At 42.1% G+C, this 144179-nt stretch overlaps 1 long non-coding RNA gene and 1 pseudogene across 1 annotated transcript; one reads left to right on the top strand and one right to left on the bottom strand.

Annotated features, from left to right (window-relative positions):
• The first annotated feature begins 35664 nt into the window (after nt 1–35664).
• Nucleotides 35665–92531, top strand: LOC126416603 (uncharacterized). Its single transcript, XR_007575482.1, has 3 exons — nt 35665–35799; nt 71961–72077; nt 92511–92531. It is a non-coding gene; the product is annotated as an uncharacterized LOC126416603 (long non-coding RNA).
• LOC126417212 (5S ribosomal RNA) lies at nt 46272–46389 on the bottom strand (annotated as a pseudogene).
• Nucleotides 92532–144179: the final 51648 nt, after the last annotated feature.

The following is a 144179-nucleotide window of genomic DNA, read 5'->3' as shown; positions in this document are numbered from 1 at the left end:
GCAGTCATGGTCCATTGCATGAGCTGCACTCAACCCATGGACGCCCACGTGAATGTTCCCCAGAGCATAATGGAGCCGGCGCCAGCTTGTTTCCGTCCCGCAGTATAGGTGTCAAGAAGTTGTTCTCTTGGATGAAGACGGATTCGTGCCCTCCTATCGACACGACGAAGAAGGTATCGGGATTCATCAGACCATGCTACGCTCTGCCACTGCGCCAACGTCCAGTGCCGATGGTCACCTGCCCATTTCAGTCATAGTTGCCGATGTCGTGGTGTTAACTCTGGCACATTCATGGATCGTCGCCTGCAGAGCCCCGTCGTTAGCCGTGTACGGTGCATTGTGTGTTGATACATTTGTTCTCCGGCACAGTTTGCCGCCTGCCCCGTTTTACCAGTCTGCCTAGCCTATGACGTCCGACAACTGTAATGACGACTGGACGTGGTTTCACCTCGGTTTCTCCACGTGTTGAAGACATCATAGCACTCCTCAAACACCCGACAAGTCGTGCAGTTCCGAAATGCTCGTACCGAGCCATCACAATCTGCCCTCGGTCAAACTCAAATACATCGCACGCCTTACACATTCTACACACGGACAGCGTGCTCACTGATACTGCGTGCACCGTCCGTGTGTCTGACCAGCAGTCATTTCTCGCCGGGTGACAACGCTATCGCCTGTAGGAATTTATATTAATAGTAGGTCCGTGATCATAATGTTCTGGCTGAGCAGTGTACATGTAAGCACAAGCCAATTTCTGGTAATATTGCCCCTCAGTTCAGTTTGCGGTTTATTTTCAAATAAAATGGCTCTAAGCACTATGGGACTTAACATCTGAAGTCATCAGTCCCCTAGACTTAGAACTACTTAAACCTAACTAACCTAAGGACATCACACACATCCATGCCCGAGGCAGGATTCGAACCTGCGACCGTAGCAGTCGCGCGGTTCCGGACTGAAGCGCCAAGAACCGCTAGACCACCGCGGCCGGCTCTTCCGTTAGGAGTGCGGCTTATATACGATGACGGCTTTCTGTTGGGCTAATACAACATGTCGGTTATTGTTAAGTATTCTCGGGCACCAGCTCCACAATGGAGGTAGACATGTAGAACCAAACACGTCCGAAAAATTCTTGAGGAGCAGTGAAAACACCTCTGTTGACGTCTGGAATAGTTAGCAATAGAACAGTTTTACATCTTGATACACGGCCGTTAAGTTGAGCATTGTTCTTGTGTTTTAGAGTGGCGGCGTCTAAACCTTTTTTTACTGTTCCAATGTGTCTCTCACCGACGTGACTTACTGGAGGTCGCGGCATGAGGCCTCATTGGTTGGACAATGACTACTCACCCATGTCGCAGGACGATGAATTCGACTGAATTATCAAAAGCGTCCTTCATGGCTATAGTTTCGCCTCAAATAATGTAAGGTTCGGACGAATACATATTATCTGCAGCTATGTGTTAACTCCTTCCACACGGTGTGTTGTGTGTGTGTGTGTGTATGTGTGCGCGCGCGCGCGCTCGTGTGTGTGTGTGTGTGTGTGTGTGTGTGTGTGTGTGTGCGCGCGCTCCTGCTATTGACGCCGAAAATCCAAATGATTAGACGAAGATATCTCTTGCACTTACGTTCGGTCCTATCAGGGACGTTACAAGAGAAGAGGCTTTCGGCCCTGACTCACGGACGAAACAGCGGGTGATGCAGACAATAGAAATCCACCTCCGCATTCTTCCCGAGTTATTTGTGTGAGAGGCTATTGATCTTCGCTTTCAACACCTTCTGTTATCGAAGACACTTCGACACAACCGCAGAACCACCGCCTCCTTAAGATTGACGAAACCAAACGGAGAGATTACCAAAACTGAAATGCCAGCACGTCATTTACAGCTGATCTGAGTAACAGAAGAATGAAACCAAGAGGCGCCGTACTTCCGGAAAACACGCATTAACCCTCTGACTACCAAAGGGGCATATGTGTCCCGTGATAGGAACACCAGTTTGAGTGGGAGCGTGCAAGGGATTAGTCCCTGCAGGCGCACTATCCTCTACGCCCTCGGTGGCTCAGATGGATAGAGCGTCTGCCATGTAAGCAAGAGATCCCGGGGTTGAGTCCCGGTCGGGGCACACATTTTAAACATGTCCTCAGTGATGTATATCAACGCCTGTTTGCAGCTAGGGTGTCGATTTAATTATCATTTCATACAGATTTGAGTTGGCTGCATGTTATTGCTCTGTACCAATGTTAAAGGAAAGCTTACTATTGCTTAGCATAATTCTTATAATTACAGATTGTGCTGTCCTTAAATTTCGTTGTTAACCCTCTTCTCCGTATTGTCACATCGAATTAGTTCCCACCTCCAGATAGGTAACTCAATTACCAGATGCACAAAACGTGCAGCTTCGAGACCTCCTGGACACATTGCGTCCACGTCTTGGACCTACGAACTGACACTTGCCACGTCACAAACGAAGTTCATGTTTAGAATCTCTAGTGTGAATTACAAACCTGAATAGATGCCTGATCCACTGACGTACGACTGTTTTCAGTGTGTCTGGTACGTTTTGCGCACACTTTTTCTGAAACGCTGGAGGTACTTATGAATTATTCTGCATGTCCCAATCCCCTTGGAAAACCAAACAGCGAGAAATATTCTTTTCGTATTGTTACTTCTGATTAAGACATTAATTAAAATAACCACTCATTAATGCCTTTGAAATTGTAACAAAAGCATGTGACTTAGATAGAACACCAACAGACTTTGATCTAGTGCTGCCTCACACCTAGGCACACAATAATTATTGTCAGCATTGTCTCCAAGTACTTTTCAGGAGAGCCGCTCGTGTTAGCGCACCGCTTCTGGGATGTGAGGGGCGCATCAACCTCGGATCGAATCCGTCCGGCCGGCCGGTGTGGCCATGCGGTTCTAGGCGCTTCAGTCTTGAACCGCGTGACCGCTACGGTCGCAGGTTCGAATCGTGCCTCGGGCATGGATGTGTGTGATGTCCTTAGGTTAGTTAGGTTTAAGTAGTTCTAAGTTCCAGGGGACTGATGACCTTAGATGTTAAGTTCCATAGTGCTCAGAGCCATTTGAACCACGACACGATACACAGCACCTTCGGCTTGGTTTTGCGCTCTCAGCACTATCCAGCGGCAGATGTTGGATATATTTGGCTCCCAAACCACACAGTTTGTTCACGAAAGTGGACGCGCTTAGAAGTTCCACGTTATCTCTATTGAAAAGCACATTTCCTTTATTTACAATTTGCTAGTCGTCTTGTTCTGTCTATGGTGTACATAAATAAAACCATAAACATCCCGGATCGCGTAATAAGACAAAACTGAAGATACGTGACCATTCAGGAAGGACACCACTTTCAATAAGTTTACCGAATCGAACAAACTCACCCCTGTCAGAGAGCGCACTTATATTTACGTAACATCAAATATTAGAGAAATTAATTCCGTTAATTTCATAGGAAACTCCCACAACCTCTCAGAAAACGCGAAGCTGGAAAAAAATTAGGATACAGTGGGACGCAAACTCACTACCAGTCCATTGCGCAATTCTAATGATCGGCCTTAATTCTTCTCGGTTCTTACATTACAGTGCTCTAAAAGCTTCAACTGCCTAAATGTTATTGATATTTAATTGTAACAAATCCCGGTGAGAATGACACGTTTCCATGAAACTTTCTTCAATGATTCGTTGCCTTAAGACGGCTCTCTCTCACTACACGCGAGTTATAACGCGAAAATAAGTAAATACGAAAATTCTTCAAGAACCAATGTGACGTTTCTCATTTTTTTTTACAAGAAATCATACGGATAACGATTCGTTGTCGAGACATTTCATGGGCTGGTGATTAGAAACGTCATATATTCATAGGGTTTAACATATAACATAAAACCCACCGAATGTTGGTTTCTACTGAACACGAAAAATGTAGTTTGACGCCTTGCTTTCTGCTTGTGACGTAGAGAGGGTTCTCACTTTCTACTGCTACTACTTAGGGTGGCACGTTTCCGAAATATCGCAGAACTTATTTTGTGTTTCAGGTGACGAAATGGCTCCTCAACGAAAAATAGCAGGAAGTGACGTCAAAAAACTCGCAAAGCGCCACATCGGCGATAGCTAACTCGTTCCGTGTGCCGACAGCTTAAGGCCAGCTTTTGGAAAAAGCTGTCTGCAAGTCTTCATCCCTCTCTCAACTGTTGGAACCGAATAAAAATTATTTAAAAAAACGGAGTTGTGTCTGTTGTAGTGCCCATCAAGTTTGCTTAGCCACGCGGAGTGGCCGCGCGGTTTAAGGCGCCACGTCACGGATTGCGCGGCCCCTCCCGCCAGAGGTTCGATCCCTCCCTCTTGTTCCTAGCATAAGTTAGTTTAAGCAGTGTGTAAGTCTAGAGACCGATGACTTCAGCAGTTTGGCCCCTTAGGAATTCACACGCATTTGAACAGTTGGAGAGTGTTGACCCGTAAAACATTGCATTTGTTTGTAATCAATGTGTAAAGATTATCAACTTTAAGTTTTCCATGAAGGCTGGTATGCCGACCAGCCTCGGTATGCCTTTTAGGTGGCTTCCTACATCTCATTTAGTGATTAGTGGACTCGTACCCATGCTACAAATCCTTCTTTCGACCAATGCTTGAATATTGCTAATGAGTCTCGGTTTCGTAAGGGATAATGTCGATGGTGGAAGTATGGAAGACCTTTGAAGTGTGTTTCCTTACAGGTTCATTTAGTAAGCGAAAATGAGTCACGGAGATGCTCAGCCAACGTCACTACCAGACACTGCAAGAGAATCATCTACTCGTTCTCTCAGCGACCACACCGCCGCCGAAACGGAAGATAACAGAGAGAAGGCCGAAATACTGAATTCGGTCTTCCGAAGTTGTATCACCGCGGAAGATTAACACTGCCCCTTCTTCCAATCGTCGTACGAACGTCGAAATGGCAGATATTGAGATAACCGATCGCGGAATTCGAAAGCAGCTGCAATCGCTTAGTGTCGAAAGGCGTCAGGACCATCTGCATCTACGTCTACATGGATACTCTGCAAATCACATTTAAGTGCCTGGCAGAGGGTTCGTCGAACCACCTTCACAATTCTCTATTATTGTAATCTCGTATAGCGCGCGGAAGGAATGAACACCTATATCTTTCCGTACGAGGTCTAATTTCCCTTATTTTATCGTGGTCATCATTCCTCCCTATGTAGGTCGGTGTCAACAAAATATTTTCGCATTCGGAGGAGAAAGTTGGTGATTGGAATTTCGTGAGAAGATTCCGTCGCAACGAAAAACGCCTTTCTTTTAATGATGTCCAGCCCAAATCCTGTATCATTTCTGTGACACTCTCTCCTATATTTCACGATAATACAAAACATGCTGCCCTTCTTTGAACATTTTGGATATACTCCGTCAGTCCTATCTGGTAAGAATCCCACACCGCGCAGCAGTATTCTAAAAGACGATGGACAAGCGTAGTGTAGGCAGTCTCCTTAGTAGGTCTGTTACATTTTTTAAGTGTCCTGCCAATAAAACGCAGTCTTTAGTTAGCCTTCCTCACAACATCTTCTATGTGTTCCTTCCTATTTAAGTTGTTCGTAGTTGTAATACCTAGGTATTTAGTTGAATTTACGTCTTTTAGATTACTCTGATTTATCGTGTAACCGAAGTTTAACGAGTTCCTTTTAGCTCTCATGTGGATGAACTCACACTTTTCGGTATTTAGAGTCAACTGCCACTTTTTGCACCATTCAGATATTTTTTCTAAATCGTTTTGCAGTTTTTTTGTTTTTTTTTTTTACTCTGATGATTTCATTAGTCGATAAACGACAGCGTCATCTGCAAACAACCGAAGACGACTGCTCAGATTGCCTCCCAAATCGTTTATATAGATAAGAAACAGCAAAGGGCCTATAACACTATCTTGGGGAACGCCAGAAATCACTTCTGTTTTACTCGATGACTTTCCATCAATTACTACGAACTGTGACCTCTCTGACAGGAAATCACAAATCCAGTCACATAACTGAGACGATATTCCATAAGTACGCAAGTTCACTACGAACCGCTTGTGTGGTAGAGTGTCAAAAGCCTTCTGGAAATCCAGGAATACGGAATCGATCTGAAATCCCTTGTCAATAGCACTCAGCACTTCATATGAATAAAGAGCTGGTTGTGTTTCTCAGGAACGATGTTTTCTAAACCCCTGTTGACTGTGTGTCAATAGACCGTTTCCTTCGAGGTAATTCATAAGGTTCGAACACAATATATGTTCTAAAATCCCGCTGCATATCGACGTTAACGATATGGGCCTGTAATTTAGTGGATTACTCCTACTACCTTCCTTGATACCTACAAGATTCTGTAAAGATTATGCGAAAGAACTTGCTCCCCTTCTAGCAGCAGTTTATCGTAGATCGCTTGAGCAACGAAAGGTATCTAACTACTGGAAAAAAGGGCAGGCCATTCCCGTTTTTAAGGAAGGCTGTAACACAGATCCAAACAATTATAAATCAATATCGTTGACGTCAATCTGTTGTAGAATTATGGAATATGTTTTATGCTCAAGAATTATGACGTTTCTATAAAATGAACATCTCCTCTATAAAAATCACCATAGATTCCGCAAACAGAGATGCTGTGAAACTCAGCTCGCTGTGTTCCTCCATGAGATCCACAGCGCAGTGGACAACGGCACTGAGGTTGATGCCGTATTCCTTGACTTCAGTAAGGCATTTGACACCGTCCCGCATTGTCGTTTAATGAAGAAAATACGAGCTCACGGAGTATCGGAGCAGACTTGCGATTGGACTGAAGACTTTCTTGCACGTAGTACTCAACACGTTCCTCTTAACGGAACAAAACCGACAGATGTAAAGGCAATATCCGGAGTACCACAGGCTAGTGTGATAGCACCGTTGCTGTTTACAATATATATAAATGATCTAGTAGAAAGCGTCGTATGCGCTTTAAGGCTATTCGCAGATGATTCAGTTGTCTACAAGAAAGTAGCAACGCCAGAAGATAGTAAGAATTTGTAGAACAACCTGCACAGAATTGATGAATGGTGCAGGGTCTGGGTGTTGACCCCGAACGTAAATATATGTAACATATTGTGCATACATAAGAAAAGAAATCCACTACTGTACAGCTACGCTATTGATGACAAACAGCTGGAGACAGCATCTGCCGTAAAATATCTACGCGTAACAAAACAGATAGTGGGAAAAACAGACACCAGACTCAGATTCATCGGAAGAATCTTAAGGAAATGTAACTCATCCACGAAAAAAGTGGCTTATAAGGCGCTTGTTCACCAGATTATTGAGTATTGTTCATCTATCTGGGATCCCTATCAGGTAGGACTATTAGAATAGATAGAGAAGATCCAACGAAGAGCGGCGCATTTCGTCACGGGATAAGTTAACTGGCGAGAGAGCGTAACAGAGATGCAAAACGAATTCCACTGGCAGACGTTTCAAGAGAGGGGTTGTGCATCACGGAGAGATTTACTATTGAAATTTCGGGACAGCACTTTTCAGGAGGAGTCTGACAGCATATTATTTTTTTAAAAAAAAATGTGTGTGATATCTTATGGAACTTAACTGCTAAGGTCATCAGTCCATCAGTCCCTAAGCTTACACACTACTTAACGTAAATTATCCTAAGGACAAACACACACACCCATGCCCGAGGGAGGACTCGAACCTCCGTCGGGACCAACATATTAATTCACCCCACATACATCTCGCGTATCTACCACGAGAAGAAAATTCGAGAAATTTGAGCCAATACAGAGGCTTACCGACAACCATTCCCTCCACGCACTATTCGCGAGTGGAACAGAGTTGGAGAGATCGGATAGTGGTACCGAAAGTACCCTCCTCCAAACACCATTAGGTGGCTTGCGGAGTATGATTTAGATGTAGATGTAGAAGCGTTCTGCATCACTGTGTGGTTTACTGTTAAAATTCCAAGAGAGTATGTTTCTAGAAAAGACAACAAATTTATTGATTGCTTATTCCTACGTATATCTCACGAACAGACCATGAAGGTCTAACCAGAGAGATTCAAGTCCACACGGAAGCTCACCATCAATCGTTCTTCCCGCGAACCATTCGCGACAGGAGTAGGGAAACGGCGAAGAAAAACTGGTACACAAAGTACCCTTCGCCACACGCCGTAAGATTGCTTGAGGACTTAAGATGTAGATGTACAACACGTATTTTAGAAAGGAGTAGCTAATGGGACATATTTCAATTTAGTTTTCACTTTCGGAAGATTCCTACTCTGTCTGAGGTCTATCTCTACATACTCTGTGGACCACTTTTGGTGCGTGGTGGCGGGTACGTTGTGTCGCTACAAGTCATTTCCTTTATTGTTCCACTAGCAAACAGAGGGAGGGAGATACGACTGTCTCTACGCCTTCCTAAGAGCCCTAACTTCTCGTATCTCATCTGCATGGTCCTTACTCGAAATGTATCTTGGCGGCAGCAGAATCGTTGTAAAGTCAGGTCTGTGGGATATAACACTATACTTTATGATTATTTCCTTTGTAATACTCCGTACGTTTTCAAGGAACGTGAGTAGCGGTAATAACTCATGTAGGCGGTATGGCCTCCTTCATCTCAGTACGCTGGCTAACTGCTCAGATAACAACGGACGGATGTCACGTAGGTGTATCCACTAACAAGCGAGGGGCCCCAACAGGTGTTCCCGTAGCTTATCTCCAAGAAAACACACTCTGAAACACAGACCGCTTGCTTAATTCTCCACATGGGCTTATCCAGGATCGCTACAGCAGATTCTTTTGATAGTTTTACTATGCCTAGTGGTTACATAAATACGGTCTCTCACTTCGATTCGCTAATTCAAGGTAGACGCTATGAATTAGATCAGATGTGGAAGCTGCGATAAGAATTCTTGTTCTGAGCACTGATGAAGTGGAAATTGTTACACCATGAAAATCTGGACCAAAGTTCTTTTTTTTTATCGGTCTTCTGACTGGTTTGAAGAGACCCGCCACGAATTCCTCTCCTGCGCCTAGCTCTTCATCTCAGAGTAGCTCTTGCAACTTACTTCCTCAGTTATTTGCTGGATGAATTCCAATCTCGGTCTCCGTTACATTTTTTACGCTCTACAGTTCCCTCTAGTACAATGGACGTTATTGCCACTTCTGTGTACTGACTTGGCAGAAAATCCTAAGAAATTTTGGTCTAATGTCAAAGTGGTAGGTGGATCAAAACAAAATGTCCAGACACTCTGTGACCAAAATGGTACTGAAACAGATGATGACAGACTAAAGGCCGAAATACTAAATGTCTTTTTCCAAAGCTGTTTCACAGAGGAAGACTGCACTGTAGTTCCTTCTCTAGATTGTCGCACAGATGACAAAATGGAAGATATCTAAGTAGACGACAGAGGGATAGAGAAACAATTAAAACCGCTCAAAAGAGGAAAGGCCGCTGGACCTGATGGGATACCAGTTCGATTTTACACAGAGTACGCGAAGGAACTTGCCCCCCTTCTTGCAGAGGTTTACCGTAGGTCTCTAGAAGGGCGTAGCGTTCCAAAGGATTGGAAGAGGGCAAAGGTCATCCCCTTTTTTAAGAAGGGACGTCGAACAGATGTGCAGAACTATAGACCTATATCTCTAACGTCGATCAATTGTAGAATTTTGGAACACGTATTATGTTCGAGTATAATGACTTTTCTGGAGACTAGAAATCTACTCTGTAGGAATCAGCATGGGTTTCGAAAAAGACGATCGTGTGAAACCCAGCTCGCGCTATTCGTCCACGAGACTCAGAGGGCCATAGACACGGGTTCCCAGGTAGATGCCGTGTTTCTTGACTTTCGCAAGGCGTTCGATACAGTTCCCCACAGTCGTTTAATGGACAAAGTAAGAGCATATGTACTATCAGACCAATTGTGTGATTGGATTGAAGAGTTCCTAGATAACAGAACGCAGCATGTCATTCTCAATGGACAGAAGTCTTCCGAAGTAAGAGTCATTTCAGGTGTGCCGCAGGGGACTGTTGAAGGACCGTTGCTGATCACAATATACATAAATGACCTTGTGGATGACATCGGAAGTTCACTGAGGCTTTTTGCGGATGATGCTGTGGTATATCGAGAGGTTGTAACAATGGAAAATCGTACTGAAATGCAGGAGAATCCGCAGCGAATTGACGCATGGTGCAGGGAATGGCAATTGAATCTCAATGTAGACAAGTGTAATGTGCTGCGAATACATAGAAAGAAAGATCCCTTATCATTTAGCTACAATATAGCAGGTCAGCAACTAGTAGCAATTAATTCCATAAACTATCTGGGAGTACGCATTAGGAGTGATTTAAAATGGAATGATCATATAAAGTTGCTCGTCGGTAGAGCAGATGCCAGACTGAGATTCATTGGAAGAATCGTAAGCAAATGCAATCCGAAAACAAAGGAAGTAGGTTACAGTACGCTTGTTCGCCCACTGCTTGAATACTGCTCAGCAGTGTGGGATCCGTACCAGATAGGGTTGATAGAAGAGATAGAGAAGATCCAACGGAGAGCAACGCGCTTCGTTACAGGATCATTTAGTAATCGCGAAAGCGTTACGAAGATGATAGATAAATTCCAGTGGAAGACTCTGCAGGAGAGACGCTCAGTAGCTCGGTACGGGCTTTTGCTGAAGTTTCAAGAACATACCTTCACCGAGGAGTCAAGCAGTATATTGCTCCCTCCTATGTATATCTCGCGAAGAAACCATGAGGATAAAATCAGAGAGATTTGAGCCCACACAGAGGCATACCGGCAATCCTTCTTTCCACGAACAATACGAGACTGGAATAGAAGGGAGAACCGATAGAGGTACTCAAGGTACCCTCCGCCACACACCGTCAGGTGGCTTGCGGAGTATGGATGTAGATATTGATGTAGATGTAGATGCCGTAACAGATGCCTTTCATCCTGACCCTTCAGTGTTTTCCATACGTTCCCTTCTTGGTCGATTCTGTGGAGACCAATCTCATTCCTTATCAGTCAATGTAACATTTGATATTCTTCCGTAGCGCCCCATCTTAAATGCCTCGATTCTCTTCTATTCCGGTCTTCCCACAGTCCATGTTGCACTCCACACAATGCTGTGCTCCAAACGTGTCTTCTCAGAAATTTCTTCCTCAAACTAAAGCCTATATTTGACACTAGTAGACTTCTCTTGACCAGGAATGTCCTTTTCGCCGGTACTAGTCTGCTTTTTATGTGCACCTTGCTTCGTCCGTCATTAGTTAATTTGCTTCAAAGGTAGCAGGATTAGTTAATTTTGGCTACGTCATGACTGCCAGTTTCGATGTTAAGTTTCTCGCTGTTCTCATATCTGCTACTTATCACTACTTCTGTATTTTTCCAGTTTACCTTCAGCTTTATCCTGTAATTAGACTTTTCATCCCAGTCAACAGATCCTGTAATTCTTCTTCATTTTTTGTGAGGACAGCAACGTCATTAGTGAATCTTATCATTGATATCCTTTCACCTTAAATTTGCATCCAACTCTTGAACATTCCTTTTATATCCGCCATTCCTTCTTCGATGTATAGATTGACTAGTTCGAGCGACACAAGTGTCTTACCCCCTTTTTAATCAGAAGGCCTCCTTCTTAGTCGTCCAGCCTTCTTTTTCCGTCGTACATATTGTATATTACCCCTATTTTTCCCAGTGTTTCGAACATTTTGCACCATTTTACATCTTCGAATGCTTTTCCTAGGTCGAAAAATCTTATTAGCATGTCCTGATTTTTCTTCAGCCTTTCCTTCATTACCAAGCGCGTCAGAGCTGCCTCTCTGTGCCTTTACCTTTCCTAAAGCCAAATTGATCGTCATCTAACTGATCCTCAGTTTTCTTTTCCATTCTTCCGTATATCATTCATGTCAGCAACTTGTCTGCATGAGTTTTTAAGATGAATGTGCGGTGGTTCTCGCACTTATTTGCCGTTTCTACGTCCGTAATTGCGTGGACGATATTTTTCGGAACGTCTGAAGGTATGTCAACAGACTCATGGATTCTGCACACCAACTTGAATAATTCTATGGTTGCCACTAGCCCCATTGATCTGGAGATTCCAATGGAATTTTATCCATCCCTTCTGCCTTATTTAACGTCAAGTGTTCCAGAGCTCATTGAAATTCTGACTCCAATACTACACCCAAAGTTACAGAACTGAAACTCCAGTATTTGCAGGCCTGTGGCACACGCTGAGTAAAATGTCATCCTTATGCTAGCTTATTTTCAGTTAGGAAAAATAATGAATGGTGTGACTGCATGATAGATATTGCAAGTGTGTAACGTTAGTGATACTCTTCACGTGAACATCGCAGTACAGTATGTCCAGACGTTCACGTCCAGCTTATCGCCATCTTTTGGACTTCGAGAGAAGTCGAATCGTCAGCATGACGGACGTGGGAGCGTCACACCGAGAGATCACAAAGACAATTCGCTGTGACGCAAGTAGTGGAAAAAATGCTTCTATCGTTTCACAGAAAGGCGAATAGCCTCCTGTTTTAAAGAGTTTGACTGAAAAGTGGGTTTCCAGCTGCCTCAGTCTACCTTCATCAGCACCTTTCAGAACTTTCCCAAATATTTTGGCATGCGAACATAATCGCGCTCCCTTTAACATGAAATTCACTCTCGCTCCCACAAGCTCCCTTAACCGTAACTCGGTCACACCTACTAGTCCATAACTGAAAGTCGCTCATACCCATCCATTCCCACTTGTCCATTCTCACTCATTCTTTCAGCCGAAACCATTATTATCTTCCCCCCCCCCCCCCCCCGCACCTCCCAGTCGGAGGTTCGAGTCCTCCCCCGAGCATGGGTGTGTGTGTTGGCCATAGTGTGTAGGCTTAGGGACCGATGACCTCTGCCGTTTGGTACCATAAGACCTTACCACAAATTTTCAATTTCCAAATTATTATCTCTTTGTGTCTATCTAATAGTCAGTGTCCTCGTCCAACAGCCACAGTCTCTTTCGTTCTGTCCTGCTAATACTGTCTCCCCTCACTGTGTCTCATTATTTCTCCCTCTTTCTACTATCTCATTCTTTCCTTTCCACTGCCACTCTCACTGTCACTATCTCTCTCTTCGTCGTTGTCATTGGCATACATTCTGTCTCTCATTATCACTTCCTCTCTCTCCTCTTTATTCCTCTCCCATTGGTACTGCACCCTTCACTCTTCGCCTAGCGGTGTTCTGTCTCTGTCAATTGTGCTCCACTGCCACTACGTTTGTCTCCTTCTGTCACAGTACCATTGCCTCCTTCGCTCTTTCTATACCACAGCCACTGTCTACTTTCCCAGTACATAATACACGACATTTGGTACATGGGACATGCGTAACTGAGCGACATGAGAATTAATTTGGAGAGATCTTCTTCAGCTGTACTAGTATTTACTGAAACCACGACCTGTTTCGCAATTTTGAAATCACATCGTCAGGTATATGAAGTTATTGTATTTAGTAACACATAACATGCGGTCGGGCTGGTCATTGCAAGAGCTCCGATCTCTCCACGTTGGCGAAAACTGTCCATTTCCGGGCAGCCGCGTGTTAGGAGCGCCAATCACTATTGATACAGGTTGGAGCACTCTCCGAATTGTGATTTGTAACGTACCTACACTGAAGCGCCAAAGAAACTGATATACCAATGCGTATTCAAATACAGAGATCTGTAAACAGTCTGAAGATGGCGCTGCGGTCGGCAACGCCTATATAAGACAACAAGTGTCTGGCTAGGCTGTTAGATCTGTTGCTGCTGCTACAATGGCATGTTTTCAAGATTTAAGTGAGTTCGAACGGGTGTTATAGTCGGCGCACGAGCGATGGGATACAGCATCTCTGAGGTAGCGATAAAGTGGGGATTTTAATGTACGGCCATTTTACGAGTGTACCGTGAATGAAGCAGGCAAAAAGGAATACAAACGTCTCAAAAATGAGATCGACAGGAAGTGCAAAATGGCTAAGCAGGGATGGCTAGAGGACAAATGTAAGGATGTAGAGGCTTATCTCACTAGGGGTAAGATAGATACTGCCTACAGGAAAATTAAAGAGACCTTTGGAAATAAGAGAACCACTTGTATGCACATCAAGAGCTCAGATGGAAACCCAGTTCTAAGCAAAGAAGGGAAAGCAGAAAGGTGGAAGGAGTATATAGAGGGTCTATACAAGGGCGATGTACTTGAGGACAATATTATGGAAATGGAAGAGGATGTAGATGAAGATGAAATGGGAGATACGATACTGCGTGATGAGTTTGACAGAGCACTGAAAGACCTGAGTCGAAACAAGGCCCCCGGAGTAGACAACATTCCATTGGAACTTCTGACGGCCTTGGGAGAGCCAGTCCTGACAAAACTCTACCATCTGGTGAGCAAGATGTATGAAACAGGCGAAATACCCTCAGACTTCAAGAAGAATATAATAATTCCGATCCCAAAGAAAGCAGGTGTTGACAGATGTGAAAATTACCGAACAGTCAGTTTAATAAGCCACAGCTGCAAAATGCTAACACGAATTCTTTACAAACGAATGGAAAAACTAGTAGAAGCCGACCTCGGGGAAAATCAGTTTGGATTCCGTAGAAATGTTGGAACACGTGAGGCAATACTGACCTTACGACTTACCTTAGAAGAAAGATTAAGGAAAGGCAAACCTACGTTTCTAGCATTTGTAGACTTAGAGAAAGCTTTTGACAATGTTGACTGGAATACGCTCTGGCAGGGGTAAAATACGGGGAGCGAAAGGCTATTTATAATTTGTACAGAAACCAGAGTCGAGGGACATGAAAGGGAAGCAGTTGTTGGTAAGGGAGTGAGACAGGGTTGTAGCCTCTCCCCGATGTTATTCAATCTGTATATTGAGCAAGCAGTAAAGGAAACAAAAGAAAAATTCCGAGTAGGTATTAAACTCCATGGAGAAGAAATAAAAACTTTGAGGTTCGCCGATGACATTGTAATTCTGTCAGAGACAGCAAAGGACTTGGAAGAGCAGTTGAACGGAATGGATAGCGTCTTGAAAGGAGGGTATAAGATGAACATCAACAAAAGCAAAACGAGGATAATGGAATGTAGTCGAATTAAGTCGGGTGATGCTGAGGGAATTAGATTAGGAAATGAGACACTTAAAGTAGTAAAGGAGTTTTGCTATTTGGGGAGCAAAATAACTGATGATGGTCGAAGTAGAGAGGATATAAAATGTAGACTGGCAATGGCAAGGAAAGCGTTTCTGAAGAAGAGAAATTTATTAACATCGAGTATAGATTTAAGTGTCAGGAAGTATTTTCTGAAAGTATTTGTATGGAGTGTAGCCATGTATGGAAGTGAAACATGGACGATAAATAGATTGGACAAGAAGAGAATAGAAGCTTTCGAAATGTGGTGCTACAGAAGAATGCTGAAGATTAGATGGGTAGATCACATACCTAATGAGGAAGTATTGAATAGGATTGGGGAGAAGAGAAGTTTGTGGCACAACTTGACCAGAAGAAGGGATCGGTTGGTAGGACATGTTCTGAGGCATCAAGGGATCACCAATTTAGTATTGGAGGGCAGCGTGGAGGGTAAAAATCGTAGAGGGAGACCAAGAGATGAATACACTAAGCAGATTCAGAAGGATGTAGGTTGCAGTAGGTACTGGGAGATGAAGAAGCTTGCACAGGATAGAGTAGCATGGAGAGCTGCATCAAACCAGTCTCAGGACTGAAGACCACAACAACAACCGTGAATATCAGGAATCCTGTAAATCATCAAATGTCCGACATTGCTGCGTTCGCAAAAAAGGCCTGCAAGAACGCGACCAACAACGATTGAAGAGAATCATTCAAAGTGACACAAGTGCAAACATTTCGAAAATTGCTGCAGATTTCAGTGCTCGGCCATCAACAAATGTCAGCGTGTGAACCGTTTAACGAAACATCATCCATACGGGCTTTCGGAGCCGAAGGTCCAGTCGTGTACCCTTGATGACTGCACGACACAAATCCTTACGCCTTACCTTGGCCCGTCAACACCGACATTCGACTGCTGATGATTGGGAACAGGTTGCCTGGTCGGACGAGTCCCGTTTCAAATCTTATCTAGCGGATGGACGTGTACGCGTTTGGAGACAACCTCATGAATCCATGGACGCTGCCTATCAGCAGGGGACTGTTCTAGTTGATGGAGGCTCTGTAATGGTGTAGGGCGAGTGCAGTTGGAGTGATATGGGACCCCTGATACGCCTAGATACGACTCTAGGTAACACTTGCAAGCATCCTGCCTGACCATCTGCATCCATTCATGTCCATTGTGCATTCCGACGAACTGGGGCAATTCCAGCAGGACAATGCGACACCCCACACGTCCAGAATTGCTACAGAGCGGCTCCAGGAACACGTTTCTGAGTTTAAACACTTCCGCTGGCCACCAAACTCCCCAGACATGAACATTATTGAACATATCTGAGATGACTTGCAACGTGCTGTTCAGAAGAGAACTCCATTCCCTCTTACTCTTATGGATTTATGGACAGTCCTGCAGGATTCGTGGTGTCAATTCCCTCCAGCACTACTTCAGACATTAGTCGAGTGCATGCCACGTCGTGTTGGAGTACTTTTGCGTGCTCGCGGGGGTCCTACACAATATTAGCCAGGTGCACCAGTTTCTTTGGCTCTTCAGTGCACATCGATGTGTGAGAATCGGCGTACTACAGTTCCTTAGAAAACTGAAAACAAGAGTTCGAAGAGTTCGTCCCTACATGGAGCATCCTCTCCTTCAACATGAAAAAGGCAGACCATACACGAGCGCTGCGACATCTGCAACAATCCGACGTGTTTGCTTAACCGTCATCGATCACTCTCGATACAGTCCCGACGTGGCCCCATCCGACTTTCATCTGTTTCCAAAACTTAAAGAACACCTTCGAGGACTTCACATTCACAGTGAGGAAGCCGTGCAAGCGGAGGTGAGGATTTGGCACCGTCAACTATGCCAAATATTGTACAGTGACGTTGTCAACAAGCTGCTCTCTCGTTAGCAGAAGCTGTTCGTCGCCAGGGCGATTACGATGAGAAATAAATATGTAGACATGAGGAATAAAGATGTAAAATGTTAATTAAGTTTGTTTTACGCAAAGACCTTTAAGAGTTTTCACACAGGAAATTCGGAGGTATTACTTTTCAGCACGTCCTCGTATCTGTACTAAAATTCAAGCATAATGAAATTCGCAAAGAACCTATGAACAAATAAATCTTGTATTACTTTATGTTCAAAGATGAAAAGTGTTAGAACATAGAGGCCAAAAACGGTACACACGTGAGTAATGGCACAATCTACTGGGTTATTTGGACAACATAATTGGTGCATGTGATAAACAGGCACTAAGGGTGGGGGTGACAGAGGGGAGGAATGAGGTAATGAAATGTGGGTGGGGAACACTTACACAATTCACAACAAGCACGTAATCTTATGGCGAGAAAAAGTTAACTGGTTGCTGCTGCTTTAGCAAAGGTTAATAATGGAACTGTTTTTGATCATTAAGGATTCAGTCAGGACTGTTTGAGTGGTGTTCACTGACAGCCAGAATTTCAACTGTTGTTAGTTTTCTGCCTTTAGTTTCTTTATGATAAACGTCACATTTAATATCACAAGAATGACATTCATTTGCAGCATCTTCAGCAAAGGTGGAATCTTTCTTTTAGCGTCTTCGACTCCTTTCATGTTCAGTCAAGCTGATAGTTATGAGCCTACCTGATTGACCAACATTTAATTTGCCACACAAACTGCAAAAAAATTGTATAATTTCCAGTCTGCTCTAAACGTCGAATCTTGTCTTTACTGTTGGACAGAATCTGGACAATAGTATTCCTAGTATAGAGAGCTGATGTATATATCCTGGATTTTAGTTTGCTGTCAAATAACTGTGAAGTCCTTCCTACACAGAACGTGAGGGTCCATTTATTGTCAATGTGATTTAGTGTCGTCTGAAGAGAGTACAGAAGTACTATTACCCTCTGTTGCTTCTTTCTGCTAAATATATTATCAATTGCCTTATGAATATAACCCTTACAGTATGGAGTTTCTTTAATCATTTTAATTCATTTTCAAAATCTGATTTGGGTTGTGGTATAGACAGAAGGTGGTGCACTATGGAGTGTAACGCCGCATGTTTGTGTGTTGCAGGATGCTGGGAATTAGCAAGCATTACCGAGTGTATAGAAGTTAGTTTCTTTATACACCAATGAAATGCTTTTGACTGCATATGTCAATTGAAAGGTCTAGTCTAAGAAGTTGAATGAGTTTCCTCTCAGTTCCATTGTAAAGTTAATTTTATTGTAGTGTTAATTAAATTTTGGAAAAATTTATTTAATTGTCTGATGGTACTATGTGTTCCGAAACAAATATGCTTGCACAAGCATTGTACTCAGTAGGGATTCATGCAAAATTTTACCAGTTTGCTAGAATATTACAAAGATAAACAGATTGTGTTTCACTATGTCATCATGATAGGCAGAACATAACATTGTTGCAATATCGGCCTTGCCCAATGCACTGAGATAAATTATGTTGTTATATGTTTATGATTCCTGCTATATGTTTTTTATTACCGCATAATATGTCCATGATCTTCCACTCCTTCCGTATCCTACGCATCACTGTTAATAACAAACATGGAAAAGAAAGTGGATTGCAAAACCACACCTGTAGATCCAACTCTTTTCAAACTCTTTCATACTGAAGTTCCTCATATGCTCACTTTTTCTAGCACCACCTATAGCCTTTGACTTACTAGGATAGTAATCGTAACTAAATTGAATGTATTAATTCTATGCGTATAAATTGAACTGTTTAAATAAATTTACACTTCTTAACTGACAGTTTAACAATGAAAAGAACTATGGCAGCAGGAGGAATCGACCCTGAGCTGACGAACTGCCAGTCTCTAAGCTAGCCCAATACTTTATACGCATTTTCAAAGAAAAGGAAATGGGTCGCTTCAGGCTGTCTCAGATCGAAAGGAGATATAGCGACCACGTAAAAACGAAAATGCCGTTAGAAAAAAATACCAAAAAAAAGGTCACGAACTTCGTATGCGTATCTGACCTGCAATACACTCATCTTATTGCCTGTAAAGATATATTCGGCAGGGAGTAGCGGCGCAGTTTGAAAGCAGCTGCTGTGCAGCACTGCAAATACAGTACTGCCCAAGCATTGTATCGTGTTTAATACAGATGGAGACTGCAGCTTGTGTAGACAAATTATACAAACCACAAGCAATTCTCACTCATATCCGTTCTTTCTTACAAATCGACGTTCCAGTTCTCATAATTAAAAATGGAACGTAGCTAGAAATTCATAGGCTGTGTGGAAACAACCGAATATGTTTGGAAGGAAAGCGTGGGAATTAGCAATTAGGTGTGCTAGATCAATCTTTTAGTTGCTGGACAGCTTCGCTCGGGGTCTTAATTCAGCGTTTGTGCTTTCTAACAGACTAATCGGTAACAGATCTTGTAGCTAGTTTGGCTGAACCTCTTCAACGAAGCGATTTTATGTGAGATATGTCAGAGACATTTAGTAATGCGTCTCCTTCAGTAATGTCATCTGCATCTACGTGATTACTCTGCTATTCACAATAAAGTGCCTGGCAGAGGGTTCAATGAACCACCTTCAAGCCGTCTCTCTACCGTTCCACTCTCGAACGGCGCGCGGGAAAAACGAGCACTTAAATTTTTCTGTGCGAGCCCTGATTTCTCTTGTTTTATCATGATGGTCATTTCTCCCTATGTAGGTGAGTGCAAACAGATTGTTTTCGCAATCGGAGGAGAAAACTGGTAATTGAAATTTCATTAGAAGATCCCGTCGCAACGTAAAACGCCTTTTTAAAAATGATTGCCACTCCAATTCACGTATCATGTCTGTGACACTGTCTCCCCTACTTCGCGATAATACAAAACGAGCTGCCCTTCTTTGTACCTTTTCGATGTCATCCGTCATGCGGATCCCACACTGCACAGCAATACTCCAGAATGGGGCGGATAAGCGTGGTGTAAGCAGTCTCTTTAGTAGACCTGTTGCACCTTCTAAGTATTCTGCCAATGAATCGCACTCTTTGGTTGGCTCTAACCACAACCTTATCTATGTGATCGTTCTAATTTACGGTATTTGCAATTTTAATCCCTAAGTATTTAGTTGAATTTACAGCCTTTAGATTTGTGTGATTTATCGCGTAATCGAAGTATAGCGGATTTCTTTTACTACTCATGTGAATAACCTCACACTTTTCTTTATTCAGAGTCAATTGCCACTTTTCACACTATACAGATATCTTATGTAAATCATTTTGCAATTCATTTTGGTCATCTGCAAACAATCTGAGACGGTTTATGAGATTGTCTCCTATGTCGTCAATATAGATCAGGAACAACAGAGGGGCTATAACACTTCCTTGGGGAACGCCGGATATTATTTCTGTTTTACTCGATGACTTTCCGTCTATTACTACGAACTGTGGCCTTTCTGACAGGAAATCACGAATCCAGTCGGACAACTGAGGCGATATTCCAAAGGCACACAGATTTGTTAGACGTTGCTTGTGAGGAACGGTGTCAAGACCAAAATTTCCTTGAAAAAAAAAATCCGAGTACGAATGACAGAGAAAAACATGGTTTAATCTATAAACTGATTGGAACATTAAAGTAAGATAGAAAAAGGAACTTTGTAACCTGGAACGGTCGAACATGTTACCACTATACTAAAATAAATGATTTGACACCACTCCGTTTCACCATGACGACACTTAGAAATGTTCACAGTGCTCATAAAATGCATGAAAAATACAATGTATTTATTAATAATATTCTCATCTTATTGGAAAACTGTTTTTTTTAAATGGAGTTCAGATTAGGCAGAAAACTTGTTGGTCAAGAAATAAAAGTATCTTGCTGGACAAAAATGCGAGTAACAGTTCTAATTTTGATACTACTTACAGGAAATACTGTAGAATACTGAAAAAATAGGTCCGGCTCAGAGTAAAATGCATTGAGAGAAGGTAAAGGCCGTATTAACCAACAACGTATAGACAATGTGAAATGTAGTGAAGGTGATTAAGAGGCGCATACAGCTTTAACAGGGATGTTACTTTGCTAACAGGTGTGTGCAGTCTCACAAAGTTACGTAAAAAGCACTCCACGTCGGTAACCGATATAATGGTGTTGTCACGCACAGTGAACGCTACCCTGGCATATCAGAGATCACAATTTCCAAATAAATTCACTGAAATGAATCAGAGCCTCACTGCACCAGGAGAAGAAATAGCTACCAAAACACCTTTCAAATAGAAAAATTCCACTACTTACGATAAAATTTTAGCAAAGCTAACTGAAGAGTGTTCTCCTCAGTTTAGTAACATCTTGAGTAATTTGTGTATTCAATTATTTACTTGAACAACATTTCTCAATAAGACGAAAAATGATGGAAAGAAGCCACTGTTACATGTAAAGGTGTTGTTGTTGTTGTTGTTGTTGTGGTCTTCAGTCCTGAGACTGGTTTGATGCAGCTCTCCATGCTACTCTATCCTGTGCAAGCTTCTTAATCACCCAGTACCTACTGCAACCTACATCCTTCTGAATCTGCTTAGTGTATTCATCTCTTGGTCTCCCCCTATGATTTTTACCCTCCACGCTGCCCTCAAATACTAAATTGGTGATCCCTTGATGCCTCAGAACATGTCCTACCAACCGATCCCTTCTTCTGGTCAAGTTGTGCCACAAACTTCTCTTCTCCCCAATCCTATTCAATACTTCCTCATTAGTTATGTGATCTACCCATCTAATCTTCAGCATTCTTCTGTAGCACCACATTTCAAAAGCTTCCATTCTCTTCTTGTCCAAACTATTTACCGTCCATGTTTCACTTCCATACATGGCTACACTCCATACAAATACTTTCAGAAATAACTTCCTGACACTTAAATGTATACTCGATGTTAACAAATTTCTCTTCTTCAGAAACGCTTTCCTTGCCATTGCCAGTCTACATTTTATATCCTCTCTACTTCGTCCATCATCAGTTATTTTGCTCCCCAAATAGCAAAACTCCTTTACTACTTTGTCTCATTTCCTAATCTAATACCCTCAGCATGACCCGGCTTAACTCGACTACATTCCATTATCCTCGTTTTGCTTTTGTTGATGTTCATCTTATATCCTCCCTTCAAGACACCATCCATTCCGTTCAACTGCTCTTCCAAGTCCTTTGCTGTCTCTGACAGAATTACAATGTCATCGGCGAACCTCAAAGTTTTTATTTCTTCTCCATGGATTTTAATACCTACTCCAAATTTTTCTTTTGTTTCCTTTACTGCTTGCTCAATATACAGATTGAATAACATCGGGGAGAGGCTACAACCCTGTCTTACTCCCTTCCCAACCACTGCTTCCCTTTCATGTCCCTCGACTCTTATAACTGCCATCTGGTTTCGGTACAAATTCCAAATAGCCTTTCGCTCCCTGTATTTTACCCCTGCCTCCTTTAGAATTTGAAAGAGAGTATTCCAGTCAACATTGTCAAAAACTTTCTCTAAGTCTACAAATGCTAGAAACGTAGGTTTGCCTTTCCTTAATCTTTCTTCTAAGATAAGTCGTAAGGTCAGTAATGCCTCACGTGTTCCAACCTTTCTACGGAATCCAAACTGATCTTCCCTGAGGTCAGCTTCTACTAGTTTTTCCATTCGTCTGTAAAGAATTCGTGTTAGTACTTTGCAGCTGTGACTTATTAAACTGATTGTTCGGTAATTTTCACATCTGTCAACACCTGCTTTCTTTGGGATTGGAATTATTATATTCTTCTTGAAGTCTGAGGGTATTTCGCCTGTTTCATACATCTTGCTCACCAGATGGTAGAGTTTTGTCAGGACTGGCTCTCCCAAGGCCGTCAGTAGTTCCAATGGAATGTTGTCTACTCCGGGGGCCTTGTTTCGACTCAGGTCCTTCAGTGCTCTGTCAAACTCTTCACGCAGTATCGTATCTCCCATTTCATCTTCATCTACATCCTCTTCCATTTCCATAATATTGTCCTCAAGTGCATCGCCCTTGCATAGAACCTCTATATACTCCTTCCACCTTTCTGCTTTCCCTTCTTTGCTTAGAACTGGGTTTCCATCTGAGCTCTTGATGTTCATACATGTGGTCCTCTTATCTCCAAAGGTCTCTTTAATTTTCCTGTAGGCAGTATCTATCTTACCCCTAGTGAGATAAGCCTCTACATCCTTACATTTGTCCTCTAGCCATCCCTGCTTAGCCATTTTGCACTTCCTGTCGATCTCATTTTTGAGACGTTTGTATTCCTTTTTGCCTGCTTCATTTACTGCATTTTTATATTTTCTCCTTTCATCAATTAAATTCAATATTTCTTCTGTTACCCAAGGATTACTACTAACCCTCTTCTTTTTACCTACTTGATCGTCTGCTGCCTTCACTACTTCATCCCTCAAAGCTACCCATTCTTCTTCTACTGTATTTCTTTCCCCCATTCCTTTCAATTGTTCCCTTATGCTCTCCCTGAAACTCTGTACAACCTCTGGTTCTTTCAGTTTATCCAGGTCCCATCTCCTTAAAGTCCCACCTTTTTGCAGTTTCTTCAGTTTTAATCTACAGGTCATAAACAATAGATTGTGGTCAGAGTCCACATCTGCCCCTGGAAATGTCTTACAATTTAAAACCTGGTTCCTAAATCTCTGTCTTACCATTATATAATCTATCTGATACCTTTTATTATCTCCAGGGTTCTTCCATGTATACAACCTTCTATCATGATTCTTAAACCAAGTGTTAGCTATGATTAAGTTGTGCTCTGTGCAAAATTCTATCAGGCGGCTTCCTCTTTCATTTCTTAGCCCCAATCCATATTCACCTACTACGTTTCCTTCTCTCCCTTTTCCTACACTCGAATTCCAGTCACCCATGACTATTAAATTTTCGTCTCCCTTCACTATCTGAAGAATTTCTTTTATTTCATCATACATTTCTTCAATTTCTTCGTCATCTGCAGAGCTAGTTGGCATATAAACTTGTACTACTGTAGTAGGTGTGGGCTTCGTATCTATCTTGGCCACAATAATGCGTTCACTATGCTGTTTGTAGTAACTTACCCGAATTCCTATTTTCCTACTCATTATTAAACCTACTCCTGCATTACCCCTATTTGACTTTGTGTTTATAACCCTGTAGTCACCTGACCAGAAGTCTTGTTCCTCCTGCCACCGAACTTCACTAGTTCCCACAATATCTAACTTTAACCTATCCATTTCCCTTTTTAAATTTTCTAACCTACCTGCCCGATTAAGGGATCTGACATTCCACGCTCCGATCCGTAGAATGCCAGTTTTCTTTCTCCTGATAACGACATCCTCTTGAGTAGTCCCCGCCCGGAGATCCGAATGGGGGACTATTTTACCTCCGGAATATTTTACCCAAGAGGACGCCATCATCATTTAATCATACAGTAAAGCTGCATGCCCTCGGGAAAAATTACGGCTGTAGTTTCGCCTTGCTTTCAGCCGTTCGCAGTACCAGCACAGCAAGGCCGTTTTGGTTATTGTTACAAGGCCAGATCAGTCAATCATCCAGACTGTTGCCCTTGCAACTACTGAAAAGGCTGCTGCCCCTCTTCAGGAACCACACGTTTGTCTGGCCTCTCAGCAGATACCCCTCTGTTGTGGTTGTACCTACGGTACGGCTATCTGTATCGCTGAGACACGCAAGCCTCCCCACCAACGGCAAGGTCCATGGTTCATGGGGGGGATGTAAAGGTGTAAAGGAATAATATCAAACTTAGCCCAATTTCAGTTTAGCTATCATCGCCAAAAATTGCAGAAAAGATAACAAATAAACAACGTATTAGCAATCGGACTGCAAATAACATATTGTAGGAGTCACAGTTGGTTTTTCTAACGAGTTCTGATACTGAGAAGCATACTTACGCATTGTTGTTGTTGTTGTTGTTGTTTTGGTCTTCAGTTCGAAGACTGGTTTAATGCTGCGCTCTGTGCTACTCTGTACTGTGGAAGCTGCTCATCTCCGAATAGCTTTTGGAACCTACCTCCTTCTGAATCTGTTTACCGTATTCAACTCTTAGTCTCCCTCTGTAATTTTTACCCCCCCCCCCCCCAATACTTCGTTCCAGTACTAAATTGATGATACCTTTATGTCTCGGAATGTCTCCCATCAACCGATCTCTTCTTTCATTCAAGTTATGCCACAAAGTTCCATTCTCCTCAGTTCGATTGGGTATCTGCTTACTAGTTACGTGATCTAACCATCTAATCTTCAGCATTCTTCTGTAACACCACATTTCAAAAACTTAAATCCTCTTCTTCTGTGAACTGATTATCGTCCAGTTGTCACTTCTGTCCAAGCTACACTCCAGACAAACGTCTTCAGAAAAGTCTTCCTAACACTTAAGTTTACATTGCATCTTAAAAAATTCTCCTTCTAAGAAATGGTTTGCTTGCCGTTGCCAGTCTACATATTATATCCTCTCCACTTCGTCTGTCGTAAGCTATTTCACTCCCCAAATAGGAAAAGGCATCTACTGCTTTTAGTGTGTAATTTCCATTCTAATTCACTAATTTAATTCTGCTACGTTCCATTATCATTGCTTTGCTTTTGTTGATGTTCCTCTTATAACCTCCTTTCAAAACCGACTGTCCATACCATTCAACTGCATTCCCAAGTCCTTTGCAGTGTGTAACAGAATTACAATGTCATCGGCAAACCTCAAAGTTTTTATTTCTCTTCCATGAAATTTAATTCTCTTTCCAAGTTTCTCCTTGCTTACTTTCACAGCTTAATCAATGTAGATTAAATAACGCTGCGGACAGGCTACAACCCTGTCTCACTCCCTTCTCAACCACTGCTTCCCTTTCATGCCCCTCGACTCTTATAACTGCCGTCAGGCCTCTGTACAGGTTGTAAATAAGCTTTCACTCCCTGTATTTTGCCACTGCTACCTTCATAAATTTAAAGAGTGTATTTCCTCAACATTGTCAAAAGCTTACTCCAATCTACAAATTCTATAAACATCGGTAATATTCACACATTTGAAATTGGAAATACTTCGTGGTTCTTGAGGTCGAGGATACCTGCCCTATCTCATAGTCTTGCACATCAAACGGAATCGTTCAGTCATTGCTGCCTCTCCCAACGATGCCTGTAGTACTCAGGGAATGTCGTCTACTTCATAGACCCAAGTTTAGGGTTTTTCAGTACACTGTCAAATTCTACTCGTAGTATCATATCGCCCATCTCATCTTCATCTACTTCCTCTTCCCTTTCCATACTATCGTCTTCAATTTCGTTTCCCTTGTATAACCCCTAAATACAGTGTGTTAGGGGTATAAGCGCAAATATTTCTATGGATGACTGAAGACGGTTTACTAAACAAAATACGTTAGTATTTACTTCTTTTTCAGACTAATAATTGTAGCTATTAAGAACAGTATGTTTTTAGGTTGGATAGTGCCCGCAAGTACACATGGCACACGCAAGCCAATAATGTTCATTTTCCTCTGGACAGCAGATCACGTATAGACGTGCGGATTAGAGTTGCGCCCTACCAAAACTACGGCTCTGTAATTTTGATAAACTACGTAAATGACGTAGCAAATGGTAGGATTACCGACAATATTGGTAGTACTTGTAGGGAAAGAAACGTGTAAGAGAGAAAAATGGGACCCGACGATTTCTCTTTGTTTTTTTGTCTGCTTGGTTGTTTGATTTGCAAGCAATTACGACTGCACTTCAGCGTGTACTGCATCTTACAAGCAATAAAATTAGTTGATTGCGTAACTTCTGCGCTTTTATGTAGCCAAAGAAATTACTTTTGATGTAACTACAGTTTACATCCACAAACATAATTGTTTGTCTTTTGTACTTAATAAACGTTCTTTATCGTGATCAAAGGCAAGAGTTTCATTCATTACTCATAAATGTGAAAGTTGTTTACGAATAATACAAACTTGTTTTATATATGTTCGACGAGGTATTGAAGCGATGTTTGATATATTTTTTTGCTTTTTTCTTTTTAATTTTGCCTTTTTGTTGAGTAAATTGCGTTTCCTACGGCAATGTGATAAATTTTTGTTTTCTTTATTTTTACTACAACATCCCTCTGTTTCACTATACAAAATCAACAAGTTTCGAATACAACCTGAATGAAATTCGGCAATTTCAGTTATGTTGTAAATACTATTTGTTCTTACGTAACAGCCAAGATGATAACTATGTATAACAAAAATGATCCGTAAGTTACCTGCCCCTTTATACAGGGTGTTTCACAATTCATGTTACACATTTCTAGAGGTTTTAAAATGGACTTTGTAGCCCCAGTTTTAAACAAGAACCCATGTCCGGAAACATCATCCAACAACGCTACAAAGCATCGAAGTTACAGAGTCCGGCGCTTCAAAAAATATGTATATACAGGGTGATACCGTGAGTCTGTTACAAACCTTGGGGACTATGGAGAAGTATAAATGTATCAAATTGAGGTAAGGCTCCTTGTGCCGGAAACGAACTAGTCGAAAGTTATAAGTGAAAACTGTTCTGAAAGCTCTGGCTGTGGAATACGCGTACTGGAACTGTTGTTGCTAAGAGTGTAGGGAAGGCAACCTTCAGATGTGGTAATATGGATCAAAACACGGAAAAATGTCCAGTAAACATCTGCTCTAAAATACATACTTGAGGGGCTATAAGCACTTGTTCATCTTCGCCGTTCTGAAATACATGTGCTCTATTGAACAAGTGGTCATAGCCCTTAAGGTATGCGTCTTAGACCCCATGTTTACTAGACTGTTTTCCTTGTTTTGGAGCGCACCTCTGAAAGGTTCCTACCCTACACTCTTAGCAACAACAGCACCAGCTAATGTCTCCCACTGTCGCAGTGGTCAGAACGGTTTTAGCTTATGACTGTAGACTCTTTCTTTTCCGATACAGGAACCCTCACCTGAAACTCGTGCATTTATCCTTCTCCTTCATCCTATAAAGTCTGTAGTATCATCAAGGAGTCACCCTGTATATACACACATTTACAAGCGCCGGCGCTTATAACTTTGATGCTGTGTAACGTCGCTGGATGACGTTTCGGAACATGGGTTCCTATGTAGAACTTGATCTACTAAGTCTTCTCTGAAACCTCTACAAGTATGTAACATGAATTGCGAAACACCCTGTATATCCTCACACAGTTTCTAGATGGCCCACCGATTCCGGTTTTGAGGGGAATCTGATAAGACAATGATCACATACAAAAGAAAAGATCATTATGAGGTAACGCCCAATATGTATGCAACACTACCAACGTAGAGGTAATGCAGGTATAACCTTAATTGACCAAAGTTACTAGGAAAACTACCCTAGTCTACATCTACTTATGGGAGTCTACGGTAGCCTACAGTAGTTATACGACTCTAGTGAGGACGCGCTGACACAAAACAGATAGTCTATACTGACATGCTAGTCCACATTGTGAAGCAGTTACTAACTTGCAGAAAACATCAGGTAGTAAATTATGAGGTGTGCTTGCAGGAGTTAGATCACTAAGGCACTGAAGTAAGTGCATCTTAAGGTACCAATTACTACAATATGTGATCTTACATGCCTAACACCCTATATACTCCTTCCACCTTTCAGCTTTCCCATCTTTCCTTAGTATTGGTTTTCCATCTTAGCTCTTTATATTCATGCATCTGCTTCTCTTTCCTCCAAAGCCTTCATTAATTTTCCTGTAGGCAGTACCTATCTTTCCCTTAGCTACTCTTGCTTCTATAGACTTACATTCGTCCTCTAGCAACTTCTGTTTAACCATTTTGCACTTCCTGTCAATCCCATTTGTAGAAGTCTCTGTTCCCTTATGCCTGCTTTATTTGATGCATTCTCATATTTCCTCCTTTCATCAATTAAATTTAATACCTCTTGTGATATCCAAGGAATTCTACTAGACTTTGAAACTTCCAGACTACTATACCTTGTTTTTTCACCTCTCTGGTCTGTTGTTGATTTCACTATTTCATCTCTTGAAGCTACGATTTGTTTCCTACTGTCTTCCATTTCCCCTGTTTAATTCATTACTTGTCTCATGCTCTCTTTTAAACTCGCGACAACCTCTGGTCCTTTCAAGTCATTCAGGTCCCATCCCCTTAATTTCCAGTCTTTTTCCAATTTCTTCAGTTTTAATCTACAGTTCATAAGCAATTATTTATGGTTAGAGTCCACGTCTGCCACTGGAAAAGTCTTACAGTTTAAAATCTTGTGCAGAAATCTCTGTCTTGCCACTGTATAATCAATCTGAAAACTTCCTGTGTTCCCATATCTCTTCCATGTATACAACCTTCTTTCAATATTCTTAGACTATCGGTTAACGGTGATTAAATTATGCTCTGTGCAAAATTCTACCAGGCCACTTTCTGTTTCATTCGTTTCCCCTAGTCCATATTCACATGTCATTTTTCGTTCTCTTCTTTTTCCTACTATTTAAATCCACTCCTACATCCTCCCTTAACGATCTCAACAATTTATTTTATCTCCTCATACAATGTTCAATCGCTTCATCATCTGTGGAGCTAGCTGGCACAAAAACTTGTACTAGAGTTATCTTTGCTACGATTTTCCTTTGCTACGATAATCCATTTACTACGTGGTTCATAGTAGTATACCCAATCCCTGTTTTCTTATTGATTATTAGAGCTACATCTTCATTACCCCTATTTGATTTTGTATTTAAAATGTTGTACTCACTTGGCCAAAAGGCTTGCTCATTCTGCCTTCGAACTTCACTAATTCCAACAGTATCTAACTTCAATCTATCCATTTTCCTTTTCAAATTTTCTGACCTATCTGTCCGATTAAGGGATCTAATATTCCACTCTCCAGCCTGTAGAGTACCAGATATGTTTCTCCTGATGACGACATCCGCCTGAGTAGTTCCACCGCTGAGATCCGAAAGGGGGACTACTTTAATTCCCGAATATTTTACCCAAGAGGATGCCATAATCATTGAACCATACACATACTGTACAATGAGAATATACTGATATCATTAGACAATAAATTACAGGGTATCTGTGTATTCTGTAATCTTTTAAAGGAATTTCAGAGTGTAAACCACATCATCACAGGAAATTCAGTGAAATTATTAAGTATTCTTATAAGACAGGAAAGAAAAAGGATGTCAACAGGAAATAGTCGTACACTGATTTATCAGTCTTCACTTGAATTGGAGCTAATTGCTAGCGGTGATCCACATTGTTTAATCTTTAAAACGTTTCTTTTCCTTGCGTGAATGAATGAGCTTTTCACAGTGATGTTACCAGAAGCTAAATTTCTTTTGTTTGCAGATGATACAGACATTGGAATACGTAGAAAACCAAATGTGGTTTTAGGAAGAGGTGGTAATAAAAATGTCATGAACATTAATAAACGGTTTTTATCCAGTATTCATAGGCATTAGTAAGTTGTTTTCTAGGCAATTCACTGACGTTAAAGCTTGCAAAAGCTCGCTATATGCTGTTCAGAAAATGGAAGAAGTTTCCCTCCAACACATACATAAAAATATGACGACTTTCAGAGAGAAGTTGACAATATTAAATTCTGGGCAGCAAAATTTCATAATATTTTAAGGGGGTGGGGAGGAATAATGCAATAGAATAGTTGAAATGGTTAAACAAAATTTTATTTAGAATGGAAATGTTGTCAGATATAGAAGCTGAATCCTCGTTAGCCACTTTTTGTCGTCTCATTGTATCTGTAAAGCTGTACCATGGGAAGCAAGGAGAAGATATTGGTTGGTGGCCTGTATCCTTGTTCTATAACACAAACTGCATGTAATTAATAACTGAGTTCCTTATTCATTAACAAAGAGCCACTTAAGCTTCCATGTGCTGTGGTACAAGCTCTCCTATATAGTCCAGTTTAGCCTCACTGCTGTTGAAGTACAAAGCACGTTATGAACACTATTACGTTCGCTATGTGCTGCCTGATTCTAAGCTAGAGGCTGTGACTGCGGCTCCGTCTCAGTGACACGCTGAAACTCACATGGCGTACAGACTCGAACTAACTGAACTAACTCGCCATAACAGGCTCGAACTAACTGAACTAACTAACTGGCCCTCCGGTCCGTGGCGGCTATTCTAAATACTGGCGGCCGAGAGGGCGTTGGCGGCGCGTTTCCGGCGAGTCTGTCATTGGTCTCCATCGATACTCTTGTAACCTCTATGCCGCATGATGGGATGGCACCAGTATATGACACGACAATAGATGACTTAGAAAATAAAGTTCCATAATGTATTACAGTATCAAACAGTGGGGGTAACTCATCAAGTTAAGTTTATCGAACCCAAAAGTGTGTAATATGCATTATTTGTGGTGTGAATTCAAGAACATCTTGCACAACACTGTATGATCAAAAGCATCTGGACACCCCATGTACTGTGAAATTGATCAGTAGATCTCACAAGAGATGGAACCGCCAGTATAAAAGAAGGTGGGGGTATTGTGTTGTTGGCAGAGAAACAGTAACAGCTCAATGGGGGCATCAGGAGAGCTCAGTTTCTTAAAACATGGAGTAGTCACTGGATCTGATGTGAGAAACAAACCCACCGGGGCATCTCAGCCATTCTTAAGCTGCCTAAGTCGACTGTTGGTGAGTTGATTGTGAAATGGGGACGTGAATGAACAACCACAGCTGAACAAGACCAGGCAGACCTGATGTACTGACGGACAGGTTGTAACCTCCCCCTCACTTATCGACCTTAATGACAGTGCAAAATTAAACCGTGTGTACCTAATGGAAATTTGGGAAAAGCAATCGTCACCGAAGTTAATCTGTCAGTAAAGAGGGAGGAAAGGGTCACATCTAAATGAAAGGAAAAATGCAAATGAAATTGGAGGAAATTAATTTTGAAAAAGGGTAAAGTTAATGAAGAAAGTAAATGTGCGGTCGTTACGTTAACAATTAACTGGCGTTAATTAGATATTTGAGATTTGGTGAAAATTATGGTCGCCAGTCCTATGGACAGCTACTATAATAACTGAAAAAGAAAGGTTAATGCACATATAATTAGCATTAAAAGCATGGCAACTAAAGGTTGACACGTGTTGTGTGAAAACTGAATGTTTTTTAGAATTAATAAATTTCGCTACACTCTGACTTCATTTAGCAAAAGAATTAATAAAACGGGAAAATTGAACGTTAATTTAGTGACTGAAGCACTACGAAATTAAATAAAATAAGGTTAGTCTTGGCCTACCTCAACAATTATCTCAAAAGCCACCTGAAGCTACGCAGTTTAGAATAAGAGATTTAAGTCTGAACTTGAATTAAATGATTTGGAGCAATTAACAATAGTAAAATTTAGTACATACCAAGCTAAGCTGCAGCCACAGGTATGCTAAAATATGGTAACAAAACTCGCACTCTTAATTTGTGCTTTTGTAATCTGAATATTGTAGCCAGCTATGAATACTTTAACTGAACTTTGAAATTAAAGCAGTGAAATGGAATGATATTACTTTAGTGCTGGCGTTTGAATTTCAGCGACACTCGGGTTCATTTCGGAAAAGGAACGGACCCTGCTTGGCAATGCAATTGGGACCATGAGCAACAAAAGTTCATGCTAAGTTGCTGTATTTTAGTGATGCAAATGGAACGGTTTGAAAAGCTGAGGTCTGCCATACAGTTCTAAAACTTTACTTGCTTTCAGTCTTCCATTCACTTATTGTCGGCAATAGCTGTTGCAGAAGCTGGATGTTGGCGCGCCTTTTTCTAGACACAGTCACCAGGCGAAACGGCCTCTTGATGTGTGCCAGCTTATCTTTCCCGTCCGCGACACCGTGCCAAAAACTATCATAGCAAGTCGAGCGCAATTGCATGCAGCCAAACCCCGAAAGCGCGGCAACTCGCGGGAGCGTCACTCAGCGCACCTGCTCCACGGCCCTACTCCAGCCAGACTCTGCTCTGCCCGCGTTCCACGCGGCAGAACCAACACTACCAAAGATACTAAACACTTTGGGTCTCCACACGACCTATCGACGTAATCGTTCGATAGCATAGTTTTCCCTAGGCAAGATCCAGCTTAAAAATAAAAATAGTATTTACAAAACAAACCAATTATACATCGACATAAATATATAAGCATATATATACAAATTGTAAAACAATTACAATATATAAAGACACAGAAATGACATATCTTCAGGTAACAAAATAAGGAAAAAATTTATAGTACACTAGATGTAAATAGGAGGATATGCATTTACGGCGTTACAAGGTAGCATTGAGTATTGTGGAGGGTGGTTGTAAGAAATTGGATTAAATGTTTGGAAGGAATCATTCTTGAGTTGCAAAGGGCTACCAGCAGTCCAGGTAGAAAAATGACTATGTGTAGGGAGTTAAAAACAATGGGGTAAAATGATCGAGGAACCCCTCATAAGCCACACATTCCTGCTGGCAGTGCTAAGTGTTGCTTGAGATGGTGTAACAATAACGCCAGTGGACAGCGGATGACTGGAAGTAGTGATTTGTAGTGATGACTCTCGCTATTTTGTGGCAATGCGATAAAAGGGATAGGGTTCGGCGAATGCCTGGAGAACGTTAGTTACCATCATGGATAGTGCCAACAGTGTACTACAAAAGAGGTGGTGTTGCAGTATTGGGGTGTTACTCGTGGTTTTGGTGTGGTCCCTTATTGAGCGTAATGTGGAAGTATACGAATACATTTTACAGCATTGTGTACGCAGGCACGTAGACAGGATTTTGTCAAAAGCGTAAGGGACGAGGTCCGATTTATTGAAGAGGATGTTGTAAAGGCTTGTGTTGCTCACTTTATTCTGGAAACACTTTTATTTAATTATTAATTTTAATTCGCCTTCTGGAAGCTGTTATACAAATACTATTCGGTCCAAAATATTAAGCAAGAAAATGTTCTCCTAAATAACATATATCCTCAACACCAAAAATCTCAATTAAATATTTCTGTATTTGGCAGTATGATAACTTCTCTCTACTGCCAAACGAATTGAAATTCGATTATAATGTATTGCTTCTATGCTAACGAAGCACAACTCAGTCTTCTATTACAAGGTTCACTATCGCAGAGCAGAAGAATCTTAACGTTAGCCTGAATAATTTATAAAGTTAAAGGAGTTTAAATCTCTTTTGAAAATGGCCATCTTTCTCCTACTTCAATCTTGTATTTAAAATTACGAGTTACTCGAAATCAACTCATAATTTCTGCACAAATCAAAGCATCCTAAATTCCTCAATTCAGACCCAAATTTTGTTAACGTATCTTTCATTTCATAAAAATTCTTCAGTTTCTTTAAGGGGGATAGGACGTCAAATGGACCGACTTGGAGCAGGGGAGACACCACAGGACATTTTAAATTCCACTGTCGATACTTTTACAAATAAATTCATAAAACTTTGTCAACATGACCATGAAGGATTCAGGATTCACACTCGTAGCAGTAAAAGCTCAAAAACATAAGGAAATAATTTTTTTTACATGTGAAATTTCATAATTTTTTCACATACTATTGGCTTCATTTGTTGCTATAGGTACACTTTTCTTCATAAGTAAGAGAGATTCTTCGATGAATTTTGCACAGCATACAAATCATACTTACAGGTGTATGAAACTCTAGAATTTGTTTATGGAAAAATGAATGAGCAGTCACATTTTAAACTTCATGTTTACGAGAAATTCAAATTTTATAATTATTTATCTCAACTTTTACCACAGATTTTAGTAGATTTGGAAAATTCTAGAGCTTTGCATTAAGGAGTTTGTGTTTAACAAGCAGTGCAAAATCCGCGGAAGAATCTCGTTTACTTACGAAGAAAAGTGTGGCTATTGCAACAAATGAAGCCAATAGTAAGTGAAAAAAGTATGAAATTTCACAGGTAAAAAAAAATTATTTCCTTATGTTTTTGAGCTTTTACTGCTACGAGTATGAATCCTGAATCCTTCCCGGTCATGTTGATAAAGTTTTGTGAATTTACTTGTGAAAGTATACACAGTGGAAATCAAAATGCCCTGTGGTGCCTCTCCTGCTCCAAGTTGACCCATTTGACGTCCTGCCCCCCTTAAATGAGAAGGGAACTTTTTTAGAAAAACATTATTACTGATAGAGCGCGCGTCTGCCTCATTCTGCAGTCGGAGAGCACGCTCACTGATAATAGACACACATTGCGTGTGTCTGACCAGCAGTCATTCCTTGTCACGTGACGCTGCTATCACCTGGATCGGACCATATCGATAGTAGATCGAAGCCATAATGTTCTGGCCGATCAGTGTATCCTCTAAGGGAAGTACCTTCAGAATACGCTCATACAGTCTCTTTCCCACTCCTAGCCGATCGCTTCCTTCCGAAATCCCGAGGCACAAGTCGCTTCCTCTTCCGTACAGTGAAAATGAGCCACCAGGGTGGCATTTGCGTGGCGCAATCTGTCCGCCCGGCGGCGGCGGCGGCGGCGGCAGCTGGCGGGCTCCAGGCGCCGCGGATGTCGCAAGGCGTCGCTGACGGCGGGCCGCCTTATCGCTGCCGGGCCTTATATACCTGCGTCGGAGCGCGCGGGCGCACAGTAGCTCACGATGCTTCGCCCAGCCCGCCTCTGCACTTGCCTACTGCCTCTGCTGCTCCTCTGGCCAGCGGGAGCGCAGCCGCCGTCTCCCCAGCCGCCGCCGCTGCCGCAGGACGCCGGCGAGGCAGCCCGCCACGGCAGGTGTCAGTACCACACGGCTCCATTCTAGCTCCTCTTTTAGCTCTCTCCGTCATACAAAAAAATGGTTCAAATGGCTCTGAGCACTATGGGACTTAACTTCTAAGGTCATCAGACCCCTAGAACTTAGAACTACTTCAACCTAACTAACCGTAGGACATCACACACATCCATACCCGAGGCAGGATTCGAACCTGCGACCATAGCGGTCGCGGGGTTCCAGACTGTAGCGCCTAGAACCGCTCGGCCACCCCGGCCGGTTCCATCATACACCAGGCACACTTCGCTCTACGAGGTGTGATGAAAAAGTAACGGAAATTTTTGTTTTTCTTAAAGATTCTTTAGTTCCCCATCGGTATCAACTTGGCCCCTTTCAGCCACTTCTGCCAGCGCTTTTTCCAATCTTGGAAGCACTTCTAGAACTCGCTTTTCGTTATGATGCTCAGCTCCTTCAGCGATTCTGTTTGCCGGCCGCTGTGGCCGAGCGGTTCTAGGCGCTACAGTCCGGAACCTCACTGCTGTTACGGTCGCAGGTTCGAATCCTGCTTCAGGTGTGGATGTGTGTGATGTCCATAGGTTAGTTAGGTTTAAGTAGTTCTAAGTCTAGGGGACTGATGACCTCAGATGTTAAGTCCGATAGTGCTTAGAGCCATTTGAACCATTTGATTCTGTTTTTATCTCATCGGTGGTGGCAAAACGACGTCCTTTCGTGGTTCTCTTCAGCCTCGGGAGTAGAAAGAAGTAGAAGCGGTCCATGTCCGACGAATACGGTAGCTGAGGCACCGTAACGGTTTTTTTTTTCTTTTTTTTGCCAAAATATCACGAACAAGCATTGAGGTGTGAGCGGGTGCGTCGTCTTGTTGCAATTTCCACGAGTGGTTTTGCCTTCTGGTGGATTTCTTCGGATTGCTTGATGTAAACGGCACATAACTTCCAGCTAGTATTCCTTATGCACTGTACGACCACAGGGCAGTAATTCGGGATGCACTACCTTTCCTTTTCTAAAGTAAAAATTCGCCGATCACTCGACACACGTACAAGCTTTTTGACTGTCAACAATAAACAAAATATCCAAAAATGCCAACATACATCAGGAACATGTGTACCAACAAGAAAGAGTTGGACAATCGGATCTTTGAAGCTCGCAAAATTAAAAAGAATTGCCGTTACTTTTTTATCACACCTCGTATGTTGTTCTTCTCTCTTTCTTTTCATTATCCCCTGCCCTCATTCTTTCCTACTCATACCAGCGAAAAAATGCTCGTATCGGAGCAGGAAAAAGGCGAATAAGCTCCTGTTTAAAAGACTCTGACTGAAAAGTGGGACTGCAACTGCCTCATATATTATCTTCCTCAGCACCTTTAAAATGTTGGCGTGCGAACATACCCTGAGGTGACCAGATTAATGGAATACTTCATAACGTCACGTCATTGTTTTTTTTTTTTTTTTTATTGCCCGGCGTAGTGCAGCAGCTCGACGTGGCATGACTCAACAAGTCGTTGGAAGTCCGCTGAAGAAATACTGAACCATTCTCCCTCTATAGGCGTCCACAACTGCCAAACTGTTGCCGGATTTTGTGCATGAACTGATCTCTCGATTCTGTCCCATAAATGAGCGATTTGTCCAGAATATTCTCCAAACCAATCGCCAACAACTGTGGGCTCGTGACTGGTCGCATTGCCATCCATCAAAATTCCATCGGTGTTTTGGAACACGAAGTCCATGAATGGCTGCAGATGGTCTCCAAGTAGGCGAACATAACCCCAGTCAATGATCGGTTCAGTTGGAACAAAGAAGCCACCCTATTCCATGCAGACAACCCATGCCATTACGGATCCACCACGAGCCTGCACAGTGGCTTGTTGCCAACTTGGGTCCATGGCTTCTTGGGGTCTGCGCCACAGTGAAACATTACCATCAGCTCTTACCAACTGAAATCAGGACTTACCTGATCAGACGAAGGTTTTCCGGGCGCCTAGGGTCCAGCGGTATGGTCACGAGCCTAGGAGGGGGGGGGGGGGGGCGGGGAGTGCTGCAGGCTGTGTCGTGCTGTTAACAAAGGCATTCGCGTCGGTCGTCTGCTACGATAGCCCATTAACGCCAAATTCTGCAGCCCTGTCGTAATGGATACGTTCGTCGTACGCTCTTCGTTGATTTCTGAAGTTATCTCACGAAATGTTGCTTGCATGTTAGCACTGACAATTCAATTCAAACACTTCTGCTCTCGGTCGTTAAGTGAAGGCCGACGGCCACTGTTTTTTCCGTGGTGAGAGATAGTGCCTGAAATTTGGTATTCTCGGCACAGTCTTGACACTGTGGTTCTCAGAATATTAAATGCCGTAACGATTTCCGAAATGGAATGCCCCATGCGTCTAGCTGCAACTGCCATTCCGCCCTCAGTGTCTATTACTTCCCGTCGTGCGACCATAATCACTGCTGTCACCATTTCACACGAATGATCTGAGTGCAAAAGGCAGCTCCGCCAATGCGCTTCCCTTTTATACCTCGTGCATGCCATATTATCGCCCTCTGTACATGTGCATATCGCTATCCTATGACTTTTGTCAGCTCGGTTTACTGGCGTCCTTTTCAAAAAATGGTTCAAATGGCTCTGAGCACTATGGGACTTAACATCTGAGCTCATCAGTCCCCTAGAACTTAGAACTGCTTAAACCTAACTAACCTAAGGACATCACACACATCCATGCCCGAGGCAGGATTCGAACCTGCGACCGTAGCGGTCGCGCGGTTCCGGACTGAAACGCCTAAAACCGCTTGGCCACCTCGGCCGGTGCGTCCTTTTCAACATGCGACTCACCTCTCACTGTCACAAGCTCCTCTAACTGTAACTCACTCACACCGCCTAGTCCACCGCCGTACGTCGCTCATACCCGTCAACTCCCACTTGTCCATTCTCACTCGCTCATTCAGCCCAGTTCATTATCTCTTTGTATCTCTCTGTCACTGTCTCCTGTCTCCCAGCCACAGTCTCCATCTTTCTGTCCTTCTATTACTGTCTCTTCTCACTGTCACTGTCTCCCTTTGCTCTCTCTTACTGCTCCTGTCTCATTCATTCCTTCCCAATGCTGCTTTTCCTTCTCAATTCACATCTCTCTCTTCCTCACTGTCATTGTGATAGGCCCTCTTATTATCACTTGCTTCCGCTGTCTTCTTCTCTCTGCCCTCGCTCCCCTTTCACTGTCTCCCTCACTCCTTCCCTAGCAATGTTCTGTCACTCTCAACTGTGTTCCACTCCCACTACGTTCCCCTCTTTCTCTCTCATTTGCAGAATTTACTACTTACCGTCTTTTTGGCACTGCCAGTGTCTTCTTCTCTCTCAGCATAAGAAACTGCGAATACATTTACAAACCAAACGTTGTTTAGAAAATTCTGAAAGGTTCCGAGGAACGTAGAATGAGATACCCGTTCTGTGCTCTGACAGGAGAATTTTCCGCTGTTCCCTTCTTTTTCCTGCTACGCAAGACATGTCAATCATACGAAAATAACTTTATGGCTCAGTAAAATTTTGGTACTTTACTTACGTGGAATTGAAATAAGGCAAAAACGATGTAATTTTATATCTCAGACCGGATTTTACGTACACAAAAATTTTGCATGTGCTTCATTACTACAACATGGGTTTTTCAGAAACCTCCAGATGATAACGGAGACGCTTTACAGCACAATTATTTGTGCTATGTCACTTTATAAACTACATTTTCTCTACAGACTGGATTTTACGTGCGTATTTGAAGTGTACAAATAGGGAACTTTGATCTCTGTATCTCGGAAACGGATAAAGATGTCACGAAAATTTTCAAGGTTGTTGAAGATCCGAATCTAAGGAACACATCGTAAAAATTACAGTCATTTGCTGTGCTATTCGTCTGGAATCCACGACTCAGTTACGGCACCCAAAAACCATGTTCCTCGATAACGAATAAATATTTTTGCAAACGGGAAGACGGCAGTTCTAGATAAATGCCTAGATAACTTACCGTTAAAATTTGAGCAATTTCCTGCAGTTAGTTATTTAGATACTATCTCCTGATGACGCCGAAAAAATGGTGAAAAACGCTTTTTTCGAGTTTTCTCAGGAAGCACCAAAGAAATAAAATGTGTCTCCACAAGCCACTTTAGGAGCACCGTAAATCACGTGTAATGCAAAGAGGACCAACCCATTTGCTCCGTTTACCACAGCTGGAGGAAGTGAGTAGTATTCAAACTTTGTCCCTGTGGTGTAGGATAGTGACAGTAAGACGATCCCCCTTTTGGGTGTACAAATGGCCCCTACGCCAGAGGCTATCTGAAACACTAGCTAGCTACCAACAACAGAATCGCGGGAAAGGCCCCGAAAAAAATCTGTTTTTATGCGCGGCGTTTTGAAACGTATTTGTGGTGCATGCTGTCCCATGCGTACTGATACACCAACATCTATACTCCGTAAGCCATCTTCCGAAAGGTAATTGTGTACCATTGTCACTATCCCCATCACTGTTCCAGTGGCGAATCGCGCGTGAGAAAAACGATTGCTGGTAAGACTTCGTGTGGGCTCGAATCTCTCTGATTCTGTGTTCATGTACTTTTTCGCGAGATATGCGTAGGAGTTTTGGTTGACTCTTCTAGTACCGCATACCCTCCGAACTTTAACAGTGATGCACAATGCCTCTCTTCCAGAGTCTACTGCCGGAGTTTACTGAGCATACCCGTGACTCTTTTTGCTTACTACACAAATCTGTGATGAAATTTCTTTAAGTATTCTCTGTTTCGTCTACCAGTCCTATCTAGTACGGATCCCACAATGACGAACAGAATTCAAGTAACTGGCGAAGGTTAGTTTTTTGCAGGCTATCTCATTCGTGGGTGGACTACACTTACCGAGGATTCTTCCAATCTTAGTGTGACATCTGTCCTGCCTTACCAGCGATTAGTTTAGGCGTTCCTTAAACGTTAAATCGCTTCTTACACGTATTTCCATACGTTTAATGGAAGTAGCTGCTTCCAGTACCGTTAGGCCTACTTGCTTTGCTGTCATGTCAAAATAAAATAACAAGTCTTTCCAGTTGATAATGAACAATAAGTTACATTTGTTTATGTTAAGGCTCAGCTGCTTATCCCTGCGCCTCTGCAGGTCTTCCAGCATTTCGCAACAGTTTTCTAGTATCGCGAAGTCTTTGTGTACAACAACATCAATCGCGAAGGACCTTATGCGGCTTCCGGAATTCTCCACTATTTCATTTATACAGGGTGATTAAGCTGCCCTACCGTTTTAAGCTAACCGTAATGCTATACCTAGCCTGCAATCATCTGGGGTGAGATTTTTGCATTCTCTCGCTCGCTAAGCGCTCACTATTACTCCTACAGAAAAAATTGTTCATGATCTTTTTGTAGGAAATTTAATGTAGTTAAATTTTGTTGCGGGATACGTTTTCGCTACAGGCCGTAGTTTTCGTGTTATTCAAGAAAAACCTACAGAAGTGACTTTCGATCGCACCTCCACTCCCACAGTCAGCCCCCAATGGCCAGGTTTCCTAGTAGTTCATGGCACTCTCTCCTACCACAGTACAAAAATTTCCTACTACACGAAGTGTTCCCAATATTCGGCCTTTTTTATCTCTGTTGATTGTGTTATTGCGCCACCAGCATAGTCGGCTATTTCGTTAACATTATTAATTTAAACGTGTCGGAGAGGATAACGAAAGAAAAATGACTTTTCGGAACGTTACGCTAAAACTAATTACGTTGACAATTCTTACAAGCGCAGTAGTTTCGTATTTAGAACACCAGACGAATACAGCAATGTAACTGTTTATTTTAAGCTCTTAAAATTTACTAAATTGTTACGTAAAAGCTGCGCAAACGTCAGATTTACAATTTGTAAGGGCTCAACGAAACCGGCGGCGTAATAAGGCCAGTCAGTGAAGACGAAAAAAGGTCGAACATGGGAAATAATCTGTGCAGTCGTAATTTTTTTTACAGTGGTAGGAGGGCGTGACATGGACTAAAGATATCCTAGTACAAAATTTAACTACATTAAGTTTCCTACAAAAGGATCGTGCTCATTTTTTTTTCATTTTTTCTCTAGGGCAAAGAGAGTGAGAGTATGAAAATCTCGCCCGTGGTTTTCGAAGGTCAGACATAACACTGCGGGTTGTATAAAACGACATCCGTAGGGGCAGGTAAGCTACCCTGTAGTCAGGGCTTTCACACTAAAGCGCCTAAGAAACTGGTATAGGTATCCGTATTTGAATACAGAGATATGTAAACAGGCGGAATACGGCGCTGCGGGCAGAAACGCCTATGTAACACAACAAGTGTCTGACGCACAGATCGGTTACTGCTGCTACAATGGCGGGTTGTCAACATTACAAATGTAATGTATTGCGAATACATAGAAAGAAGGATCCTTTATTGTATGATTATATGATAGCGGAACAAACACTGGTAGCAGTTACTTCTGTAAAATATCTGGGAGTATGCGTGCGGAACGATTTGAAGTGGAATGATCACATAAAATTAAGTGTTGGTAAGGCGGGTACCAGGTTGAGATTCATTGGGAGAGTGCTTAGAAAATGTAGTCCATCAACAAAGGAGGTGGCTTACAAAACTCTCGTTCGACCTATACTTGAGTATTGCTCATCAGTGTGGGATCCGTACCAGATCGGTTTGACGGAGGAGATAGAGAAGATCCAAAGAAGAGCGGCGCGTTTCGTCACAGGATTATTTGGTAACCGTGATAGCGTTACGGAGATGTTTAATAAACTCAAGTGGCAGACTCTGCAAGAGAGGCGCTCTGCATCGCGGTGTAGCTTGCTCGCCAGGTTTCGAGAGGATGCGTTTCTGGATGAGGTATCGAATATATTGCTTCCCCCTACTTATACCTCCCGAGGAGATCACGAATGTAAAATTAGAGAGATTAGAGCGCGCACGGAGGCTTTCAGACAGTCGTTCTTCCCGCGAACCATACGCGACTGGAACAGGAAATGGAGGTAATGACAGTGGCACGTAAAATGCCCTCCGCCACACACCTTTGGGTGGCTTGCGGAGTATAAATGTAGATGTAGATGTAGATGTATGTGAGGTTGAAGATGGTGTTACAATCGGCACACGAGCGATGGGACACAGTATCTCCGAAGTAGCGACGAAATGGGGATTTTCCCGTACGACAATTTCACGAGTGTACCGTGAATACCAGGAATCCGGGAAAACATCAAATCTCCGACATCGCTGTGGCCGGAAAAAGATCCTGCAAGAACGAAACCAACGACGCCTGAAGAGGATCGTTCAACGTGAGAGAAGTGCAACCCTTCCGCAAACAGCTGCAGATTTCAATGCTGGGCTATCAACGAGAGTCAGCGTGCAAACCATTCAGCGAAACGTCATCGACATGGGCTTTCGGAGCCGAAGGCTCACTTGTCTGCCCTTGATGACTGCACGACAGAAAGCTTTACGCCTTGCCTGGGCCCGTCAACACCGACAATGTACTATTGATGTCTGAAGACATGTTGCCTGATCGGACGAGTCTCCTTCCGAATTGTGTCGAGTGGATGGACGTGTACGGGTATGGAGACAACCTCATGACTCCATGGACCCTGCATGCCAGCATGGGACTATTCACACTGGTTGAGGCTCTGAAATGGTGTGGGGCATGTGCAGTTGGAGTGATTTGGGACCCCTGATACGCCTAGATATGACTCTTTCAGGTGACACGTACGTAAGCATCCTGTCTGATCACCTGCATCCATTCATAACCATTGTGCATTTCGACGGACTTGAGAAATTCCAGGGGCACAATGCGACTCCTCATAAGTCCAGAATTGCTACAGAGGCGCACCAGGAACACTCTTATGAGTTTGAACACTTCTACTGGGCACCAAACTCCCCAGACATTAACATTATTGAGCATGTCTGGGGTGCCTTCCAACGTGCTGTTCAGAAGAGAACTCCATTCCCTCGGATTTATGGACAGCCGTGCAGGATTATGCTGTCAGTTCCCTCCAGCAGTACTTCAGACATTAGTCGAGTCCATGCCACGTCGTGTTGCGGTACTTCTGCGTGCTCACGGGGGTCCTACACAATATTAGGTAAGTGTACCAGTTTCTTTGGCTTTTCACTCTATTATCGAGAAACAGAGGAGAGTGTGGCTCTAAGCGCTATGGGACTTAACATCAGAGATCATCAGTCCCCTAGAACTTAGAACTACTTAAACCTAACTGACTTAAGGATATCACACAGATCCATGCCCGAGGCAGGATTCGAACCTGCGACCGTAGCAGTCGCGCAGTTCCGGACTGAAGCGCCTAGAATCGCTCGGCCACCGAGGCCGGCGGAGAGTGTGTCACGGATATGGTAAGAAAAGACGTTTTTCCGTTGCTGCGAGACCTTTTCCCAAAATTCCAATCACCAACTTCCTCCTCCAAAGGCGAAAATGTAGGGAGAGATGACCATCGTGAAAGAATATGAGAAATCAGAGCTCGTGCCGAAAGATTCGGGCGTTCATTTTTCCAGCGTGTTGTTTGAACCAGCAACGGTCGTGAAATAGCCTGAAAATGGTTCTGTGATCCCTATGCCAAACTGTTAAGTGTGAATTGGAGATTAGTCATGGCGATACGGATGTAAATGCCAGAGATAAAATATGTGGTATGTGACAGAAAAAAATCTTAAGACTGGCTGGGGATCACATTCTGGGACTTTTTTTTTTTTAAGGGCTCCAGCCTCCACTTGCTTTCGATCTCCGTTTCGTGACCATCTGAAACAACGAGCCAAGCTACTGTTTTACACAAAATTGTAAGTCAACAGATAATGCTATTTGCAGAATGGTTCTGTTTATACAGCTTTTTAAAGTAGTCCTGATGTGGGTCTTTCGATCAAATGGGTACACTAAAATACAACATTCTCAAAAAAATGGCTCTGAGCACTATGGGACTTAACATCTATGGTCATCAGTCCCCTAGAACTTAGAACTACTTAAAGCTAACTAACCTAAGGACAGCACACAACACCCAGCCATCACGAGGCAGAGAAAATCCCTGACCCCGCCGGGAATCGAACCCGGGAACCCGGGCGTGGGAAGCGAGAACGCTGCCGCACGACCACGAGATGCGGGCTACAACATTCTCATTAAAATTGTTTTAGACTACGAGGGCACTTCAGAAACTAAATTACACATTATTATGGCAGCCTAAGTAACTTTTATTGAATGCTGTACTTCACATTAAAGTGACCCAGATACAAGACACTGTTTTTCAACATAGTCATCAAGTCTCGGCAAACAGCGGTTGGAACGTCCTGCAAATTGCTTAGTTTCTCGACGATAGAAATCCACTCGTTGGTCACGGAGCCATCCGAGACCTGCTGTGTGAATGCCCTTATCGTCGGAAAATCTGCGATTACTGCGAATCAGTTACCCTAATGCCTGTACACTCTCGTCTGTGGTCGATGTCGATAGGCCTCCTTCCCGATCATTGCCACTCACGTCTGTGTGGCCCTGGTCATATTGTTGGCAGCATTTCACTGCGGCTGGGGGCGACACTGCATTTGGCCCATACACCGCCAGCAGTTCACATTGAATCTAGTAGTGTAAAAACTTTACTCTCCAGCGCACTTCAACTTCGAAGCACGTTCCCATTTGCTGCCCTATTTCACTTCGACACTACGTATGATCGACCTGTCATCCGTACCGCAACACAACTGTGTGTGCAAGAGACCCAGAACAAGTACCCTCTTCTGACAATATGCAATTCATGTTGCACAATAGTCTTAGCATTGGACGACATGTGACACTAACTGTTGTGAATTCGCCTTGTATTTATTGCCAATAGGGATCGATCTTACGTTTGTGAAAGTTTATACATTGCTCGCTCTTTTTCAACAGTTAGGAAATAGTCAGCAAAATTCCTAAGTGGCCACATGTTGTGAATGTGGTAACTAAATACTGCTACTAATTCAGCCAAAACATCCACAGTAACAGAAAAATGTCCCCCCTGCTGTGATTCCTTACCATTGGCTGATTTGTTTGATAAGATGGCATTATAACAAGGATGTGACAGCACAGTAAGAAATAAGAAATAACATTTATTAAGAATATATTACAAAATGGTGCTTTAATTGACACAGTGTGATGCGTGGCACTTGACGTCCCAATCTTAATACAGCAGTAAGTAAATAATTTTGTCTCTCGGCAGTCTGTTAGATTGCAAGTATCACTAACAGTAAAGTTCACAGACGGTCTGTTACTGATTTTAGTTCTCTTTAAATGAACTGAACTGAACTCCTTCCGAACAGGCCATGAAGGCCCAACGGTACCGACCGGCCGCCGTGTCATCCTCAGCCTACAGGCGTCACTGGATGTGGATAAAAGAAGCATGTGGTCAGCACACCGCTCTCCCGGCCGTATGTCAGTTTCCGGGACCGAGGCCTCTACTTCTCAATCAAGTAGCTCCTCAGTTTGCCTCACAAGGGCTGAGTGCACCCCGCTTGCCAACAGCGCTCGGCAGACTGGATGGTCACCCATCCAAGTGCTAGCCCAGCCCAACAGCGCTTAATTTTGGTGATCTGACGGGAACCAGTATTACCACTGCGGCAAGGCCGTTGGCAGTTCTCTGTAAATAGCGACTGATAAGTCAGAGGGTAGTTTCCAGAGTACTGTACTGAGCTGAGGCAGGCCGTGCACTGAACTGTCTGATGCTGGTTTGTAGCTGTCTGATTGCTAATGCGAAACTGAGTGCCACCGACATGTTGTGTTTTGGTACCTGTTGGCTGAAAGATTTGCATGAACGGCAGTACAAGGCGGAAGCAAAGTATTCTGCTGCTGGCAGCATTTAAAAACGTAGCCGGCCGAAGTGGCCGTGCGGTTAAAGGCGCTGCAGTCTGGAACCGCAAGACCGCTACGGTCGCAGGTTCGAATCCTGCCTAGGGCATGGATGTTTGTGATGTCCTTAGGTTAGTTAGGTTTAACTAGTTCTAAGTTCTAGGGGACCAATGACCCATAGTGCTCAGAGCCATTTGAACCATTTTAAAAACGTACCTGTACAGAGACAAACTGTGACGAGAGTCTTAGGAGCTAGCAGGCAGGCAACCCCTTGAAACCGCTCCTATTCCACATTGCTGCTATTAGGTGCAAGAGCATCAGCGTAGCAAGCCTACATGAACCTAGGAATCTGGCCTACAGGTGCAGGTACATTTTAATGGGCTTAAATAAAGCAGACATGTGGCACCAGGGGTGTTGCCGAACAAGATGGTCTCAGACGGATCTTTTGCCATTTTATTCACGCATGTGTCTTCACTGCACCTCCCCATGATCACACCACAGGAGGGAGCGGAACAGGAGCGCTGAAGAAGTATAAACACCCTTTTTTGCTACGTATCATTTTTCATATTTCGTCAAATGGTTTTGAACGGATCCTAGTGGCTGAAAATAATACACGAGAGCAAAAATTATGGCCGTACTGCACTACAAAGGGGTGCTATCACGTTCAATGGCGTTGCTTGCTCACGATGTCCTTTGGGAAGAATTGAACTGTGTAGAGGAGGGGGAGGTCAGCAGTGTCAAAGGCTGTCAACGACATCGTCCTATCAGTAATCAGGCAGAGAACTGTCGTTCTCGATTGCTTACTGTGTTGAATCAATGTACCAAAGAAAGGAGAGGTTTAACTGACGCTCATTACGCCACAAAAAAAAAGTTCAAATGTATATGAAATCTTGTGGGACTTAACTGCAAAGCTCATCAGTCCGTAAGCTTACACACTACTTAACCTAAATTATCCTAAGGACAAGCGCACACACCCATGCCCGAGGGAGGACTCGAACCTCCGCCGGGGCCAGCCACACAGTCCATGACTGCAGCGCCTAAGACCGCTCGGTAAATCCCGCGCGTTTACGCCACCCCCGAAGGCCTTCTCGTGTTGATTCTCAGCGGAGGCGTGTCTGACAAGTTTTACTCAGCCACCCGTAAGAAAATCGCACGATTTCAACGCTGGACGCGACTATTCGACCTTTGTAGAGACTTCAGAAGAAGGGCTAAAATGAAATTACAATGAAATGAATTCCCTTAGCTGCATACAGGCATTGATACAAGTCAACGGGGACAGTTAAAAATGTGTACCCCGACTAGGACTGGAACCCGGGATCTCCTGCTTACATGGCAGACGTTCTATCCATCCATTTTGTTCGCTTTTGTTCGTTGAATCTGCTCGGGGCGGACGTCGTAAGACATCCGTTTTAGTTCGTCGTTGATCGATTGACTCAGTTTTTTTGTTACAGAGGGCAGCTAACCCTCTGACCGAACACGCTGAGATACCGTGCCGGCTCCATCTGAGCCACCGAGGACACAGTGCGACTGCAGGGACTTATCTCTGGCACGCCTCCCGTGAGACTGACATTCCCAACTTAATGTCCTGCACTATATTTGTGGTGTCACCGCCAGACACCACACTTGCTAGGTGGTAGCTTAAATCGGCCGCGGTCCATTTAGTACATGTCGGACCCGCGTGTCGCCACTGTGTGATCGCAGACCGAGCGCCACCACAAGGCAGGTCTCGAGATACGGACGAGCACTCGCCCCAGTTGTACGGACGACATTGCTAGCGACTATACGGACAAAGCCTTCCTCTCATTTGCCGAGAGGCAGTTAGAATAGCCTTCTGCTAAGTCCATGGCTACGACCTAGCAAGGCGCCATTAGCCTTACATAGTTTGAGAGTTATCGTATAAATGTCTCAAGAAGAACGATGTGTACAACAATGATTAAAAGTTAAGTATAAAGCAGCTACGTACTTTTCTTGCTACCATTCAATAGTTATCCCGTTCCAGACTTCACGCCAGTCGGCGTGTGTGTACGCGTGCCTTTCTTTCGGCTACCCGTCACTGTGGACTGGCTGCCTTAGCAGTCCACATCAATATTCATAGTGCCCCTGCCCATCATACTCATTACTCGCGGCTTTACTGCGATTCCCGTAAGAGTTCGGGCACTGTCTGTGCATCCGCACGTAAGAAGATGGCCAAATGGCAGGTGAGCCTCAACTATATATATATATATATATATATATATATATATATATATATATATATATATATATATATGAAGATGGTATCTGTTCCTTCGGACATGTTCGAAAGAACAGATACCATCTTCATATATATAAAGGGCTGAAATGCTGGTAAGAGGGTGCGAGACGACCTTCCCATTGCGTGATACGTCACACGGGCATAATTGTGGTAAAATTTAGTGCACTTTATTAATGCACCTTACACCTCACATGACCTTCTGAACTATGGGCTTTTTTTCGCACCTGTCGACGTCTTGAACTGTTACCAAATTCGAGGGTGACGTCACAGGACGCCACACTTTTGCATCAGTACAGAGGATGTACGCACTTTTGAGCAAAACATCAAACTTCTACGTCACAATGGGAAACAATTACGGAGTTTCGAAAAAGTGAAAAAATATTCAAATGTGTGTGAATTCCTAATGGACCAAACTGCCGAGGTCATCGGTCCCTAGACTTACACACTACTTAAACAAACTTATACTAAGAACAACACACACACACACACACACGCCCGAGGGAGGACTCGAACCTCCGGTGGGAGGGGCGCAATCCGTGACATGGCGCCTCAAACCGCGCGGCCACTCAGCGCGGGCAAAAAAGTGACTCTGTAATTGTGCAGTGCAGTCTAGTTATGCTCATGTGAAGAGACTTGCACAGGATATATTAACGTGGAGAGCTGCAGTCTTCAGACCAAAGAGAACAACAATAACAGTCTACCAATTTTAGCTTCCTCCATAGCTTCTTAGCATGACGGGCGCGACAAAATGAATCTCCAAAGTGTTCTCATGCTGGCCACAAGGCCGATAAAGGGGTTCTTGTGGTACGCCATTCCACTTCGCCAGCAGTGCGGTTGACAACTGTTGGATGGTTGTTAGCGAAGTGGATTTGCTGCAATGCGTCTCCCCAACGCCTCCCACACGTGGACGATTTAAGTAGGAACAAGGCGCAGGCCAGCCCATTCGCCGGATATCCTCTCGTTCCAAGAACTCCGCCAACTGCTCTATTTGATGCGGTCGCGTGTTGTCATTCTTAAACATGAAGTCATGGTCGAAAGCAACCCCCAAAAGGCGCACATGGGAAAGGAGTACGTTGACCGGTGAGTGTAACGTGTTCAAAGATTTGGAGTTGAGTGCGTCCATGCAACATTATGCCTCCCCACACCATAACGATGGTGTTCGGCAATCTTGGTGAGTGCATTACGTGTTCCTACCTCTCGCCATATGAGGGTTCGTCCAGAATCACTACTCGGGCTGAATCTCCTCTCCTCCGACAAGAGCACGAGATCCCACTCTTCTTTGGTCCAATCCCTGCCCCCTTGGCAGCATTGCAAACGTTGCCATCTATGTGCGCGTGTCAACTAAACATAACGTACTGCAAAGTGACCACTCCCGTGTAGTCACTGTACCACTGTGGAGCGTGATATTACGTGCCTTGCAGTCTTGTTAAACGTGGTTGCAACTGTACCCGCTGTTTGACGTGGGTCCCATCTCGCCTGTTCCCAGGGCTGGTTCGAGAAAATTTTTCCTCATATGTGACTTAGCATTTCCCATGGAAACCTTCCACCCGTGCCAGTTTTCGCAAAGAACTGTGATACGTACAGTACACAAATCTTGCTCTTGGCTCCCCTCTCAGCCTGGTGCTCCAAGCAGCCAGCTACTAATTGTGGTAGGTCCTGTTTAGAAATCTTGCATTTGTGGCATCTCTGCCGCCCCATTCAGCTTGACGCCCAAAACAGCGGCTTGTGTCATTTGTGCCTTAAACCGGTCCTGCTTGGCGCACAAAGTAGCTGTCATCTGCTGCTATACTCGACCATGGTCGATCACGTCCTCTCCTCCGGGAAACAGTGTCTGTAATGCGGAATGTTCTCTATGCACATGAAACAATGCTGTGAGCAATACCAAACTCCTCGGCTACATTCGTCACTCTTTCTTGTCATCTTCCATTTTCCCGATATTCTTCCCTCATTTCGAGTGAAGTCGTCCAAATGTAGTCTCCGGTCCACTTTGTAATGAAGAACATTGACAAACACTGTTTTCTCCCACTTCTTCAGCTGCCTCATGTTGCAGGGCCAGCCCCATTTGGAGATATTGTCACGCTGGGCTCATGCCATATAACGTACAGCATGTTAAGGGGAGCCGGACGTGCCTATCCTTCCCATGTTAAAATCACTAGGTTTGAGGAACATTTATGAATAAACTACCAAATAGAAATATTTGAATTTTTTTTTACATATAGAGTAGTTTAGTATTGCAGTTATGACAGAGGGATTTTGGAGTATCTTTTCTAGTTTCCTTCCAATTATTTTTTTTATTAATGACCCAAATTTTTTTACAAATAATTGCTTTATAATTAAACTGAAATGAAACTACTGAACATATTGTCAAATGGCTGTGTTACAATGTAAGTTTGACCACTAGGAGTGCTGTATAAAAATTTCATCTCTCTAGCTTGAGTGGATTCTGAGAAAATGTTGCTTATATTCGAAAAATTCTAATTTACGGGAAATGGCTATCAAAGTTTCTCAATACATTCCTGCACTATAGGATGGATTATCAGGCTCTTCTTCATCATCCTCCAAAAGCTTCCTCTTCTGTCTTCTTTTCTGGCCTGTTGTTCCATCATACTTCATATGCCTTTCTCTTCTTTCTGCTCCTCTTATCCTTTCTCTCTCAATATTTCTTACTGCTCGTACAGTGTTCACCCCGGCTGTAAATCCTAATGCCTTTAGAACTTCACACTTCACACTGTTCCCTTGTTTGTAGGTTGCTATTTCATCATAAATGCCAAAGTGCAGTGTTTTTATGCTTACAAACACCCTTTATGAATCACTTTCCAAATCAAATTGTTTACGCTCTCATTAGGATTCTGCGTCTTTCCATGTAGACATTTGTGTAACAATTCTGACTGTGCTAAGTCATGAAAAATTGGTTTTATTGTTCCCTCCTGATTCTTGTACATACTGCATATTACCCGCTTTACACAAGAAGTATAGGGCTAATACTACCAACAACAGGCGCAACACTGAACTAATTCGAAACGGTAAACAGCAAAGAGACGATGTTCCGCGCTCTTATTCATTGTAGTATCGCAACTTGGTATTAGTGTTAATTTTCTTTTCCCTACGTTCTTCCTCATCTTATATACACGGTTATTAAAACGTGGCATCATAACCAGAACAAAAGTGTACGACAATATTAAATGGAGCAAGATGTTCGAAATTCTGAGGAAAATAGGAGTAAGCTGTAAGGAAATACGGGTAATATTTGTCACAGAAAACAATGTAGCCAACCGTTGCACACTCGCTGTATGCGTAACATAAGGCGCTGTATGCGTAACAGGCCGAGAAAATCCCAAGCAGTTCGCCAGGAAGTCACGAGAGGGTGTTAGATGCATTCAGCGGCAGCCCATTTCCTCTGCAGGCGTGGGGGAAAATGGTAACAACTCCACTTCTAGGGCGATTAGAACAATAATTCAAAGCTTACATTAAAGAGGAATGTTCCAATTAATTTTCGGTAGCAAAAAAAAAAATCGTAATTTTTTGGATTTGACCACCTCCGGCTCCCCTTAAGGATTGTATAAGGGACAGTCAAATGACAACCCAGCACTCGACACAATGGGACGCTGTAATGGTTCCATTCAAAAGTAATCACTACAGGCGTTAAGACATTTGTCGCACTGGGGGGGGGGGGGGGGGGGGGACTGGACGACCAATTCCTGTTTCGTAGACCGCGGTCGGTCGCTGACGAATCCAAAATCACTCTCAATTCTTGCACTTTCTCATCTGACTGAATCAGATGTTCACGCATGTCTTTCTTCGGGCATCCAGAGAAGTGAAAATCTCACAGTGTACGATCCGCACTGTACGGAGGATGTCGTAGGTTTCCCAACAAAATTACTGAAGCGTAGCCTTCATACTGTCGTCAGCGAGAGGGCTGGTGTTGTCGTGCAACGGGACGAGTCCGTCGGACAGCGTTCCGAGGCGTTTTGCCTTAAGGTGCTTCGCAGTATCTGCTAAGTGTCTTCATAGTGCTGCACCTTACTTGGTGCCACCATTTCGCGCGGTTCCAGACTGTAGCGCCTAGAACTGCTCGGCCACCGCGGCCGGCGTCCGATAAGGTCACGATGACCTTCTTCGACTGAAAGAGCCGTCTACTCGTCGAGTTCCTCGAGTGTAGAACCACAATCAGTGCGCAGCACTTTGAAGACACTTTGCAGATACTACGACGCACCCTAAAGTCAAAACGCCCAAGAATGCTGTCGGACAGAATTATTCTGTTACACGATGATGTCCGCCTCCACGCTGCCAATCGGATGAAGCCCACGCTTCAGCGACTTGTTTGGGAAACACTACAACAACCTCCGCGCAGCCCGTATCGTTCAACATACGATTTTCACATCTATGGCGATCTGAAGAAAGACAACGTTGGTTTCAGTCAGACGAGAAAGTGCAAGAGTGGGCACATTTGTGGAGTCTTTACCGGCCCATCACTGTTTACGAAACAGCATTTCATCGTCTCGTTTCCCAGTGGGATAAATGTCTTGACGCATGTGGTGATTACTTTTGAATGGAACCAATCCACGGCTCCGTTGTGGCTGGTGTTCGGTTTTCAGTTTAGTGCCCCTCATAGTAGGGAAGACGAATGGTCGACTTCGGTTTTTTGGGGAATTTTTAGGAAAGTGTGGGCCATCTGTAAAGGACACCGCGTATAGGACACTAGTGCGATCCATTCTTGAATACTGCACCAGGTCGGATTAAAGGAAGGCATCGAAGCATTTCAGAGGCGGGCTGCTAGAATTGTTACCGGTAGGTTCGGACAACACGCAAGTACTGAGGAGATGCTTCGGAAACTCAACTGAGTATTCCTGAAGGGAAGGCGACGTTCTTTCGAGAAACACTATAGAGAAAATTTAGAGAACTGGCATTTCATTCATTTGCACTGAGTTGTTAATACGTTATGTTAGTTTGTCTGTCTCGTCCTCAGGTTTCGATCAAAAATATGTCTAAAATAAACTGCAGTGGGACCTTGCTATAACAAAATTCAAAGGACCTTGAAATTTATGTTAGTATAAACGAGTGTCGTTGTAACCGAGAGCCGCGCGGAGTGGCCACGCGGTTTAAGGCACCACGTCACGCACGGATTGCGCGGCCTCTCCCGCCGGAGGTTCGAGTCCTCCCTAGCGCATGGGTGTGTGTGTTGTTCTTACAAGGGAACCTCCCCATCGCACCCCCCTCAGATTTAGTTATAAGTTGGCACAGTGGATAGGCCTTGAAAAACTGAACATAGGTCAATCGAGAAAACAGGAAGAAGTTGTGTGGAACTATGAAAAAAATAAGCAAAATATACAAACTCAGTAATCCATGTGCAAGATATGCAACATCAAGGAGAGTGTGAGCTCAGGAGCGCCGTGGTCCCGTGGTTAGCGTGAGCAGCTGCGGAGCAAGAGATCCTTGGTTCAAGTCTTCCCTCGAGTGAAAAGTTTATTTTTTTATTTTCAGACAATTATTACCTGTCCGACCGTCCGTCCGATGCGAGGTAACTGCGTCGTAGTATGGGAACACATAATCAACTTACCTCTCCAAAATTCCCGGACATGTTCAGATTTGCTTGGACGTATGCAGGATTTGACGGTCTACACACGGAAAAATTTGAAAACGTTAAAAACATATGTTTTGACAGAGCACAGGGAAAACTGTGCGACTGTGAAACTGTTGCATTCATTCGTTGCAGTTTATGTGACGAACTCTTATGTTTTCTTCACTTTTTTGGAAGTGATTATCGCATCCACAAGAAAACCTAAATCGGGCAAGGTAGAAGAATACTTTTATCCATTCGCCAAGTGTATAAGTTAGGTAGGTCGACAACATATTCCTGTCATTTTACGCACATGCCGTCACCATTGTCATATAGAATATATCAGACGTGTTTTCCTGTGGAGGAATCGGTTGACCTATGACCTTGCAATCAAATGTTTTCTGTTCCCATTGGAGAGGCACGTCCTTTCGTCTACTAATCGCACGGTTTTGCGGTGCGGTCGCAAAACACACACACTAAACTTATTACAATGAACAGAGACGTCAATGAACGAACGGACAGATCATAACTTTGCGAAAATAAAGAAAGCAAACTTTTTTCTCGAGGGCAGACTTGAACCAAGGACCTCCCATTCCGTAACTGCTCACGCTAACCACGGGATCACGGCGCTCCTGAACTCACACTCTCCTTGATGTTGCATATCTTGCACATGGACTACTCAGTTTGTATATTTTGCTTATTTTTTTCATAGTTCCATCCAACTTCTTCCTGTTTTCTCGATTGATCCGTGTTCAGTTTTTCAAGGCCTATCCACAGTGCCAACTCATAACTAAGTCTGAGGGGGGTGCGATGGGGACGTTCCCTCGTTAGCATAAGATAGATTAAGTAGTGTGTAGGGACCGATGACCTCATCAGTTTGGTCCCTTAGGAATTCACACACATTTGAACATTTTTGTAACCGAGATTCGTATTTTCAGTCTGTTGTGATGGCGCACGGAAAAGAACAAATTTAGTCAGTCTTGTTTTGTTTTACATACAGTATTCACTCTTAAGCTTACATGAATACAGTATATACAGCAGTATGTCGAGAACTCACCAGACTTCTTTACTTAGGAGTGAAGTAATGTCATTTTACTCTGTTGTCCGTTTGCCCAATACACACTTTTTAAATTGTGCTCCATGTTCATTATTTCATTAGCAATTTCACTGCTCTCTCTCCTAGTTTCATAGAACATGTTCACAGTTCTAACGGCTTCTAAAGTGTCACTCACAGTTGAGGTAGGCACTTTATTTATTTCTTCTTCCTCTTGTTCTTCGTCTCCCCCTTTCGCTTCAACGTCATTGTGGCCCTGTGTCTTCACTTCATTTGCAATTTCGTCTTCAGTTTGTGCTTCGGTTGTAACAAGGCCATCATCTATTGTTGCATACATTTCATAGTCGCACTGATTGAGAATATCACAGTCGATTGCTGGCAGCGGCAAATCATCAGTGTCACTGAACGTGTCTTCAGTTTCAACGGCATTTATTCCTTTAGTTGTGATCCCAACATGATGGAAACAGTTCTTGATGACCTGGCTCCGAGCTTTGGTAATACACCTGATCGCATCCATCAGAGTATTATAATAATCCTGCTTTTTTTCCAATACTTTGTATTATTTTCAGTAATGCGAGCTTGCGATAGTGGCATTTCAGACTCCTCATTACTCCTTCGCACATGGTCTCCAATAAGCCTGCCGTATTTGCAGAAAGATAAACAAGCTTGATATTCTCAAGACCAGAGAGTGCGGGATGTGCTGGACAGTTGTCAACAAGAACCAGTATCTCACTTTTCTGACTTCTAAGCTCCAATTCTAAAACCTTATTTCAGTTTCAAAGGTCATCCAGGACTTTTTGTGAGCATTGTAATGCACAGGCAGATTTTTTTTATATACTTAAAACACCAAGGATTTTTTGGTTTACGTATCACGAGCATTTTTTCTTCCCAGTTCCATCTGCCGCTTAGCACAGGCCAGAACTGTTATTCGTTCTCTAGGTAAATCGCACCAAAACATTTTTCGCCCTTGAATTTCAGAGTTTTGTCAGGTCTCGCCTGCATTACAGATGTCATAGTTTGCATATCCTCACGAATTGTAGACCACATATTAGTGAGCCATTGTTGGATTGTTTCAGTATTCACACTGCTGCCTTCACCGCTTGTTATCTCCCCCCTCCTTCCTAATTCCACCTATTGTTCACAATAAGTAAAGTCTTTTATGAAAAATATGATAGGAGCGAAGATTACAATAAACTTTCCAGTTTTTACTTAGCTTTTCGTTCAGAGTTGGATCCAGTTCTTCTGGTCTAGGGGTCTGATTCTTGAAGCTGAAATTCTCACGCTTTTAGGTCCTCGTGGTTGAATTGATTTAAATAAATCTGAAGATTGTTGTTGCTGAATTTTTGTTCTTACGTTAATATATTTTGCCACATTTTATTATATCGTACAGTCTTTTGAATTTTCATATTAACAAAGCCGAAATTATATTGTTCACCCAAAACACAGAAATATGCCCAATCACACCAGAGGCATGCTTACTACTACTTCACTCTGCGGTAACAACCATATTCCAAAGGGTTTCCAATTTCCCTTGATATATGATTTTCTATTAATTTCGATTATTATTTCATAAATGAATCCAGAAATAAGCGTAGTAAACAGTACTAGATTGCATAATAATAATACAATTTTTAAGTGTGTCAAATAATTTATAATTTCAAATGTTTCTAAAAAAGATAATTTTAACTGTACATTCGGAACAAGTACTGAAATGGAAATAAGCGTTTGGCGTCATTGGCCTGGAGGCCCCTTACGGGGCAGGTCCGGCCGCCTTGGTGCAGGTCTTATTACTTTCGACGCCACATTGGGCGACCTGCGCGCCGGATGGGGATGAAATGATGATGAAGACAGCACAATATCCAGTCCCTGAGTGGAGAAAATCCCCGACCCAGCCGGGAATCGATCCCGGGCCCGTAGCATGGCAATCCGTCACGGTGACCACTTTTTTTCTCATTTTGTTCGTTTTCATTCGTTGCGTCTGCTCGGGGCAGATGTCGCAAGACACCCGTGTCAGTTCGTCGTTGATCCATTAACTCAGTTTTTTTTATTACAGAGGGCAACCCCTCTGACCGAACACACTGAGCTACCGTGCCGGCGTCCACTCAGCTATCTTTTTTTTTATCTCATTTTCTTCGTCTTCGTTCTTTGTATGTGCTCGGGGCGGACGTCGCAAGACACCCCTTGATCCATTAACTCAGTTTCTTTTTTTTTTTTTATTACAGAGGGCAGCTAACCCTCTGACCGAACACGCTGCGTTACCGTGCCGGCGTTATCGGGGCGGAAGGAGCTAGTAGTTATCGATTGTAACATCGAAAAATGAAGTAATTCCTTTTCGTAAATTTTTAGCTTGAAATATAAGATACGAACCGCACAACAAGCCTGAAAGAGTGGTTCAGTGTGGCGCGGTGGAGGGATGAAGTTGACTGCGGTAGTTCAAATGGTTCAAATGGCTCTGAGCACTATGGGACATAACTGCTGAGGTCATGAGTTCCCTAGAACTTAGAACTACTTAAGCCTAACTTAAGGACATCACACACATCCAAGCCCGAGGCAGGATTCGAACCTGCGACCGTACCGGTCGTGCGGTTCCAGACTGTAGTGCCTAAAACCGCTCGGCCACTCCGGCCGGCGACTGCGGTAGTCGTCGTGGGGTTGTGGACTACTGCGGCTGTGACGAGGACGGAGCCTCTCCGTCGTTTCTAGGCCCCTGTTTAACATACAATACAATACAAATAATGCAACAATATTTTTCTCCGGCAATTTCGGTTGAATAAATGCAGCATTTGTTGGGGAACATCGTGGAATGTTCCCACATCAGCTGTTATTGCTTCATGAACTTCCGTTGGTGACGGCACTGTAAGTAGCCTTCAAAATGGCGTCTGTAACGGAGGTGCTTTCCAAGCAGGGAGCTGTCATTGAGTTACTTTTGGCTGGAAACCAAAGCATCGTAGATATTCAGAGGCGCTTGCGGAATGTCTAGAGACCTGGCAGTGAACAAAAGCACGGTGAGCCGTTGGGCGAGGCGTCTGCTATCATCTCAACAAGGTCGCACAAACCAGTCCAAACCGTCCGCGTGCCGGCTACTCCCAAGAAGTTGAAGAAACGGCTTCAGCCTTTATGTCGCCACAGAAATGCAAACGAACTTCTTCCTTTTCATGGCAACACAAGGCCCCTCACAAGTCTACGCACCCGAAAGGAGCTCACAAAACTTCATTGGACTGTTCTTGCTCATCAACCTAACAGCTCGGACATTGCACCTACCGCCTTGCATCTACTTAGGCCGCTGAAGGATGCGCAAACAAAACGTAAACAAAACGCAGTCTTTGGTTAGCCTTCCCCACAACATTTTCTATGTGTTCCTTCCACATTCAGTTGTTCGTAATTGAAATACCTAGGTATTTGGTTGAATTTACGGCTTTTAGATTAGACTTATTTATCATGCAACCGAAGTTTGACTAATTCATTTTAGCACTCATGTGGATGACCTCACACTTTTCGTTGTTTAGGGTCAATTGCCAATTTTCACACCATTCAGATATCTTAATCTAAATCGTTCTGCAATTTTTTTTTATCTTCTGATGACTTTATTAGTCGATAAACGACGGCGTCCTCTGCAAACAACCTAAGACGGCTGCTCAGATTGTCTCCCAGATCGTGTATATAGATAATGAACAGCAAAGGGCCTATAACACTACCTTGGGGAACGCCAGAAATCACTTCTGTTTTACTCGATGACTTTCCGTCAATTACTGTGAACTGTGACCTCTCTGACAGGAAATCACAAATCCAGTCACATAACTGAGACGATATTCCATAAGCACGCAATTTCATTACAAGCCTCTTCTGTTGTACAGTGTCAAAAGCATTCCGGAAATCCAGAAATACGGAATCAATCTGAAATTCCTCGTCAATAACACTCAACACTTCATGTGAATAAAGAGCTATTGTGTTTCACAGGAACATTGTTTTCTAAACCCATGTTGACTGTGTGTCAAAGGACAGTTTTCTTCGAGGTAATTCACAATGTTTGAACACAATATATGTTCTAAAATCCTACTGCATATCGACGTTAACGATATAGGCCTGTAATTTAGTGGATTACTCCTACTACCGTTCTTGAATATTGGTGTGAGCTGTGCAACTTTCCAGTCTTTGGGTACGGGTCTTTCGTCGAGCGAACGGTTGTATATGATTGTCAAGCATGGAGCTAATTCATCAGCATACTCCGAAAGGAACCTCATTGGTATACAGTCTGGACCAGAAGACTTGCTTTCATTAAGTGATTGAAGTTCCTTCTCTAATCCGAGGATGTTTATTTCCACGTCACTCATGTTGGGAACTGTTATCGATTTGAATTCTGGAATATTTACTTCCTCTTCTTTTGTGAAGGCATTTCGTAAGGTTGTGTTTAGTAACTCTGCTTTGGCAGCACTGTCTTCGATAGTATCTCCATTGTTATCGCGCAGAGAAGGCGTTGATTGTTTCTTGCCGCTAACATACTTCACATACGACCAGAATCTCTTTGGATTTTCTGCCAGGTTTCGAGACAAAGTTTCGTTGTGGAAACTGTTATAAGCGTCTCGCATTGAAGTCCGCGCTAAATTTCGAGCTTCTGTAAAGGATCACCAATCTTCGGGATTTTGCGTCTGTTTAAATTTGGCATGTTTGTTTAGTTGTTTCTGCAACAGTGTTCTAACCCGTTTTGTGTACTAAGGAGGATCAGCTCCGTCGTTTGCTTCGAAAATAGGCGTCTGTTGGTGAGGACTGTGTACAGACGTTCTCCGAGCACAGTGCGACGCTAACACCTGGAGGACGCAGTTGTGTTTGCGCTATCGCCAATTACGCCCTCGTTGTGCGGCCTGGTTTCCGCCAAGGCTGCTCAGCTACGGACGTTTATGGCACCGGAACTATCAGGTGTGACTTCGCCAGGGCTTTACTGTGCTGGTGCTGCGGTTCGCAACGGGACTCGCCGTCGGCAGGTGCGGACTTCCAATCCCCGCGCGGCCAACCAGACAGAGACTTCAGGTGGTTTCCCTAAATCGATTCACGCGAATACTGGGATGGTTCTCGTGAAAAAGACATTAACTATGTAACACAGTCTTCCCCAGCCCTATCTTGTGCGTCGTGTATAACTGAAAGCTACTTACTGTTTATTGCTTATATGAAAACCGTCATTGCTGGGCCACGGTGGCCGAGCGGTTATAGGCGCTTCAGTCCGGAACCTCGCAACTACTACGGTCGCAGGTTCGAATCCTGCCTCGGGCATGGGTGTGTGTGACGTCCTTAGGTTAGTTAGGTTTAATTAGTTCTAAGTTCTAGGGGACTGATGACGTCAGATGTTAAGTCCCATAGTGGTTCAAAATGGTTCAAATGGCTCTGAGCACTATGGGACTCAACTGCTGCGGTCAGTAGTCCCCTAGAACTTAGAACTAGTTAAACCTAACTAACCTAAGGACATCACAAACATCCATGCCCGAGGCAGGATTCGAACCTGCGACTGTAGCGGTCTTGCGATTCCAGACTGCAGCGCCTTTAACCGCACGGCCACTTCGGCCGGCACAGTGTCAGGTTTTTATATGTGTTACATGTTAAATGCAGATGCATTCCAGTGATTCTCACCGAATGCATTCCAGTCGTGAAACCATGCGCTGTCTATTTTTATCGTCAGGTAAAAAATTTGATCAAAGAGTTTCAAAACTGCTCATCCTTCGTAGAGAGAGAAAAAGAAATCACATCCGGAGAAGACTGCATCAGAATACTCCCCATTGTAATTCACCAGCTACCCTCGGCAATTTTTGGCGAAATGATGCGATACATGTGGTTTACTACCAAACTGCTCGATGAGAGAGAACCTTTTATGAATGTAAGACAAATCTGTTTTTCTACAGAAACTTTAAAAAGACGATGTAATTGTAAAAATGTGGTGTTTTAATGTGTGCAAGATGCCTATAAAATTACTGCTTCCCCTTATTTTATTATGAGTATCATCCCAGCATAAGTAAACCATCAACCGTAAAACAATAAAAGGATGTATTTTTTAAGTATGAAGTTCTTGTAGACGTCTTATAATCCCTTCCTCGAAAATTATTTGCATTTCCAAATTTTTCTTTACCTTTTCTTTTCATGCTTTTTTATGAAAATATTATAAAATGCTATAAATGGAGCTTTATTTGCAGTGTAACACAAAAACTGAAAATTAAAAAAATCTGCATTTTGACTCGACCCACCAGCCATCGGATTACCACTATGTTTCCTTTCCACTGCGCCAACCGCAGCAAGGCAACTATGGCAACGTGAAGTGACTGAAGTCTCGGCCGATCCTCGCCGAAAATGCTGTTTTTTGCAAACACTTGGCCATTTGGAGCTCCCCCTTCTGTTAGTTTCATTTCTGGAAAAGCCCTGCGTATACCATAAATTTGGACTAAATCGGTGATTGCTAGAATTCGTGACCCCTTTGTAAGTAACGTCCAATTTTGATGATCTTATGCCCATTGTAATTGTACTGGGCATCCCGGCACTTCCCAGGGACTTTTTTTTTTTTATGTCTCACTGTAACAAGTCGGCACCGAGAATTAAAATAGTGCACGTGTATTAAATCGCACCGTAACTATTGGTATTCTTGCGATTGGATGCTTACTAATATGTTCGAAAACGTCGCGCATAAAACGGGTCTTTTACGGTGCTCATACCTCAGGTTCTGTCGGTGACAAAAAGGTAAAATCAAGTCCTTTGGATAGCCATTGGGCTAGGGACCATTCTTATACCCAACAGAAGTATCATCTTAGTGTCTCTACCCTACAGTACAAGGTCAAAATATGAATACTATGCATTTCCCTCCTGCTTAGGCAATTGGAGCAAATCGGTTGGTTCTTTTTGCATCTGATGTGTTCTACGATGGGTTTGATGGGGCTTATGGAGGCATCATTAGTTCATGGGCGGTCCCTCGGAAAACCCCAAAAAATGGTTTCTTTGCTATATTTTCTAGCGGAACCAAAATCCAGCCGAGAATTCCTAGACAGCTATGCACAGCAAGTGGTTGTAATTTTTACGACGTATTCCTAATATCCCCAGTTCGAACCCCATTCAAAATTTTCTTCATGTCTTTATCCGTTTCCCAGACACAGAAGTCCAAAGTTACCCTACCTGTACACGTCAAATCCGGTCTGAGACGAAAAATTGGTTTATAAAGTGACATAGCTCTAAAGTGTCTGCGTTATCATCTGGGAACCCCATATTGTAGTACTGAAGCACATGGAAATTTTTTTGTACAAAAAATCCTGTCTGAAGTGTAAAATTAGCTTTACTTTATTCGAGTTTCACGTAACTACAATCTAAATTCTACTGACCAATACATTCCTTTTCATAGGGTTACATATAGAAGGAAACAGCGGAAAAATGCTCTAATTAGAGCACAAAAATGGGATCATATTCCTGTCTATTTCAAAGGCTGACTGAAAACTGGGGTACAGCTGCCTCATTCTAACTTCCTCAGCACCTCTAAAAATTTTCACAAAAATATTGGCATGTGAACATATTCGTGCTCTTTTATGCTGAGAGAGAAGAAGACAAAAGCAGTGGCTAAGAGAAGGAAAAATAATAAACACTGGAAGATAGTAGAGAGTGGTTGTGTTATAGAAAGAGTGAAGGGGGCTGTGGCAGTGTGAAAGAAAGAGAGGAGATAATTAGAGACAGAGTATATGACAATGACAACGAGGAAAAGAGAGATAGTGACAGTGAAAAGAGACAGCAGCAGTAGGAAGGATGGAATGAGTGAGATTTTAGCATTAAGAGAGAGTAGGATGGAGGCTGTGACAGTGAGAGGGAACTGTAATAGTAGAACAGAACGAATGAGGCTGTGGCTTTGACACAGGAGTCAATGACAGAGAGAGGCACAAAGAGATAATGACAGTGAGTCCAGCTGAATGAGCGAGTGAGAATAGGCGAGTGGGAATGGATGGGTATGAGGGACTTATTGTGATGGACTAGTTGGTGTGAGTGAGTTAGAGTTAGGAGAGATAATGGGAGTTTGAGGTGAGTTGCATGGTAAAAGAGGCACGAATACTTTCACATGTCAAAACTTTTAGGAACATTTTTAATGGTGCTGAGGAAGGCAGCAGCTGGTGACCTACGAGTTAAGAGTCTTTTAAATAAGCAGGTACATATTTGCATATTTTGTGCTGTGAGAGGAGCATTTTTCCGCTGATAATTTATCACCTGAAGCTGTGATCGTCAAATATCGGTAACCTTTATGCTGACTATCTTTTGGTTACGGTTGCCACCAACCTCAGAGATCTACTATATAACCAAGATAAGTTGAGCTTCGTTCGTATTGTAGGGACGTTCGTGCTCAGATGTGTTGCTTATCTGAAGTAATGAATATGAACTTTAATTAACCCAGTTGCAAAATAACTCAATGTCTCGAGTCACATTGTGAATTGCTCGTAACTCTTCAGAGAAGTCAGAATTGTATGTGACCCCGATGGGCCCGGAATATCTGCATCGATATTTATTGCTAAATGCTGAATTAATTAATACTTGACACACATTCATCGAGCAGCAACAGTGCAACTGTTGGAAAGTTGCTGCGGGCAGAAGTTGAAAACATGAGATCACTGTCACGAAGGCTGTCGACTTGTGCCAATATGTATCCAGCAGAATCATAGTCTGGACTGCGTAAGAGAATCTCGGATAGCTCGCAGCGCTGTTGCCAGCTTTCAACTGCTGCAGGCGAAAACAGTAGCCGTTGGCAGAGTTGTGACAACACTGAGGCGTTGCCGTAGAGACATTCACAAAATCGCGTTACATTAGTGGTTGAGGAAGGTTAGTTAGTTGGTTTGGAGAGGGACCAAACAGCGAGACCATTGGTCCCTTCTGATTAAGAAAGGAAGTCTGTTGTGCCCGTCCCAGCATTTGTCTGAAGCGATTTAGGGAAGGCACAGAAAACCTAAATCAAGATGCCCAGACACGGGTTTGAACCGTCGTCCTCCCAGATGTGAGTCCAGTGTGCTGAGCACTGTGCCAGCTCGTTCGGTGTTGAAAAAGGCCCGTGAAGCTGCCGTGCCCAGGCCACTGCAGCTGTCAGGGATCAACTCAATGGTGACTCAACTATAGGGAGCAATGGTGCACTGCTACGAGGACTGGCCATAGCACTGTGGACGTCCAGTACCTTGCCACCTACTCATAGTTTCACTGTCTCCCAATCATTTTCAGTACATGATCGCGACAGTGGCAAGCTAACAGCTGAACAGTTTCGCCATTTCCTTGATTCTCGTTCCCTGGCGCCGGTCATAACAATCCGTCCTTTGCTTAAGTCGCTTATGTCAACGGATTTCCCCATTTGTGGCTCGTATTATCGCTAGTTTGATTCCTCATTGTTTCTTTTCTTTATTGTTATTTAAATTTCGCATGATTTGGGGCAGGCTGACAATGGCTAAAAACTGCTCTTCAACCAAAGGTTACATAAATTGTGTTTAAAAAAGTGCTTAAAATATGTAAAAAGATAGCAACAGAGTGAACGATATTTACCATATTTACATAAAAACAAATGACGAAAAACGAAGATTTTATAAAATACATATTGGTCGAAAATACTGATGGTTTTTAAAACTTGTTTGACAGTTTTATGTTACAGTTAAAATATAGTCACTGATGAATGTTAATGATGCCATGGTGTAATGGTGATGCTACGTGATACATGAAAATTCAGTGATGAATACGACTGCGGAGACTTGTATAACTGTAGGTAGCGACTGGAAGTCGGCAAGGCGGATGAAGGGGGAAGAAGAAAATGGTGTGAGGTGGAGCATTGTGATTAGGTTTGGAAAGAGGGATATATCTCAGGACGGATTTCATTGTCTCGTCTTGTTTTATGTTGTTCAAATGTGTGTGAATTCCTAAGGGACCAAACTGCTTAGGTCATCCCTAGACTTATACACTACTTAAACTAACTTAAACTAAATTATGCTAAGAACAACACACACACTCATGCCCAAGGGAGGACTCGAACCTCCGGCAGGAGTGGCCGCGCAGACTGTGACATGACGTCTCAAACCACGCGGCCATTCTACGTGGCTTTGAAATTGTATCTAGCGGATGGATGTGTACGGGTATAGAGATAACCTCATGAATCCATGGACCCTCCATTTTGGCAGGGGACTGTTCAAGCTGATGGAGGCTCTGTAATGGTGTAGGTCGCGTGCAGTTGGAGTGATATGGGACCCCTGATACATCTAAATATGGCTCTGATGGGTGACACATACGTAAGTATCCTGTCTGATCACCTCCATCCATTCATATCCATTGTACATTCCGACGGACTTGGGCAATTCCAACAGGACAGTGTGACACCCCTCGCGTCCAGAACTGCTACAGAGTGGCTCCAGGAATACTCTTCCGAGTTTAAATACTTCCGCTGGCCACCAAACTCCTCAGACATGAACGTTATTGAGCATATCTGGGATGCCTTGCAACGTGGTGTTCAGAAGAATCTCCACCCCCTCGTACTCTTACGGATTTATGGGCAGCCCTGCAGGATTCATGGTGTCAGTTCCATCCAGCACTACTTCTGACATTAGTTGAGTCCATGCCACACTGTGTTGGAGCACTTCTGCATGCTCGAGGAGGCCCTACACGATATTAGGCAGGCGTACCAGTTTCTTTGGCTCTCCAGTGTAAATTGCTTATGACTCGCCTGATCCACGCTAAAAATGCTAATTTTCGAAAACGCTTGTCTATTTGGTGCTCTCACTTCTGCACTTTCATTCCTGACCTAGTCCTGCTTATACTATAAATATGAATGGGGCGATGGTAACGAGTAGGCGAGGTCCTCTTGTTAGAACAGTAAAGACATGTCGTTTTCTGGTGAAATGCGTTTCTTGTTACTCCCAGATGGCTGCATCACACCACGGGTGCAGACCAGTGGTGGCAGTGCTATGTTATGGGAGACATTCAGCTAGGCGTCCATTGGACCAGTGGTAGTAATCGAAGGCATCACTACAGCTGAGGACAACGTGAACATTGCTGTGGACCTACTGTGTCCCTTCATGCTTGATGTCATCTTCGACAGCAGTGACTACATTCAAACAGAATAATGGCTTGTGTCTCATGACCAGAATCGAACTTCAGTTGCTTCAGGAGCATGATGCTCAGCTCAGGATGATGTCTTGGCCACCAAATCCGCACGATCTGACCTTGACAGAACGTTTCTGGCACGCTATCGGACGTCAGCTCTGTGTCTATAAAGCACTGGCGCATATTTAACCAGAACTGACCCATGCACAGATATCTGGTGCCACATACCTCACGAAAACTATCCAGGACTTGTCGAATCAACGCCATGCGGAATTGCTGCTGTATTGCGTTCCAAAAGGTGGACCAACGCGCCAACAGCCAGTTGCTGACAATGATTTAGCTCGTCACTATGTGTCATGAACCACACCAGAATGCCAAATGCTACACTGGACACTTCTCTGGGAGCTTCTTTTACTTCTGACAGTGCCTCTCCGCTAGGAATGGTATACTGAGTTCTTTCTGCTAGGAAGCCTTCAATTCAGCTGAATATCTGTTCAGGTATTCCATATGTACTCGTTGTATACACTGGGCGACGGAGCGTACTGTTTTTCTTAGGCATTCTGAGAATTAAGAAACACGACATCAGTATGAATACTGCTATTGATTGCTTTTTCGATCTCATGAATGAGCACGTCAAGCTGGGTGTCACACAAGTGAGTGCTTGTAGAAACATTATCAGTTCTGATAATAAAATCGTTCAGTCTCCAGAAAAGTCATCACAATGGAGACCAAAATACACACGATGACAAAAAAGAAAAACGACGGACCATGAAGAAATTATCGGTAAAGGACGGAAATCACTAGACGGTATGTACATGTATCGACTAATAAATGAATACAACTTCAGAAAAATTACACTACTGGCCATAAAAATTGCTACACCAAGAAGAAATGCATATGATAAACTGGTATTCATTGGACAAATATATTATACTAGATCTGACATGTGATTACATTTTCACGCAGTTTGGGTGCATAGATCCTGAGAAATCAGTACCCACAACAACCACCTCCGGCCGTAATAACGGCCTTGATGCACCTGGGCATTGAGTCAAACAGAGCTGAATGGCGTGTACAGGTACAGCTGTCCATGCAGCTTCAACACGATACCACAGTTCATCAAGAGTAGTGACTGGCGTATTGTGACAATAGTTGCTCGGCACCATTGCCCAGACGTTTCCAGTTGGTGAGAGATCTGGAGGCCAGGGCAGCAGTCGAACATATTCTGTATCCAGAAAGGCCCGTACAATACCTGCAACATGCGGTCGTGCATTATCCTGCTGAAATGTAGGATTTCGCAGGGATCGAATGAAAGGTAGAGCTACAGGTCGTAACACATGTGAAATGTAACGTCCACTGTGCAAAGTGACGTCAATGCGAACAAGAGGTGACCGAGACGTGTAACCAATGGCACCCCATACCATCACGCCGGGTGATACACCAGTATGGCAATGATGAATACACGCTTCCAATGTGCATTCACCACAGTGTCGCCAAACACGGATGCAACCATCATGATGCTGTAAACAGAATCTGGATTCATCCAAAAAAATGACGTTTTGCCATCCGTGCACCCAGGTTTGTCGTTGAGTATGCCATCGCATACGCTCCTGTCTGTGATGCAGCGTCAAGGGTAACCGCAGCCTTGGTCTCTGAGCTGATAGTTCATGCTGCTGCAAACGTCGTTGAACTGTTGGTGCAGATGGTTGTTGTCTTGCAAACGTCCCTGTCTGTTGACTCAAGGATCAAGATGTGGCTGCACGATCTGTTACAGCCATGCAGATAAGATGCCTGTCATCTCGACTGCTAGTGATACTAGGCCATTGGGATCCAGCACGGCATTCCGTATTACCCTCCTGAACCCACTGATTCCATATTCTACTAACAGTCATTGGATCTCGACCAACGCGAGCAGCAATGTCGCGATACGATGAACCGCAATGGCGATAGGCTACAATCCAACCTTTATCAAAGTCGAAAACGTGATGGTACGCATTTCTCCTCCTTACACGAGGCATCATAACAACGTTTCACCAGGCAACGCCAGTCAACTGCTGTTTGTGTATGGAAACTTTCCTCATGTCAGCACGTTGTAGGTGTCGCCACCGGCGCCAACCTTGGGTGAATGCTCTGAAAAGCTAATCATTTGCATATCACAGCATCTTCTTCCTGTCGGTTAAATTTCGCGTCTGTAGCACGTCATCTTCATGGTGTAGCAATTTTAATGGCCAGTAGTGTAGTTGATTTATGGAAGAGAAACAGATTCACAAATAGAGCAAGTCTGTAACGCACTGGTGCACCTCTGGACGTGATTCAAGCAGTTATTTGGCTTGGCATTGATGGTTAGGATTGTTCAATGTCCTCCTGAGGGACATTGTGCCAAATACTGTCCAACTGCGTGTTAGATCGTCAAAACCCCAAGCTTGCTGGAGGGTCCTACCCATAAACCCCCAAACGTTCTCAGTGTGGAAGAGATCCATTGACTTAGATGGCTAAGTTAGGATTTGGCAAGCATGGAGACAAATAGTAGAAACTCTCACTATGTAAATGTAAGCCCAGGATGACTTGCCATGAAAGACAACAAAACAGGGTGTAGAATATTGTCAACATACTGCTGTGTTGTAAGGGTGCCATGGATAACTACCAAAGGGATTCTGTTACAATGTGTAATGGCACCCCAGGCCATCACTCCTGGTTGTCGGTCCATGTGGCAGGTGACAATCTGGTTGGTGTCCCAATGCTGTCCAGGTCATCTCCAGACATATCTTCAGCCTGGGATCTCACTGACTGGAGTAGAATTGTCTCTGGTGATAAGTAGTCCTGGCCAGTGGTGAGTTACAAGCCTGACTGTTGCCTGCTATACAGCCTGGCGACCAGCAGGGATGGTCTGCAGTGCTATTTCTTTTCATAGCAAAACACTTGGTTGTCATCTGTGCCACCTTTATAGGACAGCAGTATGTCGATGATATTCTACGTCTCATTTTGTTGCTCTCATGGCAAGCATTCCTAGGCTTACATTTCAGCAAGATAATGTCTGCCTGAACACAGAGAAAGTTTCTACTCCTTGTCGTCATGCTTGACAATCCATAAATTGGTCAGCAGTGATGCCAGAGCTCTTCTCAGTTTCGAATGCCTGCAGCATTATGGGCAGGGCCCTCCAACCAACTCGTGGTTTTTAATAGCTAATGTGCAATTGGACAGTTGGACAGAATCTGGAATGAAATCCCTCATGAGGATATCCAACAACTCTATCAACCAACACCAAGCTTTATAACTGCATGCATAATGGCCAGAGATGGACCAATGCTTTATTGACATGCTCAATTTGCAAAGCTATCTCTCTTGAATAAATCATCCAATTTTTCTGAAATTGTAATCACTTGTTTGTCCATACATGCAAATCACATCTACCAATTTCCATTGCATTTGGTCAATTCCTTCATAGGGCATCATCATGTTTTTGTTTAAGTTTACTGCATAATTCTACCATACAGCAAAATAGTCAACAATTCTACTCCACAGATCTACAACATATTGAAGTGAGATAGGTCTACAGTTAGGCAATTTTCTTTGTTGGAACTGTGCCATTTTCCAGTCATGCAGCATAAATAATTGTTCCAAAGACCTACTATGAGGTCCATTCAGTAATTAAAGAGACAAATTGATGTAGAAAAATAACTGTGTATTATTTTTTCAAACTGAGACTTTTATTACTCTTCAACATAATTCCCACTTGTCCCAATGATGAACTAGATCTTTTCTTTTCTCTTTGTAACACATGATGCAAGGAGGTCTTTGTCTTGTTGTTTGCAAATTCTTTGACTGTCTCATTGTTGCTGAACTTTTGTCCACTTACTGCCTCCTTGAATGGAAAAAAAACACCTGAAAATCCAAGGGAGCCAATTCTGGACTATAGGGAGAATCAGCTAGAATCTCTGAGTCTGTTTTTCAAGGGTTTCTAGGTCATCTGGGCAGTGTGAAGGCTAGCGTTGTTGCGAAACAGTATCAGTTTTATTTGAGATCCATGATGCTTTTCTCTGCTTGCTGGGTTTACTTTGTTCAGTGGCATGTTTGAGCAGTAAGCACTGTTTGCTATAAGTTGATCTTCCAAACAATCAATAAAGACGTCACTTTGGGCATCCCAAAAGATGGTCAACATTACTTACCTATTATTTATCCATCAGCAGGGAGGGAGGGGTGGCACCACTCACTGCCCCACACCCCAATTCAAAGTCTGGGTGGAGTGTGAGATATGGTTTCATTTTGTGGTCTTATCAAGATCTGACCTGAATATCTGTGCAGTATTTTTCAGACATTATGTGACGTTCGTCTGCTTTATTTCTTCATTGATTGCCATCAGTGTCGATGTACTGTGTTGTAACTAGTAACAGCTAGAATAAATTGGACACTCAGTTGGATACATAACACTAAGCACAAATTTAGGTCTGGTGTAATATTCTTAAAAACTGAGGGCCAACCTTTCTCTTTTATGGAAAAAACATATTACATTCACATATGTTAATAGTAATTAGTCAAAATTGAAAAAAAATTAATTTTAAGAAGGCAGATGGCAAAACAAGAGGGGAAGTAAAAATATTCCAGCTTTCTTCATCACAATTACTTCTTAAATATATCATCTGCAAAAGTTTGAAGTTATTTGTAATATTGTCTAATGTATTCTTAATATAAAGCATCAACAGAAAGGGTTCCAAAACACTTCACTTGGGCGCAATTGATGTTATTTTTAATCTGTCAATGACACCACCCGATGGCCTCTATTTTGTATGGAGCACATTGTGCTCACGTGGGAGCGATCTAGATGCTTGTAAAACAATAAACTGGTAGCCAAGATCGCAGGAAGTCTTTATGTTCCATGATTACCGGTTTTTGCGAACTAAAGCCAGCATCATCGTATCTTAGGACACATACAGGTTGCCTTGATGTTGTAACCTGTGTGTGTCCTCAGATCCGATGATGGCGGCTTTCGTTTCACCGAAAATGGTAATCATAGAATAAAAAGAATTCCTGCGATCTTGGCTACCAGTTTATTGTTTTATGCTGGCGTCTATGCATCGCTTTCAGGATGTCATGTGAGAAAAGTGTAGCTTGGGTTTTGCATGCCCATTGTTATCAGTCAGTCAAGTGTTTGACAGTACCTGGGTTCAGGTAGTTCAATCATGTGAAAGTAAGTTCAGCTTATATAACAACCTGTAAGTGATCTTTACTATGAATACATGATTGAGTAGCTCCAAATAAATACTGGTAGTAATAAAAAGTTATAAAACATGTTGCACAAATTATAAGAAGTTTTTTAATTTCATAATTGTGGATAAAAGTGGCTTATTATTTGTAAATCATTTATTGATAATCTAGATTTTAACTACAAACAAAAATTTTATTCAGTAGATTTCTGTGTTACAGTTTTGTGGGACTGGATTGTTGGAAGGCCACCTTGCCTAGCAAAATGCCCAATCCATGTGTGTGAAATTGATCCTGCTGTCGTGCATGGTTACTGCTGTGGCTGTGCCAGGTTGTTTGGTAAGTAACTCGTCTGTTCACTAATCATGTTTGTGTGTGTGTGTGTGTGTGTGTGTGTGTGTGTGTGTGTGTGTGTGTGTGTGTGTGTGCGCGCGCACGCATGTGGATGTGACAATGTGTGTGCCTGTCTGCATGCATGTTTTGTGCATACTAACTCCATTCTTTATACTCCACCATAGATTTTGTGATATTGTACTGAAAATCAAAATGAAATTGATACACTGTATTCCATGCACAGGTTATATTTTATTTTATTTTTATTTACATAAATTTCATCTACATCTATATTCTGTAAATCACTGTGATGTGAGTGGCAAAAAGGGTATGTCCAACTGTACCACATATTGTTCCATTCACGTATGGAGCAGAGGAAGAATGTTTGTTTAAATGCCTTTGTGCATGCTGTAATTGATCTAATCTTGTACTCCTGATCCCTGTGAGAGTGATACTAGGCGATTGTAGTATATTTCTAGACTCATGATTTAAAGCTGGTTCTTGAAACTTTGTAAGAAGGCTTTCTCAAGATAGTCTATATCTGTCATCAAGAGTCACCCAGTTCAGTTTCTCAGTGACACTCTCACAGATCAAACACACCTATGACCATTTGTGCTGCCCTTTTGTGTATAAATTCAATATCTCCTGTTAGTCCTATCTGATACGATCCCACACACTTGAGCAATGTTCAAATGTTCAAATGTGTGTGAAATCTTATGGGACTTATCTGCTAAGGTCATCAGTCCCTAAGCTTACACACTACTTAACCTAAATTATCCTAAGGACAAACACACTCGAGCAAATGTTCTAGGACGTGTCACACAAGTGATTTCTAAGTAATCTCCTCCGTTGACTGACTGCATTTCCCCAGTATCCTAATAATAATCAAAGTCTGCCACCTGCTTTACCCATCACTGAGCTATGTGATCATCCATTCCTTATCCCTACAGTGCATTACATGCAGGTATTTGTATGAACTGACTGACTCCAACTGTGACTCATTGATATTATAGACATAGGATGCTACTCTTTTTTGCTTTTTGAAGTGCACAGTTTTACTTTTATGAATGTTTTAGAGCAAGTTAACAATCTTTGCACCACTTTGAAATCTTCTCAAGGCCTGACAGAATATCTTTGCAGCTTCTTTTAGACAGTGCTTCATTGAAGGTAACTGCATCATCTGCAAAAAGTCTGAGATTACTGTTAATGTTGTCTGCAAGGCCATTAATATACAACATGAACAGCAACAATCCCAATATACCTCTCTCAGCCACATCAGAAGTTAGTTCTTCATTTGTTGATAACCCTCCATCCAAGATAATCTGCTGTATCATCTCTAGCATAAGTCCTCAATCCAGTCACAAATTTTGATTAATAACCATGCGATTGTACTTGTGGTAGTAAGTATAGGTATGGCACTGAATCAAATGCTTTGCCAAAATAAAAATAAAAAATCTGCATCTACCTTAGAGCCTCGATCCAGAGCTTTCAGTATATCATGGGAGAAATGTGTGAATTGATTTTCACATGACATTTCACATGGCATATAGAGTCTAAGGTTTGAGTTCAAAATATGTTCTAAGTTACTCCAACAAATCGATGTCAAGGGTATTGGATAGTAATTTTGTGAATTGCTTCTACCACCCCTTTTGTAAATGTGTGTGACCTGTGCTTTCTTCCAACTTCTGGGCAGCTTTTTGTTTGAGAGATCTACAATATATTAGAGTTAAAAGAGGGGCTAACTCATTCACAAATTTGGTATGGAATCTGGTAGGGATTCCATCAGCCCTGGAGTTTTGTTCAGCTTTAGTGATTTCAGTTATTTTCTGAACTCCACTGACACTAACATTTACTTCAATCATGTTTTCCGTGGTATGAGGATTAAATAGGGGCAATTTTCCTCGGTTATAATTTGTAAAGGAACATTTAAAATGGAATTAGACCTTTCTGCTTTTACTTTCCTAGCGGCTGTGTCAGTTCCTGTCCACTTGCAAGTGGCTGGACACTAATTTTGATTTTGCTAACAGCCTTTACACACCACGAGAATTTCTGTGGGTTGGGGAAACAGAATTTAACAAAATTCTGCTAACAGTTGTTATATACACAGATTAACACCCATGTGCGAACAAAAATTTTTATTAGGTGGAGCAAGGCCACCGCTTAATCTTACAAAAAGATAAACTTTCTTCAATAACAAAAAGCTTCTTGTCCTACCAAAATTTTATAACAAGTCAAAGAATATGCCACGTTATTGAATTGAAATATTAGCAACTGAACTGAATTTACGTTCCTTTGTTGGGTTTTCTCTCGATGCTTTCCGGCGGATGCCGAGGAAGTAGACGGGCACAGAGTCCAGGGTCAATGGCCGCCGTAGCGAAGATGTGGTACCTGTACGTTCCGGCTGCATCAAAGTATCTTCCAGGCGGCAGTCCACGGCGGGTCAAAATATGCCTGTTTCCCTTTCTTCTGGCTATTTAACATGGCGGCTCCAGTCTTCCTCCGCTGATTACGAAGTGATGATTGGCAGCTGTTGGCAATCCCTGACTGGTGGATGGTGATATCACAGTGTGACCATCCGTGCCAGAAAAAGGCTTGTAAGGCTCATGTGCATGCATAGTTCATGGCTGATTGAATGTTTGGTGGGAACACCTCTAGCACCATCTGGCGGAACGCGCCTGCACTAAGTTGCAGGTGCCACTTAACTCTGCCGCAGTAGCCGACCATTGCGTTTGTGTGGCTGTGCGCGCCATGGCAACAGTAGTCACTGAAATTTCCAGAATGAAACTTTCACTATGCACCAGAGTCAGAATCAAAGCTGTGAGGATGGGTCATGAGTCATGCTTGGGTGGCTCAGTTCGTAGAGCACTTGCCTGCGAAAGGCAAAGGTCCCGAGTTCGAGTCTCGGTCCGGCACACAGTTTTAATCTGAAAGGAAGTTTCAGTCACTGAAGTCTTCACACATTGCTCTCTTGTTGGCCAAATGCATTTTATTCAGTACCTCTCTATCCATAGCCCTACGTTTTGTTTTAAATCTGTTATACAGTTGTCTTTGTTTCTTTACAGTGACTAATACCATGGACCATCCCCCCACTCCCCAAAATTATGAACACTTCTACTGGGTTCATATCTATCCAGCACAAGGTCAAACATTCTTTTGAACTTGAGGCATAGATCCTCTACATGCTCCTGTCCTGTGCTAAAAATTTCAGTTTTGTTATTGAGATATGGCATTACTTCATTTGGATCTAGTATACTGAACATATGTATCCTTCTACTCATTTTAAGTGCCCTTTGTACTTTGGTAATCATTGATACTGGTTTTGTTGTGGATGTCATCAAAGAGGATGGGTCTATTTGTTGTCATTATATCTAAAATATTTCCATCATGAGTGGGATTCCAGACCATCTGTTCAAGGAAATTTTCAGAGAAGGCATTTAGTAATGTTTCACAGGATGTCTTGTCATACTCATCATTAACAATTCTGTAATTTTCTCAATTGATTACTGGATGATTAAACTGAACACAGATGATTTAAGTATGATTAGAGAACTTAAGTAAAAGTGAACTGACGTTTTCTTGAAAGTTTTCACTTGCATCCATAGATGAGTCTAGTGTTCGATATGCTTACCCTTGATACTGAGTCTTGCTCAAACAATCTCTCACACAGCTTCAATTTCTGTTTCAGGGGAATAGAGTGTCTTGTCTATTGTGACAAATACACCAACTTTATTCACATTAGCCCTTCCTTTCAATATGTGCTTAAATTTTCTCCAAAAATCTCACTGTTATCAACTTTAGGTTTGTACCAGCTTCCTGTACCCAATGTTAGGCAAGCTTCACAACTTTTCATGAGTGCCTCGATGTCTGGAACTTTGTTGTGAATGCTTCAGTAGTCAATTCCATGGATTACAAGGATTACTTGTATGCACCTCATATACATTCATCTACATGGGTAGCATCCTCTGATGTGTGGTGCACACTTGACTCAACCCTGTTGTACAAGTACAGGAAGTTTTAGCCTAGCTTGTCACAGAAGCTTTGATGTTTTTGGTTCAATCCTTCAATTCAACTCAGAACCACAGAGCCACAATCACTTCTGAGGAAACTGCTGCAAATTGTGAGCTTCATTGAAATGCCATGCACTAGTCTGATCTACTCAATCTTTTTGCCAATTGCTGGAATGATCAAAATATGGCCTCAGAGCCCAGACAACAGGCATAGTTTGTTCTGACATGTACTGCAATCTGCAGTTGTTTGCACTTCTCAATGGCTGCCTCTTCACCATGTTGAATGAAACTCACAGGCATTCACACTGAGCTTACCTGGTGTTCCTTCATGTCCCTTGCTGCCATTTCCCTATTTGCCATATGTCTGAACTGCTAACAATTAATAGACCCTATCCTTTTGTGTATGCCTCCTCTTGACACAGAACAAAGCAGGTTTCCCAAAAGGTGAAGTAAATCACACTGGCTGAGTTTTAGTTTCAGTGAAAAAGAGCTCCTCAAACCTGTTGGTTATGCAGATCAGTGTAACATCCTGAGTCCTAATTGCTGCCTGTCTAACCTGTTAGAGGATGCTTAGACCTACAGCTTACACGCCACTTACAGGCAAGCAGGTGAGCACTAACAGATCCTGTACTACCTGCAGAGGAGACAGGATCCACAGGATAAGTTAGTAATTGAGGTATTTCTGGTACACAACTCTTGGGAGCTCTCTCAACGCACCCATTCCTAGCAGCTGCCAATCACTTGACATTTGTCAGGGTGATTTCCAGCTGCTTACAAATGTCATATAACTCATCCTGTGTTCAAGAACAACAATCGCAGTGAGCCTGCATTGTGGCTGGTGCAATTTTTGTACAGGACAGTGAATAAATATCTTTAAACTAAGCCTGCTGACTACCTTTTTATCTGATGAGCTAGTTTCCTTTAAGGACTGAAGCAATTAGTCCACAGAATGAGATTTCTATTAAGTCAACAGAAGGAGCAGTGGTGAAAATTCATAGATCCCTAAAACATATTGATTTTTTGGTTGCTAACAAATTTGAAAATAGCCCTAATTTATGATAAATGTAGATAATATACACTCCCTTCAAATGGAAAAATAGATGTAATATGATATGTTGGGTGTAACACTATCTGTGCTACAGTAACTAAATCAGAAACATTGATTTACTATGAAATAGCTTAACTGCATGACAATGGTAACTTCTGAACATTCTCAAAAATTTGAACTTACTTGCATTGATATACTCTGAAATTCAGAGTGAACTATTCTTTAGCAGTAGCTGTAAATCACAGATGCTCATTTGCTATGAAATAAGTTATCCGAAACACTTGCAAGTTGCAAAAATTTTCAAAAATATGCTTTCATAAACATCCAAAAATTCTCAAAATTAACCAATGGGGACTTCACCAATGATAGCGGCAGTGGAGGCGATGATGTTGTGACCAGTGTGGCAGCAGCTGTGAGTGGAATATCTTGACAAGAGAGCAGTATGCTCTGAGTTTTATGCCTGTACAGATGTGTATTGAGTTGTACCGCTAGAAATAATAAAATCCAGTTTATCTGCAACTATGCCATTATTAATCAATGGCTTTATTCTTTCCCAGGGTAAAGATCCACAAACCTATTTCTCACATAATTATGCAATGAAGTTAGGGAACAACTGTTTTTGAGCGAGGACAGGTATCTGTTCTCAAAACTTCCTAAAAGAGCAATATTTAAGTTTAGGCCTACAATTGATGATAATAGTAAGAGTGTGTGGCAACCTAGCAACAATCAAGTTTTCCATGAGGAAATTCTTTGTGCAGAGCTGCAGCTACAATGTAGCAATGATTTCTGATTCAGCTTGCTCTAAACTTGTCTTGTGTATGCATGTTTTGTATCTCTCTCCAGTGAAAAAGAGCACCTCAAACCTGTAGGTTATGCAGATCAGTGTAACACCCTGATATACCCATTGATATTAACTACCTTGTTCATTCCACCTGGAATACTACACTGGTGACCCCCCCATCAAACTATGCTACTATCTACAAGCTATGTTATGTTATTTAACCCATCTTTCTCACAACAATAGTGGAGCCATCACATGACTTAGTGGCTGAAGGCCAGCAATTACAAGACTTTGACTTATTGAATTCAGTGCTTTTCAACAACAGCAACAAATCTTGCCTATGGTTAAACTTGAAAGTGACATTCTCTTGCACAATGCTAGAGTGCCAACAATGACATTCTTGTACCTGAAGGAACTGTACCAATTATTTATCTTCTGTTAACTTCAGATATGAATGCCAGCCTTCCACAACCAAACTAGATACTTTTCAACAAATGACCATGGACAGACAGGGACTGATGTTTGGTCATATTGAGACTTCCATGTCATGTACAATGTTTCTGAACATGCTTGCATTGTGATACACAATCTATTTGGTAAGGCCAAGCATGGTCAATCTCCTGGATTTTACCTTCATGCTGTAACCTCCTCATGAGAGCTCATCCACTATCACTCTCCACCCAATTACAGTGCTACATGGATCTCAGAATTTTCACAGCAAACCTATGTGGCTTAATTCACTTCCCAAACTGCCATCCCTCCACCCTGAACAACCAAATATGTGGTTCACTGTCATCAAGTTCATTTTCACAATCATGGCATTTCCAATGACAGTTTTTAGTCCTCATTAGTGAAGTTATATTGTCACCCCCATCGATCAACAAATACAGTGTGGTGAAGACTGCACTCATTCAACATCTCACCTGAACACTACAATAGCAGCTATGTCATGTAATCTATGAGAAATATGTAAGCACATAAGTGCCTTCTCAGCTCTGGAGGCATCTCCAGCATTTAACTGACCCAGTGCTCATGCCAGATCACACTTTGTGGACACTATTGATTGTGAAGTTACCTATTCCCCTACAATTAGCAATGATCTTGCATGAGGTTGAACTATTGGAGAGAAGGTTAATTTTAGCAGACTGACTTCTTGCAGCATTGCATCATCACCACTGGATTAATTCATTGGACAACTACGACCGACCGTGACTTAGCCAGGGTACGGACTGTGACTCATGACAGCATGCAGCTGAACGGTCTGAGTGCTCACAGATAACTCCAAAGACAATATCACTCCCGGCCACTCAGGTGACAACCTTCACTCAGCCAAAACAGACTGACAGACAGCTGTCAACAACACTCTGTCTGTTGACAAAATGATGTCTCTGCTGCTTTCAAGCACATTTTGGTGATAAAGGTTGCAATTGCAAGGCAACTCATGATTACTCAAAGCCACGCAGGATTAGCCGAGCGGTCTAAGGCGCTACAGTCATGGACTGTGCGGCTGGTCCCAGCGGAGGTTCGAGTCCTCCCTCGGGCATGGGTGTGTGTGTTTGTCCTTAGGATAATTTAGGTTAAGTAGAGTGTAAGCTTAGGGACTGATGACCTTAGCAGTTAAGTCCCATAAGATTTCACACACATTTGAACATTTTGATTACCCAAATGGGAAGAATGATCATGCCACCAATTCAAGTCGTTTACTGCCTTGACATATGAGACAACATCACTGCACAGCATTTGAACTGCACTTCCAACTAATACTTTCGTGTTGACCCAGTGTCTAAAGTGAGTATTATTCCATGTGATCTACCACAAACAGAAAAAAAAAAACTTTATACGCCTTTCAACTTCAGGTGGCGAATGATTCACACATCACAATGTATGGAACCACACCTAGAATGCTGGACTTTGGTTTAGAAGACAAGTTCTCTCTGGAATTTCTCATTGCTGATGTCAATGAACTAGTATTGGAGGCTGTTTTTCTAAGGCATTTTCACTTCTGCCCCCACCAGTTTGGAACTCTTTTTCTTCACAGCATCAGACATTTTGTCACTGGAATTATCTGCACTCCACCATCCGTCACACAACCAGTGTCTATGGATTGCAGCTCGCAAACTGTCAATTCAGTTGGCAAATACAAACACTATCAACAGTTACTTCAAACCTGCCTGTCATCAGCACTGTAAATACAATGTGGAAGACAGGAACACTATAAAAGACAAAAGGAAATGCAACCTTTCTATAAGTGACATAATTTACATGGCAGAAAACAAGCTCACTACTGTACATACATATCTGGAACAGCTCATTTGGAAGTAGTTTATCTTTCAACTTCTCTCATCATGAATGAGTTGGCAGATGTGGGACAGACTGCAGCAGACACTCACACAACCTTGGATCAGCCTGTAACAGCATCATTAGCACCTGTACAGGTCAGTAAAATGTGTTGCTCTTCTGGTGCCAGTGCCACTGTCATGTGTGTTATTCCCACCTAATCTGCAAGTGCAATTCAAACTGTGTGCTATCAGTAACTGCACAATTCATAAAATAAAAACCACACTGAATTCACTAGTCTAACACAGAGCATGTAGACTGGCTTCTGATAGACTCTCTGAGGTTAAGTTGGTTATACAGGGTGTTACAAAAAGGTATGGCCAGACTTTCAGGAAACATTCCTCACACACAAATAAAGAAAAGATGTTATGTGGACATGTGTCCGGAAACACTCAATTTCCATGTTAGAGCTCATTTTAGTTTCGTCCGCCTATGCTCAATGGAGCATGTTATCATGATTTCATACAGGATACTCTACCTGCACTGCTAGAACATGTGCCTTTACAAGTACGACACAACATGTGGTTCATGCACGATGGAGCTCCTGCACATTTCAGTCAAAGTGTTCTTACGCTTCTCAACAACAGATTCGGTGACCAGTGGATTGGTAGAGGCAGACCAATTCCATGGCCTCCAGCTGTCCTGACCTCAACCCTCTTGACTTTCATTTATGGGGGCATTTGAAAGCTCTTGTCTACGCAACACCGGTACCAAATGTAAAGACTCTTCGTGCTCGTATTGTGGATGGCTGCGATACAATATGCCATTCTCCAGGGCTGCATCAGCGTATCAGGGATTCCATGCGACGGAGGGTGGATGCATGTATCCTCGCTAACGGAGGACATTTTGAACATTTCCTGTGTTTGAAGTCACACTGTACGTTCTGTTGCTGTGTGTTTCCATTCCATGATTAATGTGATTTGAAGAGAAGTAATAAAATGAGCTCTAACATGGAAAGTAAGCGTTTCCGGACACATGTGCACATAAAATATTTTCTTTCTTTTTGTGTGAGGAATGTTTCCTGAAAGTTTGGCCATACCTTTTTGTAACACCCTGTAGAAGAGTTATTGCAAGCCAAGATTCTTGGACAGTTCAGTAGTCTTTGGGCCTCACACATTTGGTTGGTTGTGGGGATTAAAGGGACCAGACTGCTACGGTCATCGGTCCCTTCACACATTTGGCTCCTACTTGTGAAGATCAGCACTTTTAGACTATTTGGTGACTATCATGCTCTCAGCTCCTCCACAGTAACAGACAGTTACCCAATCCCAAATATTCTGGACTTTGCACAGTATTTGGCAGATGCCTTAGTTTTCAGAGTGTTGGTTTATAAGAAAGCATATTTATAGTTTACTATGAACCCTGAGGACATTCCAGAGACAGTTGTCATCAACCCTTTCAGACTATATGAATTTCTTCATATGCCACATGAACTTAAAAGCACAGCACAAACATGACAAAGATTTATAAAAAGTGCTCTTTTTACATTCCCTTTCTGCTTATTTGGATGACATGTTGGTTTTCTCTACTTTCCATGAGGAACATGAAGAGCATTTCAGAATAGTTTTTGACACTCTACACAAACTTGGTGTCATCGTCAACAGTGATAAATGTCAATTGAGACAGTGTCAAGTTACCTTCCTTTGTTTCCCGCAGTGACACATGGCCTACATCTCAACATGCCAAATTCGTTTGTTATTTGTGATGGTCACAGGCCTTTCATGGCTTACAATGATTTCTTGGCATGATAAATTTTTATTGTAGAAATCTGCCTAATGCAGCCACCACACAGACACCTCTTACAGGTGTATTAGAAGGCAAGTACACCTCAAGCAAAGGGACTGTTGACAGGACTCCACAGATGCAACAAACATTTCACAAAAGCAAAGACTACCTTTCCTAGACTATAATCCTGGCTCCCATACTACCTGCTGACCAACTTGCTGTCACCATGAACGTGAGAGTTTTTGTGATTGGTGCTGTCCTCCGACAGTCAATAGGAAGCATGAAGCAACCACTGCATTTCTTTTCCATAAAGCTAATGTACTCACCGTGTAAGTGGTCAGTCTATGACAGAGAACTGTTGTCAATGTAAAAAGTAATATTTCACTTTTAAAAATGACACTGAGAGCAGACCTTTGGCAGTTTATACAGATCATCATCCACTTGTGGATTCTATTTGAAATCCTGCAAAAGGTTGTCCTCAGCACCTCTGCTACTTGGAGTTCATTGCACAATTCATATCAGATGTCTAACATCAGCATGGCATGGACAATATTGTAGCTGATTTCCTTTCATGCATAAATGCTCTTTCAATAGATAATGATTTTGATAAACTTGCTACAGTGTAATTAGAGGACCCACAGTTACGGGAACTTCTGCTTGACAACACAACGGGATTGTGCATCAAAAGCCGTTACATCCCCTGTTGTTCAAAACAAGTTCTATGTGATGTCTCCCAAAACTACATTCATCCACTTGTACAATGCACCATGAGGTGAGCCATTTTCAAGAAACTGCACAGACTTAAATACCCTGGATCTGTCCAACAACAAAGCTTGTTACTGACCACTTTTTCTGGCCAAATTTCAATAAAGACTGTAAATCTTTGATGCAAGCATGTGCTGCCTGCCAGCATTCCAAAATAGGATGGCATACGCAGTTATGACTTGGCCATTATGCTACTTCTAAGGGCCATTTTCAGCACATACGTTTAGACCTCATTGAGCCCCTTTCCAATTCAAATGGGCTTAGTCTATTCTTTCACTGATTGACAGAGTAATTTACTGGGTTGAGGCTAAACCAATTCCAGATGATACTGATGAAACAACTGCAAAACTATTTTTCAGATAATGGATTTTTTTTTGTTTTGGTTGCCCTGCCACAATAACAACAGACCTAGACAAGAATTCAAGTCAGCAGTTTTTACCGAATTCTGTCATGTGTGTGGTGTCAAACACTTTTGAACAATAGCTTACCATTCACAAAGTAATGATCTCATAGAATGCTGGCACCTCACTGTAAAAACTGCTCTCTTGTGCCATTTAGGGGAATGGACAGCCACCCCTAGGTGTGCATGTGCATCTCTCATGGAACTGTTTTATGGAGAAACCCTCTCTCTTCTGGTAGGTTTTGCAGAACCTTCACAACTGGCTACAGACAAAGAACTGTTGCAGACTGTCTGTAGAGTCAAACAAGATATTGCACATCTAAAGATACCACACGTGCATAGACCCCAGGACATGTTCATCCACAAAAATCTACAGGACAGTAACCACATAATGCTTCATGATGATACTATCTGACCTGCATAACACCCACCATATTCAAGACATCATGAAGTAATTAGAAGAGGTAACAGTACCTATGACATTTTGCTGCATGGTAAATTGACCACTGTTATGGTCAACATTCTGTACTTAAATGGCATTGACCCTGCATGATGCCATCAATACACCTCAGAGTATCAGTAATCTCACAGATGATATTTTGTATGTTTACCTAGATGACAGAGTAATGAGAAGATCTCATTAAAACTTATCAGTGACACTCTTGTTGTGGAAGAACAACAAGATGAGCAATGCATCTACAATGAGACACCACCAGAAGCATTCTCCTGACAGTATCATCTCTTATTGGAAGTTGATCCATATTCCATCACTTCCACATTTTCTGCAGATGGGTTTCTCAGTCACAGCTGCTAAAAGGTGCCCCCAACCCCAACTTCGGTCATCAAAACAAGACACATTTACTGCATTTTCCCCATTGCCTCCCCCCACCCCCCCCCCCCCACCCCCCTTGAGTGCCACTTCTTTTGTCTGCTACTGGTCATACCAGCTCCACCATTCCATTGCAGCAAGAAATGGTCCACCTATGCCTCGCCGCACTTGCAACCAGCCAGGGCATTGGTGTTTGCATACACCTGTGTGAAGTTAGCAGGAGCATCCCCCCCCCCCCCCCCCCCCCTCAATCCCCATGCTCCACACTCCCCCAAGGACAGGAGGTGGACTGGGAGGTGGGGTGGGGAGGGAATGGGAGTGTGGGGGGTGCGGCTCTGTGATGACCTAGCAGTGATCAAGGTTTCTAGTGAGAAAATTCTTTGGACAGGTGTAGCATAAGTCCATGACTCATTTGGCTCTAGACTTGTGTTTGTATGCATGCATGTGTTTTGTATGTGTCTTCATCTGTTGATAAAGCATAGATATTTGGTATTTACTCCTTCATTTCATATGGAATATCTCTGCCCACATCTACACAAAAAGTGTATTGTAACACATGCGAATGTTTGAAATTTCACAATGCTTCATGATACACCCAAGTACTAACACAATCAATTAAAGCTTATGTAGAAGTGACATGAACAGTAAAATATTAGAATATAGAATTTTCAATCAGCAAATTAATCTGTTATGAACTGTCTCACTCAAAGGCAATTTCAGAAGTCAGCATTTATATGTAAATAAATGTGTGGATTTCATGGAATTTTTTATGTAGCTGATTCTGTAACAACTTCGTCACTGGTGTGCCAAGGATGATCACTACTTTATCTCAGTCCAAATTTCAAAAATTTTGGAGGAGCAACAATACACATCTTCTGCTTGGAGTAGCTAAAGATGTTAATAATTCCTTACTGTAAACTATTATAGCAATGAGTTATTTTCTTCCCACATCTGGTACACATTTTCTACTTACCTGCTATTGAAAGAGCTAACTTAAGAAAAAGTCTTTTCTACTCGTAGACCTTAAGCTTATAGATGGTCTTGTGCAGTGTGCAGCAAGTTAAATATGACAAAATTACATCAAACACAAAGAGTTAACAACAGAATCACAGTTACAAAGATGAAATGTTGTTCAAAATTGACTCACAACACAAAAGAAAATTCTTACTTATATATGCAAATATGGTCTAATTAAGCAGCTATTCCATCACATGTCTTCTGTCGCCTTAATGGTATAAAGAATTTGTCTACAAACATGGTTAGACATACAAGCAATACATGCAATTTAATCAAGAAACCAAAAATGAAGAAAATAACATTACACTGAGATGACGAAAGTCCCGAGATACCTCCTAATATCATATTGGATGTCATTTCACCCAGTGTAGTGCAGCTCCTCAATGTAGCATAGACTCAGCAAATTGTTGGAAGTCTCCTGCAGAAATACTGAGCCATGCTGCCTCTGCAGTTGTCCAAAAGTGTTTCCGGTGCAGGATTTGGTGCATGAACTGACCCCTCAATTATGCCCCATCAATGTTCAGTGGGATTCATATCAGGCAATCTGGGTGGCCAAACTATTTGCCTGAATTGTCCAGAATGTTCTTCAACCAATCATGAACAATTGTGGGCTGGTGATGATCCCATCATTGTTTGGGTACTTCAAGTCCATGAATAGCTGCAAATGATCTCCAAGTAGTTGAACATAACCATATAAAGTCAATGATCAGTTCAGTTGGACCATAGGACCCAGTTCATTCCATGTAAACACAGCCCACACCATTATGGAGCCACTTCCAGCTTGCCTTCTTGGTAACTTGGGTGCATGGTTTCGTGTGGTCTGCGCCACACTCATACCCTACCACCAGCCCCTACCAACTGAAATTGGGACTCATCTTACCACAGCATGGTTTTCCAGTTGTCCAGGGTCCAACCAATATTGTCAAAAGCCCAGTAGAGGTACTGCAGACAATTTCAAGTTGTTAGCAAAGGCACTGGCATCAGTTGTCTGTTGCCATAGGCTCTAACACCAAATTTTGCCACACTGTCCTAATGCCTATGTTAATTGTAGATCCCACATTGATTTCTGTGGTTATTTCGCACAGAGCTGCTAGTATTAGCACTGACATTGTGACGTTTCCCTGCTTTATTTCTTTGTAGATGGTCCTCAGTGTCGACATACTGCATTGTGATACTGACTGAAAAATTGGAGGTGGAACTTCAACACTGACTACTGCAAATAATGTAGCAGACGGATGCACAGTTGCGCTCCACAGTTCTTTACTTTCACTGTCCACCCCATCCCCCCCCCCCACCTTCCCCCCCACCCCCCCCACCCCTCAGTATACACAGTTAATATGGCCAGTGCACTATTTTTTAACTTTCGATAAGCCTCATTAATAGTTTTGGGGGATACATCAGTATACTGCTATAATAGTTTACTGTTAAATATCTGTGAGCAGTAAAAACTGAACCACACAGTTCACAGTTCTTGCCATGTAATACAGTATGTACTGAACAGGCACTGTCCTTGTTTTAACATATGGCCTATTTGTGTCACACTTATTTCACAGGTAAGTTGTTGATCTAACCAATACAAGTTCATCATCTGAAAATCTGGCTGTCTCAGCACCAAAAATTGGGCCCTTATATATCATCACAATAAAAGGCACTGAAACTACACATTGTTTAATGTTTAATTTCCAGAAATTGCGCAGACACCATGCTTCAGTTGTTAAGTGAAGGCTATATGTCATAGTGTTGTCTGTGATGAGAGGTAATGCCTGAAATTTAGTATTCTTGGCACACTCACAGAATATTAAATTCTCTAACAATTTTTGAAATGGAATGTTCCATGCATCTAACTCCAACTAACATTCTGCATTCAAAAACTGTTAATTCACATTGTGTGGCCATAAACCCATTAAAAAGCCATTTCACATGAATCGCCTGAGTACAGTCCACCTTCGTAGCGCAGCAGTAGCATTATCACCTACCACGTGAGGGGGCCCAGATTTGATTCCCGGCAGGGGCTGGGTGTTGTATGACCTTCATCATCATTTTCATTGTCACTGACACACAACTGAAAATACACTCCTGGAAATTGAAATAAGAACACCATGAATTCATTGTCCCAGGAAGGGGAAACTTTATTGACACATTCCTGGGGTCAGATACATCACACTGACAGAACCACAGGCACAGAGATACAGGCAACAGAGCATGCACAATGTCGGCACTAGTACAGTGTATATCCACCTTTCGCAGCAATCCAGGCTGCTATTCTCCCATGGAGACGATCGTAGAGATGCTGGATGTAGTCCTGTGGAACGGCTTGCCATGCCATTTCCACCTGGCGCCTCAGTTGGACCAGCGTTCGTGCTGGACGTGTAGACCACATGAGACGACGCTTCATCCAGTCCCAAACATGCTCAATGGGGGACAGATCCGGAGATCTTGCTGGCCAGGGTAGTTGACTTACACCTTCTAGAGCACGTTGGGTGGCACGGGATACATGCGGACGTGCGTTGTCCTGTTGGAACAGCAAGTTCCCTTGCCGGTCTAGGAATGGTAGAACGATGGGTTCGATGACGGTTTGGATGTACCGTGCACTATTCAGTGTCCCCTCAACGATCACCAGTGGTGTACGGCCAGTGTAGGAGATCGCTCCCCACACCATGATGCCGGGTGTTGGCCCTGTGTGCCTCGGTCGTATGCAGTGCTGATTGTGGCGCTCACCTGCACGGCACCAAACACGCATACGACCATCATTGGCACCAAGGCAGAAGCGACTCTCATCGCTGAAGATGACACGTCTCCACTCGTCCCTCCATTCACGCCTGTCGCGACACAACTGGAGGCGGGCTGCACGATGTTGGGGCGTGAGCGGAAGACGGCCTAACAGTGTGCGGGACCGTAGCCCAGCTTCATGGAGACGGTTGCGAATGGTCCTCGCTGATACCCCAGGAGCAACAGTGTCCCTAATTTGCTGGGAAGTGGCAGTGCGGTCCCCTACGGCACTGCGTAGGATCCTACGGTCTTGGCGTGCATCCGTGCATCGCTGCGGTCCGGTCCCAGGTTGACGGGCACGTGCACCTTCCGCCGACCACTGGCGACAACATCGATGTACTGTGGAGACCTCACGCCCCACGTGTTGAGCAATTCGGGGGTATGTCCACCCGGCCTCCTGCATGCCCACTATACGCCCTCGCTCAAAGTCCGTCAACTGCACATACGGTTCACGTCCACGCTGTCGCGGCATGCTACCAGTGTTAAAGACTGCGATGGAGCTCCGTATGCCACGGCAAACTGGCTGACACTGACGGCGGCGGTGCACAAATGCTGCGCAGCTAGCGCCATTCGACGGCCAACACCGCGGTTCCTGGTGTGTCCGCTGTGCCGTGCGTGTGATCATTGCTTGTACAGCCCTCTCGCAGTGTCCGGAGCAAGTATGGTGGGTCTGACACACCGGTGTCAATGTGTTCTTTTTTCCATTTTCAGGAGTGTACTTGCAATATGGCAGCCAAATTCCGAAGGGGATATCCTGGCCAATAAATGCCATATGATCATTTCGTTTACTTGAATACAAATGACAGCTCTACCATAGCATTGCCCTTTTATACCTCAAGTACATAATATTAATGCCATCTTTATACATGCATATAACTATCCCATGACTTCTGTCACCTCTGTGTAAGTCTGACAAACACTTGATGCACTTGTAGGTGTAATTTAAACTGAGAAAGCTCACAGGACCCTTCTGAAATCAGAATAATGATGCATTTCAGCTGCCAGAAACATGTACAGTTTGGTCAATATAATATGGATAGATAAAAAATGGATAGATAAAAATGCACTCATCAAGTGGCAGTTGTGGATATGTACAAGCTTTTGGAGCCAGTGGCTCCTTCATTTGGCAGAAGTGTTGAGAGGCAAGTGAGAGAGATGAAGGAAAAATGCTGTTGAGTTTTAGGAAATGGGAAAGGTTACTAAGAACCCCAGGTCAGGAGAGACTTATTGGATGGGATGAGAGACAAAGACTGATTGTTGGTATCTGCACCAAGAATGGGAAATCTGAGAACTTAAAGGTGGAAGATAAAGTAATAAGCAAGACAGACATTACTGAAAAAACATAGTGAAAGAGTCACTAAGAGAAGAACATTATACTTGGTAGACTAGAGCAGGGTGAGTGGGGAGGGTGTATAAACAGGTCAGAAAATAAAAAATATAGAAAATTAAAGGGGAGCAGAGAGAAAGAATAGTTACTGAAAAGAAATGCTAAAGCCACATAAATTAAAGTAAATTTAGGACAGGCTGACAGTGAGTACCAAGCATGTGTTATAAAGTCAGCTGTCACCTGTGGAGTTCTGAGACATTGACATCAGGGGAGAATCCAGATTGCACATGTGGTAAAACGGGCACCAAGGACATTCCTGTCATGTTGTAGAGTGTTTGTTGTCAGTATTCACCCTCTGTTTACACTCATTCATGTGAAATGATAACTCGCACAAAAGCAGAAGGCCAAACAGTGTTTCTATTTTTATAGTATGTGTTTCACTAGTTACAAGGCTTGTGCAGGTGGTGTTAGAATGGTGTATTGGGCAAGTCTTCAGTGGGCCAATCACAGTGGTAGGAACCATAGTGTAGGAAAATAGGTGCATAAGGAGCATAAGGTCTGACCATGAAAATGCGACGACTCAGAAAGGGAGGGGACGACGAAAAGTCATTCTAGACAGGGTGGGTAAAATATTGGACAGAATGGACCTCATTTCAGAGCACAGTTTGAGGAAGTCATAGCCCTTTCAAAGTAGCTGATTAATACACACATACATTCAATACCAGGATAGTACTGAGTGACAATAAGGTGTACTCCTAAGTTATTTTGTGGATGGATGACCAGTACCAGGATTGCATGTGATGGCCCAGGAAATCTGCTCTTGAACTAGACTGGTGGGATAATTATGTACAGTGACGGCTAAGGTGAAAGTGGTGGTGTAATGGTGTAAAGTGTCTGCAGCTGAACAAATACACTGGTGTCCAAAATTAAAGCAACAAATGGAAATTTTGCAAGGTTGCATTTATTTTGCCACAAAACAGTATAAACAGGTGATAGCAAAGTAGAAACAATGTAAAAAAATACATAACATAAACAACTGCAACATGCATAAGAGTAGATGAAAATGTTCTTCATTTTTTCCAAACAGATTTGCACACACACTCTGACAACTGGTTAATGCACTCACTGTGGGTTGGGACCACATGTGGCAGCAATATATGCCTGACAACAATGGAGCATGCTGTGAATAATGTAATCAATGTCATGTTGAGGCAATAATGCCCATTCTTCCTGTGGAGCTGCTCGCAAGTCTTGGAGAGTGGTTGGTGGATGCTGACATGATGAAACCTGTCTCCCTATTGCATTCCAGCCATGCAGTATGGGATTCATATTGGGAGAGTGAGCAGTCCATGTCATGCATGTAGTGTCTTCTGTTTCCAAGAAAACATCAACCACTCATGCTCTATGAGGTCAAACATTATCGTCTATCAGTATGAAGCTTGGGCACGCAGCATCTTGCAACAAATGTACATTAGGTCCCAAGACCCTGTCATGATGCCTGACAGCAGTTAAACCTTTCTGATTCACCCTAAAATTTCATGAAGAGGTTATTAGAGTGGTCAACATAATCCTTGCCCACACCATTCCTCCTCCATATAAGTCTCTTTCCACAATGTTTGGGTCTCAAAATTGTGTTCCACATTCCCTTAAGATGCAAATCCATCAAGAATCACTCTCTAGACCAAATTGAGACTCATCTGTGAAAATAATATTGGCCCACTCTTTGATCATCCAGGTGACATGTTGACGAATCTGCTCTAAGCATTCCCTCTGTGAAGATGCATCAGAGGCACACATACAACATGTCTCTGACAATAAAGGCAACTCTGTCAAAGCCTTCTCTACACTGTTTGCCTCGATAAAACATGTCCAGTGGAAGCTGCGAGGTCCAATGCCAGTTGCTACGCAGTACTAAGGTGGTATGGTTATGCCTTTACAGCCAAATAACAGTTCTCTCTTTCTGATATCACAGGTGGCCGGCCCTTCTCTGGTCTCTGTGGTACAGTTTTGGTCTCTATAAACTGTCGCCACTTCTGGGAAACAACAGAACAATTCACATTAAGCCATCAGGCCATATGAGTTTGCAACTGAAGGGCATCCATTCTTCCTATGGCCTCCCATTGCAGAGAGTGTGGTAGGTCTCTCCCCTGTGCCATGGTGTACCATCTGTGACTGTGTACACAGATACTGTGAATGTGGGACTACCCGGCAAGCACTACTCCGTTTGATAGATGCCATGACGTCACTGTTGGCATGGTTTTCTGTTGATCAAAATGCGATCTTCTGTGCAGAACATAATCATACAGACATCCATTGGCAGTTTGTATGAGTATATTATGAATTAAACAGAGGTTGGGGAAACAGCAGTTTTTGTCTTAATTGTCTTAATTTTGGACACCAGAGTATGTTTGCCTTGAATGCCAGGGCTGAATGGTAGGGAATGTTTGACATGAAAGGATGGCAACTGTCAAAATGTAATTACAATTTTTTTTTGCAGGTTTGATATGAACAGAAGTGTATAGATGGCCCACAGTGAGGATGAGGTCAACATCAAGAAAAGTGGCATGAGATTGGAATAGGAATATGTGAAATTTAATTGAAAGAATGTATTTAGAGGCTCCAAAAATTTCAGTAGGTTAGCCTTACTATGAGTCCATATGGCAAAGTGTATCTGTGGGCTGAAGGCTTATGTTTCCCAGGAATCCCCATCCGTGTGACACACAAAAACATTGGCAAAGAAAGGAGGCATCCTGGTTCCCATGGCCATACCCCTGATAATGCTCTACAATATGACAGCTGTGACCTTGGCTGCTGTTTCACCACATGTACCATCTGGATTCTCCCTCTTGGCACCAATTTCTCAGAACTCTGTAGGTGGGCTCTACCATGCATAACACACTTAGCTTTCCACTCTTGTTGATACTTTCACAATCTTTTGTTCAGTAATTTACTTCTTGCTTGTTATGCTGTCTTCCATATTTAACTTCTCAGGTTTTCCAGTTCAGTCCAGTGCAGGTACCAAGAATCAATCCTATGTCCGCACCCATCCATTAAGTCTCCCCTGACCTGGAATCCTAAGTAACTCTTCTATAACTCTTCATATTTCCTAAACTTCTCAATCATTTTTCTTCCTATCTCTTCCATTCCCTTCTATCCTTCTGCCAGGTGAAGGAGCCATTGCTGTGAAAGCTTGTGTTTATCTATGTATTTTAAGTGTTTTTTTCCTGCTGCCGCTAGCTGAGCAGATTTTTCCTCTATCCGCAAACATGTTCTTTATAAACTGTGGACACCGTGAGTCTCTCACTACCGGCAAATATTTTCTTCTTCGAGAAAAGTCTGTGCACTGTTCTGGTTACATTTTGACTGGATACAAATATATAACAAAATTTTATAATGAATTTCACTGGGTATGTAAATAACATAATTTTTTTCAGATCGAGTTCCATTCTCATGTCCTGGCAGCCTGACTTGTCCACTTGACAAAACACAACTGTGCCGAGACTACGACTTCATGATGGACTGTTGCTGCTGATATATACAGGTAAGTAATTTACCATCAGTTTTGTTCAAGGAAGGAGGGAAGATTAAACAGCTTGTGGAGGATAAAGTCATTAGAGAGCTTTCACAAGCTCATACTGAACAAAGATGGAGAAAGCAATCAACTATATTCTTTTCAAAGAAATTACCATGCAATTGATCTCCATCTTCAATCCCTGTGTCACGGATGGTGTGTGGAGGAGAATAAACAGTATACCTACATCATCTCTGTTCCCTCTACCAAAATTCCTATTTTACTAATGAATGACACATGGAAAAAAGGCTGTTGTACCTATCTCTATGTAACTGGATTTCTTTGACTTTAGCATCATGGATATCATTTTGGGTGTATATAGAAGATAATAATAAGTCTCTTGCCTGATTCTGGAATATGGACTGTCAGCAATTTGTGAGTGTGGCTGGTTCATAAGACATATCATTCTTACAGCGTCACTCACTCTGTTGAACATCTCTGTGCCACTGTTATGCTGACTCAACAAATGCGTGATGAATGATGCAACCTTTCTTTGAACTTCTTTTGTTTCTTCCATTAATCCACCTAGGTAATGAGCCATCAGACCAATGAGCAAATTTTTACATGTTGGGTTTCATGAGCAATCTGTTTTGTGCATAAATTACATTACCTTAGAGGTTCATTAATTAAAACTTCCAGGCTGAGAGGCCATGATCAAACAGTAGAAATTCTTCCTCCTAATGTTTCATTGCCAACTGGAGGCAACATCATCCAAGGGGAGCCAATGACTGCCTCCTTGGCCGTGGAGATCCCATTTGTATAGAGTGCTTAGAGAGCACCACCATTCATCATGTACTACCAACAGTGAAACTATCTCTGATTAATATCATTACTCCCAATCAAAGGTAATCGATTGCCTTTGATCGAGAGTAATGACATTAGTCAGAGATAGTTTCACTGTAAACAGCATATGACAACTGCTGGTGCCCTTTATGCACTCTATATAAACGGGACTTCCATGGTCTAGCACCCAGTCATTGGCTCACATTCAAAGATGTTGTCTGCAGTTGGCAATGAAATGTTGGGAGAAAGAATGTCTACTGTTTCACCATGGCCTCTTAGCCTGGCAGTTTTAATTAATGAAGATGCCAGCCATGAAACCCTGCATGTTATTCTTAGCAATTGTTCCAGCAATGTTAATTTGGCTATCTGCCTTCCACATCGCTGGATTTATATGATCATTCCACCTCAAACTGCTTCAGACAGATAATTTCTCTTAAATGATTTAGAAAGACCACAGAATTCCTAAATCAGGATGGCTGAAAGGGGATTTGAACTTTGCACCTCCTAAATGAAATCCAGTATCCTAACTTCTGCACCACTTTGCTTAGTAGTGTTATTTGGCAGTACAGAATATGTATAAGGGGTAGACCACTTCTCACCAAATATAAGAGTCATTGGGCAATACAGGTCCATAAAAAAATTAAAAATTGATTAGACACGCATGCATATTTTCTATTTGTCAGGAACTTAGTATTATATACCCTCAATTTACCATTTGAAACCAAATTATCTGTGATTACTTGTTTGTGTTTGGTGTCTCATCAGTGGAAGTTTATCAAATTGCTGTAAACTGATCTTATGGTAAATGCTCTAAATTGTGGATTTATTTTCAAAAAATAATCTTAAGAATTTATTCTAATTACTAGCAATTCATCAAGGACATTAACACATTTAATCACACTATGTAAACATGGAAGTAGTTGTCAGGGAGTAATTGATGAAATCATAAGCAATTTGCTTTTAACAAATGGGAATTTTATTCACTTTAATTAAAAAAAAAAAAAAAAAAATGTTTTAACTGTATGAGCTTTCGGGCTGAGAACCTTGCCGCTCCCTTTTGACATGGCCAAAGTTATGACCGCTCGCAACAGCCTCTGAAAGACTACACTGGTGCAAATCTGCAACACACCAGATTACCTTAAAGTAAAGGTTTTAACAATTCACACAAGCACTCAAACTATGCACCCTGTAGGAGGGATGGAAATGGTACAAAACACTAAAATTAAAAGATTAACTTGCCGCCGAAGGTGCAACTTGATTTTCACTTCTAAGAAAAGTCTTATGGTGAAAGGGTGGCAACTTTATATACTAAAATGATCATTTAAATAAAAGCCCATGAAATGCAATCTTATATAAAATTCTACAGGATTGGCCAAACAAGTTCAGATGCTCTACAGTACACAGATACTGCCTCTCAAGATGATAGGCAAGATCAAAACATGTTTCAGGAATTATGCCGTTACACTTCAAGCAATAAATTTGTTGACACACCAAGTCTGTCAAACATGACAGAGGCAGCTCCGAACAACAGACAGACACTAACTGCCTAACAAATGCGGACGAGAGACAGATGAGCAAGCTAGGAACGAGAGACTGACCTAGAAGACAAGTGGAATTTAATAAGAGTAAATCACACAACATATCACCAATCACTTAACTTTTGATAAACTGCAATTTCTCAAGAAGAGCTGGCACAGCACCCCCAAATTGCTCACACAAACCATCCATTGGCAGCCACTTCAACGGATGCAGGAAGGTACACTGATCTCCCATCCTTCCAGGTCCGCACCAACTGACTGACTGCCTGCTGCTCCATGCGTGACTGCTGCTCCATCGTGACTGCACTGCTGATAAGTCTCCCACTCACTTACAGACACACGACGGCAGAAATACTGGCTCAGACCCAACCATGCAGAGGAAACATGCCCACTGGCAAAACAATATCCCTGCAGCAGGACGGCGTCGCAGCTTGCACTGGCCAGACGGATGTCGTGGGTTGACTCCTGTTGCTCTCGTGCTGACCGCGAAGCCAGTACCCCTTGCTATACGGTACGGCCCACTGGACTCACGTGGCAACCTCACATGTGCCATCACTCAAGGCAGACAAGTCATCTTGTGCCTCAGTGCGTGACCGACCAACCGATCGATCCAGCCGCCATTGACCATTGCCTGAGCAACTCGAGCAGACTGGCAGCCTAACGCGCAGACTCAGATGCAGGAACTAAGCCCAGATCAGGCAACCACTTGCTGAGTTCTGCTACTGGCGGATCTGAACAACAGACATGCTAGCACTCTGAACGACACTTCGTACAAGAGACAGACACTAATTTCTCCTCACAAATGCAGAAGAGAGACAGACAAGCAAGCTGGGGATGAGAGACTGACCCAGACTGACCATACTGACTGATTGGTGAGCTCATAGCCCCCTTAAATGCACGTGAACAGGCAACCTTTTTCCCTTTCCCACCAGAGGGAGACACCAAAGCTGTGATTGCCACAGCAGCGCCACCACCAGAAACGGAGGGCAACTGCTTCACACTATGTGCTGTGGCGCACTCTTCAAAACAGCAATTTTTACCATGGCTCATGCTCCAATAATTTACATGACACAGCAGTTAATTAATTTGACTTACTTTTACATTTATTGTCATTAATGACAACATGATGAGCAGTTTCAGATTTCACATATAGGATTGTTCGAATGGCAGGCACTGTCAACATTCTACTAATCAGTATGATAGTGGTAAATTTTCCATAGTGCACTTTCACAATCAAGTTCTGACAGAGTAACATCACAACATTGGTTTTAATTCACACCGTCAGTCAACATACCTGATTTCCTGATATAATATACAGATATGCAGATGTCCATGATGTTGACACAAAGATGGGACTGGAATGAATGTTACCCACAGGCTGTTTCCAAGAACATAACTACTTAGGCTTTCATGGCTGGTGCTATGATTAAAATTATTCTGGGTGTTGTACCATGTCGTAGTATAAAATACTTTGATTATAAACTTAAAACCAACATTTTGATCATATTACAATGGCCTTCTGCAGGGTAAGACAGTCTTGCCTTGAGGAAGGCAGTTGTAATACAGGTGAAACATTGCTTTTAAGTTCATAATCAAAGTATCTTACACTACGATTGGCTACAACAAGCAGAAGAATTTTAATCATGACTCAAAGTTAATCAGAAATAACAAGAGTTACTTCATTATGTTAACGATATTAGTAGTGTATTAGCTCTACTGGGACTTGTTATGCATAGGTCTTACCTGCATGAATGCTGGACTCAAACTCAATATTTTTCAGTTGGAAGAGTTATTTATAAACTTGCAATTGCAGGGTGAAAATTTAGTAATGAAAATGACCTATTGGTTCTTGTAATGATTTGGTTTAACTAAAAGATAGTTAGCTGGAAAATTATAAAAGTTCTCAAGTATTAGTTGATTAGCACACTATATGCCTCCATGGTGAAGTACCTGTTTACCAGTAAAGTTCCCATATTTGAAATTATGTTAATTTATTCAGTTGTTTCGTTAAGGGTTTAATTGCATAAGGAAAGGTGTTAACAAGTTCAGAAAAATTAGAGCAAAAATATTATAAAATCAAGTCCTAGAATCTAACAGGTCTAATGCCTCAAATGCAAAAAGTAATTTTAGGTAGATTCAAACTTGCTAGCTTTTTATAAGTGGTTTCAATATTATAAAATCCACAGCTTAACTCCTTCATATATCTCCAGTACATATTGTACTAACAATTTCAGTTATCATTTATTCTTCACTAAACTGATTCCTGGCAAAACTAAATAATTATTACCATCAAAAGACAGAAAACTGTCATCTGAATAGTAAATTAAGCATGGACACTATTTGTACAAATCTTGGTAATTTCAAATGTATGTAGTGTACCAACACTATGTTTAGTCATACACAGTTGAAGTATAAATGGGAAAAAATTAATTACTTGGCAGGAGTAGCATATTAGTAAGTGGCACAAGTTGCAGTTTGCTTTGTTTCACACTGATGTTTGATTGAGTACCTATTTTAGTATCTGAACAGGTGTCACAATGCCACTGCACTACACTGTTGGTGTGGATACTTCACGGGCTGATGGTGTCTCTGTAATAACCAGGAGAGGAACCCTGTGAGAGGAAATGAAACTCACCATGCCAGTCAATATATGGGAAGCAGAGAGTCTAAAGCCATAGAGACATACACAGGAATAAACTCAGCATGTGACTGTTCTCAACAATTAATGACTGAGCACTTGGCAACAACACTTGGCATGAAGTGCAAGGTGAGGTCCATGGTGGTTGAACTAAGCATATGCGGTGATCCCCTTGGCTTACTGCCACCTGCAGGTAAACACTTCTGTCAGTGGGTCTGCCCATACTAAACACTGGAAGCATCCTCCATGGCTTTTTTCCACACTATGCTGCTGCACTATCCACACCAGCTCATCTACAGCCATTGTGATGTTCACTGGTGGGGAAACTATATCCCTTCCCCTTAAAAAGTCAGTGGACTGAAACTGGGCAGGCTTGGGCTGTGACCTCCTGTGTAGAACCAAAGATGGCACCGAATACCTGGCAATGGACTGACTATCAAATGAGGCAACAATAATGCCACTGGTTCCATCGAAAGGGCGGAAGAACATAGAGGCTGAGGCAATGGCAGGTTCACTGGAAGCACCAGGGATGAGATCACTTCCATCGATGAAGGAGAGGAGGATTTGGACAGGATGAGGGCAGGTCGAAACCCATATGCTCCATATTAACAGGTGCAAGTGCAAGCCTCACTAGAGTCTGAGACTGCCAGTTAAGGGAGGAAGGCAGAGGCCACAGAGGGGGTTTCAATGGGGAGTTGTTCTGCTGTAAGTTAGAGCCTGCCCCTGGAACAGCATCAGGACCAACCCTGCAGCTCAGATGCCTGGAAGGCACAATGGTGATGCCCCAATAGAGTGTGGGTGCAACTGATTTGCATTTACTGAAATGTGGGGAAAGTGATACAATAGAAGACAGATGGATAGCTGTGAGAGATGAGGTAGTGAAGGCAGCAGAGGATCATACAAGCAAAAAGACAAAGCCCAATACTTTTGTAAGATGAAATATTGGATCTCACTGATGAAAGCTGAAAATATAAAAATGTTTCAGATAAAGCAGGCAAAAGGGATTATAGCTGCCTAAAGAACAAGACTGGCAGAAAGTGCAGATTTGCAAAGCAGGAATGGCTAGAGGACACATGCAAAGCCGTAGGCTTACATGACTGTGGGAAAGATACATGCTGCTTTTAGGAGAATTAAGGAAACCTTCAGACAAAAGAGAAGTAGCTGTATGAATATCGAGAGCTCAGATGGTAAGCCACTATTCACAAAGAAAGGAATGCTGAAAGATGGAATAAATACATAGAGGGGTCATATAAATGAAGCAATATTTAATCCTTGACCCATGAGATGTGATCTCTCAGACCACACGAGAATTTTTGAACTCACTTCCTAAGATCAGTTCTGGTAGCATACTTCTATTCTCACGTCCCGTCCCTCCCCCCCTCCTCCTTTCATAGCCTCCTCAAACAGCCAGCCTTACAATATTTTATTGTTGATTACATTGTCACCTTATTTGATCTTTGTTGAGAGGTGCTGTTCACTGATTTTGGGGTTTCCTAGACCATATCTCGTGAACTATGTACTTGTTTCTTTCAGTACGATAAAATGGGGTGCATAGAAACAGTTTAAAGCTTTAAAAGAAAAAAAAACTGATAATTTAAAAGGAATATGAAAATCAAAATTGTATATGATTATAGTCTTGCACCTAAATTTTAGATTTGGGACCTAGCTCATGCTTTTATTACCTAAAAGGATCTTGCTGTTCCTATTCACCTTGCAGAGGGGGATGAATTGAAACAGAAGTATTGATTTTATTATTTCTTTTTATTAGTTTTTGGAGTGAATAGGGACATTTCAAAATCTGATATGGACCTAGGATAATAAGAAACAAAATTTATCTGGTTCAAAATAGTTTTATTCAATACAAAAACTGTAAATATCAGATGAATTGTGATTTTGTTCTATTTTCGAAGTAAAAAATTGTAATTCCACTAATTACTTTATTGACATTAAATCTGATCACCTCCTTGACTAAAAAGTGACTCCTCATCTGTTAAAATCAGTGGGTTCAAATGTCCTTGTGGTCTTTTTCTTTTTTTTTTTTTAAAAAAAAAAAACACCTCAACACAACCTTTGCCTTCTAAATAACAAATTTTTGAAGCATTCAATCTAAATGACACATTACTGTTTTATATTTATTTTAATAACAGCATTAACTCCTAGGGTAAGAACGGTGCCAACTGATTCTTCATTTCCATTGAATTCTGGTTCTTCTTCTGAATAAATGCTGATAATTACTATTTTTATTCACCCTGCAAATTATGAAAACACAATCCAATGTTTTCAGTTAACCAAAAGAAAAGTCAGGGTTAAGTATGCTTCAAAGCTAAACTTTTTCTTAATGAAAGCGGACTGCAAATTTGCTTACCATGCACTTAAATTAAAACAACTCAATTCAGATTGGGGCTTACAAATAACATTCAAAGTAAGCAAATTCAGCCCCACATCCCATATTTGTCCCAGAGTGAACAAAACATCATCTGTCTCGCCAACATTGAAATTCAGAATTTCCCTGCTAGACTGGTTCACTACAAACATAGGAATTCAAATCTTTGAATGATATGCCCATTTCCCTTCTGACACAATATCATAGAACTGTTCACCCCATTGTTCCTGTTCATCCCTTTTTATGGTGTAGTACCAAATATGTTCACAGGAATGTGTCAACTAAAAAAAATTGTTAATTGGTGATGAAGGAAGATATCATTAATATAGATCAAGAAACAGATGAAAAATGGATGAAAAAAGTGATGATTCTGCAACAGCATGTGACCACAATTCTACTAGTAAATAAGAGGACCATTCATTGAAAAAACTTGAGGACAATGGTGATGGGCACCTTTCTGTTTCTCCAAAAAAATACTAGTGTTAGTTAAAATCAAATGTGTTCTCAGTGGTGGTAAAGAGAAATATAATTCCCAGCATTGATTGTCCCTTTTACTGACTTACTTTTTGTACCTACAGAGTGCAGTTTCTATATGCAAGTTGAAGCCTTGGAATTTAATTTTGTGTGATAGCTTACTTGACAGAGATACTATTTTTCTGAATGTAAAATTCGGTTCTTTAAGAGTTTGTTTATGAGTACTATTTTAAAAAAATACAAGAGTATGTGATTTTGTTTGATTAAAAATAAAATATTGCACTGGACTGGAGTAGGTGGTGTAGAGAGGATGTATGGGACAGGCATTGCATCTAGGCCTATTGCAGGGATATGAGTCATTAGGCAAGGAGTTAGGAGCAGGGGTGGAGTACAGATGGACAAGGATATTGCACAGGTCCAGTGGATCATGGAATACCACTGTGGGAGAAGTGAGGAGGATAGTGAGTAGGATATTCCTTATTTCAGGTCATGGTGAGAGGTAGCCAAAACCATGGCAGAGAATGTGATTCAGTTGCTTCAGTCTTGTGTGGTACTGAGGCATGAGAGGAGTGCTCCATTGTAGCCAGGTGGTGTGTGTGTAGGAGGTGGTAGGTGACTGGAGAGACAAGGAAAGGGAAATCAGTTTCTTTAAAAGACTGAGAGGGTAATTGCAGTCTGTGAAAGCCTCAGTAAGAACTTTGGTATACAGGGTGTCTCAGAAATGTTGTGACAAACTTCTAGGGGAGATGAGACACATAAGAAGGATTGAGAATTGCATAGCAACCCATGGCCTCAAACATTAGGGGTAAATGGTAGCAGAGGTCAAGGATTGGAAATTAACATGAGAGCGATTCATTTGGAAGATTTATTGGATGTAATGAGTACACATGGCGTACGACATGAATAAAACTCTAATATTACAACATGATGGGAGGCCTGCTCATTTTGGACTGGCTGTTTGTAGGTGTGTGAACAGGTCATTCTTGCATCAGTGGATTGGGCATGGTGGACTGATTCTCTGGCACCCATGCTCACCAGATTTATCAAGCCTTCATTCATTTCTGTGAGGAGCTACAAACTTTCTCAAATATCACAATCATGTGGAGTCTGAAATGGATCTTGCCACGGGTCATCTGTGCCACTGCTACAATAAAAGAAACACCTGGTGTGTTCGAGTGTGTTGGCAGTCAATGCCCTATCAGTATCAGCCATGCATGGTGTCTGATGGTGCAAACTTCAAGCATCTATTGTAACATTAGACCTGTATTTATGCTATGCACCATGTGTACCCATTATGTCCAATAAATGTTTAATATGAATCACTCACTTGTTTCCTTTCTGATCTTCAGCCTCTGCTGCCAGTTACCCCAGACATTTTTAGCCATTGGTTGCTATGCAATTCTCAATCCTTTTGATGTGTCTCGCTTTCCTTTAGAAGTTTGTTGCAACATTTCTGTCACTACAGATGTGGCTGGGCTGTAAGGAAGGGAGTTCTTGGTATGGAATGTGGCAGCTTTTGAAATTGAGGTATTAATGGTGGTCGGTAGCTTTGAAGTGAAAGGAGGTACTGATATAGCCAACCTTGAGGTGGAGATCAACATCAAGGAAAGTGACTTGCTGGGTTCAGGAGGACCATGTGAAATTAATGCTGGAGAAGGTGTTGAGGTTATTGGGAAATGTGGATAGGGTGTCCTCACCCTTGATCCAGATACAAAAAGTTCATCAGTGAATCTGAACCAGGTGAGAGATTTGGGATTCTGAATGGTTAGGAATGATTCATCTTCATGGCCCATGAATAGGAAAGTGTAGGGTGGTGCCATGTAGGTGCCTGTTTCTTTGCCATGGATTTGTTTCTGTGTGATGCCTCCAAAGGAGAAGTAATTTGGATGAGGATATAGTTGGTCATGATGACTGTGAAGGAGGTTATAGGTTTAGAGTGAGTCGCATGTCTGGAAAGGTAGTGTTCAATAGCAGCAAGGCCATGGGCATTGGGGATGTTAGTGTAGAGAGAGGTAGCATTGACAGTGGTGAGCAGGGTGCCATGTTTTAAAGGAACAGAACATCTGGACAGTTGGCAAAGGAAATGGTTGGTGTTTTTTACATAGGAGGGTAGATTATGGACAATAGGTGCAATATGTTTGTCCATGAGAGCACAGATTGTCTCCATGGTGGCACAATGACCAGCCACAATGGGGCATCATGGTCAGTTGGGTTTATGGACTTAGAAAGCATGTAGAAGTTAGGAGTATGGGGATTGGTAGAGAGAGAGAGAGAGAGAGAGAGAGAGAGAGAGAGAGAGAGAGAGAGAGAGAGAGAGAGAGAGGAGAGAGAGAGAGAGACAGAGAGAGAGTAAGGGGAAAGCTTCTGGGAAGTGTCTAAGGATTTGAGGAGTGACTGGGTTTCTGGAATGGGATCACTATGGCATAGTTTGTAGAATATGACAGCTAGCAGAGTCCTTCTTCCAGGTAATTCCTGCAGTCCAGAAACAGATTGGTGGAGCCTTTGTCAGCAAGTAGGATTATAAGATCAGGATCAGTTTGTAGGTGTTAGTTTCAACATTGAGGGATTTGAGGAATAATGATAAGGCATGGTTAGAGGATAAGAAATTCTGGAATATTAATGAGGCCTATTTGGGGGCAGAGTGGATAATATCATGATTGGATGGAGGAGTGAGGTATGTGAGGCAGGATTCAGTAATAGTTTTAGGTTTGGTCTGGTTAATAGGGTTGCTAACAAAAAAATGTTTCACTGTAGAGACTGGAAGAAGGAAACGAGGTCTTCAACAAGTCCATCATGATTGAATTTTAGGGTGAGAGAAAAGTTGAGGCCTTTGGTAAGGACAGATACTTCTGCAAGGTTAAAGCTTCTGGGGGAAAGGTTCATGACTGTGTTTTGGGTCTGTTTAGGTTCTGTATTCTGTATGGTGGTGCGACGAAATTTTTGAATAGTAGGTCTGCAAGGCAGGGTTTGTTGGCTATGAGGGGATATGGTGTTGATTTGGAGGCTCTCATAGAGATGGTGAATAGTGGTAGTCCAAGGAGAAAGTAGGAGGTAAACAGTTCGAAGAATTTTTTAGAGGTGGTGTTGTACATGCTGTTCTAGGTTTTGGAGGGTAAGAGGTTTGCATCATACATAAATGTTTTTCTAATGAAAGCTGTACTTGATAATAATACAGATTTTTATTGTGATTTAAAATTTCAGGTTGTCTGCAGAAGAGCTGACATCACTTTTTAATACCAAGAGTCCACCAAAGTAAATGGTACAGCTGATGAATGATTCTTTTGGTAATGAACTGTAAACAGCTATCATATTTTGGAGATATGTACAAATTGTAAATCTCTTCATATTTTTGAGGAAATCATTAATCGTACTCACATTATAAATATAAAACATTACAAACATGATTTTATTCTTTTTTCTCATATTTTTACCCTCTTAATTGAATAAAAGACGAATTATTGTCTTATTCTATTAAAAAAGCACACAGTATATCAATGATATGAAATGGATTATTATATAAGAGAGATGTACACAATCAAATCTGTAACCTATGGGAACCTGTAGATAAAATACTGGAAAGGTTAAAGCAAATTTGTAAGAAAAATCATAGAACCATGCCCTTCTAGTAGCTTTTTTATGCAGTCAGTATTATGTTGGTCCTGGTTATCTAGCCATAAAGTGTCGGCCTGGAAACTGAGATGTCACGGGATTGATTCTCGGCTGGACAATGGATTTTTCAGTCTTCATATTAACCTATCCTTCACCTCTCAACAATGTGAGGAGTCACCAGGGGTGGTACATGATTTGGATTTCACATTAAACTGTAGGTCCACTTTTCCCAGTTAGATAACTGGGGAAGGTTAGGGACATGCAAGCCATCAGAGTGGTGTCCAATAAAAAGAACTGCACTGGGCCACTGAGCCACGTGAAATTATTATTACTTTATTTAGATTTAAGCATTTGTCACAATGTTTTTCAAGCACTTTGGAGTCATGGATCTCTTGACCTGAACATAAACACCTGCAGCTCCTTTGGTACATCACATCCAATTCAACGTGAGGGATAAATAAATGTAGCCAGCTTCAAAACAAATTCACTGCCTAGGAACTTCTCAAAATTCAAATGTTCCTCTTGAACAAGATAAGAGTAAATTTCAATCTGGAGTTCATATACTTTCTTCAAGACATTTTCTCATGAAAATCAATGAGAGTTAATGCAATAAATTAGGGATATGTTCTCAGTCCTCATATCAGTGCACATTTGTTGAAAAATCTGGATTTAAGTGGCTAAGTTTTAACAAAGTCTACCACATCTGTCACTGACTCAAGAACTTCATGAAGGACAAGGCTCAGCCTGTTTTATGAAAGTGCTTCTTGGTTAATAAATCAGTGTGCCCAAGAGCACAAGGACCCTCTTTATGAATAAGGGTTTCCAATCCAGCCCGAGAGCTAGCCATATTACTAGCTCCATCCATACATGAACCTACACAGTTTTTCCAACTAATGTTGTTTTCCTCTACAATAAGGTGTAGTATTTCAAAGAGTTGTGTTGATTCTTCTACAAGAGCTATTTTTCTGCAGAAAACAAGATCTGAATGAAATTTCTTTTAATGTGAAAACTGCACATAACAAATTAGATGTGCCTCATTGCACTTGGCTGCAGCATAATCCAATGGAATAGTAATATCATTGTTACCTTTCAGTTTTCCTACTAACTGATCATTATGGTTGTCTGCCAAATTTAGTATTCACTGTGTTGCCTGACACAAGCAAACTTGCCAGTTGCTTGGCAGCTGATTCACCTATCATAGTAGATACCATGTCCAGAATGGCTGATAAAATAAGGTCTTCCATTATGGTGTGAGGTTTCTTGCCTGTTGCTTCACAGTAGGCAACATTGTAAGATGAAACAAGAGCCTTTGAAGGGATCATAGCTAGTTTCTTTTGGTTCTTTGAACTTTTGGGAAAATCAGTCTCATGGTTTGTTTATCAGACTACTATGATTCAACTCCAAATGTTGTTTTACTTTATTAGGAAGCCTGCTTTCAAACAAGTGATTGGTCATTCTTCTTTTCCAACAGTAGTAAACATATAACAGAAATTCAAGCAAGTGTCATCATATGTCTTTTATTTTTGCCTATTAGGTGTTTTTCCCACAGTGACAGAGAACCACAAATCACAGATGACAAACAATGTTTAAAAATGATCTGCATTGAAAAAATGTAAGCTTCAAACTGACTGTTACAGAATAAAAACAAATGAATCTCATAGGATGATTTGACTACCACCCATCATGCTGCCATAGTTTAATACTTAGTTGACATCATGTTAGATATCACTACTAGTGCATGTGGTATTTCTTTACTCAGTAAGCACATAAACCAAATTATTATTTTTATAAAACCACCATGATGGCCCTATTGTATGGCTACAATGTCCTTAGGAGCAATGAAGCACAATCTACAAACCTCAATTTACAATTACTTTTACTGATTTGACAATTTTCCTCTACATAGAAGTGTGCTATCTGAGACTATACTTAGCCAGTGACAATGTCTAGAACCTCTTTATCAGAGATTAAGCACTGTTAACCAGACCACTTTTCTAAGTGCAATAAGACGCAGGTCTCTGAAATTTGAGATACTGTTAAATACTAAGACCAAAATTAAACTCTGTCCAAACAGGTTATGAAGGCCCAATGGTACTGACCAGCCGCCATGTCATCCTAAGCCTACAGGCATCACTGGATGTGGATATGGAGGGGCATGAGGTCAGCACATCGCTCTCCCGACCATATGTCAGTTTATGAGGCCAGAGTCATTACTTCTCAGTCAAGTAGCTCATCAATGTGCCTCACAAGGGCAGAGTGTATCCCACTTGGCAACAGCACTTGGCAGACTGAATGGTCACCCATCCAAGTGCTAGCCCAGCCCGACAGCACTTAACTTCAGTGAACTGGTTGGAACCAGTGTTACCACTGTGGCAAGGCCATTGGCCATTGTGAAATACTGGTTTTCACAAATTTTTCATCAATTTTCTACAGCTTGATTACATGGATGGCTAATTTTGTCACTGTAATGAACAGATGACTTTCCACTCTTAAACAAATGATACTATTAACTCACAACACTTTCATTCATCACATTTGGTCAATATACAGCACAAATTTCATAGTAAATATCCACAACTTTGATATTTTTTCCCAGTAAAATCCTGTATTGTTGAATGTATTTCACATTTGGCAGAATTTTTAATAGCAGTGCTCACTCTGTTCAGCTTCTGTAGTCAAACAATGAGTAATGTGGCAAATCTTACCCTCATAGTTCCAGTGAGGGGATGAGTCACTGTGTGGTCTGTCAGCCCCCCCACCCTTGTATGCCATCTGGATGTCTCTCAGCTAGGAGCACTTGTAGCATATTATTTTGACTAGTACTGAATCCAAGTAGAGTTTGACTCTGTTTATGAGGCCATAATAGTTCTAATTTTGATGGCTTCCTTTATTACGCCACCCCAAAATCCACTGGCTCTATGCTGGACTTTTGTCCATTCAAAATCAAAAATATGACTGCCTCCCAAACTGCTTAGCAACTATCAGATTGTCTTTCTGTCTCCGGTGAATGTACCTGATGGGCTCTGAGCAGAGCTGCTCAGTTCATGGTTGTATCTGCTTGATGATGTACTGCAACCTACTCTAATATTTTACCATAAATGATTATGTTCTTGCTAACCATTTAAGCTCATCAGAATTTAAGGGTGGAGTAGTATCAATATTTGTTAAAGGAACTGAGAATTGTGGTAGTGGCATGAATGATACATACAAAAATTTGCCCAAAATTAAAAATTAAAATAAAAGAATAAAATAACAAAATAGCAAAAAAAAAAAAAAAAAAAAAAAAAAAAAAAAAAAAAAAAAAAACGGAAGTTTGAACTCACAAAAAGAAGATAAAAATGAAGAAACAGATATTGACTGTTCAGTCAACATGACACCAATGTTTTTAACGTGACATTGAGAAAAGAACAGTGGGCAGACACTCCTCAAGCCCACGGAATATATGAAAAATGAAATGATTTTCAAGAAACCTCAACACATTATTTCAATACAGCATTTCCAAAACCCAACAGGGAAAGAAAAATCCTCCAAAACAAGCAGCAGATCGCTAAATAAATGATATAACTGAAGGCTACATTAAAAGTAATGAAATGAAGCATTGAAACCCACAAATACCACAAAAAATAGAGACAGTTGATAATACATATATGTTGACATAGCGACTATTTATTGTCTCTTGTTGTAAATATCATAATCACTGCCCAGAGCAGCAGGCAACAGTAACATCCTCGGCTCTGAATATCGGTTTGCTCTGGTACCTGTGACCTGACTGTCATGGTGTATTGTCTACTCTGCTAATAAAGTATCAAATTGTCTACTCATTACTAGCATATATTATTCTGTATATGCACCTACCAGTAGTGCATTTCCTACACTGGTGACCCCGTCAACATGCCAGCCACACCACGCACTTTTGGGCTCTTTTACCCCACCCACAGAACTGGGGTGCATCTGTTGGATCAATTGTACACATGCCTTCCACTCCTGCTGTGTCACTTCTTGAACCACATCCCACTGTGCTTGTGTGACTGATACAATAATACAATCTGTTGCCCAAGATCTGTACTCAATGTGATGCAACATCTATCCTACCCATGTTGTGCATCTTTATATTCCCAACAGACATGCACTTCCATGAGACACAGTAACTACATACTACATGCTCCACTGTTACCATGTCAGCTGCACCAGTTAATGCCACACTCTGGCCAACAATGTGTGCACAGCCCATCAACAGTCATAACACTGCACAGCTATTTTAAACTACCCCCATCCCATATTGATTACTGCCAGTATGGTTCAGTTTATGTAAGTGCAAGGTGTCAACCCACAGCATATAAACAAGGAGGGTTAGATTTGTGATTTTACTCAGCCACCTCAGTGATGACTCGGACATAACCAGTGACCTCTTTTTGGCAGCACCCATTCACAGTAAGTACAAGATGGCCAGAGTCCTGTTGCTCCAATGCCTTTCACACTTCAAAGAGCAGCAGCTACACTTGGTTATAAATGAAGAAGCTCTCAGAGACAGATTGCCTTCTTCGCTCTGATAGCACCTCCGGACACAGTTCGATCCTATGCTGAAGCTTGACCGTATGCTCTGAACACTGTGGCTTCTTAAACTTCGCACACACATCCAGACTCCAATGCTGTCACATGAGGAGCAGTCCCTTAACACTAGACTCTGCCTTGTGGACTGGATCTGCACTCTGGCTCAGCATCGTCATCTCATTAACAGCCAGTCTGATGTCATCAAGGCCATCGCCTTGCTCAGCTGCAGTGTGACCAAAGACAGCTGACTCCTGCCAACCTGGCCTGAGCTCCCACCCATGCTACTGGACATCATTACTGCCTTCACTCTACGCAGAGGCAAAATGACTGATGACAGCTGACTCTTCCGAACTGACCCCAGCTCCCACTCGACACTTCCCCATGTGACCTTCACAGTGTAGACAGCCAACAAATGTCAAAAGCATTGAAAATACACTCCCTCCCAGCCTGCCCTCCCTTCAGTACTGTTTACAGACAAACACCATGACAGAAAACAGTGCCCCCCCCCCCCCCTTGCTCTCAGCAGCTGACCAATGCTGTTGGTTCCATAGCAGAATTGGACAGGAAGCACGTAATGCAGGATACCCTGTGCTTACCCAGACACATACAGCAATTGCTGTGGGTGCATCAGGTCACTCTGCAACCACAAGACACCATAACCAACTACACTGGCACAGCTCTGCCACCTCATGTCAGCCGTCCAATAGCTTACGCTCGTTCTTTTACCCATTCTCTCACCATCATCCCTTCAGTTACATGCCACAAATGACATCATCATAGCTGTCACTGTTGCTGGCACCACATTGATTATCTTAGACTAGGGGGCACAAAACCACATGCCTTGGACCTTCCTCATTGGTGAGACCATTGAGCCAGTCCTGGGAGCAGACTATCTACATCATTATCAGCTACTTCCTGGCCTCACCCATGGTGGAATTGTTGGCGATGCTCTCCCTGAGCATCTACCACCACATGCCTCATTATCACTGGGAGATACGCCACTAGATAGATATTCTACTTAAGTTTTGTGCACTCTTCAGTGAGCTTTGCTCTCTCATTTTCGATTACTCCTTGCTATTCACCGCAAATGATATCACATGATGTGAAAACATAGACCTCCAGCAGTGCACTGCAGACACTTCCACCACACTACACATAACCAAGCAACATCTCGCTGCTCTACAACATCCACAATAGCTGCACCATTTGTCCACTACCTCAAGGACACTTACACATTTCCGAATCCAGTGTGCAGGGACTCTGAACAGGCTAGTGAAATGTTGTATATGACTGTAGTGTGCAATTTTGCCAGTGTACCAGTTGCCCCACACAGTGATTCCTCTCTACAATACACTATGCTCTCAGCACCTGATATGCTCCCCACTGATAGACCACACACTCTTTGTGTCGTTCGTGATGGTACTGTCCATTGCATCACTACTACACATCCAATGTAGACCTCGACACCTACCCCTCCAACAAGTTGAGCGTGATGAAGGCTTTCGTTCACAAACTATTAGAAGTGGGAGTCATTCACCTGTCAAACTGTGCTTGGTCATCACCTATTAGACTAGTTTTAAGGAAAAGACAGATCATGGTGCTTCTGCAACAACTACTGAGTGCCCAATGCTTCTGAACCAACAGTACTTCTCACACATACTAGTGGATGCCACAATTCTCAGAGTAGTAGACTGGAAAAACATATATCTCCAAATTCACATGGAAGTAGAGGACATACCAAAGACAGTAATCAATACATCTTTCAGTTTTTGTACACACTTTACAGATTAAAAAATTCCACACCAATGTGGCAACATTTTATCAATAGTGCCTTGTTTAGTTTATCATTCTGTTATGCCAATTGAGACAAGATAATTATATTCTCTCCTTCACAGGAAGAGCATAATTGACATCAACAACAAGTTCTCGATAGACTATCCACCCATAGTGTTTCATTAATGAAGACAAATTTCAATTACTAAAAACTTGCGTGGCATTTTTCGGCCAGTATGTAGATGCTTCAGGCATCTGCATGATACCTGAAAAGACCAAACACGAATGACTTTTGCCACCACCCACTAAATATCAAGAATTATGCAAGTTATTAGGTGTCATTAACTTCTACAGAAGACACATCTCTCCTTCCCTTGACTCAAGTTCTGTGCAGGAAAAATACATCAGGTAAATATCACCTCAGGTGGATACAATCCATGGAAACTGCCTTTGAGAAAATTGAAGATGATTTACTGAATGTGACTGCACTGACTCATCTGTCTCCCGATGCACACCTTACCATAACGTTGGACACTAATGACCACACTATTGGCACCATTTTACAGCAAGAGGTAGCTGACATCACTCTGCCTCTGTGGTTTTTCTCACGTTAACTCTCAAACATGCAGCATAAGCCGTCAACCTTTAGCCAAGAACTCACCATCTATGAATCTGTATGTTACTTCCAAGATGGTATAGAAGTCAGACCTCTTACAATTTACACAGACCACTGCCCTTTGGCAGATGTGATGCAGAACCCATCCATGGACTCTGGCTCCAGGTGGTTTCAACGCCTTTATTTTATCTCACTACATCAAGGTCGTAGACTACATGTCATGGATCGCCTCTATTGCTGCCTTGTTCAGTTATGACCAAATCGCTGAGGCAAAGATATGGACAAGGACTTACAGAACCTACTTCATGACCCAGACGCAGGGCTTATACTAGAATAATGTACCTTCCCTGGCTTCACCAGGGATGTGGTGTGTTCTGCATATCAGGTCTGACCTGCTGTACCAGAATCTTTCCTCAAACTGATTTTTGATTCAGTCCACAATCTTACACATTCTTGTGTATAACCATCCCCCCATTTAGTCATGGAGTGCTTCATGTGGCTCCACATGCAAAAATACTGCACCACATGGACCAGAGTGTGTGTCCTCTGCCAGCAGAATAAAACAGGCCAACATGCACAGCCCCACTTCACAAATTCTCAGTTCACAAGGGGAGGTTCCAACATGGGAAATTGGCATAGTTGGACCCTTTCCTGATTTCATGATTCAGGAGGATGTCATTACATCATCTCAATGTTTGATCAAGTCACACGCTGGGTTGATGCAACTCCTACTGCCAGCATCACCACCAAGACTTTCATCAAAGTCTTTCTTAATAGCTGAGTTTTATGCTTCGGCTATCCTTCATTGTCCATCTCAAACCAGGACAGACACTTTGAATCCTCATTATTCAATGAGCTGCGCCATCTTTGCACCTACCACTGCTTCCATACCATTGAGTATCATGTACAGTCGGATGGACTAGTGGAAAGATGGCACCAGACATTAAAAGCGGCACTAATGAGCCATTCAAAATCATGGAAGAGGCCCTTCCCTGGGTCGTACTTGGTGTACATACCACCCATAATGAAGATCTTGATGCTTCCTTAGCAGAAATCCTCTGAAGTAAGACACTGTCACTTCCTGTCGATTTCATCATGCAGGCCACATCTCTCACTGATCGTGATTGGCCAGATCTCATTGCCCACATTAGATAACACACACAAAACTTGCCATGGATCTTCAGACCTTTCCACTTGCTCATTCAGTGCCATGGGTCTTCAGACCTTTCCACTTGCTTGCACGTAATACTATGCATTGACACAGTGAAAGCCACTCTGCATTCACTGTATACTGCCCTCATAAAAATATGGACTGTGGCACAATCACATTTGATGTTATGATCAGGGGCAAAAGATCAACAGTGTCTGTTGATAGACTGAAGCCTGCATGGACCATCATAGACCCATCCCATCAGCTACCCTCTGGCCCTGCACTTGCTCTGCCCTCTTCTACTCCCTTTGCATCCAAATAAACCTTTCAGACTTCCTCCCTGAATATATATCATTGATACTTGTTGATAACAATCTCGTTGTCTCTGCACATTATGATGGAAGGAAATCTGGAGCTAGCACAATTTCACATCACTACCTCCACACCTCTCCTATACACTTCAACGCTGACACGGCAGAGTTGATGTCCTGCATTACTACCGAGGGCTCTCTCATCATCATCACTGTGGCATGGGGCACAGCTGTTTTGGCAATTGATGTCAATGCTATGCACCATCACCAATGTTGTCACACCAGCACTGTCTACTTCACGTTTTGGGCATGTTCTGGGGGTCCTTGTGAACCTCCAAAACTATGATGTCTCTGACATCACTGCGGTCACAGCACTGCTACTGCCTAACGCCACTACTTCACCATCTCATGTCGTTTTGACTCCTGTCATGCTCTGCACCACAGGGGTGGGGGAGGGCCTCTCTGTGGTGACTATTTAATGACTATTTGACACCTCTCACTATAAATATCAATATCACTGGCCTGAGCAGCAGGCAACAGCAACGTCTTTGACTCTGATTTCAGTTCGCTCTGTACCTCTGACTTGAGTGTAGCACTGTACACTGTATTGTCTATTCTGCTAATAAAGTATGGAACTGTCTTTTCAGTGCCTGTGTATGTTATTCCATATAAGCACTACCATTGCCACACTTCCTATATGAGCAAAAGCCAAATCTGTAAATAACATTATCTGAAATTCAATAAATATAATTAAAACAGCCGGGAATATAATTAGCACTGAGAGGGGGGAAAATACACACTGGAAACAAAAGAAATTGAAAGTATGAAAGTGTAAAGTATTGATACAGGGGAGTAAATGTTGAATATTCATATATCAAGTCATTCATTACTTTGGAGATTCAGACAAATAAATTCTTTGAGCACACAGTTAAACCAAAACTATTTATGCCATAGGAACTTATTCTTAGTTGCAAATGAATACAAGCATTTAATTTTTTTCTTCCTTCACTTTTCAATTAGATTACCATCTTAACTTCCAACAATAACATCAATTTGATCAACATGCTAGCCTCAACAAGAGAAAAAAAATATTTATTCAGAATCATGCTTTTTCTTCTTATTTTCCAAGGAAATCAACAGACCACAAACACAGATGACAAGCCACTCTATGTTCTTGAAACCACTATCTGAAAAAGAAGTGACAATAATAAAAACTAAAGACAAAGAAGTCTGCTTTATGTGAAGTGTCAAACTATGTACTCAAGCAAGTGGCAGCACAAATAATTACACCACTGTTGGTATTATCAAATGCTCATTCTAAGAAAGAGTATTTCCTGGTCACCTTAAAGTATCTAAAGCAATACCTGTGTACAAAAAGGAAGAGGATGATGATCCTAACAACTACAGACCAGTGTCTTTAGCATCAAGCTTTTCAAAAATATTAGCAGTGCTCACACTCAATAGACTAACTGCTTTCCTTGGAAAGCACAATGAAGTAACTCCAGCACAATATATTTACCAGGAATGGAAATCAATGGAAATAGCAACTGAATCTTTAACAGAATTCATTGTACAGGCATGGGTGTCCACAGAAATTCATCCAGCAGGGGGAAAAATTCCGAAAGTTCCATTTTTATACAACTGATTGGTTGAATTTGAGAATGTCTCATACCCCTAGAAATAAATTCAATAGGAAGTACACAAAAAAGCTCATTGTATCTGAAACTTTGAAACTTTTCACAGAAAAATTACTGTTTTGCCTTAAAGGTAATCATATTTCATTAGTATATCAAGGCATATCTGTTTATATTATTAATATTAACATGGATGTAGGAAAGCTTCAAAGCAACCATCAAATTGGTCAGTAGAACCAGCTCTTAACAGCCAGGACTCAAGCAAAATGGCCTTTGTCTTCTTGGTTTGGCATGTTATTGTATAGGCATGGCAACTCAATTACAAAACTGATAAGCTTGTTGCTGGATGTCATTCAGGATTGCACCCTATGTAGTTTAAAAACAATATAAGTAGCTTAAGAAGGTCCATACATCCTTTTGACCTTGATATTTTACAATTTTTTCCTCTCATTGAGTACAGCAATTTTATTTTTTTCATATTTCAGCCCACAGATGAAGTACAAGTGAATACTTCTACAGTAAAACAAGACTATGTTCTTCACACACTATTACAATCATTCAGTCATCTAAAACTGAACAAAGTCTCAGCAAACCTTGATGGGTCAAAAGCAATCTTACTATTGAGATTAAGATATGCTCAACTGAAGGAGCTGTTCTTGTGAGCAAAGGAGGTGGCTGCTGTTCAGATATAACGAGTCCACGTTCATACTGCACTGGGTTTTGGAGCTGTTCCTTTCTGTAGTTCATTGTGGACTGTACAAGAAAGCAATGGAAAAAAGTTCTCGTACTTTATTTTGGTGACGCTCTTAAAAATTTCACATCCCCTAGACTGCAAAACAATGCCAAAACTGCTGACTTTACAAGAAAAAGGTAAAATTTTCTGTGAACAACCCAACAACCAAACAATGCAGCGTTTACTAAGGCCACTGTGTTAACCCTTCTCTTTACAAGAGAAAGGTAAAATTTCCTGTGAACAACCCAACAACCAAAACAACACAGCATTTACTAAGGCCACTGTCTTAACTGCTGAATGCAGTTTAGTAGAATCAGAGACAATCTTTTCTATAAATACATGAGAAATTTCAAATTAATAATAAGTCTACCACAGAGTCCAGGAGGGGGTATGTACTGCCTTTTGCCCCTGTCTTGCAGATGCTTCTGCATAAGGCCTTGGGCAAAAGGATGATAGCATGAAGTTTTTCCTCAATTTATCTAAGGAATTCAACAAACTACCCAGATAGCTGTGCATGTTAAAGCACCACTTCTGGGCTGGAGAGATGTACCGGCCTTGGATTGAATCTGCCTATGAGGCTTGGTGTGGATGCGGTTTTCAGGTGATTTCTCACATCCCACTGGGTGAACGCTGGGCTAGTAGCTACATCCTGCCTCATTTACAAGATCTGAAAACATGAAAACATTTGGTCGCTTTCACATGAATAACACTACAGACAGTTGGGGTAATGTATTGCTGTCCACTGGGGAAGGGAGGAGGGATAACAGAAAACTAACCATGCTGACACTGCACTGAGGAAAGACAAAGGCACAAGAAAATGATGATCTGCAGCATCTAACACAGTCATGCAGTCCTGGTAAAGAAACGAAAGAATCCTGGTATCCATGGGCATTGAGGGAATGAAGGAAGACAGATTAGTGTTTAAAGCCCTGTTGACAATGAGCTCATTAGGGATGGAGCACAAGTTCATCTTATGGAAAGATGGGGAAGTAAATCAGTCATGCCCTTTAAAAGGAACTGTCCCAATTCATATATCAGGTCAGTCATAACTTTGGAGATTCAGACAAATAAAATCTTTGAACACACAGTTAAACCATTTGGAGCCATTTGGGAAAATCATTATGAACATGCAGCAGACTGGATAATATGATTCTCTCGCGCACAAGGCAGTATAAAACCATTGAAAATGTGTACATATCAGAAGTCCTAAACTTTAAAGATCTTTAATGGGATCCATCCTGTTTAATTTATTTGTAAATAATGTACAAACATGTGAAAATAAGATACTGTATGCAGATGGTATGACTGTGCTAAATGTTGCAAACAATTCTGAGCCACTTGAGAAAAACACTTTCATATCAGCCAATAATATAGCACAGTGGCTCATGGAAAATTAGCTAATTATTAATCTGGAAAAATCTATGTACATATTTTTCAACAATAATGAAAAAGAGGGACACATGATTGTTATTTGAATGAGAAAAGGACAGCAGAAGTAACTCAAATTAAATTTTTAAGAATAACAATAGACACTGAGATAAATTGGAAACAACAGATAAACACTGTTTCTAATAATCTAAGCTCACTGCTGTATGTAATGAAACAACTGGCTCAGTATGCAAATCAAGACCTCCTGTGCATTCTCTATCATGGAATTCTTAAGCCAAATATACAATATGGAATTGTGATGATGTTGGCCTGCTTTCTTTATTTCATTTCTTCATTTGTAGCCCTCAGTGTTGATGTACTGAGTTGTGATACTGGCTGAAAACTGGAGTGTAGAAGTACAACACTGACTACTGTAAATAATGTAGCCGACAGGTTCACATTTGTATTCCACAGATGTTTACTTTCACTTAGACACCTTCCCTCTCCCTCCTCCTCCCCCCCCCCCCCCCCAATAATACACAGGTTTATGTATGGTCAGTGCACTATTGTTTAAACTTTCCATTAGCCTCATTAACAGGTTGCAGGCAAACATCCACATGCTGCTACAATAGTTTCCTGTTGAACTTCTACAAACAGTAAAAACTTAACCACAGATTTCACAGTTCTTGAAGAATAGAAAGGTACGTATGGAGCAGACACTGTCATTGTTTTAACACATGGCCTATTGGTGTAACACTTATTTCACTGTTAAGTTGATGCATTTTTGTTGTTCTAACCAACACAGGTTCCTCATCTGAAACTTGGCCGTGGACTGACTGTCTTGTGACCAAAAATGAGGCCCTTATATATCCTCACAATAACAGGTACTGAAACTACACATTGTTCAAAGTTAAATTTACAGAAATTACAATTAAAACTTAATTCATTAAATTAACTGAATACATCAAAACATTGGTTCTTTTTAACAGTTTCTTCTACTACAAGAATTGGGTCTAATTACTTGTTTTCAAATGTATTTACACAAACAATAATTTTGACAAAACTGTTAATTACTTTGAAATTAATTAAGGGCTGCCTTTGCTAATGTGTTTTAGAATAAAGCCAAATAGATACTTTAAGATTACTAGCATTTTGTCTTCCAAATGTTTACAATTATTACAGAATTTATATGTGTTTATAAGTCAACAATAGAATTTAAGTTACAAAACAGTTACTGATTTCACCCTATAACAAAAGATACTAACTAGTAATAGTCAAACTAAATTAGAAAATCAATTACATACGTAAAATTAAACACAAAATTAGATCTGGTGCTATATTTTTTAAAACTGAGGGCCAACCTTTCTTTATAATGAAAATGCAGATTATACTCACATATGTTAATGATAATCAGTTAAAATAAAAAAGAATAAAAGAATTTTAAGGAGACAGATGGCAAAATGAGAGGGGAAGGAAAAACATCCCAGCTTGCTTCATCACATCACTGCCTCATTGGATTGACGAGATAGATATTACAGACAGCTAACTGGGTAATTCAATGACCACAAGTGACGCCAGAAATTGGGTTGAAAATCTACATACAAAAAATATTACATAAGAAATCTGTAGTAATTGTTTCATAACTTAAATTTTATTGTTGACATATAAACAAATATAAATTCTGCACTGATTATAAACATTTGAAATATGAAATGCTAGAAATCTTAAAGTATCTATTTGGCTATATTTGAAAACATGTTAGCAAAACCAGCCCTGAATTAATTCCAAAGTAATTAACAATTGCATCAAAAGTATTGTTTGCATAACTATATTTGTTAATGTCATGATTTAAGCAAATAATTTGGCCTAACTCTTGCAGTAGAAGACACTGCTAAGAAGAACCAATGTTTCGATGTATTCAGTTAATTTAATGAGTTAAGTTTTAATTGTAATTTCTGTAAATTTAACTTTGATCAATGTGTAGTTTTAGCACCTATTATTGTGATGATATATAAGTGCCCGATTTTTGATCACGAGGCAGTCAGTCCATAGCCAAGTTTCAGATGAGTAACCTGTGCTGGTTAGAACAACAACAATGCTTAAATTTAACAGTGTAATAAGTGTTCAACAATTAGGTCATGAGCTAAAACAGTGACAGTGTCTGCTCCATACATACCTGATTGTTCTTCAAGAACTATGAACTTTGTGGTTAGGTTTTAATGCTCGTAGATGTTCAACAAGAAACTATTGTAGCAGTATGTGGAGTTTTGCCTGCTAACTATTAATGAGGCTTATCAAATGTTAAACAATAGTGCACTGTGTATTATTAGGGGGTTGTGAACAGTGAAATTAAAGTACTGTAAAATGTAACTGTTCATCTGTCGGTTATATCATTTAAAGTAGTCAGTGTCGGAATTCACAAACCCCATTTTTGAGCCAGTGTAGCAACGCACTTCGAAGACACTGAGGACAATCGGCAAACATCAAACAAACAAAGAAATTAAAGCAGGAGGGACCGCCACAACTGCTTGTACTTTTCACATAGATTACAGATGTTTGAAACAGGGGCTCAGTACTCTTCTAAGAGAATTATAAAACCTCAAAAGTGAGAAGGTTTTCCCTGAAACCCTACAAAATTCTAACAGAGGAAGAATTCTATACTGTGGCTGAGTATATGAGCAGACAGCTAAAGTTCACCCTGTGACTAATAAACTTTATGCACCACATTAACAGAGAATAGTATTAGAAAGCAAACTATAAACAGCAATAAAAAAAGCTCCTGTTTGAAGACTGTACAGTCCAGAATTGGTGAGAAAATCAGGCAGATCCACTGTGAGCATTGAGGCAATCATCCCATCTATGCACCAGACTGAAGATATGTGTTTGGTGAACTCCACATCTTGCTGTGTGAAGAAGTTTGTAACTGCCTGCTACACGTCCTCATTTGACTCCATGTCCTGCTGCATGAGGAAGTCTGTAACTGGCTGCCACACATTTTCATTCAACATGAATCATTTTTTATAGGACTGAAGGTATGATAATCACATGACTAGTGGGTAGGTGCTCAAGAATCTCCCACCAGCTTCCATCATCTGCAACAATGCACTCAAACAACATCTTGTGTCGTATCACCGACAGCATGGAACTTCACATGTCATTCCACAATGGTGGTTTTTGATAGACACGTTGCCACATACACATACTTCATTCTCTGATGGATGTGTACTGGTGTTTGTTCTTTGGTTCTGTTTGGACACATTTGGTAATAGCACGACCATAGTTTATGTTTCCTCATCTACGTATGCTAGTTTGAAAGAAAACATGCCTCACTAATCCCTTGCCTACATTTTGGCGCTTATAGACCCACATTCGAGCTGAGCCATGTTGCAGGCACACTGTAGCAACATCCTCATATAGAAACTTTTGATCACCCCTTATAGAATTAGAAACACTCAAGCACAATCAAAAACAATATTATGTCACAGAACTGTATTTTTTAAACTCTGGTATTGTAAATCATTATGTATTGGGTAACATTATGTATTCAAAATGACTATTATTAAGTAAATACTGTCTCAGATATTTAATGTATTTACTGTGTAAGCTGTTCTTTGTATACACACGTTAATAATGTGATGGTGACACAAACGTTCAGCAATGATGGAGAAGGATGAATGCATCAATATGAGGTAAGGTAAGTTTGGAAACAACTGAGTTGAAAGTTATAAGAGAAAACTATTCTGATACCTGTGACAGTGGGATATGTGTAGCAGTACTGTTGTTGCTAAGACAGTAGCCTCTGACCAAAGAACTCATGTTGCTGTGTGGAATATCTGGGAGGATCCCAAGGAAATCAGTTTTTGTTTATAACCTGGTACTGTGCAGATGTGCAGTATGTGGTAGCATTGAATAGGGAAAGCTACCACACTAATGTCCTGCGACATCTGCATAATGTGATGGGGAGATGCTTTGTTCCATGTCATGATAATACACAGTAACAGTACAGCTATCTTGCATTGGTTACACATCACCAGTCCCTCAAGACTGTGCCTCAAGGATTGTGCAAGTGTGGTTCATCATCAGTGTCCCAGTGTAATAACTGTCAGCCATGACACAACAATGGCCACCATCGAACAATCTACTGTTAGATTTTATATAAGATTCAGCATCTGCATAGCCAACACATAAATGCTGTAAATGCTGTGGACAATAACTTTCCATGTAGGGCTAAACTTCATTTGAATGCTGCATGCATGAACCACTCCAATACACATTGAAAGTACATGACTGTGATGTCACCACCCCCAACCAGGATGACAACCTGCAGGACACATATTACCACTATTCTAGGCGGCAATGATGAACCAAGCACCACCACCGACTCAAGGTCACTGAATTGTCAGTATCGTACACCATTTGATGACACTGCACAGAACTGCTGGCCTCCTTGCAGCTACTGCAAACTCCCAAACTCCAAACACACACTGCAATAGGTGCACCAGCCCATGAAACTTGACAAGCCACCAATGCCCACAATGCATGTGACAAACTTCCTCAGCATTGCTTCCACCATTTGGATGAGGGTTCTGTGTATTTGGCTGATGTATGTGCAGGTACTTCCTCATTGATATGGGGTCAGACATCACTACAGTACTGAAGGACACAAATGCAACACTATCTGGCATGACATTCCTACAGCTCCTCACCACGAATGACTCATGCATCACTGTGCACAGTACCGCCAGCAGTACCTTGGAACTATGCTCAGATCAGCAGTTTCCATGGCTCTTCTTTGTTATAAACATGAGTGAACCAGTGGTAAGAATTGACTTCTTATGACACTTTAGGCTTTCATCACATTTAAAAACTGGAGTGCTACTACATCATGAGACCGGATGAGTCATCCCAGGTCTCTTTTCCCTTGACCAATTGAAACTGCCTCATGCACTGTTGGGCATCAGAACAATAATGAAACATACTCTAACACACTAAAGGAGTGCATTATGACACCAGAGAACCTAATGATGACACAACAGTTTTATCTGGCCACCCTCAAAGCATTGGATGCACTTTGTTCTTACAACATAGTGCTTCATCAACACATGGCATGTCAGCCCACACTTGTGCTTGAGCAATGCAAGAGCCTTCCACTCATGCATCACACAGCTGATGTTGGCACTACCAACACCACACAAAGTCTGGCTGACCATGCTTTAACATCACTACTACCCATAACTATGCAGCCAATGACCCTGAGCACACTATATCAGCACAGGTCAGTACGGTGCACCCTGTCTCTTCTCTCAGCACACTGAATGAGTATACCAATCCCTCACTCAGACAGTCACAACTGAAAAGTAAACAATGTTGCATCCTTAACAGCAGAGTGCACTGAATTGTCACAATCCTCAGTTCACCAATCTGCCACAAAGCATGATAGCTGGCATCAACACACTAACAGGCCACAAAAGCAGCACTCAATGAACTGTTATAATCAGGGATAGTTCATCCTTTGGACAGCCCATGGGGGTCCCCAATAAAACTTCTAGAGAAAAAGAGTGGTTCCATGAGACTCTGTTTCTATTACAGAGCTCTCAATGTTCGAATGAGGCACAACCATTATCCAATTCCAAATATTCAAGACTTCACACAGTCTCTAGCAGGCACCACTATTGTCAGCATTACTGATTGCAAGAAAGCTTACCTCCAAATACCTGAACCCATATGACATCTCTACGACTGCAATAAACATACTATTCAGATTTTTTGAGTTCCTATTCACACATTATGGGTTAAAGAACACATCTCAAACTTGTCAGTGCCTCACTGACAGATTTATCTTCAAGTATTACTTTTGTTGTGATCACATAGACGATATCCTAATATTTTCTGGCACCCTGCACAATCATGAATGGCATCATTAACTAATTCTTGTTCCCCTCTTGTTACCCTACAGGTCATAAGTGAGGATAAATCATAATTTCGGAAAGCCAATGTCACATTTCTTGGACACACTATATTTCACAGGAATCAAGCCCACCCAGAACCAACAGAACTCATTAAATGGTTAACCCACATCCCCTTCAAAATTACCGTGACCTACATTGCCACAAATGGCAGCAATGCAGAACCCCCTTCACTGACACTCTATTTGAAATGGTCCACATTCAAGTGTGAACTACCCATCATCTGCAAAGCACTCAAATATTTTAGAGAAGACATTGAAGGAAGGCATGTCATTATCCACATGGATCACAAGGGACCTGCAGATGCCATATAGCACAACTCAAAAGACATTAGTCCTTGTTGTTTCCGTCATCTCATCTCAACCTTATTGTGCAATATAAGACATACGTTCGTCATTTACATGGTGCTGACCTCAATGGCCATCTTCCAATATTGCAAGGTTACAGATCCTTACTATCAGTTAATGACATAGTTTCTAATTGGGTGGAAGCAGTCCCAATTATAGACATTGCAGAAGAGTCAACAGTTCACAGCTTCTGTAAAGTTTGGAAGGTAGGAGATGAGGTACTGGCAGAAGTAAAGCTGTGAGGATGGGGCATGAGTCGTGTTTGGGTAGCTCAGATGGCAGAGTACTTACCCATGCAAGGCAAAGGTCCCGAGTTCAAGTCTCAGTCTGGCACACAGTTTTCATCTACCAGGAAGTTTCAAATCAGTGCACACTCTGCTGCAGAGTGAAAATCTCACTCTGGAAACAGTTCACATGTTTATCGACACTAGGACAGCTCAATTTGGCTGCCCTGAAATGATAACAACAGACCAGGAAAGACAGTTTAAGTCAGCTCTGTTTGAGGCTCTCTACAACCTCTGTAGCATTATGCATAATCATACAACTATGTACCACCCTCAGAGTAATGGACTTGGGGAGTGATGGAAGAGAATCCTACAAGCTCCAACCATGTGCTGTGGAGGACTATGGATGGAAGTCTGCCATGGGTGCTACTAGGTATTCATATAGCATTCAAGGAAGACTTATGCCAATCACTAGCTGAAATCTTGTGTGGAGAATCACTCATGCTCCCAACAGAATTCGTACTATTGACTCAACCCCTTCAACCATCAGACATACCACTGTGGATCCAGTGGGTGAAAGCCACATCAACCATACACAGACACTACCACTTACCTTGCATACTAGCCCAAAAGTTTTCATGCACAAGGCACTTAGTAACTGTGAATTTGTAATGCTATGAGATGATATGACCTGCCCAGTTTTACAGCCACACTACTCTGGCCTGTATAAAGTTTTAAAATGTTACACCCACACATTTGAGATTTTGCTCAACATAAAAGCAAAGATGATCTCATTAAACTGCCTAAAATCAGTGTGGATTCTGTGTGAATGCACAGCTGAATGTGACATGGACCTTGAATAAATGGACAACGACCAAGTGGTCATTTACCGCTGGACATGCAGTTGGCTAATGTGGATTCTGAGGAGACAATCATCATCAGATTTGACGTGAGAGATTTTAATCCAGAGAAGATCCATGTACAACTTGCAGTCAGTGAGGGAGAGACTTTATTCCAGAGAAGATCCATGTAAAACTTGTAGTCAGTGACCTGATAGAAGATGCCTGCCATGACAGTTGTTTGACTGATAATGGACCCATAGCTCAACACCTCACACACCCAACAACATGAACTATGCTGCTACATCTTTGCATTTGTCAGAAGACAGTATACTCACTACTACAGCACTGAGGGAACCACAATGACTGCTGACTTCATCAACATTTGGCACCATGTCATCTATACAGAACAAGCGCTGTTGGCCAGTCCATTTTGAGAAATGGTCAACTGTGTTCTGATTTGCAGCTAGCCACAGCATGGTTGCTCATTTGAATCACTTCGGATCAACACTGAGAAACAGTCCACTGCCATGGTGCCTGGTTGGCTGCTGGCAACAACCAGTTATCAAGCTCATCTGTGCATGATCCATCTGCTCTCAATGAGGCCCACTGACCATTGCTCTCCCCAGTGCTCTGCATTACGGATAGGGTTGGGCACTATGTGGGGGCACCAGCTCAAGTAACATGTCTGACCAGAGATCTCATGCAGCTGAGTGGAATATCTGGGAGGACTCCAAGGAAGTTAATTTGGTTTAGAACCAGGTACTGTGCAGATATGTTGTTTGTGGTACTATGTGAATAAAACAGTATCATCACACCAATGATATGATCCCCACCTAATAGGTAAAGCTACCACACATAAAGAAATGTGTTTCACAGTAGTGAATACGAACAAGTGTTCACACACGCGTCAACTCGATGGGGCCTGAGGGGGCCCAAGCTCCCTCAATAATTCATTTGGGCGGCAGAGCTCCCCACCCCCCAATTATTTAAGAAATTTTTTAGTTATATTGTGCTTTGTAAAATCACAAAATTACGTTGGATTTTTTATTTTCCTTGTTTGACGATATTACCTTTTAAAATACATTCAGTAATGAGTTAAAACAAATAATTATTACAGTAGTAAGCAGGTTAACTGAAAACGAGTGGTGTGAATCATGATGTGTTATGGTGCTGCAGGCACACATAGAATTTGTCCCGGTGCTCGAACCTTCAGTTAAAGTCTGGTGCCGACAGACCAGCACTATGGCCATGGTGACATCAAAAGAACTGGAGCAGAAGCACCTGGAACCCTCCGCCTCACGTCGCCTTGACGCTTCAAGACATTACAATGCTGTGGCTATATAAAGCCCACCCTGCTGTTGCAGTCATTCAGTGTGGATAGTTTCGTTCAGTGCATGCTGCAGAGGTGTTTAGTGTTTTGACTTTAGTGTCTAGTGGACTATTTTATATGACTATATTTTATTTGTTTACTTTAGTCTCTTAGTGTATTGTGAATTAAGTTTGCAATGGATAAATTTGTTACCAAAAAAGTGCGCCTGGAAGTTGATGATACTGCAAGTCAACCTCCAACAATTATTGTGTCATCAATTGCTTCATCATCTTCAGGCGAGAACCATACACAGCTGAAACCTGGACAATTTGGTAAGGGAAGATCATTTCAGAAGTCTTGGTTGATGAAATATACATGGCTAGAATATGAAGCATCTACCAAAAAAGTTTTTTGTGAAACTTGCAAAGAGGCAGATGCTAAAAATCTATTACAATTTTCTTCAAAAAAAGAAGATGCATTTACTTCCGTGGAGTTTTCTAACTGGAAAAAGGCTTTTGGAAAAATTCTGTCTTCATGAAAATATGTTCACACATAAAGAAGGTGTTCTGAAACTAAATTCTATCACTAACCGAAGTGTGGCCTCCCAATTGAATGAACAGTTAGATAGTGATATGAAGAACGGCCTTTTAACTCTTGAGACAATTTTTACTACTGTGCAATTTCTATGCTGAGAAGGACTAGCAATTAGATGGCACGAAGATGTAAATTCGAATTTTTTTCAATTGCTGGAACTCCGAAAGAATGACATACCTGAGTTTAATGATTTGTTAGGGCATTTGGGGTATAAGTGGAGGTCCCATGATATTCAAAATGAGATCATTGATCTACTACACAAGTCTGTGTTGAGAAAGTTATTGGCTTCAATCAAGAAGATTGAACATTTTCTATTATGGTTGATGAAACAAGCGATTCTTCGATTCATAGAAAAGTGTCATTTTGTATTAATACTGCTGATGATTCCTTAATCATTTTATTGGCTTATATGAGACCCCCAACACTGAATCACAAATTCTGCTTAGTATTTAAAAGACGTTTTTGCTCATCTTGATTTGTCAATGGATAACTTAAGAGGACAGTTCTGTGATGGTGCCTTGAATATGAGAGGTAAGTTCAAAGGACTAAAAAAGTTAGTTTTGGACATACAGCCAAAAGCACGTTATGTGCACTGTACTGCTCACAGTTTAGACTTGGCAGTTGTGGACAGTCTCCACCATCTTATGTCTATGAGGGATATTATGGCTTTAGCCAAGGACTTAATAAACACCGTAAGGGAAGCCAACAAAAGGATGGGACTTTCAGAAGCATACGCTGTGAGAGTGCCAATGACCAAGCTGGTCTACGGCCCCCTTGCCTGACTTGATGGACTATGCAAGCTTCTAGTATCTTGAGAATATTGAAAAACTTTGAAGAACTTCTAGAGTTTCTTGAAACATTTTCTGCAGAGGACAAAACAGAGGCAGGTTACAAATGTGCAGGCTACCTTGAGTCAATGTCACAATTGAAGACTTATTTCTTTTTACATCTTTATTGCCATGCAATGAACCCAGTAGAGGATGCCAATGAAAAAATTCAATTCCTTCATCTAAGCATTGCTGATCTGGAAAAAATATATGAGGGCCTGATTTGTATACTGAATGGAAGGCGTGATAACACTTTTGGGAATCGTGTTTAAAAGAAAAACCTTCACAAGTTGATGATCCTTTGCTTCCTCCGAATCAAAGTATACCAAAGAAGTATGAAAACAATGAAGCCAGCTCACCACACACTTTTAAAACTCCAAAGGAATACTACAAAGCTATTTACATTGAAGTTTGTGAAATGGTGCAATCTTGGATTATTGAGCAGTTTGCTTCAACTGGATTCACACGTCATTGCAGTTGAACAAGAGAGCTTGCTTTTAGTAAACAGAGGTGAAACAAGTTTGGGAAAATCAACTGAGTTTTTCAAAAATGACCTAGACATTGAGAGACTGCACTTACACTTGAATATGTTAGCCAGTATTCCTAATAAAAAACAACTGGTCTTGAAAAACATACGTGATGTAAGAAAGTACATTACGCAAGAGCCTGCAGTTGGGGAAATGTTATGTGAAGTAGTGAAGTGCATTAAGCTTCTCCAAGTAGTTCCAATCATGACAGCAACAGTAGAACGGTCATTTAGCACACTTAGATGTCTGAAGTCGTATCTCCAATCAACAATGGGACAGAAGCGATTGAACAACTCGTCTGTTCTTCATGCCCAACAAGATATTTTGGATGAATTGGATATTCGACCAGTCATCAATGACTTCATACTCAGTAATCCAATCAGACAGTCAACAATTGTACCTTTCTAAAGAAGATAATGACATTTACAGAAATATTAAAAATCTTTATAAGATAGAAAATTAAATACATATATAATGTTAAACTTCCAGTTTCGAGATAGTAGTACTAGTTTAGTACTGTATTACTATAGTACTGTATTAGTTATTTTCAAATACTTAAATATTTTTAGGGTGTAAGATGCAGTTAAAACCCACTATTTAAATACTTTTTGACTGAAAATGTTAGACAAACTTTATTAACTGTATTAAAGCATTAACTTTAAGATATTGTTTTTATTTAATGAACCCTGAGCCTTATCCAAAGTAAGCTTAAATTAGCTATTTCACTTATTAATCAAAGTGTTATTACTGTGTGACAGCAATATTTTATGTTTTATTCTTTTAATGATAGTTAGGAGTTATTTAAGTATAATTTCAGTATTTAGAGAGCCGTATATTCACTGCTCTGTAATAGTCTATAAGCATGATTATTACTGTAAATTAAATTAGCTTTTTATGAAAATACCATGCGTGTTTATGTTTTATTTCATTTTTCAAAGCCAAAAAATGTGTCTGGTTGTCGAGTTTTCCGGAGTGTCGAGTTATCGAGAGTCCAGTTTTCGGGGCTCTAATGTTGATCATATGACTCTAAAATGCTTTAAAAAACTTTATAAAACTCACTATTTTTCATCTAAAATTTAGAAAATTTCTCAGGGCAAGACACCTAGTATGCCCCCCCCCCTCCCCCCCAAATATATTTTATAAGTCAGTGCCCCTGTGTTCATGTGTTTTAAGGTATGCATTTTAGAGCCCAAGTTTACTAGATTTTTTCTTGCTTTCATCCATATTACCACCTCTGAAAGTTGCCTCCCCTAAAATCTTGGCAACATAATTACTGGTACATGTATTCCACTGTCAGAGGTATCAGAACAATTTTCACTTATAGCTTTCGACATTTCCAGACCAGGCCCCTGATCTCAGATTGAAATATGTACCATTTTCTATCATCCCAGTAAGTTTGTAATCATCATGGAATCAACATGTATTGTGTGGAATGTAAGCAGAATCATTTGTCCTACGTTTCATGCACATAGCTATACAAAAAATAATTGATAGGACTAAGAAAATTACAATCAAAACCACAATGACTGCTGTAAATGCCAGAATGAGCAGTCCCATTGGATCTTGGGCTGAACTATCATGACTTTTAATCTTCTGTGGTAGTTGAAAAATTGGTTTAACATCGTATTTCTTCAGTATCATTGTGATCCACTGACAACATGGCATTTTATCCACTCCTCTCAGTACTCCTTAAGCTATATGAAAATGGGAGTTGTTTTCCAGACAGGCCTTGTTCTTGAAAAAGTAGTATACACAGCTAGGTGTTACAGCAGCTGAACTTAAAGTTGACATTAATTACAGCTTACATGTCTATTACATAGCAGCTACCATTGAACAAAAAATAGGCTGAGGTGAGCAAAAACTCTGTCATATATGAATGTGGCTCCAGACACGCTATTATAGGTGAATCTCATGGTCTCATCAAATGGCACTATGGTGAACAGAGATACCATGCCAAAGCTCACTGTTATGTAACTTCTCTATGATGAAAAACACAAGAAATACTATCCTTCAGTTAGCAAATGTTTTACAGTGTGATGTCAGTTTCCAAAAGAGGGCCTCTGCAAGAATGTATAGATGTCAGTGTGCTGTATTTGATTCCCCTGTTTCAGTCAGTTGCTTCCTGATGCTCCATTTGAAACTCTCTAACACCTCTGTTTGTTTCAAACTGTTCTGGTTTACTTCTTTAACCTCCTATTTTTTTGCAGTTTCTTCAGTTTTAATCTGTAGTTCATAGCCAAGAAAGTATGGTCACAGTATACATCAGGTTTCTCAGTTTGTATGCAAGGAATTTGTGTGTCTTGTACTGTTACTTTATAACTCAGAGCTTGTACAGAAATATTTTTTATTATTGCTAAAAATGCCATTAAAAAATAAATATACTGAGAAATAAGTGTACAAAATTTGTTGCAAGTCACTAAGTGCTCTCATTCTCAAATACTGGATGAGTAAAGTATGGACTACATTGCTTTTTCACCCCCACCCCCACCCCTCGAGCCTTTTTATTAGCCCCACAAAGTTCATTCCAGTCAGTATATGACATGTGTACCAAATATGGTTGAAATTGGTCCTGTGGTTTAGGAGGAGATATGGAACATACATACCTTTATTTCTATGATATAATTTAATGCTTGTCTTTGTTGACACCGGCAGTCATTTGATTCATTTGAAATGGCATTTTGCAAGGCTTTTGTGAGGTTAAAGGTAATAAATTAGCTGTTTCGTTTTTTGACTATGGCTTGTAAATAAGACAAAACTTGCAGCCATTGAAGACATTGAGTCCATATTCACACGACAGTTACAATATTGTGAGCAATGTAAGCAGCTATATTGGGAACTGCAGCCTCTATAGGTCACAATTTTAACACTGTCACACGTGCTGGTAGATGTTTCTCTTTCCTAAAGGAGGCAGGACATGATCTTCCCACAAACAACTAAAATTAAAATTTGATTTCTGAATGATGAACTCACGGGATAAAACCTTTCCTTACTTACAGAATCTGGAAGGCGTACCTCCCACCTCTTTATGGGATAGTGCAGAAATGCCATCCCTACATGGGTAGTTATGATACATGAAACAGTGAAAGTAGCAGAGAATCAAATCAAATGCAGAACTGCAGAAGAATGAATGACTATGAGAAATACAGAGGTCATCTGTAGGAAATTTAAACAGATCTTAGGAGAAAGAGAAGCAGCTGTGTGAATATCAAGAGCTTAGATAGTATGTCAGTATTCAGCAAAGAAGGGAAGGGTGAGAAGGGTAAATAATATACTCAAGGGATATACAAAAGAAACAGACTTGAAAAGAATATTATGGAAAGGGGAGAGAAACTAGATCAAGATGACATGACAAAGGGAAAAATTCGAAAGAGCACTGAAAAACCTAAGTTTAAATAAGGTTGGTTGGTTGGTTGGCTGATTGGTTGGTTTAGAAGGGGGAAAGAGACCAAACTGAAACTTCCTGGCAGATTAAAACTGTGTGCCGGACTGAGACTCGAACTCGGGATCTTTGCCTTTCGCGGGCAACTGAGATACCCAAGCATGACTGATGACCCATCCTCACAATTTTACTTCTGCCATTACCTCATCTCCTGCCTTCCAAACTTGACAGAAGTTCTCCTGTGAAACCTACAGCACTAGCACTACTGGAAGAAAGGCTATTGCGGAGACATGTCTTAGCCACAGCCTGGGGGATGTTTCCAGAATGAAATTTTCACTCTGCATCAGAGTGTGCACCGGTTTTGAAACTTCCTGGCAGATTAAAACTGTGTGCCAGATTGAGACTCAAACTTGGGACCTTTGCCTTTCGCAGGCAAGTGCTCTACCAACTGAGCTACCCAGGCACGACTGATGACCCGTCCCCACAATTTTACTTCCGCAAGTACCTCATCTCCTATTGTGAGTACGGGTCGTCAGCCATGCTTGGGTAGCTCAATTGGTAGAGCACCCAATAAGCAGCTGTTATTTTTGTGCTCCATTAGAAAAACTAATCAACAATTTTTAGTGGCTCATTTCCTAATATAATTCACTCTGCATCACCTGATTTAGTTCCCCTTGTTTTGATTTTGTTAATGTTCATCTTACATCCACCTTTCAAAACACTGTCCATTCAATTCAACTATTCTTCCAACCCCTTTGCTGTCTCTGACAGAATTACGAAGCATTGGCAAACCTCAAAGTTTTTATTTCTTCTCCCTGAATTTTAATTCCTTCTCCGTATTTTTCTTCAGTTTCCCATTACATAATAATAATGTAAAGACTTGTATAAACTGAAATCGGGGGAAATAAGTTTGGTTTCCAGAGAAATGGAAGAACACATGAGGCCATACAGACTTTATGGCTTATTTAAAGGATGTATTAAGGAATGTCAAACCTATGTTAACAGCTTTTGTGGATTTAGAGGAAAATATTGACAATGTTGATTAGAATATATGCTTTCAAATCCTGAAGGCAGCAAGTATAAAACACAGGGAGTAAATAGTTATCTAAAGCTTTAAGAGAAACCAGACTGCAGCTGTATGACTTGCAGGACATACCAGGAAAACAGTGGTTGAGGAAGGAGTGTGGCAGGGTTGCAGCATATCCCCAATGTCTGCATGGATGTGAAACATGGTCAGTGAACTTTACAGACATAAAAAGGATAGAAGCTTTTAAAATGTGGTGCACCAGAAGAATGCTGAAGATCAGATGAGCAGTTCTGATAGTTAGTGAAGAGGTACTGAATAGAGTTATGGAGAAAAAATTATGCCGCAACTTGACTAAAGTAAGGGCATCAAGGAACAATTCCTACCACATGGCCGGAACTGCTTTGTCCACAGGTCAATCTCCTCAGCATCCGACCACGCCCGCGCCCGCCTTGGTTCAGCATCAGCACATGCCTTCCTGCTTCGATAACTCGGCCTGCAACAGGAACAATAGCTTGTTATCTGTGCCTGACCTCCATCTCTGTCCTACTGTTATACCTCAGTGTTTTGTGCCATGACATTCACCTTATCCGCACATCATTTTGAGTGGAGTGACTATGAACAGTGAACATTCGCACTTTCCGTCCAACGTTTGACATCATTTTCCACACTGTGCTTCTGGACAGCCCGCACCTCCGCAGTCTCCGTGCAACACAGCTGATAGTACATCAAGCTTTCCAGGGACTAGCACGAGTTTTCAAACTTCGAACTTTTTCTCACCTGTTGCCCCCACGCTGGCTCCAGTCGAGCTTCCGCTACCGTTCTCAGCACATCTCAGTGCCTCATCCATGTCAGTCTTCCACGACATGTCAATCCGAACACACCCGCAATGTGTTGAACTTCCGCAACTGCAATCGAGACATTACGGTGTCTCACCCGCGCCGGCCTTTCGTGTCGCGACGGATTGCGCTCAACCACAATGCGTCATCCTCACGCTGCCACCCAACCAGCCGTCATCGCCTCATACCCTGGAGACACACTCTCCTGGAATACTGCAGCAACAGCAGCTCATTTCAGGCAGTGCCCCAACGAATTCCACTCAACCTGTTCTTCCGAACATTCTACAACGCTTACCGATGCTGCCGCCATTCAATCCCAACAGGGCAACAACCTGCTTCAAAATTGTGGACGAAGTGTTCGACCATTTCAAACTCGACGAATCAACCAGATTTCTGTGCCTCATTACCCACTTGCACAACCAGGAGGACTTGATTGCTGACCTGGTCGATGCCCCGGACTCAGCTACCTGGTAGACTCTGGCCAAAAAGACAGTTCTGCATCGGCTTGTGCGCTCAACTGAGACAGCAATACGGCAAGTGCTCCACGTTGAGCAACTTAGCAAAGACAAACCTCCCCAACTATGGAGACAGCTACGGGCCCTGGTCAGCGATGATCTACTCTCTGACACAGCTCTCCTCGCCATCTGGTCAGATAAACTACCTCCTCACATCCGCTTTGCTCTGGCTCGGAGGTCTCCCGAACCTGTTGAGCAACTAATGACAATTGCTGACAAACTACATGATGCATCACTGCTCTATTTCGCCAGCCACTGCCTACCTGGCAAGTCTCAGGTTCAGGCTCTCCGTCCCACAGCCGGACGTGGCCAGGGCCTTACTGTACTGACTGTTCCACTCGCTCCGGGAAGCAGTACACAAGCAGCTGGGATGTCACTGGCTCTGCCCACGTTCGTGCCCCCTCCTGCTACTGAACCTGCTGCGGCCACCGAACCTCGGCCACCGCCTCTGGCAACGAACTTTCCATAGGAAATGCAACCGCACTACCCATACTGTTACTTCCACACAAGATTTGGTGAGGCGGCATGGAACTGCAGACCACCCTGCTGCTTCCCAAACGCCGGGTGCCGCCTCATGTGCACAACATGACAGGCACCCCCCAGTGCTCCATTCTGCCCGGGAACAATCGGATAATTACGAACGACTTTATATTAATGACATTTCATCAGGATATGTTTTCCTAGTGGACACAGGTGCCGATGTTTCACTGCTGCCTATGTCCTTAGAGTCATGGAACATCCACTCTCATCATGCTTCACTGCAAGCTGTGAATTCAAGCAAACTACAACGCTCGGGTTCAACCTCCCACATCGTCTCACTCCCCGTGAACTGCAAACTCAAGTGGACTTTTTTTAGTGTGCAATATTGAGGAACCTATACTAGGCATTGACTTCTTGCAACACCACAAACTTTCACCAGACCTAGTGGGAAACACCGTGTTTCATCACCCATCCAAAACTCACGTCCTCTGTGCTCCGTCGAGCAAACCCCCCTGTAACACATCGGTCCGGGCTCACCTCATCCGTACATGCTTGTCTCTGTCAACGAGGTTGCAAGAAACAACGCACAAGTGCCTTGTCGAGCTTGAAAACGTCACTCACCTACGCAAGGAAAACTTCGAGCTCTCCCTCTGGCTCAACGAAACTCAGCTCCAGCTCTCCGAAACAGCAAAGGAATTACAGACACTGCAGCAAGGACAAAACGAGGTCAAAGCAAGGTCAAAGCAAGGTCACTAAGTGCACCGAATCTGCTTGTAGTCCCAGCAATCGAGCCTCCGTGTCCTTACCTCCCACTATCCCTCGCAACTGTGCTTTCAAGTCTACCATAACGTGTACTGACAGTTTCACAGGACCACACCCCCCCCCCCCCCCCGCCCTCCCCCCCCCCCCCCTAACACGGCAGCATTTGACACTTGGCCGGACACGAGTGCGCATGCGTGATGAGCGTCACGTGTTCCCGAACTGACAGCTCCTACCCCTCCCCTCGCGGACAGCACCTCAAATTATGCAACTTCGGCTCCTGCACGCCGCCATGTGACTGCCACTGACAACATAAAGAGTGCACTCACACCTAGCGCTTCGGCCGTGCTGCCACAGGCTGCGCCCTTGGACAATGGACTCACTAACGCTTCATGAGCTCTACCGACCTCACCTGACCACGGTGCCACTGCTTCGGGCCGGCGGACGTCTTGTCACGTTGACTCCTGCACACCTCGCCTGCCCCGCCCGCCACACATTGTAAACAAACCGCCTCCCGTGCTGCCAGCAACATTTCCGTCATCACCAATGGTACGGTTCACAAACTTTGCCTCACGCCAGGCCCCCCAATCTCCTGCAAACTATGTTGACTTTGTCCCGAGCACCTCTTCGACCTTAAAAAGCAGATTTCTGAACTTCTAAGCTCCGGTGTCACTGGACCCTCTGCCAGTAGCTTGTCTACGCCCATTCATATGACACCCAAGAAAGACGGGTCCCAGCGCATGTGTGGAGACTACCGTCGACTAAACGCATGAACAATTATGGACACCTACCCCATACCCAACATTGCCGACTTTACCAGTTCCCTCGCAGGTGCGACCACATTCTCGGTCATTGATTGCAAACGGGCCTACCACCAGATCCCCATGGCATCTGAAGACATCGAGAAGACAGCGATCACCACACCAATCGGGTTATTTCAGTTTTGATTCATGCCCTTCGGTCTGAAAAACGCAACCCAGACCTGGCAACACTTCATCAATGAAGTACTATTCGACCTAAAATTCTGCTTTGCATACCTTGATAACATTCTTGTGTTCAGCTCCTCCATCAAGGACAACAATCGACATGTGTAAACTGTTATGAACGCTCTCACAGCAGCGGGCATCGAGACTAACCAGGACAAATTGCAGCTACATCAACCCGCTGTCACTTTTCTTGGATTTCGGGTCTCTGCCGACGGCATTTCACTGCCCCCTGAGAAGGTACAAACAATACTAAACCTACCCAGACCTGCTTCATTCAAAGAGCTCCAGCGCTTTCTGGGGATGGTTAAATATTATCACTGACATCTACCTCGGGCTGTGGAGATTCAGGCTCCACTGACAGACGCCTTGGCAGGCACCCACACTTCTGGATCTCGGACCGTTCCATGGACCCCTGCTATGACTGACTCTTTCACCACCCTCAAATGTCTTCTTGGCAAGGCCTGCACCATCACGCATCCTTATCCCAATGGACAGCTTTTCATTACCACAGACACGAGTGATACTGCCATCAGCACTGTCCTTAGCCAGACAGTCGACGGCCAGACTTCGCCTCTGCAGTTCTTCTTGCGCAAGTTCACCAACAAACAACGGAAATATTCCGCGTTTGACAGGGAGTTGCTCATGGTCTACAAAGTGATCAAGCATTTTAAGACTGACATTGAGGGACACCCTTTCTATGTTTTAACGGACCACATACCCCTGGCTGCGGCCATTACAAACCTGCCAGCAGACCCACCTCCTCGCCGCTTCAGATACATGGACTTCATATCTCAGTTCACCACCGATGTCAGACACATAAAGGGTACTGACAATATAGTTGCTGATTTCCTTTCACAAGTCAACACCGTTCATTCGCTGTTAGACCTCTCAGAACTGCCTAACCTCCAACCCGCTCACGAGGACATACCAGACCTGATTTCAGACTCTATCTCTTCACTATACTTCGTCCGCACCACCTTCCCTGGCATTTCTGGTGAGATCTGGTGTGACAACAGTATGGGCACATTACGCCCTCTCATCCCAACCATGCTCTGTCAAGCTGTCTTCAACGCACTGCATAATTTAGCCCACCCCGGTGTTCGTGCATCCACCCCCCTCGTTGCGGAGTGCTTTGTGTGGAGAAATGTCAACAAGGATTACCAGCAATGGGCACGCGACGCAGGAGCGTGCCAATGCTTCAAAGTACACAAGCACACTTCAACCCCCTCGGAGCCTTTTCAATCCCTCCTGGGCATTTCCAGCATATTCATATCGACATTGTCGGCCCTCTCCCCCCCTCTAACAGCTTTGGCTATGTCCTCTCATCTATTGACCGAACAACTCGCTGGGTCGAGGCTGTCCCCCTCCCCAAATATTACGGCAGAAACTGTTACTCATCGAGTCATGGGTATCGCATTTTGGATGTCCAGCTATCATCACGACTGACTAGGGCAAACAATTTGTCAGCCCTGTTCAACAAGATTTGTAACATCTGCTACATCCGGTGCATCCATACCACACAGCATATCACCCATAAAGTAACGGGCTAGTTGAACGCTGGCACCGCACTTTCAAGGCGGCTCTACGATGCCACTACTCTCTATGGACCGAGGCCCTTCCCCTTGTGCTACTCGGCATTCGTAGAACCTCAAGGGCACAATAGCCGAGTTCGTATACGGCCAGAACATTGTTCTCCCTGGCGAACTTGTGAGCCCTTCCGCTTGCCTCCCTCAGTCTGACGTACCTTCCTTCGTGGACCGCGTCGGACGCCACTTCATCAACCTCCATATCCCTCTGCCTGCCAGCCACTCCCGCCCTAAGGTTCACGTTCCGAAATCTGTGGACAATTGCAAATATGTCATGGTCCGAGATGACACTGTCCGTGGTCCCCTACAACCTCCATACATTGGCCCGCGCCGAGTTCTCCGGCGCTCAGCCAACATCTATGACATCCAGATAAAAGATTCAGTTGTCACAGTCTCTCTCAACAGACTTAAGCCTGCTCATGTCGAGCCTTCTTCTACCCCCCTTCAGGCCACGACCACACCACTCACTGTCATGGCTCACGGCGCTCTGACCACTCCCTCCAGGTCGGACTTACACACTCAATCGAGTGACCTCCATCTCCATTCATCGAGCTCTCCTCCGACCTCGCTCCCTACTCCGGTCTCACGCACTCCGTCGAGTGACCCCATGCTCCCAACGTCGAGCTTACCTACAATCACACCCTTGCCATCGGGCCTTTTGCCAGTCCCTTCCACCCCTCCCCCTTTGCCTGCCACACCCTGTCGAGGTTTCTCACGCCTTCCCATCTTGAATGTGCCCTCGCTCAAGGTGTTTGTGCCTGTTCCCCCCAACATAACCCACGACATCTCTATAATACTACGCAATGATACACTGTTCGTTGAGTGTTTCCCTTCATCTGGTGCTCATGACACAACCTCCGCCATTCCCTGCCACCTGGTGAAATGTGTTCCCCTCTCGCCCGACGTCGACCTGAACATGCTTCGTGTGTTCGCCACACCCACTGGAGACATCGTCATCGTCGCTCTGTTCCTCCCGCAAACCGCTGGCCTACCTGTCGCTGCACGACCAGCACGCCCAGTATGACACCCGGCACGCTTCAATGACTTCCAGGTTCGGTGGCTGGATCTTCCTTCACGACATCTACCCACACAGCTACTCGATGACGCTGTCAAGCTGACCGTGGTTCGGCTCCTGCGGACCACCCCTGCTGACGCCATAGCCACCCCCCCCCCTCCCCCCCACCTCTCAAGAGTCAAGAGTACTCCATACTGTGGAGCTCGACACCAGTATCGATCTGAGTATCATCTTTGAACTAAGCTAAACATTATCTTTGTGCAGTTCCACCATCCAGTTCTTTGTATGCCTTGCTTGTGTAAAGAGGTGAATAAATGAACTCCTGATAATAAGGTGTTGTTTGGTGTAACTGGCCCGAGCATCCACCTCAAGGTCTTGCTAAAAGATTAATGGAATGATAGAAGACTGAGTGAAAAGCCTATCTGGTTTAACAACAATATTAGGAAAGTAATAGATTGCTACTGACAATAAAGACTACACACTGAGTTGGTGACATGCACAATGGAAATACTATTACACATCTAGCTTTAGGTCAAAGCCTTCTTCAGAAAAGAAAACAAACACAAACATAAAAGCAAGCACGTCTCACATACACATGACCATCATGTGTGTGTGAGTTGTGCTTGCTTGTGTGAATGTTCTCTTTTCTGAGGAAGGCTTTGGCCGTAAGGTAAATGTGTAACATTTTTTTCTGTTGTTACTACCTGCAACTCAATATGTCATCTTTACAGTGAGTAGCAATCTATCCTTTACCTTATGTTGTTGATATTGCAACCTGGAACTCTTAATGTTTGACTAAGCATAATTGATTTGATATTTTTAGAACAATGTAACAGTACTAGACTAAGTTTGAGCACAACATGCAAAAATATAGCTCACAGACTTTTTGTGTAACAAAATTTTGGAGGCATCCGCATTTATCTGCCATTACTGAGGCTCCATCATGTTTGGCTCACTGTCTTGTCAGTTGCTCCCCAAACCTGAAGTGCACTGAGTACAATTTCTGATACAACCTGAGCTGTTTTGTCAATAGAAACAATGTGAGAACCAATAAATCTTTCAATGGGAATATCTTGTGCACAAAATTTGATAATAATACTCATTTGTGAATAACAAGGAACATCCAGCATTTCATCTGCTTGCACTCCAATAAATTCGCATGACTAACTCTTCTTCAACATGATCATTAATGACGTTGATAACCAATTCAGTCAATTTGTTTTAAATTGTGCTTGATGTTTCTTTGAAACCAGAAGTGCTCTGCAAGTGATCATGAATAAACTGTTCCTGTCTAGATAAAAGTTCCTCAATTCAGGGTAATTACCTTTGTTGTTAACATCGAGTATTGATTTAAGTGTCAGGAAGTCGTTTCTGAAAGTATTTGTATGGAGTGTAGCCACGTATGGAAGAGAAACATGGACGATAACTAGTTTGGACAAGAAGAGAATAGAAGCTTTCAAAATGTGGTGCTACAGAATAATGCTGAAGATTAAATGGGAAGATCATATAACTACTGAGGAGGTATTGAATAGGATTGGGGAGAAGAGAAGTTTGTGGCACAACTTGACTAGAAGAAGGGATCGGTTGGTAGGACATGTTCTGAGGCATCAAGGGATCACCAATTTAGTATTGGAGGGCAGCGTGGAGGGTAAAAATCGTAGAGGGAGACCAAGAGATGAATACACTAAACAGATTCAGAAGGACGTAGATTGCAGTAGGTATTGGGAGATAAAGAAGCTTGCACAGGGTAGAGTAGCATGGAGAGCTGCATCAAACCAGTATCAGGACTGAAGACCACAACAACAACAACAACAACAACAACAATCAGCTTTGTTGTTGGAACTTTCATATTAAAAGCACCCTCTGAATGCAAGCTTTTGCTTGTCCAAGGAACAAACATCAATAAGTCAATCCACTACAAATTTATTTTGTTTCACTGTCACATTATGTTTTATGGCTAGATGTTTGGCTGCTTCAGAAATTACATGTTCAGAAAACACACTTGATTCTGAAGGTGCCTTCTCAAATTCTGGTGTTTCTCAGCTTGCCTGTCAAAATTTTTTGTCACATATTTTCCAAAAGGAGTTGGCGTCCATTCTTTTTCAATCCCAGACCCATCAAATAAAATACGTGTGTAGTAATATAATTTATTTGTTAGAGAGCAACCTGTAAACCAAGGATACTTTTTATAGTAAGAAAATCGAAATGTTCTGATCTGTTCCAATCAGCTATTTGAATGGCTAAGTGTGATGTGAATCACTTTACGTGCTCTTTATTTCCCAAGTCCCCTCTGCACAGCCATAATATAATCAGTTAATCAGTTGCACTCACAAAATACACTAGTAAAACAAGTTCTGTCAAACGACAACTGACCAGCACGTGTAATAACATATAACTCACAGCTGACGCAAGCCTCACTGCCACACTGCTATGACACAAGTGACTGCCTGTCGCTGTGCCAACAGCCACGTGGAAACAGGAGGCTATTTCTAGAGGCCTCCAGGGAACTGTTTGGTTGGTGCATAACACAGTGAACTCTCAACTCACAGATGGATCAAATGAAAGAGCAGTAAATTACAAAACAAACTTACATTGTCTTCAATGTATTATTATATTCTAGCTCTAATTGTATGTTTTCTTCAAACTTTTGTGTAGATTAAGCTTCAAAAGTTTCGCCAGTTCTGGAGAGTCATCAATGGAAGTAAAAGTAACTTCAAATGTGCCCCAGGGGAGTGTGTTTGGATCTTTTCTATCCACACTGTACATTAATAACCAGGTAGACCATAATAACCTTAGAGTTGTTGCAGATAACACAGTTGCCTGTAATTAAGACTACCTGAAAAACTGGGTAAATATCCAATCAGATCTTGTCAATGTTTCAAAGTTATATATAGAATGGCAACTTGTGTCAAATGTTAAGAAATGTAAGAATGTGCACTGGAGGAGGAGGAGAAGAAGAAGAAGAAGAAGAAGAGAGAAGAAAGAGAAAGTGTCCTATAACTACAACACCAGTCATTCACAATTGGAATGAACCAACTCCGACATATCCTGGGTGAAACAATTTGTGCAGATATTAAAGGGAATCAAAACACCTGCAAAAATACAGTAAATCTACAAAGAAGACTGTTTACAAATCAATTGCACATTCAGTCTTAGAATATTGCATTAGTTTAAGGGGCTCATACCAAACAGGATTAACAGGAGTTATTCAATATTTACGAAGAAAGGGGACATTGCAGAAACACTGAAAGACCTGAACTGCCACTTGCTTGAAGATACATGACAGTTATCCTGTGAGGACCTACTTATAAATTATCAATAACTAGTATGGTGCAAAGAATCTAGAAATATACATTAGCCTCCTATGTATCTTTTGTACATCTACATCTACACTCTGCAAACTACTGAAGTGCGCAGCAACGGTCCCCCATTCCATTCGCGTATGGAGCGCACAAAAAACGATTGTTTAAATGCCTCTGTGTGCTGTAGTTAATCTAATCTTACCCTCACAATCCCTATGAGAGTTGTGAGTAGGGGGTTGTATCTGACATCTCTTTTTTCAATGTGTCACTTCACTGTGTGTGATTCTGTGACACTTCTTACATAAGATGTGTCACAGAATCAAAGCACAATGAAGTGACAATGAAATAAAGAAATGACTGATATGGCCTTTCTGCCAACCATTCCCAGAGTAACAGACAGAATCAGCCATATATTGTGAAAACATGGTGTAAAATCTATTTATAAATCGATAAAGAAGATCAAAGTGTGTCTCAGATCGGCAAAGGAGAAAGTGGACCCACTTGCAATGGAATGTACTGAATATCAGTTACACATGAAAAAATATATGTTGGAATGACTGGACAATCAATTGACACCAGGATCACTGAACATAAGCAACGCTCCAGGTTGGGGCAGGTTGAAATCAGCTGTGGGGGAGCATGCGCTGTGCAATACCAACTAAACAGTGAAATACACCAACACACAAGTTTTTTTTTTATGTAGAGAAGAGCTATTACACCTGCTTGTTCAGAGAAGATATATAAATACACAAACAAGACAACAGTTTACAATAGTTTCAACAAGAAAGCCTCAAGATGAATGGATTCTGGATTACCGTGCTGCAGAGAGCAACTGTTGCAGGTAGCAAGGAGAGAACTGCAGCAGAAATGACAACAGGAAAGACCTAGGACGTGGACACGCCAGGTACTTGTGATCTGCGGCTGTGAGTGTGACTCTGGTACACCACCAGCAACGGAGGGTGAAGCTCTGACAAAGCCAGCCACTTGTTCTGGCAAAAAGTCAGAAAAATTATCAAATCAACATTGGTCGAAAAACACGAGACAGAAGCCAACAGTCAATTTGTCAACAAGTTGCCATGAAAAACTTAACAGTTTCTTGAGATAGTTTATGTCTATCGTCCAGAGTTTGCCCATTAAGTTCCTTCAACATCTCTGTGACACCCAAAGACCAAACAAATCCTTGACCATTAATGCTGCCCTTCTCTCTATATGTTTGATATCACCTGCTATAGTGCGCGTCATTTATGACGGCGGCCGAGTTTAGGTTTGTTCTGCGCACCTGACGTCACAAAACACAGTCAGCCAATGAACAGATAACGTTGCCAGTGCTCCACTGCAGTGCAGAGCACGGACGAGTGTCTTCAGTTTTAGAAATGTTCAGTCATAAATAAAGTAATTGAACAAAAGCAACGTCTTGATAGCAGACTTTCTTTTATACAAAGTTTGGAAAAAGCATTCTTTATACCAATTGCTTCATATTCTATCAATTAATTAAACCAAACAAGCAATAAGCCTCCTAATTCAGGCGATAGCAAGGAACGGTGTTGGTATCAATCTCACGAACCGCTTTTTCGCAATAAAGAACAGTGGTAATCATTTATTTCCTATTATACTTCAACGAAATGTGAATAATTTATAGTCATACCAATAGTTTTTGTCGGTATTTCGTGTCATATTTTAGAGTTCTCCAGTTAGCCAGTTTAAATGACGAGCTGTGTTAGTATAATGGTTAAGGTGTTTGGCTACCAAACTAAAGGTTCTGAGTTCAAATCTTGTTCAGACTTAAATATTTTCTTTATTTAAAAACAATATCGACGTGCCTTATTTCATGAATCTTATTCGTTTGAATGTAATTTTTTGACATTTGTAGTGCTTTGTCTATTCATTATAATCATAATAAGTTTTCGGTTTTTCTAATTTTGTCCTCCAATATTTCCTTTCACAGCAATTAGAAACAGTGAAAAGCCACACGTACAATATTCATGTTATCTGTTTTGTTTGTGTACCTTCTCTTCCACAGTCGCTGTTTTACTATTCATATTGAGTTATATTCTTTTGCGACAGTATTAAAAGTATAATTTAGAGCAGAATTTCGGCTCATACGTTGCCGAGCTACTTGATTGTCTGACGCAATTCTTTGCTTCGCTGCTTTGGCAACATCATATTCAATGCTTTCGTCGACTGATCTACGTTTTGGCAAGTATTTGCCGTCCGTTGCGACAAACATAAATTGTTTGCGCACTGCGCCTCACTGGCAATATGTTATAGTTTCTATGTTTTATTACGTCCACAATTCAGTTTTGTGTACTTCGACAACTTTGTTTTAATCAGAACATTTTAGAAAAAAGCGAAATGACTCTGGTATAAATAAAAGTTTTATTACAGTCGTTAAAGATGGAACATTTGCCAATATTACATACGACACCTATCTGGTACTTAAATTAAATGAGATATTGTTATACAGTAAAATTTATATGAAATTTAGGTATCTTGTGCACATTTCATTCTCAACATTGTGGCAACCAAAATTGACCATACGGAAAGTATACGCTATGGAGTTTTACCTCTGTAAAATTTTGGCAATGATTTACTACATTTAATGCTGCACAATAACTGCGTCGAACATCGAAACAAAATTAAGTCGTTTATGGGGGGAAGGTATCAGTCAAGATGATGTGTAAAAATCAAATTTTTGGGCCAAATAGTTTTTGTGAAATCGAATGATAAGTGTGTCAAAGCAGTCAGAACACCATGTGTCTGCACAGGCAAGCAGTGCAGTGATGAGAAAATTGCGCAGGGAGCACGTATCTGTAGCAGCGAAAGGGTTAATGCAGCTGTGGTGGCTTTACTTCATAAACTGTGCGCTCTCTCCCTAACGTAAGTTTGCGAACTATACTATACTATGGCGCTGCTTCTCTTGGCACGTGCGTCGTTTGCAACTGGCAACACAGCAATCTCCTACGTCTGGGCGGGCATGCGCGAGCCGCCAAGATAAAAGAATTAAACTATAGTACTACCTGGTATGGGTCCCACACACTTAAGCAGTATTCTGGGATGGGTCACTCAATTAATTTGTATACAGTCACCTTTGTAGACTGATCATACTTCCCCAGTATACTATCAATAAACAAAAGCCTGCTACCTGCTTTATCCATAACATCCTATGAGATCATTCCACTTCATGTCCCTACGAAGTGTTACACCAAAGTATTTGTATGAATTTACAGGCTCGAACTGTGACTCACTGATATTATATTCATAGGACACAAATCTTTTTTTTTTTTGTGAAGTGCAAAATTTTACATTTTTGAATATTTAAAGCAAGTTGCCAGTCATTGCACCACTCTGAAATCTTATCAAGGTCTGACTGAATACTTGTACAATTTCATTCACATTGTACTTAATTGTAGATAATTGCATCATCTGCAAAGAGTGTGAGGCTACTATTAA

Source organism: Schistocerca serialis, chromosome 8 (genome assembly GCF_023864345.2).
Source record: "Schistocerca serialis cubense isolate TAMUIC-IGC-003099 chromosome 8, iqSchSeri2.2, whole genome shotgun sequence".
Lineage (NCBI taxonomy): Eukaryota > Metazoa > Arthropoda > Insecta > Orthoptera > Acrididae > Schistocerca > Schistocerca serialis.
Note: the sequence above shows the minus strand (reverse complement) of the source record. Positions and strands in the feature narration are given on the sequence as shown.